The 140,378-nt window shown below is 36.1% G+C and overlaps 17 protein-coding genes across 26 annotated transcripts in view; 11 read left to right on the forward strand and 6 right to left on the reverse strand.

Moving 5' to 3' along the window:
* Positions 1 to 1,960: 1,960 nt before the first annotated feature.
* Positions 1,961 to 8,148, reverse strand: LOC120002280 (probable WRKY transcription factor 57). The gene is made up of 4 exons (XM_038850971.1): positions 7,531 to 8,148; positions 5,763 to 5,906; positions 4,388 to 4,763; positions 1,961 to 2,463 (listed from the first exon to the last, which is right to left on the reverse strand). Exons 1-3 carry the CDS (start codon positions 7,926 to 7,928, stop codon positions 4,403 to 4,405), a joined length of 903 nt encoding a protein of 300 aa, XP_038706899.1. The 5' UTR covers positions 7,929 to 8,148; the 3' UTR covers positions 1,961 to 2,463; positions 4,388 to 4,402.
* A 10,017-nt stretch (positions 8,149 to 18,165) lies between these two features.
* LOC120003102 (putative SNAP25 homologous protein SNAP30) lies at positions 18,166 to 20,956 on the forward strand. The gene is made up of 6 exons (XM_038852013.1): positions 18,166 to 18,221; positions 18,848 to 19,307; positions 19,921 to 20,014; positions 20,125 to 20,255; positions 20,524 to 20,621; positions 20,810 to 20,956. The coding sequence occupies exons 2-6, from the start codon at positions 18,849 to 18,851 to the stop codon at positions 20,907 to 20,909; spliced, it is 882 nt and encodes a 293-aa protein (XP_038707941.1). The 5' UTR covers positions 18,166 to 18,221; position 18,848; the 3' UTR covers positions 20,910 to 20,956.
* Positions 20,957 to 21,723: 767 nt separating this feature from the next.
* On the reverse strand, positions 21,724 to 25,025 carry LOC120002206 (probable inactive purple acid phosphatase 2). The gene is made up of 2 exons (XM_038850848.1): positions 24,194 to 25,025; positions 21,724 to 23,339 (listed from the first exon to the last, which is right to left on the reverse strand). Exons 1-2 carry the CDS (start codon positions 24,875 to 24,877, stop codon positions 22,077 to 22,079), a joined length of 1,947 nt encoding a protein of 648 aa, XP_038706776.1. The 5' UTR covers positions 24,878 to 25,025; the 3' UTR covers positions 21,724 to 22,076.
* Positions 25,026 to 28,284: 3,259 nt separating this feature from the next.
* Positions 28,285 to 28,584, forward strand: LOC120002554 (CLAVATA3/ESR (CLE)-related protein 9). The gene has a single exon (XM_038851320.1). The coding sequence runs from the start codon at positions 28,285 to 28,287 to the stop codon at positions 28,582 to 28,584; it is 300 nt and encodes a 99-aa protein (XP_038707248.1).
* Positions 28,585 to 30,706: 2,122 nt separating this feature from the next.
* On the forward strand, positions 30,707 to 35,421 carry LOC120002555 (heparanase-like protein 2). Its single transcript, XM_038851321.1, has 11 exons — positions 30,707 to 30,925; positions 31,623 to 31,659; positions 31,774 to 31,957; positions 32,045 to 32,199; positions 32,351 to 32,584; positions 32,667 to 32,856; positions 32,959 to 33,184; positions 33,418 to 33,745; positions 33,898 to 34,042; positions 34,892 to 34,935; positions 35,321 to 35,421. The coding sequence occupies exons 1-11, from the start codon at positions 30,707 to 30,709 to the stop codon at positions 35,419 to 35,421; spliced, it is 1,863 nt and encodes a 620-aa protein (XP_038707249.1).
* LOC120002983 (pentatricopeptide repeat-containing protein At2g20540-like) lies at positions 35,162 to 37,676 on the forward strand. The gene has a single exon (XM_038851868.1). The coding sequence runs from the start codon at positions 36,012 to 36,014 to the stop codon at positions 37,584 to 37,586; it is 1,575 nt and encodes a 524-aa protein (XP_038707796.1). The 5' UTR covers positions 35,162 to 36,011; the 3' UTR covers positions 37,587 to 37,676.
* Positions 37,677 to 37,800: 124 nt separating this feature from the next.
* On the reverse strand, positions 37,801 to 41,149 carry LOC120002984 (probable leucine-rich repeat receptor-like protein kinase At1g35710). Its single transcript, XM_038851869.1, has 11 exons — positions 40,932 to 41,149; positions 40,688 to 40,835; positions 40,499 to 40,570; positions 40,312 to 40,383; positions 40,121 to 40,192; positions 39,879 to 40,022; positions 39,704 to 39,784; positions 39,523 to 39,594; positions 39,275 to 39,346; positions 38,283 to 38,354; positions 37,801 to 38,197 (listed from the first exon to the last, which is right to left on the reverse strand). The coding sequence occupies exons 1-11, from the start codon at positions 41,020 to 41,022 to the stop codon at positions 38,107 to 38,109; spliced, it is 987 nt and encodes a 328-aa protein (XP_038707797.1). The 5' UTR covers positions 41,023 to 41,149; the 3' UTR covers positions 37,801 to 38,106.
* Positions 41,150 to 48,207: 7,058 nt separating this feature from the next.
* LOC120001614 (26S proteasome non-ATPase regulatory subunit 10-like) lies at positions 48,208 to 52,594 on the forward strand. Of its 2 annotated transcripts, none has more exons than XM_038850004.1 (5): positions 48,208 to 48,473; positions 48,593 to 48,725; positions 50,054 to 50,178; positions 50,319 to 50,465; positions 50,612 to 51,803. In XM_038850004.1, exons 1-5 carry the CDS (start codon positions 48,282 to 48,284, stop codon positions 50,684 to 50,686), a joined length of 672 nt encoding a protein of 223 aa, XP_038705932.1. In that variant the 5' UTR covers positions 48,208 to 48,281; the 3' UTR covers positions 50,687 to 51,803. The 2 variants fall into 2 exon arrangements, with proteins under 2 accessions (XP_038705932.1, XP_038705931.1); XM_038850003.1 differs by lacking the exon at positions 50,612 to 51,803 and adding an exon at positions 52,218 to 52,594 and having other exon boundaries at positions 48,212 to 48,473.
* Positions 52,595 to 58,423: 5,829 nt separating this feature from the next.
* On the forward strand, positions 58,424 to 69,273 carry LOC120002730 (protein GDAP2 homolog). Of its 5 annotated transcripts, none has more exons than XM_038851512.1 (15): positions 58,424 to 58,580; positions 59,184 to 59,616; positions 60,246 to 60,323; positions 60,712 to 60,767; positions 61,732 to 61,851; positions 61,966 to 62,036; positions 62,966 to 63,059; positions 63,231 to 63,434; positions 64,253 to 64,504; positions 64,860 to 64,968; positions 65,200 to 65,267; positions 68,190 to 68,259; positions 68,379 to 68,453; positions 68,555 to 68,646; positions 68,952 to 69,273. In XM_038851512.1, exons 2-15 carry the CDS (start codon positions 59,296 to 59,298, stop codon positions 69,052 to 69,054), a joined length of 1,713 nt encoding a protein of 570 aa, XP_038707440.1. In that variant the 5' UTR covers positions 58,424 to 58,580; positions 59,184 to 59,295; the 3' UTR covers positions 69,055 to 69,273. The 5 variants fall into 5 exon arrangements, 4 of the variants coding, with proteins under 4 accessions (XP_038707440.1, XP_038707439.1, XP_038707442.1 ...); XM_038851511.1 differs by having other exon boundaries at positions 58,425 to 58,580; positions 59,145 to 59,616; XM_038851514.1 differs by having other exon boundaries at positions 58,426 to 58,580; positions 59,213 to 59,616.
* A 1,534-nt stretch (positions 69,274 to 70,807) lies between these two features.
* LOC120001769 (putative pentatricopeptide repeat-containing protein At1g69350, mitochondrial) lies at positions 70,808 to 73,419 on the forward strand. The gene has a single exon (XM_038850229.1). It carries the CDS (start codon positions 70,901 to 70,903, stop codon positions 73,373 to 73,375), a length of 2,475 nt encoding a protein of 824 aa, XP_038706157.1. The 5' UTR covers positions 70,808 to 70,900; the 3' UTR covers positions 73,376 to 73,419.
* A 7,579-nt stretch (positions 73,420 to 80,998) lies between these two features.
* On the reverse strand, positions 80,999 to 87,290 carry LOC120002187. 3 transcript variants are annotated; one of them, XM_038850817.1, is made up of 5 exons: positions 86,934 to 87,290; positions 85,410 to 85,545; positions 84,940 to 85,175; positions 83,976 to 84,783; positions 80,999 to 83,609 (listed from the first exon to the last, which is right to left on the reverse strand). In XM_038850817.1, the coding sequence occupies exons 2-5, from the start codon at positions 85,462 to 85,464 to the stop codon at positions 81,376 to 81,378; spliced, it is 3,333 nt and encodes a 1,110-aa protein (XP_038706745.1). In that variant the 5' UTR covers positions 85,465 to 85,545; positions 86,934 to 87,290; the 3' UTR covers positions 80,999 to 81,375. The 3 variants fall into 3 exon arrangements, with proteins under 3 accessions (XP_038706745.1, XP_038706747.1, XP_038706746.1); XM_038850819.1 differs by lacking the exon at positions 85,410 to 85,545 and adding an exon at positions 85,861 to 85,964 and having other exon boundaries at positions 86,934 to 87,289; XM_038850818.1 differs by lacking the exon at positions 85,410 to 85,545 and having other exon boundaries at positions 86,934 to 87,289.
* A 10,398-nt stretch (positions 87,291 to 97,688) lies between these two features.
* Positions 97,689 to 102,207, forward strand: LOC120001679 (chorismate mutase 3, chloroplastic-like). The gene is made up of 6 exons (XM_038850099.1): positions 97,689 to 97,927; positions 99,546 to 99,768; positions 99,855 to 99,941; positions 100,275 to 100,418; positions 101,621 to 101,713; positions 101,836 to 102,207. Exons 1-6 carry the CDS (start codon positions 97,764 to 97,766, stop codon positions 102,070 to 102,072), a joined length of 948 nt encoding a protein of 315 aa, XP_038706027.1. The 5' UTR covers positions 97,689 to 97,763; the 3' UTR covers positions 102,073 to 102,207.
* A 1,863-nt stretch (positions 102,208 to 104,070) lies between these two features.
* On the forward strand, positions 104,071 to 106,255 carry LOC120001657 (uncharacterized protein At5g01610). Its single transcript, XM_038850075.1, has 3 exons — positions 104,071 to 104,264; positions 104,818 to 104,872; positions 105,640 to 106,255. The coding sequence occupies exons 1-3, from the start codon at positions 104,163 to 104,165 to the stop codon at positions 106,017 to 106,019; spliced, it is 537 nt and encodes a 178-aa protein (XP_038706003.1). The 5' UTR covers positions 104,071 to 104,162; the 3' UTR covers positions 106,020 to 106,255.
* A 773-nt stretch (positions 106,256 to 107,028) lies between these two features.
* On the reverse strand, positions 107,029 to 115,638 carry LOC120001580 (sporulation protein RMD1). Its single transcript, XM_038849959.1, has 7 exons — positions 115,071 to 115,638; positions 113,892 to 114,003; positions 112,286 to 112,445; positions 110,720 to 110,868; positions 109,452 to 109,603; positions 107,785 to 107,899; positions 107,029 to 107,473 (listed from the first exon to the last, which is right to left on the reverse strand). The coding sequence occupies exons 1-7, from the start codon at positions 115,364 to 115,366 to the stop codon at positions 107,333 to 107,335; spliced, it is 1,125 nt and encodes a 374-aa protein (XP_038705887.1). The 5' UTR covers positions 115,367 to 115,638; the 3' UTR covers positions 107,029 to 107,332.
* A 1,904-nt stretch (positions 115,639 to 117,542) lies between these two features.
* On the forward strand, positions 117,543 to 120,893 carry LOC120001609 (cell division topological specificity factor homolog, chloroplastic-like). The gene is made up of 2 exons (XM_038849997.1): positions 117,543 to 117,711; positions 120,134 to 120,893. The coding sequence occupies exons 1-2, from the start codon at positions 117,628 to 117,630 to the stop codon at positions 120,731 to 120,733; spliced, it is 684 nt and encodes a 227-aa protein (XP_038705925.1). The 5' UTR covers positions 117,543 to 117,627; the 3' UTR covers positions 120,734 to 120,893.
* A 13,829-nt stretch (positions 120,894 to 134,722) lies between these two features.
* On the forward strand, positions 134,723 to 137,403 carry LOC120001933 (eukaryotic translation initiation factor 5A-2-like). Its single transcript, XM_038850456.1, has 5 exons — positions 134,723 to 134,965; positions 135,625 to 135,747; positions 135,857 to 135,913; positions 135,983 to 136,057; positions 136,921 to 137,403. The coding sequence occupies exons 1-5, from the start codon at positions 134,843 to 134,845 to the stop codon at positions 137,023 to 137,025; spliced, it is 483 nt and encodes a 160-aa protein (XP_038706384.1). The 5' UTR covers positions 134,723 to 134,842; the 3' UTR covers positions 137,026 to 137,403.
* A 117-nt stretch (positions 137,404 to 137,520) lies between these two features.
* The window catches only part of LOC120001932 (isopentenyl phosphate kinase), a 9,614-nt gene continuing 6,756 nt past the window's right edge, over positions 137,521 to 140,378 (reverse strand). For 2 of the 3 annotated variants that reach the window (XM_038850454.1, XM_038850453.1), the window contains 8 exons: positions 140,088 to 140,149; positions 139,902 to 139,958; positions 138,844 to 138,879; positions 138,689 to 138,766; positions 138,279 to 138,345; positions 138,120 to 138,182; positions 137,935 to 138,038; positions 137,521 to 137,852 (listed from right to left, as the gene is read on the reverse strand). In XM_038850454.1, the coding sequence (XP_038706382.1) occupies positions 137,754 to 137,852; positions 137,935 to 138,038; positions 138,120 to 138,182; positions 138,279 to 138,345; positions 138,689 to 138,766; positions 138,844 to 138,879; positions 139,902 to 139,958; positions 140,088 to 140,149 (566 nt within the window). In that variant the 3' untranslated portion in view covers positions 137,521 to 137,753. The remainder of the gene's footprint in view (positions 137,853 to 137,934; positions 138,039 to 138,119; positions 138,183 to 138,278; positions 138,346 to 138,688; positions 138,767 to 138,843; positions 138,880 to 139,901; positions 139,959 to 140,087; positions 140,150 to 140,378) is intronic. The other variant, XM_038850455.1, reaches the window with a different exon arrangement.

Consider the following 140,378-nt stretch of genomic DNA (forward strand, 5'->3'; position numbering starts at 1 on the left):
AACTACCCAAATCCGAATCCCCTGATGAGAATGAAACCTTGGATCTCGAGGTCCTGGACAGACAACTTGACCAACCAGGCTACCTCCCATTCTCATTCGGCTAATCATGTTAATAGTAAAGCACAAGAGGTTTTGCGGTTATTCGTCAATCAAGGAACGACTACTCACCATTCACTTATAATCGAAGAGGCTTGTATGTCGTTGTTACGGGTGGACCAAGGATTAGAATCATGATGAGAGTCCGAGGGCAGCGTCTCAAAAATTCTTTTTGGATTATTTATGTCTCTTGTTAAAAAATAAATACGAATCCAAAATGAAATGTTGAATTATAAAAATCATATTCATAAATTGTTCAACGATTACAATTATAATCTATAGAATGAAATGTTGGATAATAAAGAGGGAAAAATTGATAATGTTGGGCGCTGAGCTTAATTTCTTCTTTCTCATCAAACCCATATATATTTGTGTGGAAAGAAATGGTTTAGAAGATTCCGGAAATCAAAAGCTGAGTTTTTACCTCGCGTCTCTAAAACCTAGATGAAGATGTTAGTGATAAGGATAAAGCAATTATATTGCTAGGCTTCTCATCAGACTTTTTTGATCACCTGGTGTTATCAGGTGATGATGAGGATTATAGTTTCCTAAACTAATGAAATGAAATGAAATGCATCAAAGGTAAATAAGACTTCTACCTAGACAATTGAAAGAACTATCGTGAGACCTCAATAGTTCTTGGCTCCCCAACTCCACTGAAATGCCACTGAAATGCGTTTTGTTGAGATTGAAATGAAGAAGACTAACTAGACACCAAGAACAATTTACATAACGATGGTTGGCATTGAAACTTGACAAGAAATAAATACAAAAGAATTTGGAATGAACAACATCATATTTGCTGGAAATTGACAAGGATTTGGAAAGTAATTGAAATGCTAGGAAGCTTGAAAGTGTTTTGGGCTTGAGTTTTTGTTGTCTGTTTGACTGATTGTTTGTGTGTGTCCATCTCTGTCTGTCTACCAGCTTTTATACTCTTTGTCTTGCACAAAATTCTCTCTCATAAACCATGATCCTACTGCAGTTATCCCCTCATTTGTGTCATTTTTTGTCAGTTGGAAGCCATAACAACCTCTTCATACCAGTTTTCCTCACTTCTCTCATAAGCTGCCTAAGCTGCCACCTGGAGCACCTTGTGGTAACTGTCACCACTTCTTCCATTTTTCATGGGCTACTTCCAGCACAACTCTACCTTTGGGCAATTACTCATCAACTGAGCTTCTGTTTTTCAATAATATGGGCTTATGGGCCATAATAATCAAAATCATAATAGTTAGCACAATGTACCTTACACATTTTCTAAACCCATTAGGCCCAACATATTTTTGGTGCCAACACCTGGTTACCACGTTATTGGTAGGAACATAGGCGCATTTTGGTGGTTCAAAAAGAATAAATTTCACAATCAAATGTTATATTTGTAGACTAGATATTTCAATTTCGTTGAAACGTACACAGAATATATTGTTGCAGGTACATATGTGCTTAATTTTTAGTTCCATCAGCAAATACATTTAATTAATACAGATTTATCAAAAAAAAAAAGTAATTTTAGTCATTAATAGGTTATTAAGGAATGACATGCAAGTTATTTTGACATCTTTAACATATTGATGGATGGTAAACCTAATATTAGGGTTAAGATTTAGGGGTTTAAGGCTAGGGGAGGTATTTTAAAATTTTCAAAAGAGAATCCAGTAGAATTTCTTATAATTGCTTTTTTACTATATAAAGGGCTAGCTATGACACTGTCAGAAAGTCAGTCTTGTGCAATTTATTGAAAAAGAAAAACAGAGAAAAAGTGTCCAGTGAATGTCATCATGGCTAAGTACTAAAGTCAAGGGAATTGTACAGCAAAAGTTGGACAGCAAAGACCAAAGACGTCTTCACAGAGAGCTAGCAATTGGAAGGAAAAAAAGGACGTTTCGTATAAAGAGAATGCATGGGCCGCTGTGAATGAAGCAACATCGAAGTCCACGCAACTAACCAACAACATGGCCCATGCATGTAAACTGTTCCAAGATCTGGCTCTCTCTCTAGTACAATTGCAGGTCTAATTATATATATATATACACATATAATGATTCTAGCTACGCAATATACGAACCTCTACTCTTTTACGTTTATATGCTTATAAACTCAAATCAAATGAGAAAGAAAGAAAGACATTGACATAATGACCTGCCCATGCGAGCTAGAGCCTGGAACACTTGAATGAAACATGAGAAATTGTCACTTAATAATAGAGTTTTCAGGTGACGAAGGACTCTCACTTTGAGCTCAAAAAATGGCTTCGATCTCGTCTCGTCATTCATCAAATTCCATAAATGGGAATGATCACTCTACAATATAATTAGTACTGTCTGTCTGTCTGTCTGTCTCTCCACTATGACAGCACTGCATGGCCTGTACGTACCGATACTGTTAAGAAATATTAAAATAAACATAATAATAAATGGACTAAAAAGCATAAACACTCACTGATCATATATTATTAAATTGATAATGATCATACAAATCCAAAGCATCCATTTACATGACTATTTATACATAAACATTAAACCTTAAATAGATTTTGAAATTCTAAATTCTAAACCCTAAATCCTAAGCCCTAAAATTGAAAAATCTAGCTAAACCCTAAATCTTAAATTCTAAACCATAAATATTAATTCTTTAACTCCTAAACTCTAATATGTCATTTTCAAACAAACAAAACTACGATTTAACAAGAACTTGGGGAGAATTGTAATTGAAAATTACAGCCTCTCCCATCGCAGAATATTTATGCTTAGGTGAACAATACAACTAGTGGTTCATCTTATAGCATCATGGTCATAAGATTTTTTTTTTACGCAAGTTGCTTCCAACCACATCTTTTTCTTGCAAAAGCAATCTAAATCCTAAACTCTAAACCATAAATATTAATTCTTAAGCCCTAAACTCTTAGCATGTCATTTGCAACAAACAATACTATTATTTTACATGATTTTGGGGATAATTGTAATTGAATATTGGAGCCCCTCCCATCCCAGAATATTTACGCTTAGACAAAGAATACAACTAGTGATTCATCTTAGAATATTGTGGTCATAAAATATCTCTTTATACAAGTTGCTTCCGACCACATCTTTTTCTTGCAAAAGCAATTTAGATAAGGAAGCAACAATAATTAGGGAGATAAGGTAGTCCCAATACATACATAAATGCATCAGACCAAAGCTACAGTACGTAGCCATAATTTTGCAACAAGTAGCTGCAATGATGCATTCCCACAAGGAAGCAAGTACACAGTACATATCACAAACCAAGGAAGTGGTCCACCCATACATATATATAAATCCAACCAACTATATATATAGTATATACACGTGTTTACCATAGGTCACATCATGAGTGGTGTAATTAGTGTTATTGTCAAATGTAAGGGGCAATAATATTGTTAAGCCCTAATATTATAAGAGCCAGATTTGCAGTACAAGCATGTATATAGACACTCTTCTCTCACTGGAAGTTTTGAGTCTTTGACTATTCAAACACTATCAATGCAAATCTTTTTTAGTGTTTGGCAGTACAATTTACTCATAAAAATACTTTAAGACAAATTAATTCTTTAAATTCTTCTATCCTAAAAAGTCATGCATATTATACAAGTAAATGTTTTAAGGAACCTTGCCTTGCTAACTTTTTATAAGGACTCAAAACAAGTTAACCAATTACTTTTTGCTTTTTTTTTTGGTTAAATCAGAACTTTGCTAATGATAAAGAATTAAACAAGACAAATCAAGAACCTTACAGCAGTCCACAGACGATCAAGATCCCAACCCAACTAAACAACAAAAGAAAGAAATGGATCTTCAACAAGGCAACGGCAGAATGACAAGAACCAGCCAAAGAAAAGAAACGAGCCACAATAAAATCAGAACCCCCAAACTCCAAAAATAAGGGATAAACAAGGCAATCAACTCCCAGAACAATACCATGAAATTAAAAAAAATTCTGAGAAACTTTTTGGCCGGCTAATAATAAGTAAGAGCTAGTGATATATATGGTGAGTTACATGGGAATAACAACATGGAGACCTTCAGAATTTATAAGCGCCTTAAAATATAAATAATTTTTGTAAATGAGTTGTACTACTATAGACTAAAAAAAGATTGCACTGAAAATTTTCTCCAATGAACAAATGTTGGGAATATCTAACATTCTAACTCCATTATATATCTAACATGCATACTCTGACGTGCTCGTACTTGGTGAAACCGACACACCGTAACAAAAGGCTTCAACAAAAGGCTTCACAAGATGCTGTATTAACGAATACATATCATACCTATAAAGTTGGGTGTCATCTTTTACGCATCCCACGAGGCACAATATCTCCAAGCAATCCATCATCTGAATTAGGTACCCGCACAGAACTGGTTCGATCTCTTGCTTGGCCTAGTTGTTGTTGGTGCAATTGTGTGTTGCTTGGAGGGTTTTCTCCAGGTAACTGAACGCCTGGATAATAAAATTGTGACATTGGCAGCGTCAAATGGCCAGCGGCAAAGGCAGCTTCATGGCTAATAATTCCACCACGGGGGAACCCGACAGTATGATGGCAGTGTTGGCCTTCGTAAGTTGTAATTACAATTGTGGGATCTTCAGAGGACCGCTCCACCCTCTTTTTTACTGTGCATTTACTGTTTGTGCACCGGTAGTAGCTTCTGCAAATTAATTTTTATCATATTTTCAGTAGAGAATATACAAGTGCTCTGCACTTGAATAAATAATATATATATAGATAAAAGGTAAACAACTCCATGAGCAAGGTGCCACATTGAGCATAGTCGGGAATACCTTCGAGAGGTTGTTTTCAGAAATGGAACATGTGACATCTAAATTACACTCCTGCAACTCTACCACTGAGCATAAAAACACTTATTATTGTTTTGATTGATGACATCTTAGAAATGCATTTTAAAATAGTATGTTCTAGTTAGAGGATTCACAGTTGTTGGAAGTTTATGAATTATATAAAACAGATTTTTGTATGATAGCTTTTCTTTGTTATGTTCATTTTCTTTTGAAGGACTTCTTTCACATACAAAGATATTTGCCTATGTGTAAGATATTTACCTCTTCTTATTCAGTAGTATGCCTAGGCTTTTGTGTCTTTCATACCTTGTAGGGTATTTCAACTATTAGTAGAAAGGCAACAACGCGTTTCTCTATAACAATATGAGGGTATAACTGGAATAAAGTTAATTTGATGGAGACAAAAAACAGAGAAATCTTGTGAAATGCTGGTGAAATTGTTAAAAATTTTAGCAATTGAGATATACTATAAATGCTACATAAAAATCTATTGGATTATGTGTCCGAAAATTGTTGTTTGAATGACTACCAGCATTTGCATTTATACTAGCAAGTAGTATAAATGCTAGTAAAAAAACTGTTCCAAATGGAGTCAATATATATAGTTTGTCATTTGATTTTTCAAGAAACCTCTCGAATTTCTTAGAAACTGTCCTATTTACAAAATAAGCATGCATGTGTAGAACATGAAAACACTAGAACATAACAAAATATAGAGAAAGCTACACAGAGAGGCAAAATATGTTGACAACTAATGACAGATATATTTAAAACTATCCAAAACAAGATCACATAAATTTTCAGAACAGAGAAAGTGGGGGGAAATAAAAAAGAAAATGTTGACAAACCTTGGAAATGGACTATTTTTTACTGCCTTCTGTCCATATTTTCGCCAGCGGTAGCCATCTTCAAGATGATCAACGTCACTCTTGGTCATGAATGCAAAACGTGGCTGCCGGACTCTTTTCTGTCCCTTCTTTTTCATCTGGGTCCTACAAGAATATTCGACCTAATCGAAGTTATGAAGATTAAACTAATTACATATAATCAAACGAATAAGCGACTGATATCTTTTCAATGGAATTATAATATCACAAAGTGCAAGTAATTAAAAAGAAAATTAAAGAACAGATCATTATTATGGTTACTTTCATCATGAAACAAATATCACTTGAAGACGAAGTGTGATGGAAAGCCCAACCCACCAGCATGATATTGTAGGCCCTGGGCCGTCTCAGCCTAAAAACCACTTTAAAACTCGTCATGTAGTTAAGGAAGTTTGCCCATATAAAACACTTCGATCACAAGCCCTCACCCAAGCGATGTGAGATGAAGGGTCTGTAACATGAATTTACATCAATTTCCTCTCTCTTCATGTGGGCTTATGTCTGCTTTAATACCAAATGATGGAAAACTCAACCCACCAGTATGATATTGTAGGTCTTGGGCCATCTCAGCCCAATAACCACTTTAAAACACGTCATGCTAGTTAAGGAAGGAAGGGTTTGCCCATATAAAGCACTTCACAAGCTTTCACCCAAGCGATTTGGGACGAAGGGTGAATTCACATCAAAGTGCACCCGTATACATATATAATTTCAAACCTACATGGAAATCCCATCCTACATTAGATAAAACATGTCCATTTATGGAAACACTGTGTTCATACATCAATCTTTGAACAACTCACACAAATACAGCCATAAAAAAAAAAGGAGGCTTTATGCTTTACAGTTTTAGCATGAAAGTGCAAAGGCATTAATTTGACTAGCTAGATTACCATGCCCAGTACAGAAATTAGGCAGAAAAATCATACAAATCATGCATGTCAAATAGATTAGAAAAAACAAAAAAAAACAAACAAACAAACAAGGAAAAAAGTGTGATCAATTAACTCATAAAGAGAAGCATCATGTCACGTAACTTACAGACATGGAATCTCATTTGATATAATTATTTACATAACACCACCTTACAACACTGTGAGGGGATGAATGTAGAACATAAAACAAGCCTCGACGAGCATCCCAAAATTAATCACTACAAAAAGAAAAAGTGTACTTCTAGTTCTAACTCATTTTAAAAGAAAGAAACTAGAAAACAGTATCTAATTAATATATCCTCGCTTTATCTAATCTAAATTTATGTAATTAAAATCGGGACCTAAAATGTTTTTTTTTAACAACATCGATCGTTAACGTCCTTTTATTTACTATAGAAAGAATACCGCACGCCATTCGCGCCGCAACAACGGCGCTGTTAAAGAGACTCCAAATAATGTTTGCTACCCTTTATTCTCGCGAATTCCCCCAATGAGACCTATATGTTGAACTAAATTACGAAAATGCCTGACCACTTGCATGAGCAAAACAGGGTTTGTTTTTTTATGGTTGTTCGTTTCTAAAGTATGGTGGTGTACGGAAGGGCACGGAATTTGCACCGTCCCTCCGAAGCCAATATTCGTTAGGGCCCTCCGCTTCTGGTGTGTGTGGCAAGTGGAACCTGTCATTTTACCCTCCAAATACAAGTTAATTACGATTTTATTCACCTGGAGGGAGAGAGACAGAGAGAGAGTTTATATGGATGAATTGGAATACTGGTATCGTTTGCACTCACGAAATCTCGGCAGCTTTCCCGCCGGAACCAGCCGATTTCTCCGGTGGATCTTCGCTGGAGCTCGAAGAAACAGACGGATTCGATGCGGAAACTTCTCCAACATAAGATCCGGGCAGGAGGGCCATGTCGGAGCTCCAAAAATCTCTGCTGCTGTTAGTCTGAGGCAACTCCGTCACTGTTCCCGCCAAATCGGAGCTCTCGTCCGCTTCGATCCGCTGCAGCTCTCCAAGTCGTTCGGTGTTTTCCGATTGAAGATTCCATCCGAATTCGCTGAGGATGCTGCTCTCTCCATCGCTCGGGAAGAAGTAATTGACCCTGTCCACATCAGCTCCGATCGTCCAGCTTGAATCGCTGTTGATCCCAGTCCCACCTGGATCGGGTTTATCTGCGTCATCCATATATATAGTTACGGTGCGACTAATACTGAATCGAATTTAGGGAGAAAATCTGGAGGGGCAAAGCTTAGAGAGAGAAGAAACACTGGAGAAGGTAGAGAGAATATAGGGTTTTGAGTGATCGTTGTTGTGGTTGTGTAGTCGTAGTGTTGGGAAGGACGCGTAGATTATGTACTTTTTTGAAAGTCCTGTCTCGTCAAATCACACATTTCGTTTATCACAGCGAGCGAGAGAGAGAGGAGAGAGAGGAAAAGATAATTTAGAAAAATAAATGGTACGGGAGGCTGATATTTATTAAGGGCTTTTTGAGAGGGTGTGATAATGGGGCCCACGCTCATGTATTATATATTAAATATTATTATATGTGAAAATGAAATGAAAAATGGGGTAAAAAGCAGCTTTCTGACATGTAAAGGAACTTACCTCTTTTAGGTCTCCTTTTGGATTTGATTTTACTTGTCCAAATGAAATGTACTAATTAATCAACCCCTTAATTCATCACTAATAATATCTTATGCAATTTTATGACACAATTTGTATACGTAATTAATATGTTCTTTCCTAATTAACTAGTGTACAAACAGTACAATGATTGAAACACCACCTCTTGATGCCTGCTATATATGTACGATTGATCTGTTGGGTATACATATGTGATCAAGGTTTAATATCAGTTAAGTATGAAGTTTTTGAGGGTGACTAATATAAATTTTAATATTGGTTGTTATTTAGCACTTGTAGGATTTTAACCTTCAATTTGTTCGAAATCTTAAGGAGAGACTACCACTAGATCAACATTATTTTATTTTTATGAGAAAATTAAGTGGTTAATTTACACAAAAGGACCCACAGCATATTTCCATAACATTTTAGGTTTAGATGAGTGTAAAAAATGTATATGAACCCACACGTGCATGCGTGAGCGAATGTACACACAAACGACTTAGGGTCGTGGCATAGCGATGCGAGCGAGGACAATTTGAGAGCAAATACTATGTGTTACTCGTAAGATCGATGAGAATAGAAATCACATGAAGAGAAGTCATGTGGCTCACAAAAAATGACGAAGAGCAAAACCACTAATGAGAACGAGTAGAAAACATGTGATAATAAGAGCCATGTGTCTCAAACGAAAACAATGGAGGGTCATGTGTCCTAATATTGTAGGGCACTTGAAGTAATATTGTCAAAAGTGTATAATATCTCTCGCATAACTGTATTTTTATTTTTTTTTTGCCTTCTAAGAAAGAAGGTCAAGCAGTACTAATTGTGACGCCACCACAAAATGCAAGAAAAACAATTTATGCTTAATAAATGCATCAAAACTTAATTACTTATATAATTTTGTATGTATAGTCGATGTCATGGCCATTATTAATTGACAATCAGGGGATAGTTGAACCTAATTATTATGTATAAGCCAAAAAAAATATGTGTCAATAATTATTCCATTGATGGATGATCGATTTTATTTAGTTGTTTGAGAGGGAAAAAAGGAATCAATTTGGCATCCAAAGATCAATAAACTGTTATATAAAGAATATTAAAAGGCACAAAATTGTACTTAAAAATGTGGGAGAAAATTAATTATTAATGTCCTTTTAATTTAACCCAAGCCTAGGAGTAGAGAAATATATATATACATATGGTCCAATGAATTAAGTATGGAAGGACGTATAATTATGCCCTGGGCCTCAGGCTTCGCAAGTGGTTGATAAAGCCTTAATGTGCTGCCTATTACTATCATCTATTAGTTGTAGGTAGAGAGACACCTACCCTCATAATATGATTGATGTAAATAATACCACCAAATTTTCATTATTCAATAATTTGATGTGTACGTTCAAATATTGTGATTTGTTTCGAATATTGGGAGTAGTAATCCCTCTAAAATATGAGGGTTTTTTTTTTTACCAAAATATCACCCTTAGTACAATTAAATACCAGTATATACAAAATTTCTTACTAAAATAGCATTCCACGCCAATACGATTGGATCGATTAGTACATAATTTTTTCAATCATGACAGTCACAATGGCGTGATTGTTTTTTGCCAAATCACACCATTGCAAATGACATAATTAGTGCAACTCCAACAATCACGCCACCCATATTCAAAATTGTCATTCACGCCACTACTGTTGATGACGTGAGGTGATGTGGCCCTGGCCGCCATCAAACAAACGTGCCTCCGTATCTCGAACCCTTGACCTTGATGGTGGGGGGGAGACACTACCACTACACCAGCGCCTTTTTGTTGATGACGTGAGGTGATGTGGCCCCGGCCGCCATCAAACAAACGTGCCTCCGCATCTCGAACCCTTGACCTTGATGGTGGGGGGGAGACACTACCACTACACCAACGCCTTTTTGTTGATGACGTGAGGTGATGTGGCCCCGGCCGCCATCAAACAAACGTACTTCCGTATCTCGAATCCTTGACCTCGATGGTGTGGGGGAGACACTACCACTACACCAGCTCATCAACAACCACCAGTTACATGAATGATTTAGAATTAGGATCCTTGACTGATTAACCGATTCCAATCCATGTTTGCTCACACGGATCTTCCGTTTCTTTGAAAACACATCAGTGCGAGTTCCCCTACCTAGATTGGAAACTCCTGAGGGAGATCCAGATCGAATAGGATCCTTGGCTGCTTTGCCCGATTCCATATCAGGTTTCACGATGCACTGCTCATGAGGGAGATCCCACTTGGTGTTCTTAAGTCTCCATCTTCTTTGATATACCTCCTTTCATGAAGAATCCAAATATACCTCCTTTTAGTTTACATCTGCTGGGGAGTGATGCTTTGCTCAATTTCTATTTAACTATACTCCACATCATATTCCCTTTATCATTCTCTACAGTAAATTTGGAATGATGTGGATGAAAAATTAGGTAATTTTGATGCATATTTACATTGATTGTTTTAGTATTTCAGCCTTCGATCCTCTTTATATTTCAGAGTGGTAATGAGTTTAAGTACGATAATCAGGGCCAGTCCTAATCACTTTAGTGCCCAATACACGTGAAATGGAGTCCTACTGTAAAAAAATCACAAAGTAAAACGGTACTTACACAAATTCATCAACAGTCTCATTCAAACATTTATCAATAATCTCATTCACAAAATTTTCCGTTTTAACATGTTCAGAATTATGTTTACATATCTGCAAATTTGATTATTCGAATACCTAGAAAATATTAAAATAAAACTAACAATAGAATCATTGACAAAAATTAATTAGTTTAACTGTTTAAGCCCAATTATTATGCTCTTAAATAGTTTAATCCCAAGAATTCACCCACAACTCTTTTGGCATGTAATATGCAGTCAACATCCGGTAATAAACTTTAAGAACCTACCAATAATGGGCGAAAATAAAGTAGAATGCGTCATGGAGGTGATTTAAGCGTTAATGGAGGGATGTCCTATTGTCTCTCCTTTTGTTAGTTTTAATATATATTACTGTTTATAAAAAAAGTGAGGAAGAGGAGAGGGAGAAGGGAAGCTCGGATTTATTTTTTATTAGACTTGTAGTGTAATGTAGATTTTGGGCTGGGCTGGGCTAATGAGTTGAGTAATAAAATAATTTTAAAAAAGAGATCCCACACTCATCCACTATGCCACATCAAATTGGGATGACTTTGGAACACCAAAAGTTTGGATACTTATCATTTTCGTAATGTTAGTATTGCATAAGCACCTATACATATGGGTTAGACAAGTTTTGCGCCAAGATATATTCACATAATACCTACTTTTCTATTCAAAATCTGGCCAAAATGCAACCAACAAGGGTTGGCTCGATTGGCAATCGTTTGGGCTAGGCATATGTGTGTCCAATATTCGATTCCTGTCACAAGCGTAATTCTTTGTGGTATTTAAAAAAAAAAAAATCTGGCCAAAATGCACGTCATCTCAACGAATTAGTATTATAGTAGTCCCTAGATTAGCATAAAATTAATCTATTGGTTATGATTTTATCAAAGAAGAAATGATAATTTGTTTTGTATATTGCAGCATATATATCTTAAAGGCAAGTGGCTCATCAAACAACACATGTAGCAAAATCTTCACGTCTATTAGGTTCGATGATTAAACATGCAGGAGTGTGTGTATATACGATCATAGTCATTATGCACACATGCATGTATTATACTTGGAAAAAGAGGCCCACGCACACATATATACATATATATATAGAGAGAGATGCATGGTCACCTTATGGAATCTTCTAAATCATGACTATGATGAATATTGAATAGAATATCATCAGTTGGGCCATTAATAAGATCAATCCAACGGTTGCAATCAAGAAATGAATTTGCCTTTTAACAACTTCAAGAGCCACTGCTTGTAAGCTGTACGTGGGACCTTTCGTAAATTTTACTGCTTGTCCGGTTGTCCCAAGTCCTAACGGAGATACTTGCTGGCTGTCACCCTCATATACACACATATATCAATTCTTCTATGTGGATTTAAATTGCGTACTTAAATATGAACAATTTTTTGAGAATGTTGAAAAGTAAAATGATAATTGGAATCCACTGCTTTGAATCTCATTTGTTTTACAAAAACAACACAAATTGAGTGGTCCGCATTATGAGTCAACATAGGACAATTTCCATTTACCTAACTTTGTATTTGATGACGTTCAAAACTTTATTTGGTTTTGAGAAGGTCACAGCAGCCAGGACCAAGGTCAGGAAGATCATTGTTGTGCCGAAGGGTGATCTACACAAGGAAACACGTAAGCTATGGTGACTCCGAGTGTGTGGTTGGAGTAAAAAAGGAGAGTGCTCGGTGTTCAGAACTCCTCTGATGCAGGCAGAACAACAAAGGAATCAAATCAATGTTTGATTAAAATGATACACTGGAATCCACTAGAAATTGAGAGAAAACTCTTTAGAGTTTTGATATATTTCATAAAAGTAGAAGATAATGACCATTAGGGATGGCTACAACCCTAATATGATGAAAAACACCCCTAATATGATAAAAACACAAAAACATAAAATTACGACAATGCCCTTAAAACAGAAAATGACCCGTTTGAGGCTTTAAACGATGGAATTTAACAAAAAGATGGTGGGGCTGGAGGCCACGACGCCTAGTTTTGGTTAAAACGTTGTTTCGCTTCAATCATTCAAATTTCATTGAATTCAAAAAATGTTACACAAAATCCAATCCAACCAACTCAAGCCCAACAAAATAATTTCTACTAGTTGGTATTTTTGATAAATAACTCCAACTTTCAGACCAATATTATATCATCCTCTCTCAAATTTCTATTAACTATGTTGTAATACAAAGGGTTGGAATCATTGAGCTATGGTGGGGTCCCTTTTATATGAGTGAGAAGAGTTTTAGTTATTGTAGGAGTGGATCTCCTCTCCTTGATCTCCATTGAGATCGTAGGAGGGTGAATCCTATCTCGATTCTGTTCTCTTATGGACTCTTGGTCTTCAAATGAGTTATTTAGGTGATATATAGGACGCCAAGCATGGTGCTCGGTCTTAAAGCAAGGGTAGCTCCTCAAGGAGTTCTCATCCTCGCCTTATTGGAATGCTCGCCTTCTAGTGTTCATCTTCTTCTGGTGTCATATGTTACGACATGTGACACGTTCTTAGTGGAGGTAATTTTAGGTTGTGTTTGGTATCACTTTCAAAAATTTTGAAAACAAAAATAAAAAACAAAAACATAAAACACAAAACATAAAATGAAAACATAAAATTGAAACTTGTTTGGTTGAACACTTAAAACTGAAAACAAAAGCTAAAAGCATAAAACTGAAAAAAAAAAAAAAAGAGTGTGTTTATGCTTTTATTTTCATAATAATTGAATATATCCACACTACTATATTTTTTATAACTGCAACTTTTACTGTGTTTCACCATTAAAAACATCAACAGAAAGAAAAAAAAAGGATAAGAAATAAAACAATAACCCAAAGTATATTTGATTATTGTCTTCGTATCTCTATGCAATTTGCAATCTTAAGTGTAATCTATAATAAATGTAACTAGTTCTGTTTCCAAAACTTTTAAAAACCTCTTTTTCTTATTTTCAAAAATTTTGAAAACCTATTTTGGTTTTCATAAAAACCAAAATAGAAAATACAAACAAACAATATTTTTTGTTTTTATTTTCTATTTTTTGAAAACTAAAACAAGAAACAAAAAACGAAAGTGATACCAAACAGACCCTTAATATCATCAGTATCTTTTCTTAAGTCTGAACTCCACTTCCAACTAATTGTCTATTTTTAGATTTATGTATTGTCAAACCCTCTAAATTATTCAAAAGAACTAATCTGATCCCATCCGTCCATAATTCGCCAGTTGACTAACAACAAGCACATGTGTATGCGATCAGATAGACCCACGTGTCACTCAAAACTAGCAAAACCCTTTATTTATATGCGACGTTGATGAGTACGGATGATCGAAGACAATGGTGAAGATACGAAATGACGATGATGACCGAGAGAGGAAGAGATGGTGAGAATTTTTTCTATTTTTTTTTTGTGAGAACTTAGGGTTTCGTCTAAGTATATGGGTAATACGAAAGCGCATTGATTAACCGAAATCCAAAATCTACCGAATTATTATATTGGAACAAATTTCAACTTTTAATTATAAAATTGCACTGTTTGAATATTTTGTGACTAAAATGGAAGTTAGGTAATCTTTCGATGAAGAACGGTTGCATTACCTCGACAATGTGGCTCTTTTTTGTCGAATCCAATTTTTAATATTTTTATAAGATTCTTCATTATCATTTATATTATTTGATACAGAAGATGATACAAAATTCTTGACAATTCTGTTATTCATAATTGTGATTGTTCAATTATTTGATTCCATTCGTGCAAAATATATATGAAGTTAAACACTAAGTTACATACTAAAATGATAGATAACTACCACAATGTCATCTTGTTATGGGAATTGAGCACAAAGAAACATAAAAGGAAAAGCCAAACAGGATCACAAAGAAATTGAAAAGATGACTTCATTTGGTTGCGGTTTCATCTTCAGTCTACAGGGTGGACCCCTTTAATTTGCTCCTATAATTTTCTAATTAATTTGATTATGCAATGATTTTCTAAAAGTACTATTTAATCATGTATGTATGTGTATGTGTGTGTGTATATATATATATGTCAATATTACATCATGTGTCCAAGCTATCATGTCTTATGAATTTGTTGTGGTACTCGTGGATATTTTAGACATTAATTAAACACCATACCAATTGAACAAACTAGTTAGGGTTAGTGTGGGGACTATTTTCCCCACTGAAGGTCAGGGGTGGATCCATCATTGGACATAGGGGGTGAAATTTAGTGTGGGGTTCCAGGAACAATGCCTCCATAAATTTTTTTTAAGTTGTACATATATCACTATAATAATATTATTATTAAGATAAAAGTAAAAATCATATCCATAAATTTGATAGAATGTTTATAATTGTTTATTCCGAATTCTGAGGTTTTGATAATATTGCATAATGACCTCATTCGAAATTTGATCAAACACTTCTTTCTCAATATATGTAACCAGACAATCATTGAGCCATTCATCCCCGATTCGATTTCACAATTGCTGCTTCACAGTTTTCATGGATCTTCATAGATGAAAATGCCCTCCCTACAGTTGCAGTTGCCACAGGTAAAATCAATACTAGTGTTATTAGTTAGTTTCTTTGTGGGCTGCTAAGAGTTGGGCCTATACTAAGTTATTAAAACTTATTTATGGGATGCTATACATAGGCGTTAATTGTGGGCTACTAGAGTTTTGGGAGACTATTGTTGGGAACTTAGGCTTGTTATTAGTTATTAAACTTGGTCCATGCACATTACAAAAGAGGCTACTGTTTATTTTTTTTCCTCAATATTTAAGGAGAGGCAAAGTCTTCTAGTAATTTTATTTTTTTAAAAAATATATCTATTACACAACTAATTTTTTTTAAGGTGGGGCGGTCGCCCACCTTTGGTTGTGGATAGATCCGCCCCTGCTTAAGGTATTGTGCATTAAGTCAAGCATGGGCTTGCCCTGCATAGTATTTATTTCACGATAATATCTCACCTCCCCATTCGAACTCATGACCTCTTGGTGAGGGTTACTTATTCTTTGATAATAGACTTTGCATTTGGTTTGCATTCTCGTAATGTCTTTATGTGAGAAACCAATCAAAGACTTGCATGATGGAGGTCTTAGTGGCCACTTGGGTAGAGACAAAACATAGGCTAGTATGGGAGAGAGGTACTATTGGCCTTTAATTGTCGAGGGATATTGAGAATTTTGTGCATAAGTGATTTGTCAGTTAGACTGTGAAGGGACGCTCTCAGAATATTGGGTTGTAATGCCTTTGCCAGTCCCAAATTTGTTGTGGTTGACATATTTTCAAAGATGGGAAAATTTTGTCATGTCGCAAGACATCTGATGCGCATCTCACATTTCCCATTTATTTTCTGAAGAAATTGGGCGGCTGCATAGGGCTCCATTGACTATTACCTTAGCTCTCTATTCTAAGTTTAGTCATTTTTTACTTACTCTGTGGAAGCGGTTTGATACATCTCTTAATTTCAGCAGCACTGCACATCCTCAAACGGATGGGCAGACAAAAATGGTAAATCGAACTTTGGGCAATTTAATTCGTAGTATTTGTGATAATAGAATAAAGTAGTGGGATCATGCCCTTACTCAACCAGAATTCACATACAATAGTGTTGTTCATAGTGTTACTGATAAGTCTCTTTTTTGCCTCAGTATACATGTAGTTTCCTCATCATACAGTTGACGGTGTGACTGCCAACTACTCCTAGAGTCAGTGTCGTTGTAGGCAACCTTGCAGACCAAGCAAAATCCATCCAAGCTGAAGGTAAGAAGAAACTAGACGCGAAAAATTTCAGGTATAAAATTGCTGTTGATAAGCACATTGGGTGAGGTTGTTTAAGAAGGAAGATCTGATCATGGTGTTCTTAGGTAAGGAGTGTTTCCCAGTTAGCCCGTCCAACAAACTAAAGCCTAAGAAGTATGGACCTTTTAAGATCTTGAAGAAAATGAATGATAATGTTTACAAAAATATTAGGGATCGCAGTAAAAAACATCCCAGTAGTGGATCTTATCTCTTGATTGATATAAGTGTAGGGGCTCACAAAACCTGGTGATTGAACCAGAGAGTGACACATCCATTATTAGGATGACTAAGATGCTTGGGATGCTTTTACTGGGATTCCTATCACTTCTGTAATGCCTATGTGGTGGACTTGTCAGCACACATGGGTGTGTCTAACGCCTTCAATGTGTCTAATATGTATGAGTACTACTCCAATGAAGTTGCGCGTTTCCTTGAAGTTTGCTAGAGGACGATCTCTTTTTGAAGTGGGAGGGACTGATGTAGGACTAGTGACAACTTATTAACAAGCAAACCAATTAGTAGGATAAAAAAGTCATGTTGTCAGAATTACGTAAAACTTTGTTGGGAGACTTGTTTCAACGTGGTTGTCATGACTAGTTGATATGCCACTAGTCTCACCCTATTTTTGTCAAATTCCTCTATTTAGAGTCTCAAATGGGCCTTTAGGGCTTTAGGGAGTCATGACTAGTTGATATGCCACTACTCTCACCCTATTTTTGTCAAATTCCTCTATTTAGAGTCTCAAATGGGCCTTTAGGGCTTTAGGGAGTCATGACTAGTTGATATGCCACTAGTCTCACCCTATTTTTGTCAAATTCCACTATTTAGAGTCTCAAATGGGCCTTTAGGGCTTTAGGGACATTTCATAATTTTGCGTTTTATGTTTTTCATTTCATTAGGATTGTGGCCACCTCTAAGGTTCATCATCTTTTCCTCTGAAGAAATTAATCAAAATTTTGAGAGTGTTTTTTTCATGTCTGGTGGATTTAAGTGTTTTTTCTCGATTGGTTTAATCGTAGTTGTAGTTTCCGCCTGCATAACATGAGCAAGTTCCCTATTGTATTAGTGATCAATGGTCAAGATTCGTTGAAGAGATCCAACGGCTACGAAAGGGAAACCGCATCATAGCCACCCACGTTTGAGGGGATCTCTTTATTTTCGCGGCTCCTCCCATTTTGTTTGATTTTTGTTTTAAAAAATAGAATTATAATTCTCTCTTCTTTCTTCTTCCCCTTCCATTTCAAAACTTTCCATTGATATTAAATTTATCAACAAAACCATCCCCTTACTTTTGGTTCTAAGACTCCTCACAAGATTGACCAAAATCCAAGTTTCCGGCAAACTTTCTTTCAGGAACTTCAGGTGTACATTTCTTTCTTTTTTTCATTTTTTAGACTATTTGGGTCCTGATTGGACCCGCATTTTGTTGGATTTGATAATTTTTCATAATGTTTGATATAATCTTTTCCTTTTCGTTGTATTTGCTCTGCAATCTTGGTCCGCTGCTTCCTTCACATTGTCTTGATTGGATGCTTTGCTAATGTAATTTGTTCTTGGTCTGTATCTATTTGCACTTCTTCTGTTTGTTAGTTTTCCTGAGAAAGTAAGTTTGACCCAAGAAAACCAAACCTAGTTGATTTATTTATGTCGGCATTTCGAGTAGGATTTCAATTTCATGGTTAATTTTTAATTTTATTTTTTTTGTAATTCAACATAAATATATGTTAATTGAGTCTTTCCAGTGTATCATACATCCCAAGTTGAGATTTTGATTAATATTATATTCCTAAAAGCCCTTTTTATCAGCATTGGATATCCTTGCCTGGCAATGCGAAGAACATGTCATTAATTTAGCATTGTGTATATATGACTGATTTCTGAATGAATCTCTGTCGTCATTCCAGAGGTTGTTGTTTTACTATCTTCTTGCTTCAATTTTCCACTGATCAACAGCAAGAAAGTTGACACACATCATTTCCTCAATCTAGGATGTTTGGATTTTGGAAATCACCTGGAGATAATAAGATTACCAAGCAAAGTTCACTAGACCCACCTGGTTCTTCCAATTCTAATCCTTTTAATTCGGACTCTGAGCATGACAAGCAAACCCTTAGGCCTGCAAGGCGAACTGCTTCCGAGCCTGTGCTCATGATCCCCGCCAGCCCTTTGGATGATAATTATGGGGGGAAGGGGACTTCCTCTTCATCATCCTTGTACAAGAATGATTTCCGTGATTCTGGAGGACTAGAGAACCAAAGTGTGCAAGAACTGGAAAATTACGCCGTATACAAGTCTGAGGAGACTACAAAAAGTGTGAATAATTGCCTTAGGATTGCTGAAAATATCAGAGAGGATGCTACAAAGACCCTTGACATGCTGCATAACCAGGGTGATCAAATAACGAGGACTCACAACATGTGTGTTGATATGGACAAGGATTTGAGTAAGGTGAGTTTTTCAGTAAATTTTTTTCTCTCTCTCTCCAGCAGTGTGCTACCTTATTTCCTACGGACAAGAATTTGGGGCTAGAGGGGCTCCTCAAGAACTAGCTTATTTGCATTCAACTTTCGCTGGTTAATGCAAAACAGTTCCAAATTATCGCATGATGTACCTGCTTATGATCAATAACTTTGTTGTCTTGAAAACAATAAGATACAGAAACAAACTTCTGTCAATGAATAATGAGGTAATTCGGGGCAGCTAAAATATGCTTATATAAGTGCTTTCTTCGAACAAAGCACAAAGCCAAGAATAACATTGTGTGAATTCTGTGTTCAATTTTTCATCTTAGAAATGTTGTCCACCAAATACTTTTGTTTGCAATTCATGATTTGTGCCATATCATCACGATTTGAGCACAACGTGAGACCGGCGAGGGCACTTCTTACTAGCCCTTTGGCTCTATGAAATGAAAATTTGGAGTTCAGTAATTGTTTTATGTCCGATACCTGATTGTAGTTACTATGTTTGCACTTCCTACTATTTAATTCTTTTTAATTTCTCCAAAGAATATTTTTATTGATGGGTGATGCTTATGGCAATTTCATAATGGAAATATCAGGGTGAAAAGCTTTTAAATAATCTTGGAGGCATGTTCTCTAAGACATGGAAGCCAAAGAAGACCAAAGACATCGCGGGCCCTGTGATCACAGCAGGTTTTTGTTTCAAAGCTATGAATGGCTTGTTTCATCCTCTCACCATATTCATGTGACTTGACCTGTTCACTGAGTTTGTGTTCTAATTATTTACATACTCATCCTGGCAGATAATCCATCCAAGAAAAGTGAGAACCACAAAGAGCAGCGGAAAAAGTTGGGTTTAGTCCCTAAAGGTAAAGCGCCTTCAGCTCCTAGAACACCGACTCCTGAACCAGCAAATGCCCTGCAGAAAGTCAAGGTTTGTACTGGCAACTCAATCAAAATTTAGTATTGCCGTTCCTCCAAAGTCTTATATTTTTAACATTCTACTTTTTCATTTACTTGCTTAGTATAGGAAATGATTCCTAGAGATCCATCCATAACCAGAAATCCAATTTTTAATTTAATTTGTTGTATGGTCATTCAATTCAAGTTCAATATCATGATTTTGTTAGTTAATCTCAGGTTCTATTTAGAGTCTTATTAAGTAATTTCTGAATCTATTTCTGTGCTTCTGCCAAAACCAGGTAGAGAAGACCAAACAAGATGATGCACTTTCAGATCTAAGTAATATCTTGGGTGACTTAAAGGGTATGGCTGCCGATATGGGAAGTGAGCTCGACAGGTCAGTTAAAAATAGTTTCTCAGACATGTTAAAGAAAACGAACATTTGCTATCAGTTCATACAAAATAACTTCATCATCAAAACGATATGCGCAATACTTTGAGATTCCTTGCTGTGACAATTCTTATCTTGTTTCACAATCTCATAGAGTTTTGCTCTTGATGATTGTTGTATGTGTTCCAATGCAGGCAAAATAAAGCTCTGGACCATCTATCTGATGATGTGGATGAACTGAACTCTCGAGTGAAAGGTGCCAATCAACGAGCACGACATTTGCTTGGGAAGTGAGACAACAAACATCATATCCATATATATCACAGAGTTTCCTTGCTTTGTTTTTTCAGCTCATGTATCAACATTGCTTTCCTTGTGAATTACAGTTTATGTAAATTTATTTTCAAGTTGTAGACATTCACTAGAAGAGTTTTTTTCTTGACAAGTTAAACTTTGTCGAATGATTCTGTTGTACATTGATTTAGACATGATATCACTATGCTGATGTATAGAAGAGAAGAGCTAATTGTGCCAAGTATAAGGAGGATATGGGATTGGGGGAGCTCCAATTGCTTAAAGTTTCAGTAGCTTGTGCCAAAGTGTACGGAAAGCTGATTTTTTTTGTGACAAAGAATGATACCATACAAGCTTGCCCTTTAGACATCAAAAGGTTGAAATGGGTAACAACACGGAGTTCCTACATCCATTGCTTGTCTTTTCGTTGATTGGACTACTTTTACAACTTTCAATCATCATTGAATCATATGTACAGGAGACATGAAAAAATCAAGATGCATCAAGCAATGATAAATTGTGACCTACTTGTTTGCTGTTAAAACTTCTATCAACAAATAAATTGCGCCTGCGACGATTGAAGAACTTGAAAACTTTTGGAGGGACTACAGTGCTAAAAAGCTCTAACAAATCAAGACTATAGAGCAGAAGGAAAAATTCCAGGAACCAATTCCCCCAGTGACAGAACATTTTATAGTTACGATACTGCAGGATCGCGCTTGCTGATAACTCCTCAGTGCTCCTCTCATTTCAGTATTTCACCACATAACAGATAAAAAGTAATAACAAAAATATGAAAAAAAAAAGAGGAAAATACAAAGATCTTGTACACCCATTGCATTTAAGTAAACGTAAAGCTAGATACATTGTACATCTTAATTTAACATGCCAATGACTGTTCAATGTTGCATAAACAACATTAAACAAGTCATTGCCTGTAGCCTGTAGTTGACATCTAACATAGAAAAACTTACATATGTACAATGGCAATGAGTAACACCGGTGAACATGACAAGCGTTTTTGTATGCTAGATTCCTAACATCTCCAAAAATAGGAGACCTTAGAGTGGAGACAACCATCTGTTATGCTTCATTCTCCAAGCAACAATGAAGCTTTGAAACGGCAGTGCATCTCTGACCTCTCCGGTAAACTGAATGTTCCACATTTCATATATCCTCACTTTTTACAGGAGTCCAACTGTTTGTCGAGGTATTTTGTTTTCTGGTATGCGAAATGAACCCAAGAATATAGCCCATAAAAGCCCCAAGCAACAGCACACTTGCTCCTTTCACATACCATGAGAATGAAGATTCCACCCCCTCTACACTGCCTAAAGAAACATCACCACCACCACTGAGAACTTGGCCCGATGCAAGAATCTCAACCATATCATGCACCTCCCCGTCATGGTTTCCCACATAAGAGAGGGTAAGCTTTTCCTTTGTGGCGAACAATCTGGTGTATCCAAACTCACCTCCACGGTACAAAGACCGCTCAGGCTGTGGAAAGATGGGGAGATCCTGGTGGTCAGGTCTAGGTTCCCAGATTGGTTGCCAGTCTTGTCCTGCCATCCCAATAACAACATGAACTGGAAATGCCTTCCAATCCTCTCCACTCAGTCCCAAGCTTCCACAGGTGAAGTTATTTATTGGACAAAACCTCTCATATCTATGGACATGACCCCACAACGCAAGGGTCACATTATTCTTCACAAATAATGGTTCCAGGTGCTCTAGCATTTTCTCCCTAAATGGGGCATCCCTATTTTCGTGGCTGGTTGTGTACATTGGCCTGTGCCCTTGGACTACCACAAAAGGGGTTTTGCTCCTATTAACAGATTCCAGGTCATGCTTGATAAATTCATACTGTCTACTCCCAGGAAGAAAATTTGTCTCAGTTGACATGTACACAAAATGGACTATCCCCACATTAAATGAATAGTAAAGGTTTCTAGTTGCAGGGGCATGATTTCCAGATGGTTCAGAGGAGTTCCCAGGCATGTTAAATCGAAGGCTATAGGGCACTCCACATTCGCCACCTCCATCAGTTCCATAAATTGAATAGGACCAATCAGGTCTCCATGGCTGTAAGGGCCAATCATATTCATGATTACCAATGCATACATGGTATGGAACTTTGGAAGCAACAGATTCAATTTGAGCAAAAAAGTTGTCCCACACCCATGCATAACCTCTAGCATAGCTGATGTCTCCAATATGTGACACAAAAGCAGGCCGATCACCAAGAGCTTTTATGTCGCGGAGGATCCACTTTATTGTTGATATGCTTTCATCTTGAGTGCGAATAAAGGTTGAGTAAGGCGTTGCAGTTCCCATGTCTCCAAACAGAAATGCTACTGTTTCATCCAGGTCTTCATTTCTTGACATGAAGCTATGAGTTTCGCTCCAACCTTTGGAGTCACTCCCCACCTTCCATGGGAAAAAAAAGAAGGAAAAAAAAAAACAAAGTTCTTAGTCAGACCTCCCATAAAAAGACAAAGTTCTTTCTCAGAGGGAGGAAGAGACTTTTTGAGAACAAACACTTGGCGCATGATGCTTTGATTGCTAATCCAAAATTATAGTGTGTGAGGACAACTGCATCAGTAACCTTATTGCCTATAAGTAATCTAGCATACATTCTATCAGAGCAGTATAATACTATAATCTCAAGTCTCTGCCGGATGTGTGAATTAATGTGCCTATTTTGAGAACTATCCTGAATCATTCTACAACAAGAAAGCTATTGTGACAATGTGCCTCCGCGAAAGTGCTCTCATGAAAATCACTACAATCTAGCTCCTTATTGATAATGCAAAAGCTACTTTGAGATAATATTGAAACAACTTATCAGAGTAAATCAGCCCAAAACCACTCCACAAATCAAGTATCAGTAAAAAGAATATAACAATTCCTTTGCTATATGAACCAAGAATCCCAAGTTACGAATTACATACATTAAAAGAAACCAGAAAATGAATAGAATCATATCAGATAAAGGTTGTTCTTTATCCTATCCCTAAAGTTCCACACAACTCAACCATCAAAAAATCCAAAGAATTGGACCAAATAATTCAACTCTACTGGTAAAAGAATACATACATACAAACATATATATATATATATATATATATATATATATATATATATATATATATATAATCAATGATCTTTAAATTCAGAAAATAGAAAAACTAAAATTGAAGGCTTTACTTATCATGGATAAATAACAATTAAGCAAACCATAAAAATTTATATCTTTAAAAAAGAACATAAATTTTGATTACCTGATAATAGTATCTGACTCCTTTCTTCAAATCCTTCATGACTGCATCATGGATCCATCCGGGATCTCTCCACCCAGTACTCTCATTCGCCGGTCTATCACACATGTGCTCTCTCTCATACCTATCCACGCGCGTAGCCGCCACGTGAACAAACGCTCCGTCCTCTAACCCATACCTGACGTACCTCTCCTCTCTATCTCCGGTCACGAACATCACCCGCATCTCCTCTTCATTATCCGTGTACGCCAGATGAATCTGTTCCACCCGATCATCCGACCCGAAGAAACCAACCTCCTCCGACTTGGCCAACAAATGTGCCGTACCAGGAAGGGGATTTTGGTCGTGATCGTGGCGATTGGGATTGACCTCGGACTCCGTCCAGCGGAAGATCCGTAAGGAGTAATTGGAGCGGAGGTTGATGAGGGGCATTGATATGGAGCCCGACCCGGATTTCCATGACGGTGACGAGGAGAGGAACTTGTAGCCAATGAAGTTGTCGTGGCGTGAGTCAGGAGGGGAGTAGAGGCCGAGCCAGTCGAGCTTGGAAGGTGACTCGACACCAGACCATTGGATCTGGATTGTGTCCCCCGATTTGGCGAGCGTTTTGGGGGAGACGGAGATGGTGACTTCGGAGAGAGACGGAGGAGGGAGAAGGAGGAGCGAGAGGAGAATGAGAGGTATCATGGTGGTGGTGCGTTTTGGGGGGATTGTGTGCGAGAGAGAAGGATATGAGAGGCAAAGGAAGGTGAAGGTTGTCAATGGCCGGTGGCCATTGATCAATCAGAAGGTGAGCTCTGATTGCTGCTTAGCACCAACAGTAAGAAAGATTTAGACTACAATTTACGTTATTAGGTATATTCTGTTAAATTTTTTTCCTTTTGTAAGGATATTCTGATAAATAATTAAATATTTAAATATTAACAAAACATATTTTCTAAATTCATGTATTTTTTTGAAAATGATCCATTAAGCCCTTTTACTTTTTATATTTTTTTTATGCTTTTGCGGACATGGACAACTAATTTAGCAACGTGTGATTAATGAAAGTAACCACCTATTGCGGAATATTCGATTTTAGCCATAACCACTTAGAACGAGCTTGTCACCGTAACCATTAACAAAGCACACGAGACTTAAATTTGTGGTGTAGGTTTGTTTGATGATCTGAATTTAGGCTCATATCATATGTTCAAAAGATAAATCTATATGATGTCAATCTTGATTAAAAATATACTTAAATTTGTGACCTTCAATTGAGGAGTTTTAACCAAGAGGACTATCCTTGCTGGTTTATATGACCTTTCTTTGAACAAACACATATTGACTAGTGAGAGAGAGAGAGAGATTTAACGTTTGACAAAAATTCATTGGAAAGTTCACGATCTTTTAACAAAAAAGAGAAACTCTATACATGTTATCCAAGTTTGATTCACAGCCCCACATCTTGTATAAGGCATTATCCATAAAAGAAAAGTCATCACCGAGATCATGCTTAACAAACATATATATATATATATTATACAATCTAGCAATGTATTTGGTCAATCTCATATATATATATATAGTACGTTCATCCAATTAGGAATATTTTGAATTAGTAAAAGACCTAGTATCATCAGGTGTGGTGTCGTCAAATCCAACGCAATCATGCATTGAATGGTGGAAATTTGATGAAATTGACTAGACTAATTCCAGCCCCCATCCCAATGTCTTTTTTTTTTTTTGAGTACGAGTACAAGTACAATATACGACACACCACCAGATCAAGACTAGGAAAGTACATGTGTTAACAAACCTCACGCAAGAGACACAAACCAAGCCCACACAGGGGCAGACTAAGCCCACACACCTTCTTATAAATATGTAGGAGGAAGTGAGACTAGAACTCATGACCTGAAGTCAGAGACATGCAAAGTCAGGGACACTCAACCAATGGCTCAATTGCCCCATCCCAATGTTTTTGGCCTTTAGGTAATATACCATTCTCATTATTTAGGTAAGTGATCTAACTTAAATTTTAAAAAAAATCTTATGATTTTAATAAATAAAAAAAGCTCAAAACTCCAATATTTGTCATTGTATCTACATGGATCTAATTAGGAATGTTTGACAATTTTTTTTTTCAAATACCATTGAGAACTTAACTTTTTATTGGAATCAAACATTTGTCACACATATATTTAACCCAGCCAATTGTCAATCGAACCACTCTCGTTGTTGGGAATGTTTGTCAAATTACAAATACAATAATTCATATGTTAATTTCCATTTTTATGTAAAAATGTAACACCCAGATTTTAGCTTAAGTTTTATTAAGATGTAATATGTGTAATTAAAGAAAGTGGGATAATATTGTAATTTCACTGGTTAACATTGTGTAAAAGTAAGTGTAAAGAGCACCGCCTCTCTCTTGGTAATTATCAAGGCAATAGATTTTCTTGTTATTTCCGCTGGTTTGAACGAAAAACAGAGAGGTTGGTGAACCGCAAGATACAAAAGAGACCCTTTGGAAGGAGTTGAGGCAGTGCAAAGCAAGCAAAGAGACACTACAGCTGTTAAAAGGTTCGAGTATTGGCAAAACTCCATCGAGATCCATAATTTGTTTAGTCGAATATAGGTTGATTTCTGTAAAACCTAGAGGTGGGTATTGATTTATATATGTAAAGTACCAAGTATGTTATACTAAATTAGTAACTCCACCGAGATCATCTCTTGGGTATGGTAAATCCAAATATGGAGGTAGAGTCTTTGTGGCAAGACTAGAAGTTGCACTAAGTCTCTGTGTCAACATAGTAATGTGTTCAATGTGTAGTAATGTATAAATTTAAAAGTTCTTCACGTTTTGGGTTTTCAAGAGAGGAACGGTTATCAAGTAAATGCCAGGACAGAATTTAGCGGAACTAAGTGTGGTCGGCTTGTTGTGAGTGATACTTAAACTCTTATTTTTCACTGAATGGAAGTTCATGGCTATTACTTAATATTTGAACATTTTGTGGTGTGAATTAATATGAAATGTTTTGGCCTATGTGACATTTATATTCAAGTATGACATTTTATGACAGAGAGAGTATGGATTACAGAGGTCTTTGGGACCGCATTTACTGTACACATAGCCTTTGGGGCGTGCAATGAGTGTTTATGTTGTTTTCGCGCGTATGACAAGATTTATGTAATTGTTATCGCTCTGGTTTCTGATCCGTCAACCCAGATGCGAGAGATTGATATGAGTTGTCCATGGCTAAACGATGGTTTATTTAAAATGGTGTTACGAAAATTTATTAGCTTATATTAATCTTTATCGGCATTCTTACAAAGTTAACTTTTAAACCGTATCTCTCATTAGGCTTTGTAAGCTCACGCGTTTTGGTTTTATTTGTAAATCTACTTTCAGATACATAGCTATAGAAGTTGGTTCGTCTCGTTAGAGGTCAAGAAGCACTGTTGACTGGTTGTCCACTTGAAGCCATTAGGATGTATATATTTTGTTTTAATATCTTCTGAATTACAGATAGAATGGTTTGTACTAGACATAAAGAAAGGTTTGTATGATCAAATACTTATGTGACTCTAATTATGGATGCAATGTGCGTGATTAATGCACTAAATATATTGATAGTAGCCAGAGGCTAATGTTCAATATAGCAGGCAAGTTATTCCAAATATAAAGGAAGGTTTGTTGAGATTAGTTAATTAATATGTTTTATTAAATGTTTTAAGAGTAATACGGGAGGTAGGTGTTACAAAAACTTTAGCCCGGCCCCTTAAATTATGATTGCATCTTATATACGTGACTCCTTTAATGGTGGGGGGGTAAGCAAGCGAGGGTGAATCTTGCCGACTTTCTGAAAAACATGTGGCCCTCTGCCCTTTATTTGCTATCGGGAAAAATAAAAAAAACAAAAAAAACTGGTATTTCATTCATGTGTCTCTTGCTTTGCATTATATTAACTAAATACACCCTCACTTTCCATCTCTTCCTTCTCCTCCCTCAATCTCTAAGCCCATCCACTCCCACCATTGACGACCTCTCTCTCTCTCTCTCTCTCTCTCTCTCTCTCTGTTCAACAATATTAGTAGTAGTACGTAGTACAATGTCTTTTCTCCGCATTCTGTTCTCGGCGGTCCTCCTCGTCTTCTTCTTTGCATCTTCAGCCGAGACCGCCTTCTCAAGAAACCAACACAAATATACAACCACCTACAATCACCACCACATGCATTCTTGTCGTGAGAAGATGTACCCAAGATCACTGTGCATTCGGTTCCAGAGTATCAACAACAAACACCTGCCGCCGCCGCCGCCACCTGATTTTCATCATGATGATGAGATTGATCCGAGATATGGCGTGGAGAAGAGACTTGTTCCTTCTGGTCCAAACCCTCTTCACAACTGAATACTGATCCTCTCTATTTAATTTCTTGATGGTTTCTTTGATCTTTTCTTGATCAGAGAGATATATGGGTGCTTCTTTAATTAATTAGCTTCTTAATTGCTTTTAATATTACTACTACTTTGTAATAGCTAGCTAGGCTAAGGCAAGAATTGCTATTTCCATGCTTGTTTTTGTTTACAGTCAAGAACGAACCGTACGTGACATGTTTTAGGAGATGGAGATGGAGATGATCTCATGGTGTTGACAAAGTTGTGTAAAGAGAGGCGAAAACAAGCATGGAAATAGTGTATTTACTTTGTGTTAGTCTCTTTAATTAGGGTAGAGGGTACTACGTAGTGGAGGTGGAAGGAAGGCTCAAGGGAAACACATGACCTTCATTAATTCGAGGACCTTTCTTTCTATTTTTTTTTTCTTTTCTTTGCTTTAAATGAAATGTCAAACTTTATAGTGTTTGCATTAATTATCATCATATATATGTATACTGCTTTTCATATTTGAATCAATTTCATTACATTATGATCCTTACCTCTACCTCTAGTCTCTACCTTTCTAGCTAGATTGAGGCTCCTTAATTTAGTTCCATAAATTTGTTCACTCTTTTATGGAAATATTATAGACTAATATACTTAAATCAATGCAAGATCTCATGACCTTTACCTCCTATTTATTCATTCAAAAATTATATAAAATATTCTCAGTCACGCTTGTGCAGAATAGCAGAGCAAGTACAAGTAGTAGCAACATAGAAAAAAAATGCTCTTCTATATGTTTACTCGTGGTAATTGTGGAAAGATATTGATGTTGTTGTTCTCAAAATTAACTATCCAAAAATTTAAAACAAATTAAATCAAAGACTTGACTTACCTTTGATAGCATTGCGTAAGATCTTGTACGTCCTCCAAATCACAAAAACGTCCATACTTCATAAATAAATGAAACATAATTATAAATAAATAAATAAATAAAAAACCAGAAACACTCACACACATACACACACCAGATTTGAAGAGGCCTGCTTCTTGTACTTGGCCACCAATCAGGAGTTACACACACAAAATTATTAAGTTTTGGGTATGGACGTCACTGATTTTAATTTACGCTGACTTCAATATTCTCTACACTAATGTTGATAGTCTGTGCAAACAATGACAAGATAAGGACGCAACACACACCAACCTTCATGCTCATTTCCTTGTTCCATCAACTCCTGTTTGATATTAGATTGATGAATTCAACTATTTATATGTAAAAGTGGTGTGATAAATAATTTAGATAATCTGATTAGCTTTATCTGGTACTTATTATTATTATTTAAAGAATTATGTGATGAAATTCAAATACAGTTAAACTTTTTAAAGATCAATTAGTAATCACTTCTATATTTCGCTTTCTTTTAATTATTTATATATATATATATATATATATATATATATAATGTATAATTTAGCTAAAATGGTACGCTTCAGTCTGACAAACTTGATTGGGAATTTTTGTAGTAGTGTCAATTGTCTACACGGAGAAGATGCAGGAGTTCATAAAATATTACTCGTTTACATTTAAAATTCATAAAATGACGTGTCCACACGCCTCACATTATATTATTTATTTTTTGTGTTTAGAGATTCTAAAGTGGATCTTCAAAAATAAAATTGCAAGTACATATTTTAACTACTTTTTATAAATACTGATGCATGGCATTAACTTTAATTTTGTAACAATCTGTCATTTTCGTTATCGATCTATATTGGCTATACTTGCTCAAGTTTACAGATAATGATGCAAACGCTCTTAGGACCTAATTCTAATCATAGCCCTATCCAAGTTTAACTGTATCTGGTTTTCTTCTGTTGAAAACTAATTAACCATATTTTAATTTTGTTAATGAACTTAAAGAAGTTAGTTAGAATCATAAGATCTAGCTTGTCTTGCTAGCTCTATCAGGCTTATTTTGGTAATAAAAGCTATCGAGATCAACATATTTATCTTAAATTAGATAGTAAAGATAACTAATTAAGAGATTAAACCAATTAGTTTAGCCAAATTTATCCTACAAGTATTGAATATAAATATGTCAATTCATACATCCAATATCATCAGATACAGAGAATTAATAAAGAAAAAAATGGGTATGATGAGAGTCATTGTGTGTTGCGTCCTCCTATCATTGTTTGCACAAGTTATCAACATTGTTAATGCAGAGAATGTTGAAGTGCGAGTGAAATCAGTGAAGCCCATAGCCAAAACTGATGATAATTTTGTGTGTGCAACCCTTGATTGGTGGCCAAGTACTAAGTGTGACTATGGTCAATGTCCTTGGCAACAAGCCGGCCTCTTAAATCTGGTATATGTACATATATCTTTATGAGCGCGCGCACATTTACATGTTTGTGTGTGTATATATATGTAAGAAAATTCTCAGGTAAGGGATCCCGCACTTTATTTATTTAAAGTGCAGGATCCATCTGTCACCATTCATTTGGTGTATCCGCACGTGATGGGGTCCATGCGTGAATGGTGTTAGATAGATCCCGCATGGCCGCATCTTCACCTGAGAAGCCATATATATTTTGATGTTAATTGCTTCGAAAATGACATGTATCCTATCAGTTTGGTAGCCAATGGGAGTCCACAAGGTTTATTCCATTGATTTAATTAATGAAATAGTTTTATTTCCACTCTTTATCTCAAAATTCATTATCCAAAATTTATTGTTTTAATATAAATTATATTGTTTTTTAAAAGCACAGTCTATAATTCTTTGTTCTAGTTCTGAGTTCATTGTTTTTGAAATTTTCATTGAGAAAAACAATGGAATTAAGATTTACCTGGTAAAACTTATCGACAATGAATCTTTTTAGAAAAAGTTTTATGCGTTGATTCTTAATATGTAATTTTTTAAAATCTAACATGTATTTTGAGAGTTAAAACGTTTTAAAATTTCATTTTAAAGACTTGACTCCTATGGACTATCACTATATGTGCTATCTAGCACTATTGTAATTGCTTACTAACCATGGAGGTTTTGCAATGTTTTGCAGGACTTGGAAAACAAAATCTTGCAAAACGCTATAAAGGGTAAGTTGAAATCCTAACCTTCAAAATTTTCCTACTTTTTTGATTTTTTTTTTTGTTGTAAATATTTCATAGAATATAAGTTTTAATTAAAAGGAGTTCTTATTTAAATCTCAGCATTCAAATCTCTAAGACTTAGAGTTGGAGGCTCATTGGAAGATCAAGTGCTATACAATGTTGGAAACACCTTCAAAAGGTGCCCCAAGTTCAAACGCTACAATGGTGGCTTGTTTGGATTCACGCACGGTTGCCTTTCCATGGATAGATGGGATCAACTCAATCAATTGTTCAAACAAACAGGGTACTACCATCTCTTTCAATCTTTAATTCAACATATCTTTATAACAAAAGACAAGTAATTGCTCAATATTTATTTTTTTATGTGCAGAGCCATAATCACATTCGGGTTGAATGTCCTTTATGGAAAGCAAAAAGACAAAAATGACAAGACCCTTTGGATAGGCGAGTGGAACGCAAAAAATTCACGCGATCTCATGAATTACACCATCTCAAGGGGTTATAAGATTGACTCCTATGAATTAGGTGATTAATTTTTGGCGTATTTGTCTAATATTAATACTACGTAAAATACTAATTGAGCTTTTAGGAGGAATAAATCATAATATGCTTATAAGATGAAGAAATCATAATTATTTTTTATATATTAATTGGGCCGATATGTATTTGTGATCAGGGAATGAACTATGTGGTGGAGGAATAGCAGCAAGGTTAACTGCAGAACAATATGGTAAAGACATGATAAAGTTGAAGAAAATAGTGCAGGAATTATACCCAAATCCATCAACACAACCTAAACTGGTTGGTCCAGCCGGATTTTACGACGAAAAATGGTTCAAGACCTTCCTTCAGGTCACAGGGCCGAATGTCGTTGATGGTGTCTCACACCACATATACAACCTTGGAGCAGGTATGCACAGTCCACACACATATATACACTATTTTACAATTATATTTTTAGCTCTACATTTCTAACTTATTTATATATACAGGAGTTGATAAGAACCTTATACATAGGATTCAAGATCCTTTTTTCTTGTCCCGAGTGGCTAAAACCTATAGTGAGGTATCCAAAATTATAGAAGAGTTTGGTCCATGGTCAGGAGCTTGGGTTGGAGAAGCTGGTGGTGCTTATAACAGTGGTGGCAAAGATGTCTCACATACTTTTGCTAATGGCTTCTGGTGATCCTCACAACTTCTCTAGTATAAAGTATCCTACAGAATGTATATATAGTTGATTACATGCTAATTGACATTAATTGTACGTTTTGTTTGGTGGATTAGGTATTTGGACCAATTGGGTATGACATCAACCTTAAACCATAAGGTCTACTGCAGACAAACCCTCATTGGTGGCAATTATGGTCTCCTCAACACCACCACTTTCATTCCCAACCCAGATTACTATGGTGCACTTTTATGGCATCGTTTGATGGGATCCAATGTACTCTCAGTCAATCACAATGGCTCGCCATATCTAAGAGTTTATTCTCATTGTTCAAGAAATAAGGTAAATGATTCAAATTCCTTAATCTGTGCATCTAAAAATATAATTAGGACACTGAATAACATATCAGCAGTGTTAGCTAGACGTCGCAGCAACTGGGGTCCTAGAGATCCCAGTTTCTATCCATACATCTCAATAATTGGGATCACTGTGACGTTTATCTTTTTCGATCACTTATGCTTAATTTGTTTACGTTCTCTTCATGGTTTTTAAAAAATTTAAATTGTTGGTTTCAGCCTGGAGTGACTTTGCTCATCATAAACATGTCAAACTCTACATTCTCAAGTGTTTCGGCGGTGAATGATATGAATCTATATACCAGCTCCAGCATGGAGGTTTCTAACAATGGTGGTGCAAAAGTACTCAGGGAAGAGTACCATTTAACAGCAAAGGATGGCAACATTCAGAGCGATGTGGTACTCTTGAATGGAACTCCGTTGAGGCTAACAAATAGTGATGATATTCCAGAATTGAAACCCAAGTTTGTGGATCCTACTTCTCCTATTCTTGTGGCACCCCAATCCTTCGTCTTCGCAACACTCAGAGACTTCAATGCTCCTGCTTGTACTTAGTTAGGATAATCATTAATTAATTTGTTCATGTTCGGTCTCTTAATTTATTTTATGCTATTGTACTTTGTGTTAAACAATATTTAATGCTGTTAAATACAACCCTAATGAAGTTTTCTATCTCTAAGGTACTTTTCTATCTCTAAGGCCTTGCTTGTGATAGGCCTCCTCTAAAGAATGGTGTACCTTGCCTTTTTTCAGGTAGCTTTTTACGCCTATTCAGCTGGGGCATTGGTCATAGCCGAAATTCGTCGAAAGGAAAAAAAAAAAGAAAGAAGAGAAAGAAAGGGAAGTTTTGTCTTTCTTTCAATCCAAATAAGAGAACAAAGAAACCACTCAAAAATTAAAGTTAGATAAATAAGTTTGTTTCAGTAAGAACTAGCACTAGACTTCTTCCCTCCTTTCGACTTTTCCTCTATCTTTTTTTTTTGTTTCTACCCGGGCTTTTCATTCTGTTTTATAGAGACCTGAGGAAATTCTTCTAAATTATTTTTAGAATTATTTATACGGAAGGGCTTTGAACAAGATCCTAGTTTCCAAAGGATGCAGTTGGGTATCTTAGTTTCTTGATTCACCTTTCCTTTTCGTGTTATTGCGTTGATGCTCCATGTTGTTGCTCTAATTATTTTTTAATCCAAAAAGAAAAAACTTTATTCATAAATCATTTTGGGCTAAGATACCCCTACATGATCGGTCTTTATCAAGGATAAACAGTTAGAAGAAGGAGAAACAAAATAGTGAGTACCCTAGGTAAACTAAAAATAAGAGAAGCTAAACAATCAATACATTGATTAATGTATTGATTGAGTCTCTTACTTGGTACTCAATGCTGGTGATGATTGATTGATTGACATGAAAACCAATATGATGACCTATGTTGATGGAAAAGTACAATCATCTCTAGGGGCGTCCTTTGGGGCGGGCAAGACGGACGGTTGCCCATGACCGCATATTTTAGAAAAATACTAGACTATTAATATTATAGTAGTTACAAGAAATGCTAAAATAGTTAGTTATATTGTCTATTGAAAGTGATTGTCCAGAAAAAATTGATTACACCAACATAATTAGTGATTTTGCATTTTAAAATGTTATAAGATTCATATTTTTAAGTAATATGCGACATTAAATTTTTTCTCAGATGGCCCATTTTTAAAAGTTCGCCAGGGGCCCTGGAGGACTCAGGTACGCCACTGATCATCTCAAATACCTATCAGATGCCCTTAGTTGGGATGTAAATATCACATATTAACTAATGCAAATATTACATATCGACCCATTAAAATAGGTGGGATTGTATATATGTGTATGGATGTATTTTTATTAAAATATATTAAAGAATATAGTAATAAGATTGGAGTAGTGTATTTATAAAAACTCTTACATTTTAAATTGTTATTGTAGTGTATTTAATTTTAGAGTTGTATTTAACAAATATTACGGTATATTTAATCCTTCCCTTTACGAAAACAAACGAAGATCTCAACAATCTAAGTAATCAAAAACTCATACATTTATGGAAGACCCATTGAAATCTCATTTCTTGATTTATGATCAACTCCACTCTCAGGCACAGGACCCTTCTCGTTCAATCCTTCTATGTCGTCTTCCTATACTGGTTCTACGTCTTTTCATGAACTTACTCACTCTTCCTTGATTAATTTCCTCTGATTCAATCCAAAATAACACCACATCTTCATCTGGGTCTTCTTCAATCTACTAATCTCCATTTTGCACCATTATTTCTTCCTGATTTTGATTTGGTTATGCCTTCTTCTAGTGGGACATCTTCTTCAGGATTTAGCATGCTTAGGAACTCAAGTTCAGACAAGGATCTGAGCAGATCATGGACCGAGAAAGCACAAGAGAATGCTCTCCAATCGAGAGTCTGCTCAGAGGGCTTGTCAGAAAAGCAAAAAACACTGACAATCTGATGGAGCAGGTGGATCAAAGCTAGTGAGAGGGTGGTGTGTGATAATCCTATACTTGGAAAAATACAAAGGATCATCAGAGTTAAATTGACCAAAATTGAGTTAGAAAATAGAGGGGTGCAAATAAAAGTCACCTACTCTCCACCGATTTGAACTCTCCAGCTTAAGCACATTCATCCGCCAAGCCTACAGATGTAACTAATTGAGTTAATTGCTCGGTCTTTCAAGACCTCCCTCTTACCAAATAATCCATCCGAAAAGTTGGAGCTAACTATTAGTCGAACAGATCTTAAACAAGATGTGGTAGAACTCAATAGTCCTCATGAGGCGATGTTGAGTGGCAGCAGCAGAAGTAGTAGAATCCTCCATCTGCTAGAGAAATGCAAGAGCATGCCACAATTAAAGCAAGCTCATGCGCAGACAGTCGCATGCGGGCTTGCGCATAACAGCTTTGCCTTGAGCAGGATTTTAGACTTCTGCGCTGACCCGCATCATGGAAGCATTACCCACGCATATAAGCTCTTCCAGCACATTCCAGACCCCACCATCTGCATATGCAACACAATGATCAAAGCCTTCTCCCTAAGAAATCAACTCAAGAACTCTGTTCTTGTATACTCAAACATGTTACAAAATGGCATGTACCCTGACAATTATACTCTGCCTTATTTGTTGAAGGTCTGTGCTAGGCTACAAACTTGCTGTGTGGGAGAATCAGTACATGGGCATTGCTTGAAATTGGGCTTTGTGTTTGATATTTTTGTGGGTAATTCTTTGATCCTAATGTATTGTGGGTTTAACAAATTGAAGGATGCACGGTACGTGTTTGATGAAATTCCTAGGTTAAGTGCTGTGTCGTGGACAGTTATGATCTCTGGATATGCAAAAGTGGGTGATGTCAACACTGCAAGATTGTTCTTTGATGTGGCACCAGTTAAGGATAGAGGGATATGGGGTGCCATAATCTCTGGATATGTGCAAAATAATCGTTTTAAGGAGGGTTTGTATATGTTCCGTTTGATGATGCAATCGACCGATATAGAGCCTGATGAGGCCATATTTGTGAGCATTCTTTGTTCTTGTGCTAACTTAGGTGCTCTGGATACTGGGATATGGATCCATACGTACTTGGATCGGCTTGGACTGCCTTTGAGTGTGCGATTGGTCACTAGTATGATTGACATGTATTGTAAATGTGGAGATTTTGAGTGTGCTAAGAAACTGTTTGATGGTTTGTCACAAAGAGATACTACTTGCTGGAATGCAATGATTTCTGGGATGGCAATTCATGGAGATGGAGAGGGTGCACTGAAGTTGTTTTCGGAGATGGAGGACGCTGGGGTCAAGCCAGATGACATCACATTCATTACCCTTTTTTCTTCCTGTAGTTATTCTGGCATGGTCTCTGAGGGTTTAAGGATATTAGATAGAATGTGCAATGTGTATAGCATCCAACCTAAGAGTGAACACTATGGGTGTTTAGTCAACCTGCTTTCCACAACTGGGCATTTTGAAGAAGCAAAAGAAATCATTTTACGCATACCTGATTCAAGCTTCGCTTCAGAGGAAGCAGTGGCCTGGAGAGCGTTGCTGAGGGCATGTTGCGATCATGGACAAATGCAGTTAGCAGAGGCTGCTGCTGAGAGACTTATGCAGTTACAAAGCCATAGCGGGGCTTATACTCTGCTTGCAAATCTCTATGCAGCTGCTGGGAAACATGATGATGCTGAAAGAGTAAGGAATGTGATGAAAAGCAAAAGGGTGGACAAGGCACCGGGTTGCAGCTCGGTTTCAATCAATGGAATGGTCCATGATTTTATTTCAGGTAAGAAAACCCAGTTTGGAATTGTCCATGACTGTTACGCCTTATGTTCATTAAACATGATGAGTTTTTTTGGTGCCTAATCACACCATGATTTGGTTGGTGGCTACCTTCCCTAAAAATATGCAAAACTTCAATTTCCACATACGTATTTTGTCTATATTCAGTTTAAGAAACAAAGAAAAAGAAAAGAGAACCTCACCATCATCATTCTGAATCATGGCTGGATTAAGCCATTCCATACAACTGATAATACATCACATTTATGATATTTAGATGTGTATAGGCAGATGGCTGGAGTGCAAAGAGTATTTTTAATACAATAAAAATTACCACCACCAGACTGTCTTACATTTTAATCAGATCAACCACAAAAATGCTGTTTTACCTTAATATTTTTTGAAGTACTTGTACATTGGTTCAAAAGTAATCTTCAACTACGGAAGCAGAATCTATTTACAGTTAATCAATAATGAGTCACTAAGTCAAGGACAGCGTGCATCAATGGCAAAACTTTGAATGACAGTTTAATCATGAAATGAGATTTACCCCTCGTGTGGCAATCATAACTAAAGCCTGTAAGAAAAGAAGCTAACTCCTCCATCAAACTAGGAAATCTGCGTCAGAAACTTCAAGAACTTTGTGGATGCCGATTGGTTTTACACCGGTACGAAAAGAGTTTCCATCGATATACCTGCACATAACATTATAAGAAAATCATAAATTTGTAGACATGACCGCAGAAAATATTTTAAAGGTTGAGGAATATAGTGACTTACATTTCTTTCATAAAGGGGTGTTTATAAAAGGCATCAGCAATTCCCCCTGAAAATTGGTTATGGTCCAAGTACCTGAATTGTAATTATGAGAGAACAACATCAGAAACCCTCTTAACTACAAGCAGGGGTGGCAAAATCCATAAATCAAGCACTGATGTGTGTTCCTAACATTTCCTATCCTAGTTTTATAAGTGATACAAGTAAAAGTAGAAAATACGTAACAGGGCACTAAATGCCAACCAATATATAAGGAAGCACAGCAATTGCAAGAAATTTAGGTGTAGCCACTAAACTTCTTTTAACAGTGTCTGCCATTAATTTTACATCAGTTCCTAACAGTTTCCAATCAATTACAAGCTTTGCGACCGCGTAGAGCATATTAAGGGGCCTCATGGTCTAAAGAACCATTACTTGCATATTGCTAGAAAAGTATACACTGCAAGTGAAATTCCTTAGCTCAAGAAGTAAGGGTAGGCATTTTCAATAATGTTGAATCTGATTTCTTGCTGTAATAACAGACAACCTCAACTTAGGGGGCCAATTGTTAGCGCTTTAAAATAATAGAAGCAAGCCCATGATTTGTCATCAACATTATCAAAGCCCTTGTCCAAAACAATTTGGGTTGGCACCACATGGATTCATAAGAGAAGTGAATCCATTATATACATTCTCTTTCCCCTTTCAGTTCTACCAAGAGCTACACTCTTTACTAATCCTGTGTAGTCCATATTTTTTCTATTGTTCCATTCATGCATGATGCGTGTTTTTGAATCAGAATGAGTACTTATGGCTACAGAAGGTGAATTGTTAAGATGATCCATTCAGACCAACATAATCAATTGCCCAAAATCCAGACTTCTAAAGCATAGTGCTACGAATATGGGAAGTATTTTTTAACTTGCATCACTAAAATCATTCATCAATGTATTCATTGTTCAATGACAAGTCTGATATATCATCAACGGAGTAGACATGCTAAGTAAGAAACTTACAAGTATGTTAATCTGGGGATATGAGCAATTGTAGGAGGAACCACTCCAGACATTTTGTTGTGGGATAAGTACCTAAAAACCAACAATTTGTAGAGTTATCAACTTTTATGACACTAGAGGAAAATGGACATCAAGATAGAATCTCAGTTTCCACAATAAAGAACTTCCATGAATAACAAAAACTTGTATTTCACATAAGTCATACAGAGCGAGAACTGAGAAGTAAACAAAAGAAAAAGAAAGCTTACAAGATTTCCAAGTTGGCTAAGTTTGCAAGCTGCGATGGAATTCCTCCAGTGAGGTAGTTGTTATTCAGATAACTGCCCAAAAGAATTGCAATTAAAAGTAAAAACTACCAAGATTAGGAATTTTTTTCATACATAGCAAAATCAGTTTAATAACCGTAAATTTTGCAACTCATCAACTTACAGGTTACGAAGAGCAGGAAAGCAGCCCTCAATGCGAATGAGCTCCCTTATAGTGCCCACAAAATGATTGTTCCCAAGATCCCTTATATATGACCGAAGATGTGTAAAGAGAAACATGAGACATAATACGAATTTTCCATTCTAGAAGAAAGTAAGTTGAAGAGAAAGAATAGTACAATTGTCGTAGACTCTTTAAGTTTCCCAATTCTGCTGGTATTCTCCCAGAGAAACGATTCTCTTGAAGGTAGAGATAACGAAGCTCTGGAAGATTAGCAAGCTCCTTTGGGATTTCCCCTTTGAAATTATTGAAGCTTAGATAGCTGCAGAGTTCTAAGTTGGTTAGTCCCCAAATTTGGAAATATCCCCCATTATGCTCCCTTACAAAGACATTGCTTTCAAATATATCTAGATTACTCACAGATGGGTCAAACTCTTAAGTTCCCCAATTTCAGGAGGAATGACATCTTGCAGCTTATTCCACCTCAAATTACTGAGAGAACAAAAAATAAATAGCAGTTAAAGAAAAATAAATACAGTAGTAAAAATATCCAGAACTTGGAGCAACGAAACAATTTCACTCAAACTGAGACGGATAGTGAAAAACTGTACAGTATTCTAAGGCGCTTCAACCGCCCAATTTGTGAAGGAATAGGCCCAGTCAATTTGTTATTGTGAAGATCCCTGTAGTTTAACATAAATCCATACAAGATTAAAAAGACACACAGGCATCATAGATACATTTCATTAATCCATAATTAGCAAGATCAACAAAGCCAAGGAGATAGAGAAGTCTTACAGTCTAGTGAGATCTAACAGATTAGTTACAGCAACCGGAAATGGACCCACGATTGACACTGCATACACTTCCCTGCAAATAGGCATGAAATCCGAAAGAGTAAATCAAATACAAGTCAAAGTTTCCAGATCTTGCTCCTCAAAATAACGAAATAATCTTGAAAAAAAAGGTGTAAATTTTTAAGCTTACAGCTCGGTGACAACTCTGTAGTCGCCCTGAGTGGAGCAAGTGACGCCGGACCAAGGCGGCAGGTCACCGTCGCCGCAGGGATCGTCACCTACCCACGCATACAACACTCTCCAACCGAGAGACGCCTTGATTTCGTTCAAGGCTTTCACTGCATCAAAAAAAACAAAATCAGAAATTATGATTCAATAGTTGATCTACTGTTTATTGAGGCATGGACATTGCAATGGAGAGATCTGGAGATTACCGTCGCGTTTGAGAGTTTTGGAGACACCGACGTGGAGGATCAGAGGGAAGATGACGAAAAAGAGTGAGAGTGAAAATTGCAGACGAGCCATAGATCTCTGAAGACTCTTGAGAAAGGCAAAGTAAGAACTTTTAGTTGGATCTATCAAATCGTCTGTCAGTGTTCGATCGTTCGTTGGTTTTAGCAAAGATTTGCTTACAAACGCGGAATGGCAATTTTTTCATCATTAATTTATAATAAATTTATTTTTATTTTTATGGGAAAATTAAATATAAATTCTTTATAGGATAGCTTTGTATCAATGGGGTCATGGGGACATTCTTAAAAGTCTTATTTCATAAGATACATATATTTTAAAAGGACAAACTCTTATCCTAATTTTTTTTAAATGACTAAAATAACCTCAGTTTAATTATTTAAATTTTAAAAATTAATCATAAAGTTTACGGAAATTCTTTATTCACTTACGAAAGCTCCTCTTTCACGATTATAACTGTAGTGAATATTTTTCTTTCCAATTTTCTTCGTGAAATTGATTTTCTAATATGAATCTTGCATCAATTTTGAATTTCTATAATGATTCACCTTGTGATCCTATTGATTTTGGATATTCTCGGCGTTTGAATTTCTAGATATGATCATACTCACCACCAGACTTGTAGTTTTCTTTCTATCTGTCATCACATCATTATTTTCGAAAGTTTCCGTGGTGATTTTTCGTGTTTTTTTTTTGTTCTGATTCCGGTTGCAGACTGCATGTGATATGTTATCTGTTTCGATTAATTTGATATCTACCATAATGTTATCTGTCTTGCTAAATGTTATCTGTCTTATTGAAATGTTATTTGTCTTTAATGAAATGTCATATGTCTTTAAAGAAATGTTATATGTTTGAAGTTCCAAAACAGATAACATATAAGAACAAATCTGAAACAGATATATTATATGCAGATTCAGATCCAATTTCATAAGAAAAAAAAAGAGTTCAAAAAAGCAATAAAACCTCAAAAGTGTTGCGCCTTGGTCCGTGGAGTTGATTGGTGGTGTTGATGGTCATCGGAGTTGGCCGTATTGGTCGGATCTAGCTCTTTTTCAAATGGTGGCCGTGATTTTAAGAAGCTTTTTTGGCGAATCAAGTGATAATCGATGGCCAGTGATAACTGACCTTTGATCGAGCTGACCTAGAGCTTTATTTCGGTAGTTTGTTCGTCGAAAACCATGACCGGACGGCCAATTTCCAGTGATCGACGTGAAGGAAGAAGAAGAGAGAGAAAAAAGATGAAGAAGAATGACATTACGTGTGTAACTTTAGATGGAGTTTAGAGATATATTAGGGGTATTTTTGTCAACACAGTATAAATATACCTTTTTCTAAATTTTTTTCCGCTTTATTCTTCCTTGAATGTATAATTACCATATTGTCATTTCCCCTAATTATTTTTATTTTTATTTTTAAGGTCAAATACAAAAATGTCCATACGGCTTAGCATCATTTTGTTTATAATTTCTAGGCTTGCGATTTAACAAAATACAAAAATAATCCTTCTAAGTTTTAACCAATTTCAGTCCCTAAATAGTAAATCCACTAACTTTTTACCACACATAAGTGAAAAACAATAAAAAGGGGCAAACAATAGCTGTGCACAATGATTCTACAATGGACGGGGTCAGAGAATGACAAGATGTACATAGATTTTACTCCCATATAGTTTTGGAGATATTGTTTTTAAGGATTGAACTTGTGTCTCTAAATTACACCCTTACAATTCTATCACTACGCTACATGTTCGTCTTTATAAATGACAAACAATAAAGAAATTATGACAAAGACTAAGGTTATAAAAACCCATGAAAATTAAAAAAAAAAAATCAAACAACCGGAGAAAGACTAAAATTATGAATGCGTGGATCCACCTAATAGGGATGGCAACGGGTCGGGTACCCTTCCAATTAGTGAATACCAAAACCGTTTCCATTTAAGGTACCCAATACCAAAACCGTTCCAAAACCGTTTAAAGAACCATTTAAATTTTCAAAACTGGAACCGTTCCATAACCATTTACCATCGGGTACCTGATTACCATTTAACTTTTAATTTTTTTTTATTTTTCTATAAATGTATAACTCAATTTCTTAAAAAATAATATGACTTATCATGTTGTTCAAGTTTGAATGTATAATCTATAATTTTATTATATTATTTTATTTAATATGCTTGATCATGTTAAATTTAGCATCCTAATAATATATCTTTACATATATGATTTATAATGTTATTACTATAATTCACTTTTTTAATTAAACGGTTCGGGTACCCTAAACCCGGCCTCAAAAACCAAACCCGACCCTAAACCGTAACGGGTTTGAAAATCAAAACGAAAACCGTTTCCAAACCCTATAGGATCGGTTTTCGGATTTTAAATAGACCGAGTGTCCTATGGATAATGCTCGGATCGTTTTTTTTTACCATCCCTACCACCTAATTGTGTGGCCAAGAAAAAGGCTAGGGCACCTCCAAATTCAATCTTTTGAAGTTCCATAAATAAATTTATTTAAGTTTAATACGAAAATATATTTCCATATGAGAAAGATAATCAAAACAAATACACACGTTAAAGCTCGTCACAATAAAGTTTGCTCCAATTTCATCAACAAATAAACACTACGCTCACCATTTTATGGAGAGTAATTGAACATGGATTTTTAGCTTATAATGTTCCTCACAATTGCATAAGAGCATGTGTAATTAATGGAGCCTTGTGGATGAAGAAAAATTGACATGTTTAATCAGCATGACAAGTGGCACAACGAGGGAAGACTTCCTAGAGAAATCTTCCTAGAGTCAGCCAAGGAAGTCAAGTCAAGAGAAAAGAAAGATGACATTGAATTTGCACCAATCCCAACAAACCATGATCCCTACAAGGGACTTTCTAAAAACATCCACCCTATTTACTATATAAACTCATCATATTCCCTATTCTTTTCTATCTCATGACAACTAATTTGTTATGAAATTTATTATATGACCCAATATTGATATTGATCCCATAAACGCAAACAAATATCATATTGTTTGCAGATTATGTCCTTTCCATAATTCCTTTATATCATGTCATGTCATAAAAAAGAAAAAAAATCTCATTATGAACAGTGTTTGGTGTTGTCTCTCTTATATAATTGACCAAAACCAACTTTTTTATTACTATTAATTATTTCACTTAAACAAATAATTGAGTTAGGTTAACTATTATAATTTTTAATTGTTAGATTCACTGTTATAACGTGCATTATATATGCAGAGAGATAGTGTTTGTCCACGTGGCTTGCATGCAGAGATTGTAAGAAGAACTTTCTAAACACTGGATTATAATTACTAAACACTAATAACACAAAAGTCTTGGATATTTAAACAAATTTATTCAAACATATTAACACATGTTACATTTATAATCTTCCAACACAATGGTTTCAGAAGGAAACCTAGAACACATATACTGCATGTACGCATGAATTCACTCCGTATACGGGATAGCCCATGCAGTTGCGCAACCATGCCTGAAGTGAACCTATTGAGGCATAATGGGAGGCATCGGGTAACCCTCTGTTAATGCAACATGGACGTAGTGATTATTATTTACATACCCGATAGCGATAGCAACATGTTGATACGATGGTGGTGGAGTAAATCGAAGTGAAAAATACGTCAAGCTCTGTGCAACACTTAAAATGTGTAATATCACATTGAACTTTGAAGCAATCAAAAGACTCATGTCTGACATAGTCATCCAATGCTTAATCGGTGCTCCTCTATCTAATGTAAAGAAGTCTAGTGAGTTGTAAACACGAGTCCACTGGTCATCACTGCCAAATATTGCAACATACTGTGTCCTGAATATGTGCAACTTTTCTATTAAGTTATACCGGATAGTTGCCCATGCATCTTCGTGAAGACCAAGACATACAGCTATAGCCCGAAAGCCGTAATTTCTATCAGGTTTTACATCTTGTGCATGCATAATGTAAGGATGAAGTATAGGTGGAAACTGATGAACATAGGCATGTACAGAGTAGTTGTAAGTAGAGGAGCAACTGTGTCTTGTTGGTTCCTGAAACTAGAAAATATTTTGCTCAACAAACTCAAATGTAGTCGTATTAGCACGAGTGGATATGTCTTCTCTGCTCTTCGAGTCGGGGCCTCCAAACGAATAATTGTGTCTGCTTGGTTCCCGAGAATGAGGGAATCAGGCTCAACGAACACTAATGCAGACGCATTAGCACGGGTATTTGATGCAACTTTTTTCTTCGAGAAGGGGCATCCACGAGTGTTCGTCTTAACAACAGGTTCACGAATTAAAGTTGTTGATGGTGTAATTATCTCCTTCAACTTCCTTAAAAGACTGAATTTATCATGCCTTGGTTGTTGCTTAAACTGTTATGTGAACACTTGCCGATCGACGTCACAATAGATATCATCATCTTGAAGAGACACACACGGTGATAAGTCAAGTTTCCTCCAAAAATTATCTATGGAATTAATTGGTATGGGACGATCATTGTTCAAATATATTGCTTTCTCATGCGCACATGGTAGTCCATAGCTCGTACGAAGTTGACATCTGCATTTGTAGGAAACTTCCTCGGCATTCTTAGATCGCTCAAATTCCTTCAAAATCAGATGCAATGCGCGCCTTGAAATGAAACCACATAATTCTTGAAAGTGAGATATATTGAATCGATGTTGGACGATAGTTTTACTCTGCTCAATACTCACTTTGAAAGTGAGATATATTGAATCAGATGCTGTGCTCTCGACTCTATTAGTTGTTTGGTTTCCAAAATGCAGATATTTGTCGGTCTAGGCAGATACAAACATCCTTAAGATAATTAATAATACATCCTTAAGATAATTAATAATACCTGGAAAGTTTTGTAACACTAGCTCAAGGTCCGCCAAATTGCATACAAACGCATTCTTAGTTTTATATTCCAGCAACATGGTCCATATTTTGTAGAATGCATTCCAAGATTTGTTGTCTGTTATTGATGGCCTGCACTTGCTCAAAATACTCCTATATATGTGCCATCTACAAAGTAATTTCTTAGCATCGGGAAATACCTGGACAGATGCATTCATCAAGGCCAACTCTATGTTCGTGACAATAACTCGTGGACCAGTGCATCTATCCATTGTTGACTGTAGACACCTTAAAGTCCAAGTATAATTGAACACTTTTTCTGAGTGTAGGAACACGAACGCTATGCAAAATGTCATATTAGTTGCAGTCACTCCGACAATCTCAAAGAGAGGCATCCTGTACCTGTTTGTTTTATATGTTGCAGCCATCAATAACACGTGTAGGAATGCACGCCATCGCTCTAATGATCCTAGATGTGTGAAGAATAATCTTCAAGTTATTGGTTACAGCATTTGTTCAACTCTCGAAAATGTATATTTCACGTTGTAGGAATGACATGACAACTTGCATCAAGGTTTTACCGGCTTTCTATGTAGTCTGAAATTTCTAGTCTGCATTGTATATGGTCTAAAATTTTTGGCTTGCATTGTATACGGTCAGAGAGTCGACTGGGGTATGGATGTCCCTCCATATATGTTGCAGAGGCATGATTATGTGTTCCATATACCACCCTTGCCACCCAGTTCATCACCTGTTCGCATTTTCACCCCTTTCAATATGAAAGGACAATCAATTTTTTTTGTGCCTGTAACATTCGTGGAGGTTTTCTTGCTTCTGTACGTGTCACCGCGATCCCATTGGAACAACATTCTAAGACTCTTCCCGATTAAACTAGCCTCTGACCTTTTAAGGCCAATGATATAGCCTAAACTGCATCCAGTATTTGGATTCCAATCAATTAGAGATTGATGAGAATTGAATACCTGAAAATGTATTAATTTTGTTAGGAATTAATAATTTTTTATTACGAATTGACATAATAAAACATATATTAATTGAGTTAAATATCATACCATGTCGGTGGAAAATTCTTCCACATTTTTGTCTTCTTGTTTTATTTCGTGTCCGAGAATATCATCCTGAGAATAATAGACATTCACTTGAGCATCTGCAATTAATGAAAAAAATTTCCTAAAACATTTAAAAAGTTGTATATTTACCTGATCACTTGAACCACTTGACAATCGCAGATTATTGACCCAAATCCTCAATTGATCCAAATTCATATCTTCTGCTGGTATGTACATTGACAAGAAAAACCATATCTATGTATATATAGATTAATGGTGTTAACGTTGAAGTTGTTGATGGAACTAAAGAGTTACACCCTTTTACAGAGAATATATTCTCTACAACTAAAGAGTTACACACTTAAACAGAGAATATATTCTCTTCAGACAGATAACACAGGACAAGACAAGACAAGACATGACATGACATGAGCATGCTCATCACTAGGCTAGGTAAAAACTAAATATTTGAAACAAGGGCCAAAGGCTTAAATATGTTGTAAGTCAAGAGTCAATGGTGTATATACCAGATGATTTATAGTCAGTTGCACAAATTAGTACGGATTCAACTATTTGCAGCTGACCATTGAATGTCAATGAAAACAAAAAGACATAGATTCATAGGTATAGGCATATAGAGTGGGTATAAATAGCAACACCCTCCCTACAATCATGATCACAACAATTCTAACGACAATGAGATCTCATAAATATGGTGTGACAGGGAGTTTGCTGAAATCCCAACACTCATGCCATGACCACTATAGAAGGAATGCTCCTTCTAAGATATGCAATAAACTCTACACTTGATTTACTCTTATGAAATTACTGACTTTAGCGTCGGAGTATCCCTATACCACCCTCCCTTTACTTCTGCATGCTATGAGATTCTCGTTTACGTCACAGTTTGGCCCCTAACTGTTGATGTATAGGTTGTATAGATTTTTGCATCGATAATTTGACGTGTGTCTATGAATAATAAATAGACATTATTATTTGTGTATAATTTGGATTTAATTTGATTTGATCTAATTTGGGAGTTGATGTGACAACATCAAAATTATTTGTTTATTCAGTAATCATATTATGTATATGATATGATATAGGTATAGATGGATAGATAGATATAGATGCACTGGTTTTTCTGATAAAAAAACTAGTTAAGTATTTAAATTAATTGTTATGTACTTATAAATAAATAATTAATATTTAAAGCCTCGGGTTTGGTTCTGTATGGATTCTAGAATGGAGGATCCGGCCTGGTTGTCGGTCACCCGGGTCCTTTCCATCGTGGGCACCGAGGCATATAACAGTCAAAACCCCTGAAGCAAAAACCCTTACCTGAAAATACATACCTACTGGACATGGAGATCGATCCTCCCGTCAACCAAGAGGAGCAGGAGATCAATGAGAAGGAACTCTTCAAAGCGGCAGAAACTGGAGATTCTTTCGCTTTCAAAGTACTTTCACTAGAGCAGCTCTCCAAAGCCCTCTCCCTCAGAAATGACGACGGCCGTTCCCTCCTCCATGTGTCCGCCTCTTCCGGCCACCCGGAGGTTCTATTTCTTTCTTTGTACCTATTTTCGGATTGCGAGAAAATCGATTCGATAAGTAGCTTTCCCTTCCAGCATCGTATTCAATACTTCTCTCTTTAATTTTTGCACACTTTGTATAGGTTGTGAAAGTGCTAGCAGATGTAGAGGAATCTAAGAGCGTTGTAAACAGTGGGGATGAAGAAGGTTGGGTGCCACTGCATTCCGCTGTTAGTATTGGAAATGCAGAAATCGTCGAGGTGCTGTTAAGCAAAGGTGATTATTAGAGTGCGTTTGGTTTGTTTTTTATTTTTTATTTTTATTTTCATTTTCTGTTTTTCATTTCCATTTTTCATTTCTATTTTCTAAGTGGCATAAAACGTGTTTGGTTTGAAGAATTCTATTTTCCATTTCCATTTTCTATTTTGATCATATTACTTGTTAACTAATTATGGTTAAAAGAAAAAACAAAGATGATTGTTTTTCTTCCCCTTTTTAATATTCAATTGTCCATACTATGTAAGTATAGACTACATATGTGTGTTTATATAGATAGCACAACTATATAAGGATATATGTGTGTGTAAGTATTGACTATAGATGTGTGCTCCACTTGTCATTTCACTCATGCACACCCTTAAAAAATGGTGGGTATTTTAAGTGCGCAAATTAGGTGTGCATATGAGAATTCATCTATATGAAGAATTCTCACATGCGCACCAACTATACGGACTTGTTTTTCAATCATAGATGCAATGGGTCTCACAGCAAATGTGTAGTCCTCACTTTGTTGTGTTTTATTACAGCCATTGGATTTCAAGTGCGTAAAGTTGGTGCGCATGTGAGAATTCTTCAATATATATATCTAATATTTGCATAGCTAATGAAGTAATGATTGGCGGGTATTCGTCGCCACTTTCGGAAATTTTGACGGAGCAAGCTCCGTGTTTTCAATTGAAAACATCTTTTATACGTTTTCTATATTTTCTGAAAATGAGAGTTCATTCATTTTCTGAAAAAAATAAAAATGAAAAAGGTGAACCAAACATCATTTCTATGTTTTCTATATTTTTAGAAAAGGAAAATAGAAAATGCTCAAACCAAACAGCCTCTTGGTATTTTTCTTATAGTCGTTTTTTGTATTGGTATTATTTCTCCTACAAACTATTTCCTTGCAGTTCTAATTTCTCCCTAGAAAGTTGTGTTTTCTTGTCGAATTGGATTATTGTGGTCAAATAAATGAGTACTCATTCACCCAACAAGAACACACAGAGTTAGGGCCAATCATTCCGTTGACATCGTTTTGGATGTTTGTTTAGCCTCTTTTTTTTTTTCTACTGGATATTTGGCCAATGGTTTGGTTAGAATCACCATATCATCCATCATTCTTGCTGAGTAGGAGTAAGTTGTTGAAAAGTTTGTCTATGTTGTGAATCCCTGCTTAGACTTTGACAATCGTAGGGGATTGCAATGTACTTAAATTTGTTATGCAAGTAACTTCTTTTCCGTAATATTTTTCTGTTGGCACACTGCAACAATGAAGGAATTATTATTCTCTTTGACAGATGCATCCAAATCAAACCTGAAACTTTTTTCCTGAACAGGGGCTGATGTTAATTTGAAAAATGATGGTGGTCGTGCGGCTCTTCACTATGCTGCTAGCAAGGGACGGTTGAAAATTGCTGAACTTCTGATGGCATATGGTGCAAAGATAAATTCAAAGGACAAGGTTTGTACCTTTCTAAAATTCCAGTGTAGTATTGTTTTTCTTTCTAATTTTTCTTTTTATTTCAAGTGCACATTAAATGATAGTAATTGCGCTTTTGGTTTTCTTATCAGAATTTCTGCTCACAAACACATTGCTTTCAGGTTGGTTGCAGTCCATTGCATAGAGCAGCTAGCACAGGGAACTCGGAATTGTGTGAGCTCCTAATTGAGGAAGGAGCGGAAGTTGATACTGTCGATAAAGCTGGACAAACTCCTCTTATGCATGCTGTGATTTGCGATAATAAGGGGGTGAGTTTCATTGGCATTATTGCCTGTTCGACCAACATTTTCTTGCCACTCTGAACACTTTTCTCTTTTACACAGATTAAAGAGATGATCCTGGGTCATTCTTTTTTTTTTAATTAATATATAAATGTTATTCATAATGTACAAAGGAGGTGCACTTGAGGTTACAAGGAGGCAACACAGATAGCCTCAAGAAGATTGCTACAAGAACACCAAAGCTGTAAAATGGAATGAATATTATCAGTAAGAACAGCTCAAGAAGATTCCTTATTGTCAAAGGTTATCCTATTCCTTTTCTTCCATAAGCACCTAACAATGGCCATAGGAAACGAGCTGTAAATTCTTCTTTTTTCTATTGTTGCTGGTTCATTCTTGTTTGCCTAAAAGGCTACAACCATTCATGACTGCGGTCTAAGGAGCATAAATTAGCTCAGATTCAGCTCAAGCTCCATGATTCTATCCAATAGGTTTAACTGTTTAACTTGATTTTGGCTGATCATGACCTTAAGAAGCCTAGTTGGAATTGATGATAGAGATTAATCACATATACGAGATCATGTTATGATCCTTGTAGTTTCTCAACTAATACCGCAGATATACCTACCTCTGAAGTCTCAGTCTCAAGATTGATTAGTAATGCATTGGGGTTTAGTTTTCTTGCGCTCTGTGATGCTGATGTGGACTGCTCATGGCCTACTTTGCTAATCTGGGAGTTTCTTAATGGCAATTTTTTTTATGATGTGGAACGTCTCCAAGGCAGGGCCACAGTGGGCACCCCCTATTATTTTTCGAAATTAAGGTGCACCAGGTGAGATTTGGATTCAAGACCTTTGAGTTTACTGGTAGTCCCAGAGTTCCCTTCTCTTTCCATTGGGCGGCAACCCATGCTAAAAAAATTGATCTTATGTATCTAGTTTCATCATAGTAGAGCCTAAAGAGTTATTTAGGGATTAAAATTTTAGCTGTTCAGTTGCCACATTCCCCATTCAGATTTGCGTTCTTGACACGGACTTTTTCTTTATGAATCATGTTTTGTTCTCTGGCAGTTGCTGATGGTGCAGTGTGCTTTGTAAGCCTTCTTAGCTAGTAGCTGGGGGATTTTGTTTCTTTCATGCTAGAACTTTGTTTTTTCTTTCTTCTTTCGATTCTGAAGATGGCATCTGTCCCTTCGTCACAAATTGGCGTGGTTGCTGCACTTTCCTTACCACTACAAACTTTGTTGAGTTACTCATAAACTAAGAGACATTCCAAGTCAAATGTTTCACTGTGGAAAAAATGCTAATTGAGGCAAATCACAGAGATCATTCAGGGGAGCTCTATTCTTACTACAAAAGTTCCACTGTGTAAATAATGGCTTGCGCTCTTGATACTTTTTCTGCAATATAATCATCAACAGTAATGTATTGAAAAGTACTGGTAGTTGATTTATATTTATTGCTTTCCTTTAGCTTAAAGAAAAATGGGTGGGAACATTCTTATCTATCAATAAATAGAACAGCTTATATTGTATCAGAAACATTTTTTTTTCCCTTTTTTATGTGTGCGCTTGAAGTGCCTATATTTGTGCTTCTGTGTGCATGTGTCTTTGTTTGTGTTCTTATATATATATATATGACAACTGATGATCTACTTGACAAGAGTATCAGTGGAAAAGCTTCAAGTAAAAACAAATTATTTCAGATTGTGAATGACTAAAAAAAATAGGAACTAGCCAGATCAATTTTTTATTAATGTAATTTGTGTTGGTGCTGACAGGTAGCTCTCCTTCTAGTAAGACACGGAGCAGATGTGGATGTGGAAGACAAGGAAGGATACACTGTCCTTGGGCGAGCGTCTGATGATTTTAGAGCAGTACTTGTGGATGCAGCGAAGGCTATGCTTGAAGGATGAAATTTATAAGTTATCAGATTTAGGTCCAAAATTTTAGGTAAGTGGCTTGAGTTTTGCTTGTTGAAGAACTCTATTAGGTGGATAAATTCTACTTTGTGAATGGAAAAAAGAAGTCATATTTCGTTATGCTAAATTTTTATCTACTATTTCTGTGAACCTGGTGAAATAATGAGTGGGATTATATATTTAAATTTTCTTAACAATCATATATGCTGCCAGCAACAATGAAAAAGAATTCTGTTCCTTTGTGAGGAGGTAAGTAGAGTTTCATCATTTAATCTTTGTTGTTTGCTTGCCTGGTTTTGCATTCCCAAATTGGCTGTATTAGTAGTCAGACATAGGGTGATAGGGCAACACCCACCATAAATTAAGGGGAACTCTTTTGCCTTCTTTGTTCTCTGTGGCCAAAGTAAAAGTTAAGCATAGTTCAACTGATTTAAGAGATGATACCACTGAAGTTGTTGAAATGGTAATTCATGACTTGGACCCCAGATTTTGTGAAAGTCAAATAACAAATTTAAAATTTTGAACCTGGAAAATTTGATCGACAAGTTGCATGTTACATATTTGGATTAAGAAGATATGATAGTTGAAAGCTATGACATGTAAGCAGTATAATGGGCAGGTGAACAACGGGTGGTGGGTAGTGGAATGTGGAACTCCTGAAACATTGTTTTTCCAGTTCTTTGTGAAATTCCTGTTTTACTTTGCTGGAGTGCTTTTCCCTGTACCCTCAGATACCAAAGTGATATTTTGCTTTTAACTCTTTGAAATTGTGATTGTGGAGGAGCTAGTACTTTGAGTTGATATAAATGCCCCTATTAAGTACTACATACAGTTCTGGTCTGTGCTAATTAGCGATTCTGCCCTGGGGGTTTAGGCTGTTTAGCGGAGTTGTGCTGTGGTTGGCGGGTTGTCGTCAACCAAATTGTTCTGGGCGAAGCAATTATGCGGAAACTCTAGCACACCACTTGTGGGGTTTTTTGTAGGTAGGCATCAAGGTTAATGAAACATTTTGTTATTTTGGTGTTTTGTCGATATTTTTATGTAAGCTCTGATTTATTGTCAATTATTGTGATAAATTTTTGATTCGTCTGGGTGTCTTCGGCAGAGCTATACACGAAACACGTCAGGCCTGTAAAATATTAGGGTTCTAGAGAAATCTTTCATCTCAGTCTCTTGGAGATTTCAGCTGCTCCATCAGGCATTAGCCATGTCAGGCTCCGGTGACTTGCCTGAGCCTCCTTCAAGTCACCCTTATCACCCCCCACTGAATTGTATTACATGCGGAGTCTGACCACTTGTATCGGTTCTTCTCTGCTTTTCCTCAAGTTTTTCAGAAGCAGTTTCATGTACTCCCAAAACTGCCGATGCATCTGATCCCTTTTTGGCTTCAGCGAGAAGCCCTTAGTTGCTCTGTGCACCTCCTATCTTCTCTGCCCTCCTCACCGCATCCTCCCCCCCTTCTCTGCTCTCGTTTCTTCTGAACCCAAATAGTCTCGTTTCAAAAATATTCATGGGAGATAATAAGGAAGCGGCTTAGACTGTAAGCGAACGTGTTAGAGAAGCAGCAAGGAAGGAAGGCTGTTGGTGCTGGAGGGAGTTGTGAGAATGCCCTGAAACAGACTCATTCACGAGTTGAACAACAATCACAAGGATATATATATATATATATATGGCAAAAAAAAATACTTTTCGTCCCTTAACTATGAGGCGAGTTTCATTTTTGTTCCTCAGTTTTTTTTTTCTCCCATTTGCGTCATTCAACTATTGAAAAATATCATTTTCGTTCTTTTAAGTGATATTGAAGTTGGAAAAAACCTGATCTAACGAACAATATGATGTCACGTAAGATTTTTCAATGATCGGATTTATTCGAGGGATAAACAAGGTACTTTCCCATAGTTGGGGGACAAAAAATGGAAAAAAGAAGAAGCTAAGGGACGAAAATGAAACCCGATCAATAGTTGAGGGATGAAAAATACTCTTTTGCAATATATATATATATATATATATATATATATATATATATATATTATGAATATTTCAACAATGACTTTATTTTTTTGATTAGTGCTTACTGGATTATAATAATATAATAATTGTCAGAACCACATTACATACACTTCAGGACAAAACCACCCTAAAAAAGCAACATTTTTTTTGAAATGAGAAAGGGGATTCGAACTCCGGTCATTAGAGTGATACAAATTATTCTTATCAGTGTAACTAGTGATTCGGGTGTTTGAAAAAATAACATTAGAGAGCATCTAAACACATTGAAAACCAGTTTTGGCCTTTTGGGATATGCTTTTTGAATAAGGAAAAAAACTAGAAGGTCACATTAAAAGCCTGAACGCATTATAAACCAATTTGGAATATGCTCTGTGAACAAAAAAAATATGCTGGAAAGAAGATAATGCCTGCCTAGAGGTGTCGATGAACCCGAGTTGGGCCGGACTGACGCTAATAGAGAAGTCTTGCAAATGCTTGATGAGTTAAGAGGAGAAAGATAAAGAGGCGGCAATGGCGAGAGATATTGTGATGATTGATTCAACCCCTCAAATGTAAGAGTTGCCAAGTCTTGGAATCACATAAAAATGAATATTACAAATTTAGTCTCACCTATAAAACAAAACAAGAGTATGCAAGCAAAATTTAATTATTGAGAACACACCCAATATTGTCAAACCAACATTTCTTCCAAAAAGGGGTTAGATAATCCCAACCGTTTTTAGAGCTGGGAGGGGTTTCAATTTTTTTAAGGGACAAGTAATAAAAATACCCCTCTACTTACAAAAAATGGTCAACAATTTCCTCTACTTTTTTTCATGCCGACGAAGCCTCTCTACTATGAAAAAGGGACCACGTTAGCCCTTCGAGCTCATTTTCCGTCAAATGATGCTAACATAGATCTCATTATCTGACATGGATTTGTTATAAGTTGTAATGAAAAATAGGTGTAAATTGTAACAAATATCAAAACTGTGTGTTTCTTCATTTGAGCTAAACCCCATAATTTATCTCTTCTTCTTTCACATCTGTGCACGTCATCCTCCAACCCCCCTTTGGTTGCAGATCTCTTCTCCTTTTTCAGGTATGTATTCACTCTGGTTGCAGTTCTCTTCTCCCTCTTTGTTATGCCATTTCTTTCGGTTTGGGTTGGAATATGATGTTGGGTTTCAATGTATGGGTTTCGATTTTGACTTGTAGTTCATGGTATATAGTGTTCGAATTTGGGTTTTGTTATGTGGGTTTCAATCACTAGTTTCAATTTTTGGAGTTTAGGTTGTTTTTGATGTCGGGTTGAAATTCGTCCCTTTGTTTCTTTTAGGTTTCATCTATCTATATTGTTGTTTATTCCATTGAAATGGTCAATCAGAATAGCAGAGCTGTGAGAAGACCTATTTCAGTTGATGAGGTTAGTTTGATTTTGGTTTAAGTTTGCACATGATATGGAGCTATTTTGACCACTCTACTATTGTTGTTATAGGGAGCATCTAGTGGGTATAGCAGTGATGACAATGAACAAGAAAAGGAAGAGGAAGAATTCCTCCTTGAAGATAATTCTTCAGAGGATGATGAAGAAGTTATTGCAACGAGAGAGAAGGTGAAAAACTATGGTAGAGGTTGGAAATCTATGGCTCTACTATAGGAAAGTGATAATGATGATGATGGTGTTGGTTCAAATGAGTTTGAAAGTGTGACTCATGTGACAACAACTTATGTGAAGCTTTTAATGGCACCATTCTGGAAGCGAGAAGCAAATCTATCATACCTATGCTTGAAGATATAAAAAGGGCAGTGATGCGAAGAATTAGAGACAAAAGCGTTGGTGTAGCATCATGAAAAAATGATTTTGGTCCTCTTATTAAGAAAAAATGGCAGAATAATGTCAAAGAAAGTCATCTTTGGGTGTATGAATGGAATGGAGGAGGTAGCTACGAAGTGAAGTGTGGGAGAAGTCAATATGTAGTTCGATTGAGGGAGGGGGTGTGCTCATGTGGGGCATGGGAATTTTCTGGAATTCGATGTCATCATGCTATCCGAGCAATACATGACAATGGTGAGAGGTCTGAAGACTACATCAATCTCTGGTATAAGACTACAGCTTATTTGAGGGCATATTTAAGACCATTAGAACCAATCAGGGGAGAGAACATGTGGCCCAGAAGTGATAAGGATTTTATGATTCCTCCAAAATTGAGGAAAATGCCTGAGAGAACGAAGAAGAAGAGGAGAAGAGAACTTCATGAAAATATTGTGAAAAGCAAGTTGAGTAGAGAAGGGAGGACCATGACTTGTCATGTGTGCAAACGAAAGGGTCATAATGCACGAAACAAGTCTTGTCCTGGTAGGCGTGGTTCAAGTAGCCAAGTCAGTGACATTATAATGGCACACACAACAAGTCAAGGTGCATTTGACTCACTTGTAGCTCATACAAATGCTACTGGCAGAAGCATTGTGCCTATAGACTTTGGTAGTAATTCGGTAGCTACAAATGTAGGTGCAACAAGTGGTTTAGGTCAAAGAATTGAAGGACAATCTAGCAACTCTATGGCAGGAACAAAGGCTACGTGCATTAGTCCTTTTCATAAAGACTGCAGGCCTAAGACCAAGCCAAGGAAGAGAACTTTGCTGTTTGGACTAGGCCTTTATATCAATCCCGACACAAGTCGATCAATTCTCAATGTAAGTATTCAGCCATCAACTAATCTTAATTCATTATGTTGTTGTTAAACTTTGCATTGTGAACAAAATGAAGTAACACTATTTCTTTTGTCTATTTTGTAGCCTGGAACTTCCATATGCAGGGTGATTGATCGTGGAAGTCATAATTCTAAAACGAAGAGGAATGCATCGAAGCCTGACTCGTAGATGTTATGACTTATGTTTGTTGTTGCCTCTATCATATTATGACTGCTATTGGTTCTTGAATTTGTATTAAAACTGATATGGATTTGTATTGGCATGTGTTTAAGTTCATGGATTATGTCTAGTTTGTAATATTCTGGTTAATTGAAGCATGTTAGTTATTTGATTGGTTTTAATTTGACATATTTGGAATACAAGCTTTTTCCCTGTAACTGGTTGAAATGAGTATCAATTGACCATTTTTTGTAAATTTCAATGGCTTATTTGACCAATTTTTAAAAGTACAAGGGCTTTAAACAACTGATAATTGTAACTTTTTAAAATTCCATAATTCAAGTTTTGAAATTAACCATTTAAAATTTTAATGACACATGTCTAAAATTTATTGGTCAATGACACCTAGATTACACATGAAATATAAATAAAAATAATTAAATTCCACGTCATTCACTAACGGCAATGTCAACATCATTTGACAGAAAATGAGCTCGAAGGGCTAACGTGATATGTTTTTCTTCATGGGCACGAAAAAAAGTAGAGGGGCCTGATTGATCATTTTTTATAAGTAGAGGGGTCTTTTCGTTACTTGTTCCTTTTTTCAACTACAATTATCTCCCAAAATTATAATTTTTTTGTTTGAAATGACATATTATAGTGTAGGAGTTTGGAGTTAGTGTTTTACCGTTTACGATTTAGGGTTTAAAATTTATATCTTTTTTTTTTCAAAATTTACTATATTCCAACATTATGAATATCAAAATACTCAAAAACACATTTGAATTCATGATTTAAATAGTTTGAGGGATAATTTTAATTACAATTGTAGCAAAAAATTTAAACCAAAAAATCGATTTCTGGTTAGACAACATCACGTGTTTACAAAATATTTATATGTTCGAACCATAACCCGGATTGAATTTCAGACGTACTTAATATCCGAATTGATTTAAATCCGAATAATAACCTAATCCAAGTTAGGGTTCGAACAAGTAAACCCAACAAAGATTTCGGTGTTTGGATCAAAAATTGGTTATAAATAGGACAAAAATTTTATGTTTGGATTCGGATTTCGGACATATAACTTATATTCAAACTTGAATTAATCCAGGTCGAACAAAATCGATCATTCCAACCGGATAGATTATAGATTATAGAGAGGCAAATGTGAATTTCAAAGTCAAAACTTCACAAAATGACCATTTTAATGAACTTTTCAGTTTTCACGACGTTCCTTTCTCCGGTCGATTGCGAGGATTGCAAGCTCATCGACCACCATTCGGTCCATTCTTAGTTGTACTTATCACGACCGAATAACAATACTTCCAGAAACTAAAGCCATTTTTACAATCTCAGGTACTTTGATGTTCTCTCTCTCTTACGTACTCTTGCAGCTCCAATTTCGAGTTCTACTACGATTGTTTCGTTTGTTTTTGCATTTTCTCGGAAAAATTTTGTATTAGGGCTCCGATTTTTCCGTTTGTTTCTGAGGAAACGGGTGACAGGGGGAATAAAAGCAGAAATTGTTTGGTTCTAGCGAAGTGTCAATTTCAACTTTCAGCCAATTATGGGGTAAATGGATTGAGGAATTTTTAGCCCTGAATTTTTTGTAATGGAGGATTTCAGGGTATTAGGTATATGTGTGTTTGTGTTGCTTCATTAATTTCTCGACTTCTCACGGTAGCTGAAGGAAGATCCAAATTTGATTGGATTTTAAAAGAGGAGATGCAGTCTTCATTAAATATTATTTTTGAATTTTCTGCTCTTTTGTTTAGATAGTTGGAAATCTGTTGTATATGGTAATATGATATGTTTATGCATTTAGAATGCTTTTTTTTTTCAGTTGAATTGTATGCATTCTTAATTCAAATATGATCTTTTATATATGTGGTCCTTAAAATAATATGTTGCGTTTCTCAGGGAAATTTTTTTTATTAGTTTCATATTTTCATTTGCAAGTTCCGTGTGGGTGTTTTGAGTCGTGAAAGGATTGAGCTATATGGTGTTCATCGCTGGAGGACTAAGAAAACCAGCCGTCAGGGAAGTGAAATTCTGACCTGGACTTGTGCAAATGTACCGGAGTGCAGCTACAGCCACAACCACCAGGGGTGGATTACCAACTGATAGTGGGGATTCTGTTGTTACTTTGGATCAAGTTCCTCGTTGGAGTGATGTAGAGCATAGGTCATCATTGGAATATGAGAATGAAGATCCATCATTTTCAAATCCATATTTTCCCGATCCTTTGACATCATCTTCAGAGGCAGGAGGTAGTGGCAATTGGATGGTGTCAAGGTTTCCTATGGATCATGAAATCAACTCAAAAATTTATTTGTGGAGAGGCCACCCTTGGAATCTTGAGGTGGATGCTGTGGTGAATTCTACGAGTGAGGTGAGCACTTAACTATACCTTCAAAGTGTTAGACTTAAATATATGAATAACTACTAAATTGCGCCGACTTTAATTGTCGTCTTTGTAGATGGAGGCATCATCTCGTGTTTTGTTAATTCATTTGTCGTTTTCTTCCATCTTCTAAATTTATGCGTGGAAAGTTAAATGATTAAAATAATTGGTAACCATTCTTGAGCCAAAATTTCTATGTGGAGTGGAATTTCAAGATTGCTTAATTGATGTGCTAAAAAAAGATTGTTTAACTGTCAAGTTGCACTATAGTGAAAAGATGTGAATGCAATGACTGCCAACTAAGAATTGAATGTCTTCTCCTATTTTGAACCGCAAGATGTTTGAGCTTTATACTTAGATGACCACCCTTGTTAAGATGTGGAGAGCTATGTCTAGATGTAGTGTTGATAAGGAAAGCTGTTTTGACTATCTGTCCAAGATGGTATTGGAGCGCCTGATGCCACTATCCTATCCATCAACTTAGCCTCCCCCCCCCCTCTCTAAACTGGCTTGGAGCTTCACTTCTTCTTCAAGCCTCATGAACTGGGTCATAAATGAGATGCATGAGGCAGGTGTTTAATTTATCTTTAATATGTTTCAAAATTGATGGTTTACAGAACTTGGATGAAGCACATAGCAGCCCTGGTTTGCATGCAGCAGCTGGTCCTGGACTTGCCGAAGAATGTGCTACACTGGTATGCCAACATTTGATTTAGGGTGTCTATTATCCAAATTTTTTTGAATAAATTATATGCATTTTCGAGGCCATTGTCTTTGGATTCTTCGTTATGATTTTGCATATTGTTATGAATTTTAACGATAATAGGTTCATTTCCTGGAAACAGCCTCGCTACATATTATGTGGAGGTAAGGTCTGCGTACATCCTACCTGTCCCCGATCCCGCCCACTGCGGGAGCCTTGTGCATGAGAGTTGTTTACCTTTTACCAATTTAAACTTTGTACAATATTTTAGTTCCTTACCATGGATTAGCAAGACTTTAAGCGAGATGCGATTTGCGTGATGCACTTTGTGGGAAACGAAGGTTTGGACTGACTTGATCTATATTCTTTTTTCCATCAAGGGCGGTTGCCGAACTGGGATGGCCAAAGTTACCAAGGCTTATGACCTTCCTGCTAGGTGTGTATTCATCAGTTTTTATATATGGTGAGATTGAAGCTGAGACTTTCACTTGTATGGTTCTATCATGGTAGAAATTCCCTTTTTGTCCTCTCACATCTAATTAATGTTGTTTGGAGACCAAGAATATGATGACATCTCTTGCTTTTAATCTAAAACATAATGGTTAATGATATCATCTTTTTGCTTGGAATGATTAGATGCTTTTTTGTTTTGTCTTTTCATTGTAAGGGTTGAGGAAAGCCCTGGGTGATTAGGTGCTTTTCGTTGGAAGAGGAGGATCTGACAAGATTTATTACTCTTGGCTCTAAATGAGCAGTTATTCGTAGGGATAGTATACAATACAAGTAATGAGCTTGTTGAGTGGTAGCTGGAACGATTAATGCAGAGCTTAGTTCTTCCAGTTGTGATGGTGCTGGGGTGGAGAAAAAGAGTTATTTCATTTCATCCCTGTAGCAATATTTTGGATTGTTTGAAAGAGTTGGACAGAAGTGCTTTTGAGGGGGCGGAAGCAAAAATGTTGTAATTAATTGATGGTTATCTGTGCTATCAATATATTTGGAATAGTGAATGAGGGTTGCAGATGAAAGATTTCTCTTGAATGTGATTGATCTGATAGATTGTAGAAGTGTGTAATTGATTGACAGTCCCTTAGTGCCCATTTTGTCATCATAACAAATAGGTTCTTCTACTGCTAGCCACCTTTACTTTAGTTGGTTATGAGCTGGTAGGTGAAAAGTGCATATTCTCTGATCATTTGGGTCAAAATTCATGGCTTTCATAAATCAGTAAATCACTTATGTGTTTATACCACACATGCTATGTTAGGGAATAGGGATATAACTACTTTACAATTCAAGATGCAATTTGTTGTATAATTTGTGAAATGGTATTGCATGTGAACGTACTTTGTGGTCTTCATTTTTCCCTTATAACTGATTGTTTCCTTTCAATGTTACTCTAGACGGGTTGTCCATACTGTTGGTCCGAAATATGCAGTGAAATATCATACCGCTGCGGAGAATGCCTTGAGTCACTGCTACCGGTCTTGCCTTGAGCTACTCATCGAAAATGGGCTTCGAAGGTTGGTAATGAATGCTAAAACATTTTTTTTCCCTTTTCATTTATCTGTCTCATTTATTTCTCCATCAATTGTTTAAAACTAAGATCTTATTTTTGCTTGGTGTTCCTAATGCAGCATTGCTATGGGCTGTCTATACACGGAGGCTAAAAACTACCCACGTGAACCAGCTGCACATGTGGCCATAAGTGAGTTTCCTCTGTCAAACTGGTTGAAGCTTTCTTTTTTTTATTAGTACAATTGTAACCTGTTTATGAATGAATGGAAATTGAATTAGTCCTGCTTGCCATTGTTGCAACTTGGTTCAGTTTAGAGAGATTTCTAAACCAAACTGATCAATAAGGGAACCAGGTCAAAAATAACACAATAAATCCTACGTTGACTAGGCTAAAGCATGTACTCAGATTTTATAACTGGAATAGTCATAGTTGCCCCAAGTTCCTCTATTAAATAAGTCCAGGGAACAAACGTGTTAGCCTGTGATTGCCATGGGTTGGGTGAACTGACTCAAAAACTCCAGAATGAAACTTTTTAAATTTGTTTGTATGAATAAAGGAACTGGATGCCCTAATAGGCTAATACAGGTCACAAATGCCTATTGTTTAGTGGCTATCTTAGGTTGAAGTGTAGGCTGAACCTTTGGCCTAGTGGTACCTGGTGGTCTTGGGTTCATTTCCTGGAAAAAGCCTCTTTGCTATGTATTGGCAAACTGTGTAATCTTTCCCTTCTCTTGCCCACTTCCCTGCAGGAGCCTCATGCATGGAAATTATTTAACTTATCTTATGTTGAGTCATAATAATGAATTGATTTGAGAGAGAGAGAGACAGAGAATGAAACGTTAATTATATTTAATGAGAAAAGTAGGACGGTTGGCTCATGCGTTTATCCCCCATGTTCTTGATTTAATGGTAGATAACTAGGCACCTCTTTTGTGCCAAAGGTTTGATTAGAATTCTTTATGCTACTAAAAACACTGCTGTATGCAATGCAAGTTCCTGTATTGCAATTTGTATGCATGATAATAATTGCGATTTCGGAAGATTGATTCCTTCTACTTCTTTTCGACTTTTTTTATTTTAGTTCACTATGATCCAATTCAGAGATTTATTTTGCTTAGGAACCATCCGGCGTTTGCTTGAGAAGCAGAAAGATAAAATAACTGCAGTTGTTTTTTGTACTACAACATCATCAGATACTGAAATATATAAGAGGTATTCAAATTTAAAGTACATTTGATTTTATTGTCGTGTGAACATCTCTCTTCGTTAATAGAAGTCTGTGATTCCCCACTGTGACTTGCAGCGAATGTTTTCTTTTGTAATATAAGTTCTTTAGGTTTCATAAATTTCAGACATGATCCAATTTTTCTCTTCCCTTGATAGATTGCTTCCACTTTACTTCCCTCGAGACAAACACGAAGAAGAGGTTGCCATATCAAAGCTTCCTGCAGATGTCGGGGATGAGAATGGTGAAACAACCACAGATGAACGCAAAATAAGAATAAAGTCGTTGCCTCAAAAATCTGTTCCAAAACCAGCCGAAGATCCTGTAGAACTTCCTGTTAGTGATGTTGGCTTGGTACGAAGGTCAGTGTATTTTGCTACACAGTAATGGTACTTAATGTTGAGGATTGCGTCACTACATACCGAATCAACGTGATTGGTCTAGAATATACTGATCATTTTCATAACTAGATTTGCAAAATGTTACTCATTGATTATTTACAATTCTGAAACGTTGGGTCTATGTGGCATTGAATCATGCATAAAATAGTGACTCAGATTCCTCAAGCAACATTAATTTGCGTTTGTATGGTACAGTTTGTGATTTTATAGTCTTATGTGAAATATATGTTCCATTTACGTTACTCTGAATTCTGGTCAACTGTCCTGATAATAATGAACAAGCTAAACCAGTTACCTAATTGCACAAGGTCAGTTCAAGAGCCTATTGTATCTTTATTGATATTTAACAATATTACTATGTTTCGTGCTTTTCTTTGTCTTGTCTACATTCCATTCAATTAGCATGTTGGAATTCTCTTTGTATCTAATAGCATAGCGATGCCGTTATAGTTTTCTGTTGTCTTTGTACTTCTCTGTCTAGATGTGGTTTAATTTTGCAATTTTGAAGCACTTCAAAGTACGACCCTGATGGAATATTTCTTCACTAAATACTTGCTTAACAATACCTTTTAAGAACATTTACTGTTCGTATATAATGCTATACTACGGTTTGTTTTGAATTTCCGTCAATTTGCATGTTCAACTTCCGTGGCTGTTGGTTCACACTATCACTTTTTTCTATTGCTTTATTCCTCTTATGCTTTGATTGTTTTATGAATCTTCCACTTGCTGTTCTGTCTTTAATTTTCAAATTACCTCACTAGATTACATCCTTACAGAAACTCTCATAATCTGGATTCATATTTGGATCCTGCCTTCATGTCCTTAATCAAAGATCCAGACCAGAGACGGAAAGAACAATGGGAAAAAAGTGCTCAAGCTCAAAGTGGATTTAATTGTGCCAAGCTACTTGGATTTGGTGACCTTGGTAGACCTCCTTTATCTGCTGCTGAGGAATACTCTCTCCATTCACGATACCTTGCGAAAGCAAATTCTCTGAATCTTTCTGAAATTGCAGAGATGAAAATTGTGTGAGCATTGGATAACTACTTTTCCTGGTTATGTGCCTCTACTAGCTTTTTATTGATTGTTTCCTTACCTTGGTTGACATGCATCCATTTGCTTGATTCACTTCCCCTTGCTTGTGGATATATCTTGGATTTGGTGATGGTAGCTTTGAAGTATTTTTTTTTTCATCACCTAGATAGCACAAGTTGGCCTATTGAACTCTTAAGTTCTTCACCTCCTTTTTCTTCCAGCTAAATCTTTATCCATGCTTCCTAAACCTCACCAAAAAAACCATGTTGGTTTGAATTTGAAAATGTTCGTCTTATGTGGCTTCATATAATTTTAGTTAGCTCTTTTGTTCTTTTGTCATGATATCAGTTACCGGGGCGGTGTGGACAGTGAGGGTCGTCCAGCGATGGTGGTCGTGGGAGCTCATTTTTTGCTTCGATGTCTTGACTTGGAGCGATTTGTTCTTTATGTAGTTAAGGTAATATATTTTGATTTAGTTTCCACTGGATATAGTTCTTATACTGTTATAACTTTACTGCTATAACTTTACATTTATGGTCTGCTGGCTTTTATTGTTAGATTTCTTTTACCTCGGTATTGGAATTTTTTTTCCGAATGCTCTTGGCCACATGTTGAGCAAACTTGACTTTGAACAATTTGTATGAATACTAATAATTGGCTGTTGTACATTGTCTTGATTGAATTTTAGGAATTTGAACCATTGATACAGAAGCCTTATTCTATTGTTTACTTACACTCTGCGGCATCTTTGCAAATGTAAGTCTTTTTTTTTTTGTGTTTACTTGTGACTTGTGAGAATACCATACCAACTTTGACTGGGAACACTTTGTCCTTACTAAATAAGCAACTGACTATTATATTAAGAATTGTTTCAGTTGGTTGCATAGTTGTCAAATGCGAAGAAGCACCTAATGCGAGAAAAGCTCTTATCACCCAAGGCACATGGCATACTTTAGGCCTGCGTCCAAGAGACGCTCGGTGCAAAATTAATAAAATAAAATAGTAAATCAAAAAAATTGTCAGAAAAGATCTAGAAAAATAGAAAAGGCTTGATAAATAAGTGAGAGAAATAGTGTAGGTTGTAGACTGTACAATCTGAAATTCGAAGGAGATTAATTGGGCAAGATAGGGTCGAGAAAGAGAAATAGATCAAAGTTCTATATTTTAGGGGGTCACGCAACCTTTCTGTGGAAAATTTGTTCAATGTAGAGAGCTAAACATGGAGGAGATGGCGAGATAGGGTTTCTATTTTTCAGTTTGATGCTACGTACCTTTCTTTTTTAAGTTTCTTTGTGTTTCACACTTTTAATGATGGTAGAGGAGCACAATTGGTTTTAAACTACTTAACTACATGGTCTGCCCCGTTTATGTAAGCCCAATTAGTAAACGTAATTTTCCTACCTAAAATTTGGCTTAAGAACACATCTAGGCATGAAAGGCGCCTGAGTTGCACGAGGCTAGGATCGTTTGCATCTCATCACCTCTAGGCCTAGGCGTACCTTTTTGTAGAGACTTAATATTAAGGGAAATCTCTCACTTTTTCTTTGCCCAACCATTTATAATTTTTGCTATAGATGGTGAAGAAGTAAATACATGCAAAAATGTGGCCATGTGATAGAGGCAAACATGTGACCCAGTAGTAGAGTTGCAGGGATGCAATCTAGAGGTCACAAGTACAATTCTTGGAAGCAATTTTTCATATATTATGTAGGGATAAAGTCTGCTTACATCATGCATGTCCCAGACTCCGATCACTGCCGGAGCCTTGTGCACGGGAGTTTTTTCACCTATGTTGAAGAAGTAAATCTTTTGGTGAATAAAGAGGCATGTTTTCTAGAAAGAGGCAAGATTGTGAGGCCATCTCTGTTGCTTTATGAGGACTGTACTTGTATGAATGGTACTTGTATGTGTGACTAGTGATAGGTTAGTACCTGTGTGTGTGTGACCATTACTAGCAGACCCTGATTAGCTACTTTGCTATTTTTCAATGGTCAATGTCGGGTTCCTTGGTATCCTTCTCAGATATGTTTGTATACTTGTATCACACAAACTTTGAAAATTTGATTGCAAGCAGTTGCCTTAGTTATTGTACATTATTACAAAACTAAGATTTCCACTCATAGTTGTCACATTAAGACCCAATACATAAAAAACAAACGGCTTAAAATAGGACAAATAGATCCACACTAAGGTATGGAGGCAGTCAAATAATGTCCCCATCATCTAACATATACCAAATAAAAGCTTGGGCCTCAGTCTGTGCCTTCTGTTGCCCTCCTCGGGTTCTTGGTGAATTTGTTTCTCTTCTTTTTCTATCTTGTGTCTGTCATAAGCCATATGTGTTACCCATGTATTAGCTGAATATATTTATATACATGATTTAAATGAAATCACTTGCAATGCATGCATAATTTTGTTTGAAAGTTGAAAGTATAAAATTTATATCTATAAACTTTGATGGCTATATTTCAGTTGTTGAGGTGACTAGTTGAATATGCACATAGCATCTCGAAATATGATTTGCACGTGTAAAGCTTACTACTTGTCCAGAGGTTCTTTTGTCATTATCACCACCCAAGCTTTAGCCCCCAAATGTTTTAGGTTCACTATAGAATATTAAAATCCAATTTTTTTTTTCTTTTTTCTTTTTTTCCTTCCAATTTTTTCTGAAGATTTAGTCATTCTATATCTGAATCATGCATAATATCATGGAAAATGGATACCCTCTGCAGTGGTTTTTTTTTTTTTTTTTGCCATTCAAGTTGGTATGAATTTACACTAATATAATTTTATCTTGTAGATATTTAAATATGTTTAAGAGACTTGTTGATGAAGCATCAATAATAATTAGAACAAACTTTACAACACACCAGTTAGTACCTTGTCATAAGTACAAGAAAATAAGAACCAATATAATTTTTTCGATTATTGTCAAATTTTAATCCCAGTTCTTGATAATTCATCCCTTTACTTTTTGGTAGGCCGTAGATTTTCTATGAAAAAACTCAAGTGGCTGTAGTCTAGTTATAAACTGAAGACTTAAGACTTAAGAGAAAGTAAATGAAATTCCAGTGTACCCTTTTGTTAAATTGTAAATCATATGAGTACAGCCGATGGTCGTAGTACAAATCTAGGAGAAAAGAACAATTTTATAGAATGTAGATATAGTTTACTGGTGTTACCGTGTTAGCTCAAAATTATAATTGACTGACATTATCATTGGTGTGTCAAATATCTTGTTTCAGAAACTTTAGTTGCCCATTTTGTTGGACCATCAACAGCGAGCTCCCGAGCTGGCCTTATAATTCCTAAATTATTGATTATCAAAAATAAATCTAAATTATTAGTACAAATGCATATTGACTGGGCTCATCTAACCTCTGCATTGCTCTCTCGTCTCTTGGCCTGCACTTGTGAAAGGAGCTTTTGTACATGCTATTCATCAAAGTAAGAGTATTTTTTCTTTCAGAGTATGAGTATGGACTCTGAAGTAATTGAGCCGGTAATTAATTTATACAAGAAGGATTTACTTTGTTTATCAAAAATTTGACAAAATATATATCATTGATTTGCATGTGATGGCATAGTGTATTGGCAGTTTTCTATATTCTGCATGTCCAATTTGGTTTCAGAGGACTTACCTTGCTTTGTTCATTAATGTTTGTTTTTCTTATAAAGTCAACCAGACATGGGATGGATGAAAAGATTGCAGCAAATACTTGGTCGGAAACACCAACGAAATCTTGATGTACGTGATGCTAAACTATAAGTCTTGTCAGGAAATTAATATCTGAAATCTCAGTTTTTTTTGTCTTTTTTTTTTTTTTGGTAAGTCTCGGTTTTTATCTCCCTCTCTGCTCTATCTAGGCAATATACGTTCTCCATCCGACATTTCATCTGAAGACCACAGTGTTTGCTTTACAGTTATTTGTGGACAATGTGGTACGTATGAGTTTTTATCTCTGTTATTGACTAATATTATAATGTTAGTTGACACTTTAGACAGAGAGTTCACTGTTCTGGTTTTGGATTTTTATCCCTAGGTTTGGAAGAAAGTCATCTATGTTGATCGTCTTCTGCAGCTTTTTAGATATGTTCCTCGCGAGCAGTTGACTATCCCGGACTTTGTTTTCCAGTTGAGTTTTCTGTTCACTCTTTTCATTCTGTTTTAGTCAACGAAAAATGAGAGTTTCATTGCTGTAAGGTGGTTATAGGACATCCCATAGTCTAGTTTAGGATATTTAAGGTCTTGAAGGCGGTCATGGGTGTATATGGTGAGGAGCACGAATAATTCAAGTAGTCATGCTCCTCATCATGTGTCCCAAGGCCAGGAGTCCGAATCCCCATTCCCTGTTATATAAAAGGTTAAGAGAAAAAAAAAAGGGTTGGTGCATGTGATAAACTACTTGTGCAGTTTTATCGACATTTTTTCAACTGCAGGCATGATATAGAAGTGAATGGAGGAAAGGGTCTTACTGTGGATCCCAGGACAAAGTATGTATATCCCCGACCGCAGGCATCACGCAACAGTTCAGGTCCTTGATGTGATGAAGTGTGTCACCAGATCATGATTTCTTCATTTTATTTCCTTCTATTGTCTTCATCATGTGGGTTGTGGTTGCTCTTGTTAATTGTATACAATGGTTTTTGCATTGTATGTTTTTTTTTTTTTTAATTTCTGTTAAATGATCTGTTTGTTGGAAGATGGGTTCTTGTATTATTTCAAATGACTCTCAATAATACAAGGTTATTTGATCTTGAATCTACAGTTTCATAATTAGGACCAACCTAACTTTGTATAATCTATAATTATATTATATTATTTTATTTAATATGCTTGATCATGTTAAAATTTAGCATCTTAATAATATACTTTTATATAGATGATTTATAATATTACTATAATTCACTTTTTTAATTAAACGGTTCGGGTACCTTAAACCCAACATAAAAAATCAAACCCGATTCTAAATGGTAATAGTTTGAAAATCAAAACCAAAACCAAAACCAAAACCGTTTTCAAACCCTATATGATCTGTTTTCGAGTTTTAAATAAATCGGGTATTCTATAGATAGTGTTTGGATCGATTTTTTTTTGTAATCCCTAGACTAAATGAACGGAAACCCTAACAAAACCTTCATTTCAGCCGAACTCCAAACGCACTCCAAACAAGCCCAGTGAAGTTCACTTGAAATCAAATGAAAGCAATTAATTGCAATGAATTTCACCTAGAAATTCTGACCCATTATTCACAGTGACAAAACCTATATACTCTCAATCTCACGCCTAGCAAGCTCTAGTCAACAACAATACATAAGCAAATGATTAATACCATTTTTGCACATCGAAAGATAGTCAATGTTTCAATTTACACATCATTGTTTAAAATGTTTCAATTTGATCACCCAATGATAAAATTGTTTCAATTTGGTCTCTCGAACATATTTTCTTACTTTGGGGTAGTCACACTATACATGTGGCACGTTGACTGCCTAAATATTGATTGCAACATGTGCAGCTTGACTGCTCCAAAACTGAAAAATCTGCCTTTGAAATAATTTTATCATTTCTGTTGGACACAGATGTGCACCATGGCTCTTGTAGTCCTGTTAGAATACCACGTCGGTTGGGTACCACCCAATCATGTGGTATATATGCATGCCGAAGTTCCCTACCACATATAAGAGGTCTTTTCATGGGCTCAAGTATGATAGTACATGAAGAACAAAACCTTGCAGGTCTGATATACCCATGGAAATTGTATAATACAAAGCGGGTTGATGTGAGTAGGGTTGAGATTTTCAACAGTTTTGTTGCCTTCTTGTGGTGTCACACAAACAACTAAAATAAGGGATACAAAGTGTTTTTTTTTTTTTTTTTTGAATATAGGGGAAGGGGATGTGGAGGCTCGAATTTGAGACCTCTATGAAATACTACACACATGAGTGCGATATGAGCTGTTAGTTCTCAATAAGGGATACAAAGTTGAAGACGAGAAAAATAATTAATAGTGTAGGGTAAAACCCTAAATATGTCTAAAATTGGGGCTCTCAACTCTTGCGTCCCAAGCTATGTCATTGGGCTAAGTTGTAGATTTTGGGCCCTTTTTTTAAGCTCTTACATCTTAGGTAATAAGTAGTATCATTGGGCTGGGTTGTTGATTGTGGGCCTATACTCTTATTCACTTACTTCTTAAGCAATGTCATTGGGCTGGGCTTTTGACCGAAGTAGAGGTCCACATGTTTAAAGGCTTACACGCCACTAAGTCGGTAGTGGCCCAAGTCTACCAGCCCTACCAACCTGCCTCGCCGGCCGCCTGTACGATCCATTTTCTGAATTTCTATCTACCGACGCATCTGAACAAGACTGATTGTTCAGACAATAAGAGATGACTCTGTACATGCCCTTATTCAGGTCCTGTGCTACCTTAAGATCACTCACACAACTCCACGCCCACCTATTCGTCTCTGGTCTCCATGGTGACCCACAAGCCTCTACTAAGCTCATTGAGTCATATGCCCAAATGGGTGTCCTTCAGTCGTCCAGACTCGTCTTTGAAACCTTCTCAGAACCAGATTCCTTCATGTGGGGTGTCCTTATCAAAACCCATGTTTGGAACCAATGCTTTCAGGAAGCCATTTCCCTATACGATGGAATGATTCTTAACCAATCTCAGATTAGTAGCTATATATTCCCATCAGTTTTGAGAGCTTGTTCAGGATTTCGTGATCTGAGTAATGGTAGCAGAGTACATGGGAGGATAATCAAAAGTGGATTTGAACATGATGCTGTGATTGAAACCTCACTCCTTTCTATGTATGGGGAACTTGACTTCTTAGATGATGCTAGGAAGATATTCGATGAAATGCCTATTAGAGATATGGTTTCATGGAGTTCGATTATTTCGAGCTATGTTGAGAGGGGAGAGGTAATAGAAGGGTTGGACGTGTTTCGTTTGATGGTCTCTGAAAATGTTGAACTGGATCATGTTACAATGCTTAGTGTAGCTGAGGCATGTGCTGAATTGGGTATTTTGAGGCAAGCGAGGTCTGTTCATGGTCATATAGTTAGGAGGAAGATTGAAATTGATGGCTTGGTGGATAGTTCTTTAATTGTAATGTATAGTAAGTGTGGTGACTTTTCTAGTGCAAAGAAGATATTTTTACGGGTTTCTAACAGGAGTGTTACATTGCGTACGGCAATGATTTCAAGCTGCAACCGAAGTGGCTGCTTTGAAGAAGCACTGGAACTTTTTGCTGAGATGCTCGAGTCTAAAGTACAACCCAATTTTGTGACTCTGATGAGCGTTTTAGGTTCTTGCGCTGGATTAGGCAGGCTGAAAGAAGGCAAATCAATTCATGGTTATATGATTAGAAATTGTGTGAACTCTGGTTATGACTTTTTAGGGCCAGCGTTGATAGATTTTTATGCTCAATGTGGAAAACTGACTAATTCTAAGAAGGTTTTATATGCTACTGGACAGAGAAACATTGTGGCATGGAATATGCTCATATCAAGTTATGTTCAGAGTGGTTTTTTGAAGGAAGCATTATTACTCTTGGTGGGGATGTTAGCACAGGGATTGATGCCAGACTCATTTAGCCTAGCAAGTTCTCTCTCAGCTTGTGGAGATGGGGGTCTGTTGCAGCCTGGACTTCTAATTCATAGTCATATCACTAAAAGAGGCTTTTGGAATGAGTTTGTCCAGAACGCACTGATTGACATGTATTCCAAGTGCGGATCAGTTAATTTAGCATATTTGATATTTGAAAATATTCAACACAAAAGTGTTGTCGCGTGGAATTCGATGATTTGTGGTTTCTCTCAAAACGGTAATTCCTTAGAGGCTATTTGTTTCTTTGATCAGATGTACTTAAACTGTCTTGAGATGAATGAAGTTTCCTTCTTAAGCGTAATTCAAGCTTGCGCTGATTCGGGCTATCTTGAAAAGGGAAAGTGGCTTCACCACAAACTAATCACCTATGGAGTTAGAAACACCATTTATATTGATACAGCTCTGACTGACTTGTATTCCAAGTGTGGAGACCTTCAAACAGCACGAAGAGTTTTTGATAGCATGCCGGAAAGAAGTGTGGTGTCATGGAGTGTAATGATTGCAGGATATGGAATACACGGTCAAATTACTTCTGCCATTTCACTCTTCATTAAAATGCTAGAGGCGGGGGCCACGCCAAATGATGTTACCTTCATGAACATTTTAACAGCGTGTAGTCATGCAGGCTATGTCTTAGAGGGCAAGTATTATTTTGGTTTCATGAGAGAGTTCGGAATTGAGCCCAACTCAGAGCACTTGGCTTGTCTGGTTGACCTCCTCAGTCGAGCAGGTGATCTTGATGAAGCATATAGAATTATCAATTCAATGCCTTACCCTGCCGATGCTAGTATTTGGGGTGCTTTACTTAATGGATGTCGCATTCACCAGAGAATGGACATGATACAAATCATTGAAAGAGAACTCCTCAATATTAGTACAAATGATACCGGATACTACACACTGCTATCAAATATATATGCAGAAGGAGGCAACTGGAGTGAATTTCGAAGGGTGAGGTCAGTTATGAAAAGTACAGGTCTCAAGAAGGTACCTGGATACAGCACTATTGAACTCGATAAGAGAATTTACTGGTTTGGAGCCGGAGATTCATCATATTTGCTTGCAAATGAAATTTACTTCTTTTTGGAATGTTTTAGTAGTTTGGCTGGGGAAGAGTTTTATAATGTAAAAAGTGATGTCTCAGTGTCCAATGCCTGTAATAGTGAAGAACCGGTGATTGCTTATGGATTAATCAATGCAAATGCAAGGACAGAGGAAAAGAATTCAAGTAAACCTTACTTTTCGTAGCAATTATTGTGCTTGCATTTACTAAATTTTCTTTCTTGTGATTAGAGAGTGTTACATATGTGAAGACCAAAGCTTTGTGTCAATGACTTATCTCAGCACAAGAGCCCAAGAGGCATATCCCTCGACATTTTAGGATTACAAGAACAGAAACTTGCATTGAACCAATGGAAAATATCCACATCTAGTTTTGACTCCATCTGCGGTTAATTGAGAGTCCTCTATGGACTTACTCAGCCCTCCCTGCTTTTTCTCTCATCTCATTAACCTGACTCCATCTTCCATCTGTAGCATACAGATTAGACATGAGTACATAGTAGCAAGCTTTGTCAGGATGCAACTCTAGCATTCTCCTGATTGCCATTTCTCCAAGATCAAATTTAGAATACTATGTACATCCATGTAGAGAAGCTCCAAAAAGAGAAACGTTAGGTTGAACTGCGATTTCTCCATGGAATGAAATCCCAGGTTTCTTCCAGTCTGCCCGCATAATGCTTCCTGGTAGGAACAAAATTATGGTCCTGGCACATAGAATTAAATGTGAAGATAGGACTGGCAAGAACGTAACATTGGTCTGGTGGCAATTCATTTGATGGGAACGCTCAGGTGGAGAAGCATGAGTTGCCTGATTTTCTAACAGGAATGGTCGAACACCTCAAGAGTATGATGAGTCAGCAAATAGCTGCAGCAATGACACAAAAATTGGACATGATTGAAAAGGCTTTAGATGTAATAAAAGTGCCAATCTGCTCAAAGCTAAAGGGAAGCTGGGTACTCAGCAGGTTCTTGTTGATCAGCCTCTGAATGCTTTAGCTATTTCGAAGGAAAATGAAGCTTCCTTGATTGTTGAAAAGAGGGCTACCGGTGACGGGTCTAAAATTGAAGTTGACAACTTGAAGTTTAGAGTCCCAGCCCATATGGAGGAACTGCAAGCAAACGAAAAGCATGCTGATGGGAAAATGAATCTTATGCAAAGATCAGCATGTGTCTTCAAAATAAAAGTAGATGTTTCACCTTGTTGAGAAGGAGAATGGAGATGAGGACTTGGCTGCGAAGTGCATGGCACAAGTCTCTGGTTGGGAAAGGTGCCCAAGAGTATGAGACAGTAGATATTACTTTCCTACTTCACGTGGTTACAAGTAAGAGTTACAATGAGAATGCTCTGATGGAGGAGATTCTAATATCAAGCATTGTGCTTTTCAAAATTGGGATTGAGAAAGTGGGGTGCCATAGGCTGAAACTCGCTTTCCTTCAGCCTCTTTTTATCCTATGTTTAATGGGTGTTTCTCAGAATCACTTTGTGCTGATATAGAGTTGTCTGAGAACAACAATTATGCTTCAGGCTTCATACCAATAAGGGCGTTGAGCATGACTGGCAGTTTGAGTAATCGTCTACCTACACATGTACTTTAATTTGATACACCCTACCATAAACTTTTTCATCACCATCCAAATTATGGATCTCTCAAAAATATTTGGGTGTCTCTGCTATCCATGGCTTCAATCGTACACAACACACAAATTAGAACCTCGCTATCGCCCATGCATTTTTTTAGGACACTCTCTCCCACATCATGCCCTTTATTGTTTTGATCCCACTAAAAATCACATGTTTATTTTTAGACATGTCATTTTTCATGAGAATATTTTCTCTTTTAAAATAACTCCTCTGCACTACCATCTACTACCGACATCTTGTCTCAATTTCTTTCCAAATTTGAAAAATTGAGTCCTCATTCTACTCCTATCACGTCATCACCTGAAATCTCCTCCATTCCCTCTACTGTATCTCCCACCCTTGTACCAAGTTCAACTCTTCCCTCACAAATGATCTCTTTTTCCTCACCATCACAGTCCCTTCTGTCCACTTGGGGTTCCTTCTCACCTACACCTGACTCCATGCCGTTTCGATCTCAGGATGCAACAAACTCATCTCCTTTACAGGTAAGTGGTTCTACCCTTCTTCAACACCTGCTTCTAACCCACCCAACCGCATGCTTACTAGGGCCCAAAACAACATATATATATATATATATATATATATAAGCCCAAAAAGATTCTTTCCCTAAACACCACCACCACTTCCAAATCCTCTGAAACCTTTGTTGATCAGGAACCCTCTACCTTCAATCAAGCATCCAAAACTCTTCACTTGCAAGCCTCAATGACCGAGGAGTATCAAGCCCTTCTCCACAATAATACTTGAACCTTAGTACCTACCACCTCTACACAAAATATTATTGGTTGTACATGGGTTTATCGAATCAAGAAAAATCCGAATGGATCCATTGCTCGTTACAAAGCTCGCCTTGTAGCCAAAGGCTTTCATCAACGCTCGGGCACCAATTTCACTGAAACTTTTAGTCCGGTTGTCAAACCAATCACTATTCATCTAGTTCTCAGCATCACAGTGTCGCATGGTTGGGCCTTGAAACAATTGGATGTTAACAATGCTTTTTTGTAGGGCACCCTCACTGATAGTGTTTTCATGCAGCAACCTCAAGGTTTTGTTCATCCACAATTCCCTCATCATGTTTGTAAACTACACAAAGCTATATATGGAGTGCGGTAGGCACCCCGTGCATGGTATAACGAGCTTCGGTCCTTTCTTATTGCTAAAGGATTTACCAACACCAAATGTGATGCTTCTCTTTTTGTTCTCTACACATCCACCTTCATTTTCTATCATGTTTATGTGGATGACATTATTGTCAGGGGAGCAACAACGCTACAATTTGTAACTTTATTGACACAATGTCCTCACGATTCTCTCTCAAAGAACTTGGGAATCTCAATTATTTTTTGGGAGTTGAAGCTACTGATGTGCCAAATATATACATACATTTGCACATCCTTTACACATAAGTTCATCCCATTTTGAGTTGATTAAGAGTTGATATTGCCTAAGAAAGTTATATTTGCATATTGTAGGTGTCAAGGCAAGAAATGAAGGAAAAGAGTGCAAAATGAAGATTTTTACTCCAGAACCGATTTCCGATCGATCGGAGCCATTCCCGATCGATCGGACCTGCCAAAACAGCCTTGAATTCATGGAGACAGATTGTATTTCCGATCGATCGAAACAGTGTCCGATCGATCGGATGTACTATTCACAGCACGCGCAGTTTCGCGAAAAAGTTCCGAATTCACTTGTTTTTAAGCCAAAACGACCCCAACTTGTTTTAAAAACGACGTAAGAGTTTGGGGAAGTATAAAAGGGCAAAAAAATAGGGTTTTGGGGAGTTCTTGGAGGGTTTTTCATTCTACCACCATTGGAGAGCTTGGAGCCACCATTGAAGCTTGGAGAAGAAGAGGGTCTACAAGGGGGTTTTCTCTGTCCTTTTCTATCTTAGTTTCTATGGTTGATTTCCTTTGTTTAATGATGTATTTTGCTTCCATGAGTGGCTAGATTTCTTACTAGGGTCTTAATGTTACCAAATCTTGAAGATTCAATAAACTTGGTTTCCTTATTTCTTGATTTATCTCTTTCTATTGATTGTCTATGGGTGTGATTAATGCTTTTGAATGTTTGGCCATCATTCAATTGATTTGCTGCCTAGATTGAGACCGGAAGGAGATATCTAGGATTTGCCTCAAGCCATAGATGACATAGGGTGCATAAACCATAGGAATATAGGTTTGTGGCTTATGCAATCGCTAAATGATTTCCATAGTTCTTAATGGGTTTTTGATATATTAATCCGATTGTTAGGAATAACAGGGATTTATGTTGAAAATACGTTTGATGTATCTAGGAATAGAACATTGAATAGGTTGGGAGATCGATTGTCATTATAGAGAGATGAATTAGGGATTAAGGGACTAAGAGAATTGAATTGGATAGATGAGGTGACTTTAAGTACCCTAGTGCTTTCCATCCTTGATTTCACACTTGTGTTTGATTTGTCTTTGTTCTTTTTAATTAGTTTAGTTAAAAATCAAAACAAACCGCAAAACCTTTCCCCAATTTGCATAGTTGTTACTAGTTTGACATTGATTTCTATTGCCAACACATCCCTAGTGGAAACGATAATTTACTCATCTCTTTATTACTTGTGCGATTTGTGCGCTTGCAATTAAATCCATATCAGCTACTAAAACAAGCATCGATCTCTTTCTTTCTCAAAAGAAATACCTTACTGATCTGCTTCTCAAGACTAATATGTCCCAAGCCAATGCAGTTTGTACGCATATGTCCTCTATTGAAACACTCTGCTTAGATGATGGGTCTCCTTCTCATGACCCCACACAGTATCGTCAAGGGTTGGGTTCCTTACAATATTTGTCTCTCACAAGGCCAAATATCTCCTTTGCGGTGAACAGATTGGCTCAATTTATGCACCGTCCCATCGCAAATCATTGATTGGCAGCAAAAAGAGTTCTTCGCTACTTGCAGGGCACCTCTCATTTTGGTCTATTTTTCTCGTCAGAATTTTGCATTTCTTCAGGCCTTTGCCGATGCCAATTGGGCTGGCGATGTTGAATCTTGGGTATCCACATCGGCCTATGTTGTATTTTTTGGCTCCCATTCGATAAGCTAGAGTTCTAAGAAACAATCTACTGTTGCTCGTTCATCTACTGAAGCCGAGTATCAGGCCATCACTACTGCTACGACTGAAGTCTATTGGATTACTCATCTACTAGCTAAATTGGGTATTCCTCTTACTCGTGTGTCGATTGTTTATTGCGACAACGTGGGTGCTACCTTTTTATGTTCCAATATGGTGTTTCACTCCCGCATGAAACACATTGTCATTGATTTTCACTTTGTAAGTGATCAAGTTGCCAAGAAAGTTCTTTGCGTATCCCATGTTCATATAGCAAATCAGTTAGCGAACTCATTAACCAAGCTTCTTGCTCGAAAATTGTTCACTAGTCATAGATCCAAGCTTCGTGTCCTTTCTAGATCCATGCGCTTACGGGGGCATGATATAGATACTCCATGATTTACGTGATAGTCATACTCCATGATTTACCTGATAGTGATATCCCATGTTACGTACATTGATTGCTATGCAATATCTCTTGTAATTACTGTCATCAATTGTTTCACATTCTAGGTAGTACATACAAGGAGATAAATCACATACCACTTGTATATATTGTTCAATGATTTAGTCAATGAATACACAACAATTTTGCATGATTCATAGAATTCTTTATTGATGTGGTCTTGAAAACAGACCTTAGGGGTGAACATTATTAAAAAAAACAAATTTTGGTTGGGATGGTAACATTTACTGTAGTAACTCCTTACAAATACTGAAGGTTGAAGGTTCAACTCTCACGCCTAGTAATTTCGAGAGGATTTACTCTCATGGGCTTCAACCTGATTTTATCTGTTGCTAACGTGAAAATGACACGTAGACAGCTGGAGTTTAGAGCTGGTCTAACTGTCCGATGGACATATATTGGGATGGAGAATTCTCGGTTATAAAAAATAAAAAAAAATAAAAAAAAGTAAAACGAAAAATTAGAGGAAATCTTAAAACAAGAACAAACTGTTGGGCACAAGCGCAATTACAGCTTTTCCAGTGTGCGGAAACGAAAAATATAAGAAAGAAAGGGAATATAATAGTGCCATAATAATAATAATAATAAGAGTTAGAAAAGGACAGACAAGCAAAAGAAGTGCATGACTCCTTAAATATAAATATAGAAGGAGAAAGTAGAGAAAGGTGATTGGACAGATTAGAATCTCCCCATTACATGAAAAGGATGGGGCCCAATTCAATCCACATAAGTGTATTTATTATGAGAGTATATATATATATATATTCTCATAAAGTGTATTTATTATTGTATCTGATCATGTACCACAAACCCTCTGATCAGACACCGACACTCTCCATTCTCCACGCCAACAAAAGATAGATCTTCTCAGTCCTACACGCGCCCCCTTGCCTCTCGTGCGTCACACTCTCCTTTAATTTCAAAATGAGTAGTGGTATCCCCACCCCTAATCATTGATTTTAATTTTTTATTATTATTTTATATATGATTTGATATTTAATTCTTTAGAATTGTCTGTGTTTGACATTTGATTATCATTTCAAAAATTAATTTTCTCACTCCCTTATTGATTTTTATTACAGCACATCAACGCAGATTAGCGAGTAACCATCTGTGATAGTAATTCTATCTGTGTGAACGTATTACTATCACAATATAATTTGTGAATGGTAATTACTTCTTTCAATTGACATTGATAGATGGTTACCCGATATCTCCTATTATGATTCAGTGGTTTAGATATAGGTATGATAATGCAAACGAATGGGTCACTCCATATAGACCACAACTTGCAGCATACATTAAATGTACCCGCTAATTTGCATTGATGTGATGTTATAAGTTTGCTTTCATTAATTAATGTATGCTGTAAGTTGTGGGAAAACTAATTTTTGGAATGAGAATCAAACGTTAAATCACACGCAATTCAAAAGAATCAAATATCAAATCATATATAAAATGATAATAAAAAATTAAAATCAATTATCGAAGAGTGAGATAACCAAATTAGAGGGTGGGAATACTTTTTCCTTTTCAAAATATGTATCTCTACAACTGCCATTGGGGTAAGATCTATGCATTTTTTTTAAATACTGTTGAAAAATATATTTTTCATTAGAATTGAACTTTGAGAACATATATCTAACTCAATCGATTGCCAACCGAGCTACCTCTCATTGGTAGATCTATGCACTTTTATACAAGGGTGCACCAAAAAATTTTAGAAAATTGTTGTAAAATAGTAAGTGTATAGAACGTATAACGAACCCAACTATATATATTTTTTGAAATAAAAATCAAATTCATTGGATCGTAATAAATTTGATTTTTATTTTGAAAAAAAATATGATTGATTCGTTATACGAATTACTACACATTTAATAAGAAAATTTGGTGCACCAAAATGGTTTATCAAAAACTCCCCAAGAAGACAGAACCAAAAAAAAAAGTTACATACGCACACTCATTCAGCTCATGAGAAGTCCTTTAAACCTATGTAGAGGTCTCTGCATATTGAGTAATATAATATGGTCAATATAACAATTAAAAGAGTCCAAGCAGCACAGCAAAAAAAGAAAGGTTTCCATCATGAATGCATGCACTTTTTGTAAATCTTAACATGATCAGAAAGTGAATAATTTATGATTTGATAGGTCTCTTCAACTCTAATAGATAACAAAAGAAGAACATGTGGGACAAGTTAAAGAAACTTGAAAGAAAGCCCACAACTTTTACCCCATAATATCCGCATAAAGCCAGACACAACATCACAGTCGATGAATCAAACAAAGCAAGCAACCCCACAATTCAGGGCTACCCCATAAAAAATCCTAATAATACAGACCATTAATTTTTTTGAATTTCAAAAGGGTATTTACTTTTGTTATGCCATCCATTAGCACCATCATTTCCCAAATAAAACAACTCCCTAAAGTTTCAGACAAGACTAATAGTGTTTCTATTCATGAAAGACAGGTGACCACATGGTCAAAAGTTTGAGGCGAGGAAATCCTCACACTAGTTGTCATAAATTACATAAAAGCTTTTGCATATATCAGAATCACTCTAGCTTTCTTTTATAGTTGCAAACATATCTCCTGATCAAGTTTACTCTTTTCAAAAAAATCATTTTTGTACAGATTTCTCAGCTATCCTGTAGATAAAGACATCTACTACAAGGAATAATGTAAACATCTGGGACGAAATTTTGTGCCTCATATGATACCCATGACAGTCCAAACACTGGCTGTCACATGCAATTGAAGAAATACTTGGAATATAATCCTCTAGAGAAAATCACGCAACATTATTCATGAATAATACAAAGTAGGCAAACCACCCACATAAAGATGATTGGCAAATTAGGGGCTAAGAAATATACAAGGATGTACCATGGCTTGCAACATCCTGAATCCCCAAAGCCATAGAAACAGCTCCCTACTGCCCTCTATAACATTCTCTTGCTATATAAAAAAAGCATCTTTAAGTTACTACGTTAAAGGGAGTGTCTGAAGACTACCTGCAGGGCATCTTTGCCGCCGGGGCCTTCTAGTGGTCTTTCCCCACCCTGCTAGACTTCTATCCTCCAGTCCCACATCAGTATTATTAAGCTGCTGAATTAGTTCAGTACAAGCAGGGGTTGTCAGACCAGGCGAGGGACTGACCGCTGATCGCTGCCTCCCCCTTGCACAACCATTTCTAGTGGAGATCCTCCTCGTCGATCCTGACTGCCATGAATGGCCGGTTGCTCTCATCAACCCTCCAAATGTATGAAGATCTTCTGTAACCTCATGCCTTGATAGCGAAGCAATACCTAGAAGAATGTCTCTTTGGAAGTCCCTAAGCTGCCGACCTCTCCTCCCCTGGCCCTTTCGTGGTCGATTAGCCAACGATGTAGCTCCCGTTTCTTCAAGTTTTAACATCTCTGGAACCAAAGGCTTGGGCATGTAATCTTCTTCTCTAGTCTCTGTCAATTTCAATGTCATGAACTCAAAGTAATCAATTTCTTCTGAGGAAGAGTCAGAGTTCTTTTCAGCATTGTTGCCTCTTAACACAGCATCAAACTTGCCGTCGGGATCATCTCCACAGGAAGAAACAATCTCTGCAAGCCACTGAAGGGGGTCCACCATAGAAGATTCTGATGGATCACAAGTGGCATTGCATATATAATTCTGGTGATCAAGTGAAGAAATGGAAACTATTGCCTCCGCTGCTGTCCTAATCAGCTCATCCTGCAGGCTTCCAGCCTTTTCTTGTGGCAATTGAAAAGGTGCCTTGTTCACCTTTTCTGGTGATTCAATTCCAGGAATAACATCCTCCTCAGTCTCAGGAATCGCAGGGGCTTCCAAATCTATCCCCACAGTAGCCTTCACATTGCTGCTGAGAACAGAAGGCATCAAAGAATCATCTTCCTCGCTAATACAAGAATTCAAATCAATGTGCTGTCTGAAACTGGCAACTTTATTTTCTTCTCCTTTATCCTTGATAGTAATTTCTTCCACCATCTGTTGGCTCGATTCAGGAAGAGTGTAATCACAAGGCAAGTTGATATCAAAAGTTATGTTTTTCCTGCAATCTGTGATGGAATCTTTCACTCCTCTCTCAGATTGCTGAGGATGGGGAACAGAAGGGGAAGTAAGCAAAGAAGACTCTATTTCAGAAATTTGAGGGGTTTCAAATATAGGAAACCCAAGAATTTTTCTATAATTTTGGCACTCAACTGCTCCAATCCTACAAGCCTCAACTACATGGGAAGGAGAAAGTGGCTTCATGGTTTGAGGAGATAGTCCATTAGTACACTTTCCCATTGCACTTTTTGCAGACAACTGACTGGGAGAAGATTGCACCAAACTCGAATTCCCTGTGTTCAAGTCCTTGACCGAAATGGTGGGCTCATTCTTACCACCAGAAGTAGCTTTTAGCCAAGGTAACACTGCAAGATGTTCCTCATGCTTTCTTTTTCCATCTGAAGTCTCAAGGCGTTGCTGGTGAACTGGCTCATAGGCTTTGTTCGAAAGTGCTACATTCAAATTAACTTGCTTAGAAAAGTCCATGCCATTTGGGCTTCTGTAAAAATTTGCTGAACCACGATTGATCAACTGCTCAGAGGTTACGTCATTATCAGTACCGCAGCTCAGATTGTCATAGAATATTGATGGGCGGCAAATTGGTAGTTCCTTGGACTGTGATGAGGATCCATGATAAAATCCATTTCGGTTAGAAAATCCGTTCACAAAACTCATGTTGGATTGCGAGTTGCTGTTACTGCTATTATGATGCCTCCTGTCCCCAAAATTTGCTTGTCCCTGAGTTGATGACCCTGGATTCTTATTCAAGGTAGCAGATGAGTTCAAATATGGATGAGGAGCTTGAACTGACATTGACTTCTGGCTTAAGCTAATACCAGGCTTTTGCCAAGATGAAGCAGAGGTACACCAGACATTGATCAAATCGTCAGAAGCAGCAGCAGGATACAAACTAGGAATGTGTGAAGCTGTTGCTGATTCTGGGCATCTATCTTTAGAGAGTTCATGATTTCTTTCAGGGATTTCTAAACCATGAACACTTCTCTCTTTCCATTGATCTGCCTTGCTGTGTTCGGTTAGGAAAAAGGCAGGAGTCTCTGAAGTTCTAGTAAGCATAGCTTGTGGTGGCTTTGAATTTACAGGGAACTTCTCTGGTTGACAACCTTGAGAATCAGGCTTTAGGTAACCGTTACGATCACCTGTTAATATAGATGAACCCAAGTATCAGAATCAGAAACAACCACCCTATAAAGAATATATGTGAAAATGCCAAATTTGAATGGAAAGGACCTGACAATTGATATCAGGCTAAATTAAGCATATGCCCAACTTACCCTTTCTAAGAGGTCACAACAGCAAAATATACCATAGGTTAGTATGTATAAGAGAGAGAGAGCTACATAAGTTCTTCACCTACTAAACTGATATTCTGGATGTCACACTGCAACTTCACTTGGATTCCAAGTGCAACAGATATGTAATTTTCTTTCATTTGCAAAATTAGTTGCGAGTTACAAATGCTTTGAATTGAAAAAGAGTACTTGTAAAAACACATAAAAATCTACCTGTAAGGAAGTGGTGAGACCAACTCTTTCCATTGTTTTCCAAGCTCATATCGCTCAGAGTACCATTATTTTTCCCTTGAAGGGAGTTAAGTGAAATTTCACTTGGAAAACCTAGAAGCTGTGACATTGGTTTAGCAGACAATTCAGGGCGTTGCATATCCACATGATAGGTCTGACCAAAATGATCAACATACGCAGCATTATGCAGCTCTTCATGCCGAACAGGCTCATTCAAGTCAGCCAAACACTTTGCGCTCCTTAAACGCGAATCAATATCAAGTCTCACCGCATTTCCATGGAAGCTACTCTTCTTACCATCTCCACAAATATCTTCTACTACACTCTCAGGCGAAAATTTATGAATCCCATTAGGAACTGAGAAACCGTATCTATTTTCCTCCCTCGACAGCTCCCCTTCATCAGTATCAATGTATTCATCAGCTGGAAGTTGAAGGTCAAATGCTTTTCTTCTCACCTTTGAGGGCCTGGAATACAGCACATCAGCTTCCTTTGAACTACATCCATGTGGAGATGAAAATTGACTGGCTTGTGCACTGTTCCCTTTCAAAGAACTGAAAGGAGAATGAATGTCTTCAGCACCTGATGTAGAAGTTATAGCACAAGCAGAGTTTGCCAAGGGGAAGTTAAGAATATGCCATTTCCTAGCATCTTCAGAAGTCATTCGAGATCCTAAGGGGCTTGACGACAATGAAGTCTCAACATGTATCCCATTGCTGCGCAGTTCTGTCCTTTTAATTTCATCCATCATGTCCCTTTGAATTCTGTATAGGCGATGAAGTTCAAAGACCTGATAAGAGAGCAAATGTCAGATGCATTTAAAAGTCAGCACGTTACCTGACAACCACCAACTCGGATTGACCCATACAAGGGGAAGACATCTGAATCAAAAATTGTTAAACTCTTTAAGCAGTGCCAGATGGAGGAAAATTACAACAAGACATACCTGATTCTTAAATATGGCTTCATGCTCGAGCATTTTCTGTTTCACCACGTCTTTATCATACCCTGCATAACCATCAGGAATGGCCCTAGGGAAGAAACCATTGTAATAGTGCCCATTTGTCAAGGTTTTATCTCCACAATACATGGGCCAGCTACAACCATCAGAATCCTCATTAAGATCTCTCATTGTGTAATATCCAGCAAGAGAGCTCTTACAGTGTACCTTGGTGCCCATTCCTGCCAATTAAAAATTGCAAGTATTCAATATGACAGATATCTTAAATTCTTAATAACATGCTCCCCTATTAAGTCAATGATTATTTAGCCATATGAGAGAAAAATCACTTATAATATAAGAAGCACTTTCATTAATTTGCAATATGAGTGAAATTAGCCAATGGACCATGGAAGCACAACAGTAAGTACAAAATGTTTTTTTTTCCACAGATGAATCTGAGAAAAAGGAATCACCAAAGTTTCCGCCTTCCAACAAGCTGAATATAAAGCCCCGGTGACTACAGAGCATCAGGGCTCAAGTATAATGGTTCCCAAGCCAGTATCAAAACAAAGAATCACTTGCACGTACACCCCACATCTGATTATGAGCCTGCTGCGTTCATCTTAAGTTGTTTACTATGAAGAAAACTACAGCCCCATTGGGATCCATGCATAATTAAATGTGAAAATAATCTCAGCCAAAGATGCAGTATTCATAGATAGATTTAACTGATTCTAGATATGATGAGCAATCAATGGAAGAAATTCCAAATTATTGATTTGAATATGTGAGAGAGAGAGAGATTCACACACACATAGAGTCAAATTTTATGATACCACATAAAATTAAAATAATTAAGCAATAGAAATGACACTAAATGACAAAAACTTGAAATGAAATTGGTCAGCGAGTTAGAAGCCTCACAATACTCCAGGTAGAATTTGATTATAATTTTCCCTCCAAGTGTCTTTATACAAATTGACAACAACTCTGCATGCTCTTACAACCAATGAGAGATAAGGTAACAGCTGCACAAATCATGTTTGGTTACAGGGAAAGGCCTCAACAATCTCAAGAACTCTTTGAAACATGTTACCAAGCAAGATATGCTTCGTAACCCCACATGACGTTATAAATCAAGTACCACTTCATCGACTGAAGCATTTTCTCGACAGAAACAAACTTGATCACTCAGGATAGAACACATTTTGTGAATTGACAAAAGGACGCTTTCACAATATTCAGATGAGATAGAAAACAACAGAAGTCTCATATGCCTAGAAGTTACAGGCAAAAATGTTCAAATGTAATCAAATTGCATGCAATAGGTTCAAAAACTATGCATCAAAGCAAGAAACCATCAACACAGACCCAGACATCTGAACCAGTCGAATTCATTAAACAAGTCTCCAAAGTTAAATGTAAACACAACATTTGAAAATTTCCTAGATAATGCAACTGAAAACAATAAAACGATGATACAGGATGCAGTACCAGAATAAAAAAATTGAATATCATGAAAGCTCCATAGTTCCAAATTGCATGAATTAAAAAGAATCCAGACTTGGCACTAAAGCCCTTAGATACTGAAAATTGTGAAAAAAATTTGATCAGGAAGGAAAGTCTCTAACAGAAATCTAAATGAAAGAAAAATACTAACTAATTATGAAATTTAATAGAACAGGTCCCATAAACAATTACAATCTAAACTAATATGAAAATTCTCACCATCAACAACTATCTTACCATCAAATTTAAACCCCAATCAAAGCAATCAAGAATCAATAACAATGGAAATGGAAATGGAAAATTAAAACACACTAATAATAACTAAAGTGCGGATGTCACAATTACAAAAGCAAACCCATGAACCCAATCCAAAAAGTATGAAACCCCCACAATCAATGATATGAAGAAAAAAATCCCATTTACCCAAATCGTTAGACAAGAATTAGTCATAAATAAAATGAGTAAGAAAGATATTGAGAGACTTTTACCTCAGACCCACATCCTTCAATCGCCACTCCTCAAAGTATCCCCCAATAGATTTAATCCTTCAACAGTGACTACATATCTCAGACGATTCAAGAGTCGACGACTCACTCAGTCGAAGACACTAGCAATAACTATCACAAATCCGAATAATAAAAAAAAAAAAAGGAGAGGAAAAGAAAAGGTGGGTGTTATTCAAACACCATTGAAAGAGGTTAGATCGTCATCAGATGAATGAATAGAAGGAGAATTTCGATCTGCTGAGCCACTCTCTCTCTCACACAACAGCAGGAAAGGAACGAATATTGAGTTTCTAGAGAGAGAAAGAGAGATTTAATAGTGTGTTTTTTTTTTATTTTCTCTGCAGAGAGAAGGAGAGAAAGAGAGAGATCCCAGATGAGAAAATTTTCACACAAACAAACGACCTTCTAAGAACAGTGACGTGAAATTTGTCAACATCCGGTCTCTTTTTATTCTCTGATTTTTCTTTCACTTCTCTCTCACGCTCTCTAATTTTCTCTCTATCTCTTCTTTCTCTCTTTCTTTTCTTTTTTTTTTAAATTTCCATAAATAGTTAAATACATAATAATTTCCATAAAATACATTATGCTTTTAAGGAAATTAAAATAAATGTACATTTCTAGATTCTCTCCATATTTCGGTACATATAATTAGAATTAATTAATCACCATAATATGTTTTTGAATTTTCTAGGTATGTGTTATTTAAAACTAAGGTGGCAACGGGCAAACAGATTGATTTCGGGTCAATTCGGATAACATCACGTATTTATGAAATATTTACATGTCTAAACCCTAACGTGGATTGGATTTCGCCATTTTAGACGTACTTAAATTACCAAACTCGGATTGATTTAATCAAGGACAAGTAAATCGGGCAATGATTTAATCCGGGTTAGGTTTTTGGACAAATAACTAATGTCCAAACTTTATTTAATCCAGGTTGAATAAATTCGATCATTCGGATCGGACAGAGTTTTGTCATCCCTTTTTCAAACACAACAACGAACTTGACAAAAGAAAATAATTATCTGCTAATAAGCTGGAGCTGCTGGTGGTTAGTGTACGAATAAGACTAATTAATCGGTTTAATTACAACGAAACTATTTCGGCTTATAGTGGTTAATTAATCCACTCCAGCAGACAAATAAGTGGGCCCCCAAGAAGGAGGAGGAGGGGTCAACTGAAATGCCCTTCATTATGAGCTAATTTACAAGATTGGGATCGATGCTTGATTCTGATTGGAGGATCCTGTGTTTTCAGTCTAAATTGTTGGTGGCACTGTACATGATATCTTATTGGACCCTGACAGGCTAACACGTGGCATGTTTTGTGCAGACCTATCAAGATCTCATGCAGTGGCACTACTGAAAAGTCAATTAGAATGTTTACATGTCACTTGATTATTACGTAATTTCATTCGTAGCGGTTTTGAATTTTCTTACTTATTTTGAACAGCCTTTATTACGTTGATAATGAAAGTTGGTGACTATTTTTAATTTAAGGATGGGAGTAAACAAAATCACTAAATTACAATTTCGAAAAAAAATCATGTTAAATGATGATTTTATTTTGAAAATGACATATTAGAGTTTAACAATTATGAATTAAAGTTTAGGTTTTAGGATTTGGTTAACAAAAAATCATTGGTTCATATGGTTAAGTTAGGCTTTTGAACCTCTTAGTGCATGTGCGCGTGAGGGCGCAGACTTAACCGATCAATGTGTTTTGCAGGTATTGCATGTGTCCGGTGGATTTACCACTGGGATAGAGTCCGGTGGGTTGTGCTTTCACTGAGTTCCCTAGTCACACAAAAAAAAAAGTTTTGGGTTCAGATTTCAGTGTTTAGGTTTACAATTGTTTGTTTAGGGTTTGGTTGGGATGATGAAGGTGACTGTGGAAACTCCTTGCAAATGTGGGAGGTCGTAAGCTAGAATGGAGTGAGTTTGATTGGCAGCCTAAGTTTAGAGTTGACCCAACTGTCCGGTGGACATGTTGCGTTGAAAAATTCTCAATAACCAAAAAAGGTTTAGGGTTCAAGATTTAGATAACAAAGAAGCCTTGGTTAGGATGGTGAAGTTGATTGTGGTAACTTCTTACAAAATGTGCGAGGTCGCAAGCTAACTCTACACTCGGTAATTTCAACGTTATTGTGGAGTTAACTCTTCTTTGTAAGCTTCAGTCTCGTTCTCTTTGTACGGGCTTCACCCCGATCGTACATGTTGTCAACGTAGAACAAGCTGAGTTGACAACTTGAGTTTAGAGTTGACCCAGCTATCCAGTGGACATGTTGGGCTGGGGATTCTTGGTTATAAAAAAAAAGTTCAAGATTTAGAATTTTTTTTCCACAATCTATTATATTCTAACATTATGAATACCAAAATACTCAATATATAACACATTTTAAAATATAATTTAACATAGCTTTTGAGGAGGAAGATTTGAAGCCACATCCCAATAAATTGTGAAACTAATGTGAATGTAGTTTTGGTCCTTTTGGAATTACAAAAGTCGAAACGATCAAAGAAGAAAGTACTATCAAGTCAAGATTCATAAATATCTTAAGACAAAAGTACTCTGATTTAAGACGAAATTGACAAGAACATGCAATACACTAGACTGTCGGGGAAGATGACAGAGTGGTCAGCCAAGAGTGTTGTTGGGTATATACCTAGGAACAAGATAGCATCATGGACGTACCAAAACACAGTTTTGAAAGATGCATAATGCTCTGCAAATTTACTCTGATGCTGCTCCACAGCTTTGCCATCACCTTGTCAATATGCTGAGATTGGTTCATCAATCTAGGGATCTCCGGAGGAGGAGATTGCTCAGGAACTGAAGTTTTTAGGGTTGCTTTGAAACTCAACTTTCCGGATTCAAAAGCACTACATGTCCATAATTTATGCATCCATAATGTGTACATAACTAGGTAGCATGAGGCAAAATGTGGAGACCATTTAAAGTTAGCATGTCACCTAGATTATGGACATCAAAATTATGGGCACATATCATTTTGATTCCGGATTAGGCTTTGAAGCAGACGTTTTAGATTCTTTTTCTTGAAAATTCACAACAAAAACTCTTAACAAAAACTCTAAATTTACAGTAAAAATTCACTTTTCACAGATTTAGAGTTTCTTTTACAATACCACCACACAGCAGACACTCTAAATTCACACAACAACACTCTAAATCATTTAAATATTAATTTCTACAATCAATTTTTATTAATTTAAAGTATATATGTTTTACAATTATTATAACATAATAAATTACTATATTAAATTATAATTGATTGACATTAATATTAATAGTTATAATAATTATTTTAATAATATATGATTGTTGAATTCTCAGTTATATATAATTATTTTAATAGATAATAATTAGTTTATTATTAAAATAATCACCAATTCGCTACAGAAGACCAGTGCATCTACTGTCTTCCTGTAGCATTTGTTAATTTACCGTCCCTTTCCCAGTTGCTGATGGAGTATACTTTTGATGAAAAACTCTATCAAAACCTTTACATTTGCAGTCCAGTTTCAATACCCAATCACTATTGTGGGTGGCCTAATTCTCCAAAGTACGGTCAGACGCCAAAGGAGATAATATAATTTGGCACATCACAATCCAAAATACCTGAAAAGTTGAGATATATAATCTACAAACACATTACTTCCATTTTAATATAAAGTATAAACCAAATCATTAGATATTTTGCCATGATACCATGAATGTCATCACACTATCATAGTGGTCACACACATACTAGCACAGTTTCATTTTTTAAAATAAATTATAATTGAATATTGCCTTTATATTAAGAGTACGTAACACTAACAACAGTACAAAACCAAAGCATATATACAAGATCCAATTTCACAATACCAATAACCGGGAAGCCGGAAGAGCACTCCAGATAGTGAATCATTGAAAGCAGCCAAAGAAACTGTAGTCTCCAAGATCCAAAACATACAAGATCCATATCCTAATTCCTAAATTTTAGAACAAGTGAACAATCAAGGAAAGAATTAGATTAGTTACCTCAATATATGGTTGTAAATTTGATGAAACCTGTGGATGCTGTTTTTGCATGTAAGAAATTATCCGCTCTAGTGTTAGGGTACCACTATTGGCGTTCCTACCCTCCCCTCACAAATTTATTTTAGAAAAATATATCGCCTCCCCCATTCAAACCCATGAACTCTTATTGATAGGAGAGTGAGTAGTACCCGCCCAATTGACGAACTAGATTATTGGGACTTGAATAGATTCCACTCAAACGAGTCGTCCATTCCCTTTGTGTGACTGTGTTCCGTGGCCGTGTCTTTGAAGTCGTTGAAGGGGTTTGGCCGTTAGGGTTTTTAAATTTTGGATTTGTGTTGACTACTTGACATTTAGACTATTGGGCCTTCCTTAAATTGGGATCGATACTTGTTGTGATTGGATTGGCTTGGATTGGATTGGGTGATCCTCTGTTTCAGTCTAAATTGTTGGTGGTACTGGACATGATATCTTATTGGACCCTAACAGGCTAACACGTGGCATCTTTTGTGCGGACCTATCAAGATCTCATGCAGTGGCACTGCTGATAAGTCAATTAGAATGTTTACATCACTTGATTATTACGTAATTTATTTCTTGGTGGGTCTTTATTACGTAACCCTAACATGCAAGGAAGATGACAGAGTGGTCAGCCAAGAGATTTGTTGGGTTTTCCTAGGAACAGGATAGCATCCTGGATATAGGGGTATCCACAACCGATCCGCAATCGAGAAATCGATCAGTAACCGTGGTTATTCGAATATCGGATATGGTTTTTCGAATATGGTTATGATTTTAGTAAATGTTTGGATATTTTTGTGGTTATGGTTATAACCGAAAAAATCGAATAATATTAATATATATTATATAAATATACATTAAATTAGAATATATATATATATAAGTTACATATTGGAATATTAGATGAGACTATGGGAGGCAAAGTAGTATTTGTAAAACTCTTATTATATCTTCATAACAAATTATAAATTTAGATACCAATTAACCTAATCATTACACAAATTATAAATTAAGATTGATTAGTTGAAACTCATGGTGGCCTTACCATTTTAAAATTCATATAAATTAAGATTGATTATTGCTAAAGTGAAAGTGGGGAGACATTTTCATGGCTATTTTCTCACTCTATTTGAGATTTATTCATACTTTTTCATTTCTTCAAAAACCGAAAACCGATCCGATCCGAACCGAAAAATATGGTTATTTCGGTTATGGTTATCCGAACATAATGGTTCGGTTATGGATTCTAAAATAGCATAACCGAATCACTTAGGACATTTCGATTATGGTTAAAAACCGAACCGAAAACCGAATGGACACCCCTACCTGGACATATCAAAAACCGTTTTGAAAGATATAAAATTCCTCCGTAAATTTACGGCAAAAAGGGTTCTCCAATGGGCCAAAATCAACTAGCTTCGGACTCGGGCCTTGCCGAAAGGCATCACCAGAAGATGGGCTTACTTGTGGTCCCTTCGCTTACTGCCCAAAAAGTAGACCTAATCAGAACCTTCGGCCCAAAACAAATGGGCTCGCAGACTATATACTCTGAAAATTGCAACTTTGCGTCAGCTTGATCGTAAAATCGATTGGACGACGGACGACGTCATATCATGCATCATCTAGTATCGTGGACAGGTGTCAACATGATTTGAATACATTCTTTTTTATCGACAAAACCCTACTCGAAACGAAAAAAAATAGAAATATTGATGTGAATAAGCTCAAGTATCACACTCAAACTAACTCACAATAAGGAAACAAACACTTTTGAGAATTACTCTCAATTTTCTTACCAAGGAATCACTCCCAAAAAACAAAAACAATTTCTTCAATACAAAAATGCTAATTTTAACAATAAAAAGTACAATAATATAAATAGGTTGAATGTGTCTCTTATTATGGTAAGTTCTTCAATAGCAGTTCACTCTATAATAGCAGAAAATCATGTTTATAGGGTTGAAGTTGGTACCTCAGTTGAGTTTTTTCTTGCTCTATAAAATCTGACAGAATAAATGAATTAATCAACAAGTTTACAAACGCCATCAATACTAAAAGACTTGCATATATGCATCTCTAAGATCCAAGCAAGAGCCAAGATCAAGAAGCTCCATTGTCTTTTGTTCAAACCTGCCATCAAGCTCCTTTGACTACTTATCAATAGCAGCATTAAATATGGCATAGTGAAAATGATACTCAAATGTAATAGAATCTTGTCTAACTCATCCTGAAGTAATTCAAGCACACATATCAAGAAATTCAATTGTGTTTTTCATAGAATAACTTTACTGCTCCAAGAAAAGTATCCCAACCAGATATTCCTAATTTATAAGGAATAGTGTTTTTAGCATTTACCATATGTAGGATATTTGAAATATCTTGAACTCTTATTTATTGTTAAGACATATAATACCACATTGGTAAGACAAAGATTTTCCGAGTGGTATATATGAAAAGGTCCACCTTTAAATAATCCTGGATTTAGTGACTTGGGCTTTGACTTAGTTGCTGGGCTCAGGAGAAACAAACATGTGAGGGTAATCCGATGTATCCACGAGAAACTGAACCCAAAATGGATAATATGGTTGGTTGTTTGGATGTTGATTTATGACATGGTATTGGAGCAATTCGGTCCAGTTCGACGTAGCCTCTACTCCACTTGTTGAGTCTGGCATAACTCACCTCATAAGTGAGGGGGAGTGTCAAGATATATAATACCACATCGATAAGACAAAGATCTTCCGAGTGGTAAATATGACAAAGCTCACCTTTAAACAATCAACCAACCATTTTCCTGGACTTAGTGACGGGCTTCGGCTAAGTTGTTAGGTTCATGAGAAATAAACTCGTGACAGTAATTCTATGTATCCATAAGAACTGGACCTCCAAAGTGGATAATATGATTGGTTGTTTAGGTGCGGATTTATGACATTTGTAATGTTTGATATATAAATCATTTGTCGGTCCCAATAATTATTTTATAAAATGCAAGATAAAAACAAACTCAAAAGATATCATGGCACTGTATGCTGCTTCAGAATCACCACGATGACAATAAGTGGATCCATCACGCACAAATTTTTCCAAAACTTTCAAAGTAGATTCAAACATATGGCTTCAAGTTTTCGGCATATCGGTTTTGGCTTTTTGTTGTTTTCTGGAAAATCCATTCGAGATGTGGGTTGAAGAGAAAGATATAAGGAGAGGCTTGGTGGTTGTCGGTGGTGGAAAGAATATAAATTAATTTTGTATTGTTGAAGAAGGATGGCGAGGTTGTGGACGTGTTGACAAAGGAGGAGGTGGAAAGAGCAAAGGGGTATCTCAGATTGTTGGGGAAGTAGAGTGTGGGATCGGACGGGAAGTCGACAGTGGGTGCGGCAATGGGAACTAGAGGGAGGAAAAAAAGTTTTTCAATAAAATTAATTATATTAACATAATAATAAAAGAAAGAGGAAAAAAATTATTTTAATGATGTAGAGAATATAATACGTAATCTGATGTAGTGTTGATTGTATAGAGAATCTGTAAAATAAAGAAAAGTGACATTTTATCTGTATTTTAGGGAATCTATTAAGATAAACTATTGCGGATGTTCTTAGGAGGTAAGGGTTTTTTCTTGGAATTTATGAACATTAGCCGCCAATTCGATGATCCAATGCACAACTCATCTTCTTCTACTTCTTGACGTTTTGGGATTTTTTAAATCTTGGACTTCTCGGGACATAAGAAGTAAAAGCAAGAGTCATCACTGTCATCTTCTTGATAAGGATCGACCGTGAGCCATGGTAGTTGAGGAGGAGAGATACATGAATTTAAAACAGATCTCCAATTAGAACATATCGATTGAAAACGTATGATATCGATGAAAGAAAGCTTGGAGAGGATTGTATATAAGAGTCCTAGTACATGCTTGGACCAATCACGATCTGTGGTGCATTGATTGTTTGAGATTTTTCTTCTAGTGCCCCGATAACTTTCTTCCGAGACTCAATAGAGAGTATATATGACACTGTATGTAGTACCAATACGAACGTTACTGGAAGTCCCACATAATTAAATTGTTTGATTATGATTAGGACACGAATTAGTAACCCTAACTACATAAAACTCTAATAATACTTAAGGATGGATAAATACTCTGACTCCTATATATATATATAAAGAAGCCCGCGCTTTGCGGCGGGTGTTGTTGTTATGAGTGATATCCTTAGGCAAAAAGAACGAACCGTACAAAACAATGCAACATGACACAATGACAACAATGTAACAAATTGATGCTGATGAACTCAATGAAGGATTTTGGAAATACATAGTAACTGATATCTTTCTTAACATGGCACAAATCAAATGTATGAACATGAACCCATTACTCTCATATTCTTGGCCTCACCATAGTTCTCCAACAAAATGAAATTGAGGGACTACAGGCGAAGAAAAATGTCATGGGATTGCTGTTAAACCACTACCAAATGCTTTGATAATCAACACTGGAGACATTTTTACCCGAACCACAATTGGATAAAACCCAACGACACCAACATAGGAACTCAAATTAACGACAATTGAACCTCACCTGAGCAACCGAAAGGAACCCACACCACAACGGAAAGTAGCCCAACCAAATAAAACTCCAGATCAAACAAACCCCCTACAAAATATCCAGAGCTTTGCGAACCATAATAACATATACATGCATCGTAGAGCACGGCTTCGACTCTAGCAAACACGCCGTCGACAGAAGAAGACACCTGGAAAAGTTATGCTCACAAGATGACAAACCGCATAAAAAAAAATGCCCAGTTGATACGATTTTGTAAGTAAAATTTCTCTGATTTCAAGAGAACAATTTGAGTGAGGAGAGGTGAGATGCAAAGGAATGACCAACCTTTCTGAATAAGCCAAAGGAAAAAGACAAAAATCTTTATATCAAATGGCTCACATTCTTACACACATGCCCTCCACAAGATCAAGACACCTAAGCAATTTTTGGTACATGAACCGTAGAACTCAGACTCTATAAGCTCTATGACGAAGAGATGGCGACACATACACAAACTGCCTCTCAAAGAAGACAAAACCTGAAAAAGTTCTGGCAAAAGACAATAAAAACGGCATAAAAAGACAGCAAAGACACGCTATCACTCACGAGAAAGCCACAACAACCGTAGGATCAAAACCCATACTCCGCCATCGGACGCCCGAGAACCAAGGCTACTGAGGACCAAACGCGCAAGTATGCATCGCGGAGGGAACTCGCCTGGAAATGGGCCAAATTCTAGCAATCTTATATATAAGTAATAGATATGTGTGTGTGGTTGAATTTTGTATTTACACTTTTGGTTCACTTATGAGAATTTTTTTATCACATATAGAAATTCTCACATGTGAACCAAAAATGTAAACTAACTTTGTGAACTTGCTTTTCAACCATAGATACGGTGGGTCCCACATAAATGTGTGACCCCACTATTGTTGTGATTTATTACAACCATTGGATTTTGTGTTCATAGTTTTGGTTCACGCGTGAGAATTTATGATCACATACAGAAATTCTCACATGTGAACCAACTTTATGAACTTATTTTTCAATCATAAATGCGGTGGGTCTCACACACATATGTGTAGCCTCCACTTTTGTTTTGATTTATTACAACCATTGAATTTTGTGTTCACACTTTTAATTCACATGTGAAAATTTACGTTATGACAAATATATATATAATTTTTTCTCCCATACGGACTTTCCGTGCGGACACAATTTATGATCTTTCTCTTTAGCGATTCGATCTATTCAATGGCTGAGAACAGATTAAAAAAAAATAAATCCCACACGCATAACCCTCATCCAGTCAATCCTTACTCTCTCTTTCGGAAACCTGAATAAGCCAGCTCTGAGAAAAAAGATGCAATAAAGTTAGTCTTTATGTGTTCAAACTTCAAAGGATGAGAAGTAGGATGAATTGGTGGTGTACATGAAAAAGGTGACAAAATGAGATTTGTAGCTCACTTCTTGAACTTAACCTTGTGACCTGTTACCTATATCCAAATTTTCCTACCTTGTCTCATAGTCACATTACAACCCACTAAACCGAGTGATGAATTTGATTCGAGGTAAGCAAGTGAGTTGGCGGATGCTTTAGTTGCTTTTGTAGGTGATTTCTTTCACAAAGCTATGCCCATCCAAATTGTCTTTTATAAACATATGCATTCAATTCAATTGTGTAAGTCGTCCACTTGGCACAATAATTTCATGTTTTTGTTTGCAATTTGGATTGAGAATTTATGAACACCAAGAGGATCCATAACAAGGTTTCACTTGTGTGAATTTGTTGAATAATATTGCTTGATTGCACTTATATTTTCTTAATACAAATATTGTAAACTTTTTTAAATCATAAACTAAAACATACCATACTAAATTATATTATTATTATTTTACTTAATTTTAATAAATTATATTATTTTTATGACCAAAGAAGTGTTTGGATGCACACAAAATAATTTTAGAGTACAATTTAATTAAAAAATTGTGATTTTATCAATCTTTATTGAGTAAATAGTGAAATTAATTAATCAAACGTTACACAACTCTTTCAACAGCTTTAACACCTCCTTTTCCTTCACCAAACATCAGCTTTTAAGGGGCCAAACAGCGCCCTAGTATCAGACATGAAAGTTTACTAAACCCGCTCAGACATTTTTGTCGGTTGCGTTTTTTCTCTTTCCTCCTCTCTCTCCACCGTCATGGAGTCAAGGCTGCTGGACATTGGTTTCTCCGCCGTCACTGCAAAATCTTCGGGACCCAATTCGTGTTGGGCCCCCAAAACCACTGCCGTAAAATTCCCCCGTACTAATTTCGGACTAAATGAATATCGTCCCCTTCAAGCATCTGCCTCCTCTCCAATCAGGTGAGCAAAGAATTCTCATTGATTTCGGACTAAATGAATATCGTCCCCTTCAAGCATCTGCCTCGGCAAGATTGCTGGCCTTTTGTGGGGAAAGATCTCATCTTTATTTTTGGTTGAATGTTGGTGGAACGAATTACACAAGAGAGAGGATTTCTTATTTTGTTATGATTTATAAATGTTAAAGGGTCATATTACCCTGACTGCTTAAAAAACAGTATTGTTGTTGTTGTTGTTTTCTAGTACGGTAAAGACTTGGCCACCATGATAGATGTTTTTGTGGTTGTGCATAATCTCTGGAAATTGTGTTTACCTGGAACAACGATGTTAGTCGGTAGATCATGTTTATGGGGTATCATAATATGCTTCAATGTCAGAGCTCTAGGTTAGAAAAAAAAATTACATTATTCATGAAGCTGCATAGCATCAACGGGCAATAGAAGGCGTTGTTTGTGATGAAATGCTTCTGGAAATGGAACAGAATTTATGAGCCATTGATTAGGTTCAATGGGTTTTTTTTTCTCCATATAGGAGCAACTTGGAGAAAGGGGAACTTAGAACAATGACCTAGTAGTCAGCGGAATGGGTGTTCTACCACTAGACGAAGTGGTGAACCCCAATACAATGAATCGGTTAAAGTTTAAGTGCTTAACATATTTTACTTGAAATGTTATATTGGTATATAGGTTATGTGGTCCTTAAAATTTTAATTTAGAGAAAATAATCAACTATGGATTGAGCCATGGCCCAGACATTATTTGGACATGAATCAAGGTTCTGTGAAAAAAATACAAACCCTAGTGCCTGAAAGGCGGCCCCTCAATTGTTAGAGAATTTAGATTCAATAAGTGTTAGAGAAAGAGGATTCTACCTACTGAATGCATATGTGATGCCTGAAATTTGGATAAAAAAGGGTAGATGGTGGATATCCAGTTCTCTACACTTCTTGTTGATATTTATTTCCTCTAGTGATTTATGTCCTTTCTGGTATTGCCTTTACAAAATTTCTAGATTCCTTGAAAGATGAGGAAGGTTCAAACATTGGTGTAGTATACCTGTCCTCCCTAAACCCCTTGATGGTCGCAGGAGTTATATGCACTGTGTTTGACAAAAAACAATTGAGAATTCGGACTTTTGAGGTCACTGATTATTTATCTCTACATAGGTTCGTCATATTAATTTAATCTTGGATGGCCAGAAAACTACATATAGTTCGACTGCCTTTGTGGTACGGGATTGCTGGAAACACCTTTCACGTAGGTCCAATCAGCAGGAGCAATCTATGGCTATCCCATTCAATATAATATAATATTTTATATTATACTTGACAGTGACTCCCTGTAGCAGGGCATTCAAGAGGTGGCGACAACACAGTTCTATTGCCAATGACTTTCAAATGGACTTCCTTTTAATTCTTGAGTCTGAGAATACCAAATAGGCAAATACCATCAGCTAAGTGATGCAGAAGTCAAAGATAAAGTATAATAAATGAATTTGTTTAAAGCCATACGTGTGTCAAATGAGTAGTGCCATTGTGAAGTATACAGTTGGGCAGCTTTAGATGTCATTTTTACTTGAAGAGTTAATAAAATATTTTATTAAATTATCTTCTGCCCTGCAGATATTCAAAGAAGAAAAGGGTGGACGAAAGCGGTAGACTGAAATTAGACAGTATAAGACATTCATTAATCCGACAAGAGGATAGCATAATATTCAGCCTGTTGGAGAGGGCCAAGTATTGTTACAATGAAGATACATATGACCATGATGCATTCTCCGCAGAAGGATTCTCTGGGTCTTTGGTCGAGTACATGGTCAGGGAAACTGAAAGACTCCATGCCCGGGTAATCTCATTTATAATGGCAAAGTCAAACAAATTACAAAAATAAAAAATTACAAGCTTTCTAACCCCTTTCTTTTTGTAAATCAGCTCGGCAGATACAAGAGCCCAGATGAGCATCCATTCTTCCCAGCATTTTTACCCGAGCCAATGCTTCCACCTTTGCAGTATCCTCAGGTAATTGCCAAGACTTGCATTGCTAGTTTCTGCTATATGCAGAGAGAGATTCTTGCAGCATAAATGTCATGGAACTCTTTCATGCATCTTAAGTTGCTTAGACAAATGTTTTTCTTTCAATATTTTAATTTGGAGAGTTGAATCATTCTGCATTTATTAAGTTCTGTGATTTTTTTTTTCTCATTAGATTAACTTAAGAATCAACTCTTTCATTTCGATCATTTAAAATTTTTGATGTTGTAAGAATATAACTCAACCTTACAAACCTTTGGATTTTGGTGGTGACTTATGTCACCTTCTAGTTGTTTGATGTTACTGCTACTATGGTCCTAGGTTTTGCATCCCTGTGCCAGTTCAATTAACATAAATGACAAGGTCTGGAACATGTATTTTAGAGATCTCCTTCCAAGGTTGGTCAGAGCAGGAGATGATGGTAACTATGGATCTACTGCTGTTTGCGATTCAATTTGCGTGCAGGTATGCTATTTACACATTTACTTTATTTGAACTGCTTCCACTCTAAGATTCCATAAATTGGACTTTTTGATGTTTTTGCTCCTCTTGAGTTTTCACTTCATACTGTAATTTCCATGTTTATTTACTGAAATTCTAATGCGTGCCTCTGTATGATGAAGATGCTACTTTGTCTGATAATTGAAAAATAATTCCTTTTTTCCTTTTGAAAAAGAAAAAGTATGCCTTTCACTACTTTTGAAAGGGATAGGCTACAATGATCACTTGGTGTAGCCCAGGTATAATCAGCAATACCTTACTGACAGATGCTCAAAAGAGTTTGCTTCCAGCTCCAGAAATGTTTACATGGTGGACTCGTTAATCACAGTTTTGGTTGAGGAATATTTCTCTGATGCTGATCCTGCATTTGAATTTTCAGAAATTTTTTATCTTTTAATTCTATAGGAATTAAGTTCAAAAAACTATCCTGATGTCGACAATTTTTTCATAGATAAATGTGTCATGTTTGGTTGCTTATGATATGAAATGAAACTAGAGTCAATTGTGAAGCACTGACACGGACACGGCAATTCTCAAAAGAACTTTTTGTTTTTTTTGCGAGTCATCGTTCTCATACATCTAGCACAGATGAAGTTTCAGCGATGTTTTCTTGGTGTACTTTAATCAAAAGAACTATTTTTTTTTTTTATTAGGGCATATCTTCCAGCAAAGGTTGTAGCTTATGTTTTAGACTGCGATAAAGATTTTTATTTAATAGTTGCTTTGAGTGTGACATCTGCTAACCTCTTTGCCATAGCAAGTATTATCTGCAGGCATGAAGTAACTGAATGTGTCGTGAATTCAAAACTAAATTTTCTGTATTTGCCCATTGCTCACTGATATTTTATTTGTGAGGGTGGATTTTTGATATGCTTCTAAACTAAAGGTCTGCATAGTACGCCTCAGCCTTTGCAAAGGGTCTGCATATGTTGCCTCTCAATTCTGTGACTTGGTTCACGAGCTTCTCTTCTGGGTGAACCAACGTGCTTGTACCTGCATGACTGCACTTTTAGTATACCTGTCATTATCTGCTAGTGACAAACATAATGTTGACTTCTGCTTCGATGGGCTTTTTTCTCTTTCCTTTTTCTTTTTCTTTTCTCTACTGTAGCGACATGTTTGTCCGCAAAATTTTGCTTTGTTTCTACTAATTGGACCTATTGCAGTCACTATCCAAGAGAATCCACTATGGCAAATTTGTAGCAGAGGCTAAGTTTCGAGAATCTCCCGCTGTTTACGAGCCTGCAATTAAAGCTCAGGTTATAGTTTTTTTCACCCCTCTTTCTCAATCCCCTCTTTTTCTTTCCCCTGTTATGTCCTCTCCAACGATCACAAGGTTTCACTTTGTCATTTGTTTGCGTCGGAAATGTGGGTTTTACAGGACCGGGATCAATTGATGAGGTTGGTGACATATGAAAATGTGGAAACAGACGTTAAGAACAGAGTAGAGATGAAAGCGAAACTGTTTGGCCAGGACATAACGATCAACAAAGAGGAAGATGCACCTGACCCTGTATACAGAATCAAGCCGAGCATAGTTGCCGATCTATATGGGGTTTGGATCATGCCTCTTACTAAGGATGTTCAAGTTGAATACTTATTGAGAAGGCTTGATTGATGGAAAATGTTCTCTGCATGTCATTGGTGTTGCACAAGTAATTTTCAGGAATTTATTTACCAATAACATTACAGGCTTAAAACATGTTTGTGATAGACGTAAATATTTTCCCTCTAGCTTTACATCTCATTTTTCCATCTTCCTATGCTGACAAGCAACAACAAATGCTTGTGAATTAGATCTTCTGAAGCCTGCTGGAAGAAAGTTAGCTGGACATATTATACATGGTAAGGCATGAACGATGGTTGTCATCATCGGTTAAGGTTTCATGTCTTTGTTTTTGGTGTGTTGAGGGATGGTGGTTGTCAACTTGTCATCATCAGCTTTTGAGCTGGAAAATGCATTGCCTTTAACCCCACCATGTGAGGGTGCACCTCAATAGTCAATACAATGCGTGGATGTTAAGCATTTCTACACTTTTTTTTTTTGGATAATTGAGGAAAGCACTCACTTCAACATACCCTTCGAACAGTTGCATTAATGTAAACCTTGAGTCGTCATAACAATTTGCACTATGTTGTTGACGGGTAAGACTGGTCGAAATTCATGTGGGTAGGGGCCTGGAAGTGGGACAAGTTCACGAAATAAGGATTACACAAGAAAATATCCCAAGAAAATATCCCCGTTTGTTGGTTTGAACTTGTGACCTCAGGCATCATAAACCCTAAGTCGAGAATTAACCAACTAGACTATCACAAGCAGTTCACACCCTAAATTTGAAAAGAGATTTTTATTCATTTATTTCTTTTTCTATCTTTTTTTTTAGTACAAGGAAAAGGGATGGAAGAGGCTTGAACTCGAGACCTCTATGAGATATCACATGCATGAATAGTTGTGCTAGACTTCTCAGCAACTAGGAGCCTAGTTATCTCAATTATAGAGAGGTGTATAGACAGCATCTAAAGTGCATGTGGAGTCCATCACATATACATGTACTTTAATTTTCGTCCATACATCTCATTAATTGAGATCTCAATTGTTGGAACATTTATCTTTTGTCGACATATGAATATTGTCTGAGCTACTCGTGACTCTCGTTTCTTTTTCTATCTTGATCAATACTTTAGCCATCTTTTTATTATTTTAAAAGTTGTTTGCTTTTCAAATTTTTTTTAATAGGTTGGTTTTCTCCTCTCTCTTTTTTGCCATGGTGTCTATTCTCTTCTACAGAATGTTTGCTTTCGTTGAAATAAGTCTTGAGTTTTTTATTGAAAATTTTGAATATTTTACACAACAAGTTTTAGAAAATAACTTTTGAATAATGTTTTTTCCCACCTTAATTTACTGTAGAGATAAACACAAACCAATGGTTTATCTAAGCATTGAAATACAAAAAACAATTGGGAATTCAAATTCTTCTAATCCCAACATTTAATTGGAGATAAATTGCCTTCTATCTCAAATTGAATGTTGGGATTAGTACTCGAATTCTCTAAATTCCAACAAAAATTGTATTTTATTCTTTTTTGTCAAATAAAAAAAAATGAGGAGGATTTGAACCCTAATCATCAGGGTGATAGAAACCATTTTCATTAAAGTTGTCCCAAAAAACAGTGACAAAGCGAATCGATTGAGTGGACGGTTATTATTAAACATATGTTAGTGAGGATCGACCGAATAACTGAAAAATCGACCAAACCATTAATAACAAATCGATCGGTTGGTTAAATTTATGTCAAAAATCGATCGTGGACACAATTTTTTTACTACTCTAACCAGTGACTCGGATGTAACTAAAAACTTCTTTCTTTCTTAGATTAATGTTTTAGTCCAATAATTTTTAAAAAAAATTAATTTTATTTAAAGAAAACATGATATCTTGTTAATAAGCAGGTCAGTGGTCACACCTTATACCTGAAAAACAACAAATCCGGAGAAAATCTGTGAAATTTAAAGCTACTACTTAGTCGATTTACCAAAACGCCCTTCACCGAATTTTAAATGCCACCTCTAGAAAGGTGAGCCGCCGCTATCCAGCCTATTTTCCACAGTAAAGAGCAGCATTTTGTCTTCATGCGTATGTGATATCAATACTTCTCTGGCCAGAACCAGAGGACTAGTGCGAGCGAGCGAGCGAGAGAGGGAGAGAAATGGAGAAGGCATTGACGAAAGTGGGTAGCTTGAAAGTTGGGGGTCTGTGGATCTCAAAGAAAGCCAAAGAAGAGCTCTCTAACATAAGTGGAGATATCAATGTAAGTGAAGATTTTGTTCATTTGTGATGTTTTATTCTTCTTCTTTTGTACCTGTTAGATTTACCCTTTGTGCTCTGCGTTCTTAACTTCGATTTTCTTTTTTTGGATTTTGTTACTAGGCATGATTTGTGGAATGTGGGTTTAATTGAGTTGTACTCTTATGTTCATTGTTCATGCTAATTTTGTACGGATCCATGGATTTTGCTAAATTGGAAGATCTCAATTTACCTTGTATTTTTTTTTTTCATTTTTGAAAATTGGTTGTTGAAAAGGAGAGAAATACAATGAAGGAATTGATAACACCCAATCTGTTAATTAGTGGGGATAAGGTCTTCTTTCGGTTGTATTGCAGCAGATCTAATTGAGTTTTTTCCTGTATAATATGTCATTGTTCAATCAATTAACAAAGGAGCCGTTTCACATCAAATAGACAATTAGTTTCTTGATTTCTTCTCTTTCTTTTTCTCTGTTTATGTGGTTGTCGGGTTCACTGAGCAAATATTTGTATCCAGGCCTAATTTTGCTCCTTTCCTTCTCTTGCTTATTTTTGCAGAAATTTTCAAGTACTGTTGAAGACAAGGCGAAATGGATTTTCAACAAGTTGAAAGGTACATATGGCCAATGATGTTTATGTCAGCTAAATTGATTAGCAATTGTTGTAGCTCATTTCTTATCAGAGTATAACGTAATTTCCCATTTCAATGTCTTACGGACTGTTTTCCGACACCTTACTTCTTTCATATACTCCTCGGATGGAAGATAGCTAAGAACTTCCATCAATATTGTCGTATGATTCAACTGATAGTGTTTTGGGCCATCATTTGTAGTTTAAAAGGAATCAGTTTGATATATGTTGTTATGATTCTGCACATAAGTTCATGGGATTATTCGAGCCATGACATTCAATGTCCCATTGTCCCTTTGTCCTGGCATGATACATCAACCACTATGCTTAGATTTCAGACCCAATCGTTTTATCATCTAGATCTGAAAATAAAATTTCAAAATTCATTCACCCACGCAACAATCCATTACAGTTCATGAATATTAGTAATTTCTTAGCTCTCTTCGATATGTAGAATTCCCCATGATGGCTTCAATTTTACTTCTCTACTGCTTAAACAATATTGTTCGTAGTTGATGTGTGTTCTTCATTTGTTGGTCATCTTCGTATGTAAAATCCCGACAGGACAGATTCAAATTTACTTATATAAATGTGACTTCTCTTAAACTATTTTTGCTATAAGATTTTTACTTTCGTATTGCTTTAAATTATATCAGTTGAAATTAATCTATTTTTTTATTTGTATAAATTTCAACTTTTAAAGTCACATTGATGCATTATAAGATGCTTACTTACAACTTTGTTCTTTAGGAAAACCGCTGAAATCCTTGCCAGATCTGCTTCGAGAGCACAACTTGCCTCCAGGCCTCTTTCCCGAGAACATAACCTGCTATGAATTTGATGAATCCAAGGCCAAGCTAGTTGTATACTTGTCCTCTCCGTGCGAAATTAGCTTCAAGGACTCCTCAGTCATAAGGTATGCAACTCGAGTGAAAGGAATTCTTTTGAGAGGAAAACTTACAGGTATAGAAGGAATGAAGACAAAGGTCCTAGTATGGGTTAAGGTTACAAGTGTGGCAGTTGAGAGCTACAAGTCTGATAAGGTGTGGTTTACTGCTGGTGTAAAGAAGTCGAGGCCTAAAACCGCATATGAAATTCCTCAGGATGCTCTCAGGGTAGAAGAATTTTAATCATAAAAAACTGCACATTATTATCATCATTGGGTAGATGACCGAGGCTATTAGTAGGTTTTTGCTTGGGAAAGCATTCAAGTTGCATTTCTTTCGTCAAAAGTCATTGTGTCTGAGGCTTATATATGAAAGTTTTTGTGCAATGCAAATTAAGATTTAATTTTGCAGCTTGTTCTTGTACTTTCCCTGGGTCGAGCATTTTTTATTTTTCCAATAAAGGAACCGATTTTAATGAACTTGTTTTGTAATGGAGAATTTCCCAGTTCAACATGTCCACCGGACAGTTGAACGAGTTCTAAACTCGGGTAGTCAATTCAGCCCACTTCACGTTGAATATATGAACCTGATGGACCCCGTTCGCTCGACATTGAATATACGAACCTAATGGGCATGCTGGACATGAGTTTTGTGTGGGAACTGCTACTGCGTTGTTAAGTGATACATTTATGTTATGGTCAAGAACTTCAAATGCCAGTGAAGAGAATTTACATAATCTTGAGTCTTGCCTTTAAAGGACAAATTTCCTGTTTATGGACGTGGCATACATATTATGTTCGAGTATGCATTAGAAAACCTAACTGTCATCATTTCCTTCTCCGTTAGGCTAATTTGAAATTTGATGCTTGAAGAGGAACGTCCAGCATGGGAGAAGTGCAATACACATCTGGTTCCATGGAATTGTTAGGGTTTAGTCAAACAAAATAACAAAAACAGATGCCACTAGTCCACCATACTATCTCATGGTACAATCTCTCTTCCCGCTGAGCTTCCTTTCTCCTCGGTCCACAGAGACAAAATTAGGATTGATGCCAACAAAGACAATTCTAATAGTAAGGGCTTCTCAAGTGCAGAATCCATTTAACACTATACACACGCGCGATTGATTATCCTTGTATTGGTAATTGTGTTCACATAACATGATAATGTTTGGTTTAATTTTAATTTTTTTTTATTTTTAATAACCACATTACCAAAACTTGACATATTATAAAATTTGTAATCGCAATAATACCTGTCAAAACTTTTTCTTATGATTATGCGTAATAGAATTCCTATTACAATTCCACTACATTGAAACTAAATACATCACATGGTCAACCATTCAAATTGTAGCCATAGACATATCATTAAGGCACGATAAGTCATCCTCATCACCTGTAAATAAAAATGCTTCAAAAATTAATGAATCAGGGAACAATGGTTCCCTATGTAGAACATGATGCTTTATTATATTACACCAGTATGATAAGTTTGCTCTGTGTAATTGAATCTTGTCAATTGTTGTTCCTAACTTCCCTCGTTAATGGCCTAACTCAAAAAGTAACTGCACCCGATTCTCGGATGATCTCGTATAATGATATGACATTCTCAACTGTCAAAAGGAAAATGATGCACCATTCCAGAAGATCTGATCGTCTGTTTTGAATAACTTCATGAAATAAACGAATGTTGTGCTGCAGCAAAGAAGAAAAGTTACAATTTAGATAACTGAAGCGCAATAGGAAAGACAATACAGAATCTTTACACCATTAGCTTCTACTGCCATGATACTCTAGGAGTAACAATATTACTTGATAATCGTTCAACATTACGACCAATGATGGCCAGCGTTATTGTGGAGATAGTAAATCTTGGATACGTATCATAAGGTAATCAACCATGAGCTATAATGTTGCTTGGTGAATTGATATGAAAGTCTACGAGTTGCATCATTTTGCTTGAATAAACATATGCACTTTTAAGCGATGACAGAGCAGAAATATACCTCCACAAACTTCAGTTTGATATCCAGATTCCCAAACCGTTGGTTCACCTCAAACTCCTCACGAAGATACTCATATATTTGAGCATATTTCGCTTCCCTCCAGGCAATTTCTGATCTGGATGGAACAATGGTTGATATGGTATTAGCCTATTAGGAGATGAGATTCACATCTGTAAATCTAAAAGATGAAATCTAGATGCCATCACTCAAACCAAACAATATTAAAGGAAACAGCTTTCGAGGTTTTCCAGATAATGTTTCAGCCAAAGTGGAAATTCATTCCAATAATATCTAAGTCAACCAATGGCAATCACAAGAGGCAGCTTTAATCAAACATGATGAGCCAATCCAAAGCCTTAAGGGCAAGCTCATCCAGTATTTAGCGCATAATTGAGGCAAAGGTGGATCCAAAGACAGTTCAATTCAATTCAAAGACAGTTCAATTCAATTCAAAGAGCCTGAATCCAAAGGAGTTGGGGTCAACTACAGACCATTAAACTACTTCCTTTTATCATTCTGTTAAGATACTAATCAGCACCTAGACTTTAATCATATATGCACATACAGCATCAACATGTATATTTTTAAATGCACATTGTTGTTAGTGAAAAAGAGATTTGTTATTAAGGCCCAGTAAGAAAGTGAACCCCAACAAGAGAAGAAGAGTACTGGACTACAAGCGAACTAAAAAACACCCAAGAAAGACCGAAGAGCACGAAAAATGAATGTAAAAATGTTGACAAAAGGTGTGTGGTAACCACCCCTACGGTCTTACCATGCCCTACCAGTAGATCACAATGGCGGATAAAGTTTCAATATATCATATTTTGGAAGTTATCCAATTACCATGTTGCTAAAAATTAACCTAGTGATTTACTTAACAATTTGATCCAAGAGGGGTCTGTCGGACAAGATATAAAATTTGAAGCCGAAACTGACACTAGCAGGGAAGTCAATGAGCCCCACTCCTACATCTAGTTGCAATCTTAACACGGTCCAAGATAATAAAAATTACAGGCCCTTCATCCCATGGACATAAGTTAAAATCAACAGTTTTACACAACACAGACTGTATTAGCGTCAGTAGAACCCAATGCATCATGGGCAGTTCTGTTGTGAGACTAGGAAATTCAGTTAAAGGTTCGTTCTGCCCTTTCTTTCAGCTGGATTTCGAAGATAATCACCCCACTTCCAAGTCGAAAGACTCGTAACTAGGAAAATGAGATTCTTCCAATATTTTGGAATGTATCCTATAGAGCTGAAATTGGTTCTTGTTGCACGTGTTCTATTGATGCCCAACCAATGAAATACTGTTAAGAACCTCTTTATCAAATACCAATATCTAAAGACACCGCTGCGTATTAGTAGTATACTCATGTTCTCTATTGAGTTTGAAAATTTATTATTCTTTTGTAGTCCATGAGATTTCCATTAAAATGGAACTTTTGGGGTGCTAACTAGATATCCAGGGCTGAGAACCACATAATTCCGGTCTCAGAGAACCAGCTTCCCTCCCCAAAAGGATCCAGACACTTGCCAGGATAAATCCAGAAAGGTGGCCCCAAAAGGTTAGCTAACATAGGATGCATAATACTCTAGGAATATGCAAAGAGTCGCAACACATATCCATTGAAAGAAGTACTGAAAATAACAGGATTTCGGATTACCTCTCAAAAAGTCCAACTTTGAGGATCACATCAGCTAGATTTGAATTAGCCTTCCCAACAAGTTGAAGGAGCTTCTTCCGATCCATTGCAAACGTACCACTTTTCTCCATTGCGCGATTTATAGCAGCAAACTCTTCAACCATACCATCAACCTGAGAATGAGAGAGACCAAAAGAGGTTATTATTACAAAAAAAAATCCAAAATTCTGTCTCCATTAAATTGACCTTGCAGCATGGTATTTGCATTAAAGTGACATGAGCCATTAGAAAATTGGCATACGCAAAACAACCACACAAGAGACAAGTCGAAGGCTTAAGTTACTGTGGTGTTTGGTATTGTCGTGGTTTCTATTTTCTGTTTTCATTTTTACGATGTTAAAAAAATCGATAACCTGCTTTGTATACAGAGGAAATATAGAAAAAAACTTGCAACACATAACAAACTTGAAGTCCTATCGAAGGGATCTAAAAAGCTACAAACATTGAATTTGTTATCAAACCAGATCTTAGAGTGTTGAACCAACTATCTAAAATGTTTCCCATTAAAGTCCCGGAGCCTTGAAATACCCTTCCCTTTTTATTAATCAATGTGGTTGTAGTTCTGTTAGAAATTTTATGTATAAAGAAAATAAAACAATTTAACCAGGCAAGTTAATTAAAATAAACAGCTTTCAAATAACAATAAAAACATAATCAGTTTTTGGTTTTGGTACCTAAGGCTAAAAGGCCCTAAAAAACATTGAATTTGTTATCAAAGGATATCTTAGAGTGTAGAACCAACTATCTAAAATGTTTCCCATTAAAGTCCCGGAGCCTTCAAATACCCTTCCCTTTTTATTAATCAATGTGGTTGTAGTTCTGTTAGAAATTTTATGCATAAAGAAAATAAAACAATTTAACCGGGCAAGTTAATTAAAATAAACAGCTTTCAAATAACAATAAAAACATAATCAGTTTTTGGTTTTGTTACCTAAAAGGCACCAAAAAACCTTAACAAGAAACTAATGTGGTTGCTATGCTGACTAATAAACAGAAAAGGTTTGGTGACCTGTCAACACAGGACTTAAGTCCACGTGTATAGTACACTCCTTCCTTTTCCTGTGAGTACATTTTCAGTCAAAAGTAGACGAGAAACAAGCTATTTGCCTCCTCTCATCTGAAAGGAGTTCCCAACATGGTAAAAGGGGTGGGGAGAAGGATCAACCAAAGAAGTATAAGGAAGTTTACATAAATAAATCCTCGAATTTCGGCAAAGATATCATTATAACCTGTGAGACAAAGTAGTCCAAAGCAATGCTTTGGCCAAGCACACTTCCAATGATGCGTATACCGTCAATATCCAAAGCTCTGAGAACTATGTAGTCTGGGCCCCCTTGCATGTCCTCAACCAGCAACGGTTTCTCTTTTATTGCATAATCTAATTCACAAAAAAAAATTAGAAGCAAAGAATATTGATAGGAATGCAACAATTTCTGCAATGCGCTCTGAAAAGGTACGTAACAAAAAAGCTGACAGACATGGAACCTTACATAATCATATTCAGTCTGAGTGTATATTGATATACAAAACACGTAATAATTTTAAATGGCATACAAAAGGAAGAAGAGGACATTCCGTTTTCACTTCTTGTGGCTTCATGCACTACGCAATAAATTGCGGCTAGTCAAAAGCATGAAACCACAAGAGAACATGCCAAGACCAGCTTAACAAAGTCATTGAAAGGTTCAAATAAACAAACATCGGCTTAAGGAAACATTAGGATTCCTAAACCTCACTAACCTAGACAAATATAAAAAAGGTAAACAACTTTTGTGCACAAGGCTCCCCGCCCATCGGGGTCGGGGACAAGCAAAATATACATAGGCCATACCCCCGCATAATAACTAGGAAAGACTATTTTCAGGAATTGAACTTGTAAGTTGTAACCTCTAGGTTGTACCCCTGCAACTCTACCACTGGGCCACATGCTCGCTTGTTGACCTAGACAAATATGACTTAAGAAAAGGACCTAACTAAAAGGGAAACGTTCTCCACAAAGGATTCCTTAACTCTTAAGAAGAACAAATAAAAAAGAAAAACAAAATTAATGGCTTCCTGCATCAACTATATTTTTTTTAGCCACTTCATTGTATTCGGCTAGCACCCACTTGGTGCCCTTTGTCAATAAATTCTTCTTCGCATTCAAAAATACACCATCCATCCCAGTCTCGTCATCAACTATACTACTAAATTGCTGCATGGCAAATAAATCAGGATATCCCTACAATATTTGAGTTTCATTATCTTAAGTGACCATATCTGAAAGATACATGAAAAAACATAACAACAAAACTTTTCCTTAAAGACATGTAACTACGTGGTATCTAATCCCGTCCAATGGGGAAAGTGACAGCGTTCCATAATGTACATCACTGCTCAGAAACAGCGTTCGATCATGTACATCACTGCTCAGAAACAAAGTGGGAGAAAAGCATAACTAGAACACCATCTAGGTAACCTTTAACATGCGTACACTTCATTTTTCTCTTGGCATATTGACACAACACCTAGTGCGATCAAATCCAATGCTACCTTCAACACTGTTATTTTACATACTTGCACTTAGAGTATACATCTCAAAAACTTACCCAAAAAAAGTATACATATCAAAACACAGAACAGAAGAGATCGGTTCCATAACAAGCTCACCGATACTCATCTCACATATTTTAAGGTATGATGTATAAATAAATCAATGTTAAATACATATAATAAACTAAATTTTACAGGCTGGACATAATTAAGAGGAGCAAAAGGCAGTTGATGGAATACAAGATTTTTCAAATGAAGTTTACCATCTTTCCTCATCTCTGGAAGCAACCCAAAAGCATGTCTTCTGACCATGTCCAGATAAGATTCAACTTCATCATCATCAATATTAAACAGAACAGCAGACCCATATTGAAATACGACCATGTACTGATGGTTGCTCACGTATTCTTTGACTCCAAGAGCCTGAAACCAAAGCACAAAGGTTATTTTCAAGGAAATGGAAAAACTAGCAAGCAGAAAAATTGTATTAACTAAACTTTGAAAGACTTCCTCATCAGAATTTTGATACAAAACCAACTAAAATCCCTTGCATGCAGCATCACAAGCCTATATCTTGTCCATAGACCAACCAACTTGACAAAGATTTCAGTCAAAATGCATGGGGCTGAAGTGCTGAACCAAAGATAAAGCATTGGTTTATTTAAGTAGTTCTCAACAGCAAAGGACAGTCATTAAAACAGGTACGAAAATTTCAGAGTATGGTCGAATATCCGGATAGAAATTTTTCCTTCTGAATCTCTAATAAACCTTAAAATTGGATAACAAAACGAAACCACAAATTCAGGGTCAAAAAACTATTCCTAAGAGGCTAAGAAACATGCAGGATCAGTTTTAAAAAATCTTAAGACAAAGTATCTTAAACTGCTTAATTTGAGACTAAGAATGTGATGAGAATAGTGGGAGTGAGAAAGATAATTAAGAATACTTATTTAAGTTTAGTCAACTCCCTATAGTTTGTTTAGGAATCCTTATTTAAGTAAACTAATTGGAGTGTGTTTCTTAGTTTAGTTCAGGGTTGATGTCTTTATATATAAGTTTATGTAGTTGTTTTAATATGGATTGGAGAATTCAAAGAATAGTTGGAGGCTTTGCCTAGGGTTTATCCCCACTGTAATCGGCTCTCAAATCACTCTTTGCTTTGATTTGCTTGGGCTATGATAGAACTATTCTATGTGTTCTATACTAGATTTATTCCACTCTTTGGGGTATTCTTGCTCGAATAGGCTTGAGCTAGAGACCTAGAGTAGATCCATTCTGCGCTTTTTACACTAGCAATTGTATTAGGGTTCAATTCCGTGAATTCTATCAATTAAAACTATATTTTATTTTGTTCGTTGGTACTTCAATTGGATTTAATTTTTTTGTTGTGGGATTCTTAACCAGATCCTCAACACAATGGTTTTCAAAACTTCTTTGTGAGAGTAATATTCCTCATAGGTGACCAATAAGGAATTCTTTGTGAAAGGAAGGGTAAGGGGAGGCTTCTTAGGCCAACTGGCCGGTTTCTGACAGAAGATTGCTATAGTCAAGTTCATTCTCTCTTGCAGTACAAGAATCTCAAAGTAACCACTTACTGTAGTGAGGTTTAACTTGAATAAAGCAGAATGATAATCAGAAAGATTAAAAAACATTTCCAACCTTCCATAATTTGGTTGAAGTTTGGAAAAAGGAATGTGATAATGATATATAATGCACAAATGCTATCAACCTTGGCAATGTTTGGTTCCCATAAATGAGAATGCATGACCGGAAACAAAGACTGTAAAACTGAAAATAAATAAATAAATAATAATAATAATAGGAACTTCAACTAATTAAAAGAATGATATTGCTTCTTGATCATCTTACAGAGATTCCTGAAGAAATATTGTAATATCTCAGTGCAACATAATTTGCTGAGCGGGAGGTAGGAGGAACAACATTGGCTAGATTCTCAGCTTGCATACTCTTCAAATTGATACTGCAAAAATTATATATCTGAGCAAACCAAATCAGCAAGAACAATAGCAAGATCGTGTAGCCAGTTGAAAGTAACAGAGAAAGATCTAAAGCAAAGCCAAGATGAGAAAATATCATATAAAGGGAAATTGAAGATCTTAAATCAAGCTACAATAACTACTTGTATCATAGTTCTGTCTTTTCCATTTTTTACTGACTTATATTGTCAGGTTGGTACCCCTTGGTGCCCAGCAATAAAAAAAAAATTCATTCAAAAATAATAAAGGATTTCCGTTAGCTGAAAGATCAGCCCAACCACCCAGATCTCATCATTCATGCAGACTCTAAATAAGTTAAGAATATTAAAATAACGGTGTTTATGCAACAGTAAAGTTTTAACAACAAATTCACTAAGAACTGAAGCTCTAAATACATATATCTATGCACTTGCACTGGGCAGTTTACCATTTAACATTATACATGACACCAAGACCCAAAGTTTATATCTTTCAAAGGAAAAAATGCACCCAAAAACTATGGAGCTATTACAAGTAAGAATTTTGAATCAAATCAACCTATTAAGGCTCACAATATAAATGCACACCAAAAAGAGAAATGGAAGTAAGCTCAAAATGGTGGTATGCTGATATTAGAGGGAGAAAGAGAAGCAAGCAAGAACAAAAGAATTCAAATTTTAAATAACAGCGGCTCAAACTATATAGTAGACAAGTACTACAATAATGCAAAAGCGATGGTACAGTCACACCCTAGAAAATGTAATTAAGCTTCATAATAAAGACTTTCAAAACCATATTAAATAGTATCCACGAATTACAACAGCTATTCAATTAGCCATACGAATTAATGAAGATAGATTTCCAGTATCAAAACTACAATGTGAGTGGAAAAAAAAAAATCTTTAGTAATTGACAATCCGGGTTCAATTTTGGACCTTCAACGCAATAAATAAAATCTCCATAAGTAGCTTAAATTGCAGACAAATTTGTCTCTAAAAAATAAATTAAATGAAAAAACCACGCAAACACAACGCTTCAGGTATTGTAGAAAAGTGTTGTCTGAGAAGCCAACCTCGTAGAAAGAAAGTAAGCCTTGACGGGGATCTTCCCTGTCTCCTCTTCTTGTTTGGGCACCCGACACAACCCATAGTTGTCAAGATAGAAATCATTAGACCCATAATCAGGATCGCTGTTATAAACCGGTACACGATTTGGGACAGCAGAAAACGATCTGAAAATGAAAATACGATGGAGAGTAGGTGAGATATGGAGGGGTTGGGGCAAGCAAACAGAGGGAGATCCATTGGAAGCTGTCGTTGTGAAGATTGTGCGATTGAAGAGGATAGCAGCAGCACGCCATCTACCCATTCAATGAAGATAAAGAGGTAATCGGGAAGTGTTGAACCCTTGTGTGTTTCAGGGCTCACTTGTATTGCTTTGGGTTTCTTCGTCCTATAGAATTGGGGATTTGCCCGCCTCTCTTCCACTCCCCACGTCTGTGGAGATGAATTTGTCCGCCACGTTGAAATGCAGCATGCCCAATAAAGCTTTATGCTCGCGCAGCAGTTCGGTTTGGGTTTGACCGCCGTTCAACCACTTCTTTCAAGTCAAACAAAATTTACGCTTGGTAAGTTGAGGGCCATGCGGCCAAATTAGTCGCGGATCAACAAATAAATTGAGGAGGTTTGGTTAGTGCGCCCTCTGGCAACTCCCTTAAACAAATTCTTAAAATACTCTCTCTAAAATACAATAAAATGAGTTATTTTATAATTTTACATAATCATAATTCAACAATACTCTAGGTCAACTCTTCTAAACCATCCTTCATAATTTAAAATATTCATTTCTCCAATCACTTTAAAAAAATTTTATGTTTAATTTTTATCGATTATATTATACAATAACAAATATATTTTTGATAATATTCTTTTTAAATAAAATAATATATAAAAAATATTAAATATATATTTCACAAAATATTTAGATTTTTTTCAATTTAATCTAAAAGTTGACTCAAACAACTATATTCAAAACACTCAAATTCCAACGATCATATTTCACAATATATTTTAATAGCATATTATAATGATCTAGAATTTTCTAATGACATATTTTAACTATCAAGATTTTTGTGTATTTTAAGATAAAATATAAATAAAAGAAAATTAAATATTCAACAATAGTCGAAAACTAAATAAAGAAATTACGAAAAATTAAAGAAATAGCAATAACAAGAGATAATACAATAAATAAACCAAAAAAAATATTTCATGATTGGTAGTGCTATACAGTTGTTGAAATGTTTTATTAATAAAAAAATTATGGTGGAGCTACAGTGGTCCGCTACATCAAGCGGACCACTACAACTCCGCTATAATTTTTGAGTTTTTGTGAAATTGATCCTCTAAAATAGCAAAAACAGTAGATATACAAGAGCTGTTGTGGATGCCCTTAGTGGTGAAATCAGGAGGCAAAGATTGATCGGCTTCAGGGACAACGCACTCAGAAATCTCTTTAGGGCTATTTATTGAAAAGGTACATGGAATAAGTAAATATCTATGTAATCACTAAATTACCATCACAAATTAAAACATAAAATGTTCAAGAGAACACAAAAACAATCATTTAAGTTGTGCTAAACGATTTTTCATTTAGTATAGATCATCTATCATAACGTATTAATATGTATCGATTAATAATTATAATTTTTATATTGACCATACATATTATATAATTATTAAAAACTATAAATATTTTTGGTAATTTATGTGGGTGAAGAAAAAATTTCAAAAATTTAAGGAGTTTGTGAGGAGAAATACATTGATTTTTAGAGAAATGTATTGGTTATATCACATCATAAATATTATGCATATAGTAAAAAAATTCAAACAATGAGGGTGAGTTTAAGTGGATCTTGAACACGGTATGACTCCGTAACTATGTATAATATATATGAGGAATTCTCCTTTGCGTATTTAATTAACGCACTTAAAATACGCACATATATTTTCACCATTGATTTGAAAGATGTGAGACCCAAAACAGTGAGATCCATTGTCATTTCATTCATCCACACCATTAAAAAGTCGTGCGTATTTTAAATGCGTAAATTAGGTACGTATAGGAAAATTCCTCATATATATATATATACTAGATAGATTTTTTTTTTTTAAAAAGTACATGGTAAACTTGAGACAACCCTAAACATAACGTGGCCCCGACAGACACGACACTTGGGCCAAACTTAAATTTTTAAAATCCATATATTATGGAGAAATTGTGATAAAGTTTCTTTGCAATAAGTCTATGATGTATCTTTTTATATGATAAAATCTATAACGATTTACTTTTACACCATATTCCACTAACAACAAAAGGTTATAATATTTTTTTATTCAGAAAATTGACATTATCACTCACAATCTTCTTTTATCTCCAACAACTCATTTTCCTTTATTAACATTGGTTATCAGTGATAAATACGGCATCGTTTTTTTATTGTTAACAATAAGTGTCATTACACATTTGCAGTGCACAGGTGCACTGCTGCCTCCCAGAGAGAAACAGGGTTCAAAACAGCTAGCCGGACTGCGACTCAGTGGGAGCAAGAGGCAGGGTAAAGCGGGAAAATGGCTTTTTCGGGGGATCTGAGGGTCTCTGCAACACTGGCTTTCTACCACAAGCACCCTCTTCCAAGCTCTTTGTCCTCAAAGGTCTGTAATTGATTCCTCCGTTTGGTGGCGGTAGACAATTTTTTAAATTATTTTCTAGAAATTCTATGAATTTGAACATGTACTACTGCAATCGTCCATTTTTTCCTTGAATCAGTTTAGTGCTTAGTTAATTCTGGATAGTTGGTTGAAGATTTAAGCTTAATTTGATATTTGGACAGGTAGGTTGCGAATCTGGGTGTTGATTTGGTCATTCTGTTATTTGGGTTAGTAATTTGAGGTTAATGCTTTTAGTGTTGTATAATTCAACACAGCAAATAGCCTTACTGGGGATTTCTACTTCATGGGTATTTTTTTTAGCTAGTATATATAATTATATATTGTCTTTTTGTTTTTGGGCTTTCAATGACGAGCCAATGGTAGTTTCCTGTCTAGGAGGGCTTTCAGCCATTTATAGTTTCAGTTAAAGTTTTAAGTTGCAATTTTTTTTCCCATCTCTGCTCTATTGAATTTCACTTAGGCAGTGAATAAGTATATTATGGCATCTAGGTTATAGAATATAGATGCAGTGACTAAAGCTTGCTTTATTCTCAATCTTGAAGCAAGCTTTTATGGAGCCTGGAACCTCCCATTTTCCTTGTCTTATGATATCTTTTGGTGGTTGATTAACTTTTATCTACCACATCATATGGCTTATGATTGAATAGAAGCTTAGGATTAGCTTCTTTTACTTTTGCTATTAGTTTTTCTTTCTTTCAAAAAGCAAAAAAATGGCGTTTTTCTTTAAATGTAGTCTTTCATGTTTGAGTTGTATAATCAGTGGCTGTGATTTGGGAATTGTCTTCATTTTAGCATTTTTTATTTATTCAGACCATAGATCTTAGGTTTATAGTATATTTGTAAAGCTCATCTCAATTTGTCTTGCCACTGTAAGATGCAAAGTCACAAGGAAACATCAATTTATAGCTTTGACAAGCATATCTATATACAATACTTAAAAGCGTGTCATGCGGCGATAGCAGGTGAAAAAAATTTTTACTAGAAAATAAAAATCTACATGATTTGTATGGTAAAATTGTATTTGGACTCTATAAATATATATTATACTGAGTTGATTATAATTCTATTACTATAACATAAATATATATTGAAAAAAATAATTTTATATATAATTTTATTTAAACTTATAATTTATATTTTTGTTGACATTTCCCGCGAATTCCATTAACTCTCAACTAGTTATTAAAATTTCTATTGGGATCTATGACGAGTGCATGACACCTTTTGGATGCAGGCAATTTTGTCGTTTTGCTTGGTACTGCCTAATAGTTAGAGGCGATCCTGGCCCACCCCTTTTGTTCGGCCAAGTCAGATTTTGTTGTTCGTTTTTTCCCCTCTATATGATACTCCAGCTTCTATTGAATTGGTTTTTCAATGTTAATCCCAAAGAACATGAACAAGGTATGCTTTGCAAGTTTGACCTTTAATAAAACCTCTTAGCTGTGGCAGATATTTAAATTCGCAATGAGTTACATGATAATGGAGCGGGAGGCCTTGTATTTGATATTTTTTTTCTTCGTGAAAGAGTAGATAGCTAATGTAATAGTGGCTGGTGCTTGTGATGGGATGGTGAGCTGACTGTGGCACGAGAAGTGATGATATGGCAGTTGGAGTAACATGTTGGGGCGGTGGTGTAACATCTGGTTGACAGTGTGGTTTTCTAATTGAAGTACATTCCTATGCATACTAATTGCTAAGCTGAGCATTATTATTTCTCTTTGGTTTCCTTTAAGGCATCCTTATTTTTCTTCAATTTTAGTTACAGCATTGAAAATGATTGTACAAGGAAATAATTTGACAACTTTAATGGTGGCTGTGGTGGTAATTATGACTATTAAATGGCTTTCAACAATGAGCAATATTAGTTTGGACAAGAGGGTCGGTTGATCGGATGCACGAAATCTGGAGTTGTATATTGCTTTGCGTTTTGATGAGTTATGCTATGATGACAAGCTATATGGTGTCACGAAACCTGCAAAAACAGAAGTTATATGGTGTCTTTATATACTGAAAATGTAGGTGATGCCCTGGTTCTTTATTCTATTATCCAACTAACTTGGTGGTGAATCCTTATATTGAAGCCACCTCAGTTTGCAAAATGCAAGTGCTAGTTTCCATATAATGAATTTATCAAAAATAAGCCAGTTAAAAGTATAAGAAATCATGCTGCTATTCACTTCTAAACCTTTGCAAAAGACAGATATAGGATGGCTAAATGCTTCCTAGTGGACCTGAAACAGAAGATTATTACTTCTAGAGTCTCTGATTTGTGGGACCTATATATAGGTCAAGTTTGAATATTTCACAAGCATTTTTAGCATGGATTTTGGCAGCACTTCAAATTAAAGAAATGTGAATGTGTTGCCTTGCGATATCCCAGTCTTATGATTGTTCCGTGATATAGGTGGACTTTGCCAGTTTCCTGAATGGAGGTTCGAGCGTAACTGAAAGCACACGCAAGTGGCCTTGCATGGCCTTTGATGGCGATAAAGTACATGGAAAATTGTTTTCTGGAATCACTGGAGACTACAAGTTGTCTTCAGATACTGCTAGCAATAAAGCTGAGAGCTTTCTCCTCAGTGCCATAAACATGAATTTCTTTGAGCGTTTGAATTTGGCTTGGAAGATAGTATTCCCACCACCAGCATCAAGGAGGAGGTCAAATGCGTGGACCGCCAAGCAGCGCTTGAAGATGATTCTCTTCTCTGATCGTTGTGCTGTAAGTGATGAGGCAAAGCGGTTGATTGTGAAGAATATTGTTCAAGCTTTGTCAGAATTTGTGGAGATAGAATCACAGGATAAAGTCCAACTCAGTGTCTCTACCGATTCAGATCTAGGAACTGTTTACTCTGTGACAGTGCCTGTCGGGCGAGTGAAGCCTGAGTATCAAGATGCTGAAGAGATTGGATCAATAACAAACATAGAGTATAAAGATACAGGAGAAAGTTCTGGTTCCGTTGATGTCCGGTTCGACTTCTACGTCCCTGATGAAAAGCCTTGGTGACATCTAGGCTTTAAAGAAACTAAAAGTTAGAAAAGTAAAAGTGTTCTTAATGTAGTTGATTTGCTTGTCTGTTGTTGGAACTGTTGCAAGAGAGTTAACCATGAAGTTCTGTGTATATACGAAATTTCGTGTAAGGTTATTGAAGATTTTGCTTGATTTGAAATGTTAGCAATAATTTAAAACCAAGTGTGGTCAAATAATTGAACCACTACATAATCCAGGATCTAGAACTATCATAGTTTTCATAATTCTCAAACAACTATAAAATACTTACTTGAATCCAATCCAATGTCGACAAAATACTTACTTGAATCCAATGTCGACATCTTCAGTTGATCCAAGTTTTGAACAAAGGTGTAGGAAACTGTTTCTCTCTCTTGGTCCTTTTTAGTTTTCACGTTCAATGTTATATTGATGGGAGAACTGAACGTATCGTTTTATAGGCAGAAAGGGGACAGTTTCCTTATCCAAGTTTATCTCAACTTACCCATCATAGTAGGAGTCATTTAGGAAACCACTGCTCTATTAACCAACTAGAGATAAGGAATATGTAACATATTAAACCTCCAATTGATCACACGTTCTTATTATGTGGGTCACAAATTGATTAATTTAATAATTAATCTTACATTCTCTCACTTGACCCATATGATCAATTTACGTTAAGGTTTAATAAGTAACATTAGGCGCGCCATAGTACATATTCAATCTCACTTTAACTTGGTGACCATGATACTATAATTAAACAACTTACTAATGCGAGTCATGGCGGTTCTACATCAATTATGTGATTATAGTTCCTTCCATGTACCACGACACTAGCAAATCGTTTAACATAGTCTATAAGCAAGAAGCTAATTCAAAAGTCCAACAATAATGTCTTCTTTAAGAGAACTTTTCCTGTTACAGTCGATCATCATATATGTACGTACTAAAATAAATAAAAAAAACAGGATTTAGCAGAGCCAACTTTAACGAGATCTCCAAGTGTCAAATACCATAAATAACATAAAGTAACTCATTACATAACAATAATCAAGGGCTATGTTCAAGACCCATTCGAATGACATGTTCCTTAAATGTCTTTGGAGCTAATCCTTTTGTCAATGGGTCGGCAATCATAAGCAGTGTGCTTATGTGCTCTATTGACACTCGTTGCTTCTATATATCTTCTTTAACAATAAGATATTTCAATTCCATGTGTTTCGCTCCCTTGGAATACTTGTCATTTTTGGAGAAAAATACAGCTGCAGAGTTATCACAGTGAATTCTCAAAGGCTTGGAAATAGAGTCAACAATCCTAAGCCCTGAGATAAAATTTCGCAACCATAATCCATGAACCGTGGCCTCAAAGCATGCCACAAATTCAGCTTCCATAGTGGATGAAGCTGTGATAGTTTGCTTTGCACTTTTCCATGATATTGCCCCTCCAGCCAACATGAACAAATAACCAAAAGTGGACTTTTTACTATCACTACACCCAGCAAAATCCGAATCTGAATAACCAGACATTAGTTTTGCTGTTGGAATGTTAGCAAGATATCAAAGCAATCCAGGAATGGATCATTGGAAAGCTGCAAAGAAAGTGATGAGGTATTTACAAGGAATGAAAAATCATAATGAGCCACCAAAGCCATAAGGATTCTAAGTGAGTCCTTCTTAGATACAGGGGAGAAGGTCTCTTTGTAATCAATGCCTTCTTTCTGAGTGAAACCTTTGGTCACAAGTCTGGCTTTAAATCGTTCAATATTACCTTTAGCGTCACGTTTGGTCTTGAAGACCCACCTGCAACCAACTTTCTTGTATCCTTCGGGTAACTGAACAAGATCCCAAACTTCATTTTGTTCCATTGATTTCAATTCATCTTTCATGGCATCCAACCATTTAGTAGAATCTACACTTTCCAAGGCTTGTGAAAATGAAACTGGATCTTTATTCGATCCTATATCGAAATCAGATTCTTGTAGATATACCACGTATTCATCCGAAATAGCAGATCGCCTTTCTCTTTGGGATCTTCTTAAAGCTACTTCTTGTGGTTCATCTACTACTTGTTCATTGATGACTGGCTCATTATATATTGGTGGCTCATTAATTTGTTGTTCAATATTGGCTTGAGATTCGACATCCGTAAGAACAACAAAGAGTGGTGGTTCATTCTTTCTACCTTTAGGCTTCTTCCACTTCTTTCCAGCTTCTTGAGTTATGAGATGAACTGAATGTAGTCCAAGTTGCTTAAGCCTTGTCTCTTCTTGATTCAGCATGTTGCCCAATTCATTCACATTCCACTTATCCTTCATAGTGTTGTAATTAATCTGAAATGGCCCATACTGAGGAGGCAAGGAGTTCAAAATGAATTGCACAAGAAAGGAAACAAATGGAAGAGATTCCTTATGCTTCTGCAGTAGGAAGTTTAATGTATGCACAAACTTGCACAAGAAAGAACTCATCCACACTCATCCCCAGAGTCTTTAATTGAGCTGCCAAATTTGTCATTTCAATGACATGCTCTTGTATCCCACGAATACCATCAAATTTCACGGTGGTAAGCTTAGCCATTAGTGTCCCCGCTAGGGACTTGTCAGCAGTTTTGAAACGTTCTGCCACATTGGCAAGGAATTCTTTAGCATCATCAGTTTTTGGAAGTGTTGTCTTGATGTTGCTTGCTATTGTCATCCGCATAAACATAAGGCTCAGTCTGTTAGATTTTTCCCATGCCTTATATAAATCCTTTTCTTCCGGGTTACTCATATCATTAGGAGCAACCGGTTTCTCACCTTCATGGAGTGCAACATGGAGGTCCAGTACACCAAGGTGAAACTGAACATGCTCTCTCCATTCTGAGAAATTAGTTCCATTAAGCATGGGAATAGACGAAGCATGCGAATGTAGCGAAACAGGCACAGATGCTGCAAACAATAATTCATGCTCACTATATTAATGCTAAGAGTTATAAATAAGGAACAATTCATCATAATGAAACACATTTAAACAAATATTTAAACAATAATATATAGTATTACCGTGATCCACCTTTGGGCTATCTAATGGTAAACTATAAGACAAACATGGTGATTCCCTGTCACCTAATAAGACTAATTGAGAAATATTCATAATTAAGTTGATATTACCTTTGGGTATCTATTCACTCTTAACCATGAATACCGATCAATTATCCTATTTCAATTAACTAATCATTCAAAAGTGGTGCACCTTTGGGCCAAACCTAATGTTCTCATGATTAAATAATTGTAAATGGCAAGCTCATAACATCAGGGAATATGTTTAAGTCTCAATTATTCAACTTGTTATCTATGTGTCATTCCAGTTGGGTCACTTTGGTGATTACCGATTGTATCATAATATAGATTCCAAATCAAAAATTAATGACCTTGCACAAACGTTATATATAAGAAGTGTTTTTTTTTTTAAAGATTTTCATATATTCCACACCAAAATAACAGTAGCATAAAGTCAATTTCATCATTCAGATAATTTATTTATCACTTAAATCTATTACATTAAATCCAATACATACGAATCATATCAGATACAAAAGAAAAACATGTTACGGAAAAATGATCAACAAAAACGATGTTAAATCTATTCAGATTATTATGTTTGAAATTCATCAGATATAAACCCGAGCAATGAATCGATATCAAATATCCACCAGAATAACAACAATTCAATTATTGGAAAAAAACATGATAATTCATGAAAACGTGCTTCGATACCAAATGTTAGCAATAATTTAAAACCAAGTGTGGTCAAATAATTGAACCACTACATAATCCAGGATCTAGAACTATCATAGTTTTCATAATTCTCAAACAACTATAAAATACTTACTTGAATCCAATGTCGACATCTTCAGTTGATCCAACTTTTGAACAAAGGTGTATGAAACTGTTTCTCTCTCTTGGCCCTCTTTAGTTTTCACGTTCAATGTTATATTGATGGGAGAACTGAACGTATCGTTTTATAGGCAGAGAGGGGACAATTTCCTTATCCAGCTTCATCTCAACTTACCCATCATAGTAGGAGTCACTTAGGAAACCACTTCTCTATTAACCAACTAGAGATAAGGAATATGTAACATATTAAACCTCCAACTGATCACACATTCTTATTATGTGGGTCACAAATTGATTAATTTAATAATTAATCTTACATGAAAATCTGTAGATTAGATAGTAAGCCTGGTGAGACTTGCGGCTTGTGTATCCATTCCTTAGGTTCCTTTTAGATTCTTCACAGGAGTTTGCATGAATTTGTGGTATTTTTATTTGACGTTTGATTGCATGAGTCTGACCAAATTTATTTATAGCAATTTATTCACTATAAATAGAATCGATTACATGTACTAACATGTTCAAGTAGAGGGACTATGATAGAAATTGGTCTAAATCGAAGTAAAGAACAAGGAGTTTTTGAGAATAAATTCTCGGTTTTTTTAATTAATTGAATGAAAAATAACCTAATGTTCTCTTATCTTATATAGCCATAGAAAGACAAAACAAATCGTACTTAAACTAATACTTGAAAACCAAATAAAAAACTATTCCTTAGCTACCAAGCTAAGCTAATTGAAAGCAAACACTAATTAAAATAATAACTATCATATAGAGTCCTTAACTAAGTAGTCTTCGCATGCTGGATTATCCTCCTTGAATTATACAAGAAGCTTGGTCTTCATCAGACTACAAGGACTCATGATGTGGAGAGAGTTTAAAGTTGGCACCTGGATACTCGATCATGAAATTATAATTAGGGAATCCCTATTTACACACGTATTTAAACTTACAGTATACAATTACTTAATACACCTTAAAATACACACATTGAAACCATCCAAATTATCCTTTTAGACTTATAATTCTTACTTGACATTTAATATCCTAAACTACACTTTTTCTCCAAATCCTTTTCATTATTTCATCAATGTATTTATCAATAGTCATTACAAGCAATATCATCAAAAGAACAGTTACTAAATCACTAGTCTTAATACTACTTTTAGTGATTTCATTGTATTCTCCTCCATTCCTCAAAATCATCACTGCCTAACTTGAAAAGTACACAAAAAAACACAATTTGTAAAATCGTAAGATTGGATTGCTTATCTAGGATCGTACGATCTAGATCGCGATTTTGACAACCATGGTGACAACACCATTATAGCAGCCTTAGGCATATGTGTGTCATGGGAAAAAAATTAAGGGAAGTCTGTCTGGGAAATTATATATATAAATTCTTTTTGAACAAAGGTAATCAAGAATGAAATTGGAATGTAGGCGGGAGTAAGATCATAGTTTCATTCATTCAAAAAGGGTCTGGAATATATAACTGCTCAAGAGCTTATCTCATCCCGTCTGTCAAAATCGTTGATAGCACACGACATATAGCTATACTAACTCACTCCATTAATTTTTACAAATCAAGAGACATCAAGAATATCATATGAAAACACTCAATAAATGTTAAGATAAAATATTTTCATGTGCAAACGTAAATCATAGCTTTTGCCAATAATCCAATCAAAAAAATAAGTGGAACACTCTTGTATCGAGTTCCTTGATAACATCATCTATTAAAAATACAACATTCAACGTATGATTCCATAAAACGAAGAGTTTATTCAAAGGTATCCCCTCTTCCTTTTATTTTTGATTCAGTGTTTAGCCTATGAATTCTAAATTTAGAAAGAACACAAAATAATGAATTTTTTTTTGAATTAAAATACACTTGAAATTTGAATAACGAAACAAAATATTCTATTAAATTTAATTTTTCCCATTCTATCTGAGAATATCCATTCATTTGTTTGAAACTGATATGCTTCTCCTTCAGCTTTCCATAAATTTTCAAAATCTATATGCTTGAACTCGGTTAGACTAGTATAGCCTCCTAATTCAATCTCAATTGGGCTTTGGGCCTACACCCTATTGGTGAGCTTCAGGATTTTGTGGGCCTATAAGAGAGTTTCCAAGCCCATGGGTCTGTCTGGTTAATTAGTGGTGTCCATAGGTCTGAAAATCGGATCCCACCCGAAGACCCAGTTAGGCTCGGCTCCTACCGGATTGGTTCGAACAAATTCTTATTGGGTCGGGTTAGACCCGAATCAGTCCGTCTTAAAAGGTTTGGGTCTCGGATGTAATTCTTTAGATTTCTTGGGTTATCGGGTATTTAAAAAAATCTTATCGGGTTATTGGGTCACTCGACAACCCAGTAAGACATTTTTTTTAAATATAGGTTTTGTATTTATGGTAAAATATTATTTGTTAGTTTGTCTAACCTAACTTTGTGGAGTGTTGTCGAATACTTCTTCCATGTTTCACTTGTTCGCAGCTATCGCAGCCTCACTTGAGACGGAGAGGGATAACATCAGTTTTATTTAACAGAGAGAATATTGGAGTACTGGTGGGTAGATGATTTGAGATTCAGTTGAAGGGTTGAATTAGGGCTTCTGATATGATCTTGTAACTTTGTGATTTTTCAGGTAATTGAGTTTTTTCCTTCTACATGAACTCATATACTCTATAGACTTGTCCTCATGTGCCGTTTGCTATTTTTCATATACTCATGCGCCGTTTGCTGTAATATTGATTGTTGTAGACTTGTAGTGGATTTCAATCTCTCTTAATGACTTAGTGCTATTTGGTTTCCCTTGTACTAGTTATTTTCTCTTGCATGTGATTTCAATCTCTGTTAATACTAGCTCTTCACCCGCGCTTCGCGGCGGGTGAATTTCTATGAGTTGATTATAGGGATCCTACAATTTACGTTGGATAACATGAACAAAATTGACTGAAGAAATAATGGGTTTCTTTGGCGGTAATATGAATTGTAACCTGGTGATATGTTGGCGGATTGCTAGGATTGACTCATGTGTTAGAGTAACATGGCGGCAAGAAATGGAGAATTTGGTTGTAGAACTAACCATGGATGAGAAACTGAGGAATTGTACCATTGTCGATGAGTTCCAAGATGAAGGAGTCTCTTTCCTTTAGTCCATTATGAGTTCTGAATTCATCCTAACCAATCTCAATGTAGATGCTACCATGGCCACTCTTCCGTTTTAATTGTGCTATCCAAGATTTTCCTTGTTGATTCCTCAAGATTATCTTGTAGTTGCCATCTCTTTCATGCAGTCCGTTGGCTCTTGCAAATTTAATTGGGATGAATTGTTCATGAGACATGTACACAAGGTATTTAGAATTAATCATTGTACACTTTTGTGAGAATATAACCAATGTTTAGCAATTCTTTTAATACATTCTGATCACTAACCATCCTCTTATCCTTTAGATTTGAGGGATAGACAGTAGCATCAAAGTATGGATTTTGAATTTGCACTGCAAGTCCTGTCCCTGAGTAATGCATGATCATCTCATCTTGCGTCAGATGTGCTATATGCAAGACAGTTTGTAAGTGTAGTTGAAACAATGAGTAATTCATGATAATCATGAGGGAAAAAGAGGGTAACTGTTATGTTCTTCTTGGGCCTCTTCAAATGAGATTTGTTCCATTTTTTTATCACTAAGTTGTTGGCTGTGTTTCTCACATCCAATTGAATCAAAGATTGTGACATGAAAGATCATCCTCCCTTCATGTGTAATAACCAACAGATTACCCATCTACAGTATGTTCTCTTCTGTAAATTCTTTCCATCCATCTTCAATTTGATTGTCATTTATCTTGATAGGCCAATTTTCTCCTATTGGGCCTCTGAATATTGCCATGACATCATTAGTTACACCAATGTATTTGCGGTATCCAATGGTTATTAGATGGTATAGCAAAAGGGAGCTCAAGCATCATTTTTGTAAGAGATAAAAGAAAGAAATGAGTGATTAACACTTACAAATTTTAGCTCAAAACATGGATCCATGCGTTTGGCAAAGCTGGGTTTCTTGTTCACACATGTTCTTTGTTCCATTGTTGCTTTCTGCATATCTCAAGATGATGATGTCTTATTCCAGAGTAATGAAAAACATTGACACAACAAAGCAAAGAACAAACAACAACGCAATCTAAGCAAATGAACTATAAAGAGGTGCACACACTGCAAATCATTACAACAGTAAAGTATGAAGAAATTTGAATAAGTTCATTAATCCAACAAAAGAGCTGCAGTGAAAAAATAGGATTACATAAATTTTCATGAAGTGAGTACAACAAATCAACCAACTCGAAGCGAAGTCAAGGAGAAAAACATGCATGCAACAAAAAGAACCATTATAGTGAAGCATTTATAGTCCCAAAAATAACATAAATTTCTTGATAGGTTAACAAAAAGGGATGAATACTTAGCAATAGAGGAAATCATGTGAACTATACTCTACAAAGCAAGGTTATTCTCCCCCACGCATATTACAAACGCATTCAAAAGCAACTTTATTGATACAACAACATAAAATCAACGAAATTACTAATTTGTACTGCATATCATCTTATTTGATTTATAGTGCATTGATGATTTGAGAGTTTGGTGGTGTCGCAAGAGCAACAGAGGATGGAAGCGAGAGATTTATCGTTGTTTGTCTCTAGGGATGAGAACGGTGATGGGGAAATCGGCTATAATGAGAGCTTTCATTGGGTTTTGCCTTACATTTGTAGGCCTTTAAGTGCAGCCAACAAAAAATATTTGAAGATCCAAGCCTATAGAAACTAATGTTAGTGACAAATTTTTAGCCTATAGAAACCCAAAAGTCGTGCTTCGCGCTAGTTTAGTTGGTTTTGTTCTGTACCAAATCTTTGCCTTGTCTTCAATCTTGGTTTTATCAAAGTCACTTTTTCGCCAAGCATCTGGACACAAATTTGGCAAGGTTTGCTGAATTTTTCACTTTGTTATGCATTTGAGTGCAAGAGACTTATGTTGTGCTTTCTCTGTTTTGTGAATTCTTTGAATTTTCTTGTTTATTAATTTGCGTAATTTTGTATGTTCGTGCGTTTCGTCAAATGAACTCATGTTGGTTGCTTGCATGGAGAACAGTCATCTGCATGCTTGAATAGAATTTCACTTTTGATTGTTAAGTCGTCCCCTTGATTGTGAAAGAGTTATCGTGAAAGAGAATTACACCCTAAGTCTGTACAATGCCCACGCTTGCAAATACCAACTATGGTGGGTATTCTAGTATGAGAAAATTGAAGAGTTAAAATTACTTGTTTGGTTGAATTTTTCCATTTTTAGAATGTTCCCCGTTCTCCGGCCTCTGTGGTGTTTCACTGTTTGTAGATGTTATGCAAGCATGCTTCTTGTTCTTTTCTTGTTTTTAATCTCAACAAAGAAATTTCAACTGTATAATTGAGGGGGACTGTTCCTGAAATGTTTAGGTTTTCACCTTGGTAGCTCCACACATTCTTTGAAATTCTTGCAAAAGCACAATTTGACCCTGATGTTTGATTACCATGATGCATGCAAAATTCATGGCTTCTCTAAGAGTCTATTTTCGTTGATGTTTTAAGTTTGATTGTGCATTGATGATCATGACATCATGGCTAAAAATTCCACAATCGTACAACTTTTGCTTAAATTTTTCATGGGTAATTGGGAATCTGGAGCTCATAAATAAAGTTGTAATCCATTCCAACATAGTCTAATCTGCAAAACAAAAAATTTGATGAGTACTAATTATGACAAATAATTGATAATTGTAAAAAGTTATATCTTGTTCCATCCAAAATAATAGGCAAAAAGTCATATTTTGCTTCATCATACAAAGAGTTTGCATGCATCCACTCGTGAACATTGTTTTCTCAACACCCAACTGCTGTATATTCCCTCTGTCTTGGAGTCCATTTCTTGTCCTTTGCATTCCAAACATATTGCGAAGGAAATAAGTTATATGTCAAATCTCTTGCTTCATCGTCAAAGATTTTGCACACATCCACTCAATGAACATTGTTTTCACAACACCTGACTGTTGTATAATGCTTGACAAACTCCTATCATCATCATAGTAAATATTTTGCATGAAAGATAAATGTATAGGTAATTGTTCCACATGTGAATATGTAAAATGAATGTGATGCTCAAACAATCGCCAAAGCGATTCATATGATGGCAAGTATCTACGATCTACAATCAAGATATTGTTGTATCTCATCAACAACCATGGATCCTGTCCCTATCACATCGCGTGTGCTCCGTTGGATAGTTTCCTCCAACATAGTTCAACTCCTATCTGGCTCCTTGTTGATATATTTGAAAGATACTTGATAGACCTAGATTTGTTGCACCATTCAACATTAATATGCGCTTGATAGCAAAGTAATAAATTCTTATTATATGGAACCACAAAACTGTTATCCAATTTATGTCCGTTCTTTAAGATGATCCTCCCATCATCCCTGCGTCTATAAAGAGGAAAACCATTGTCATTTATCGTTGTTTTCCCATGAAAGGGCCGCAAGAAATGCTTTGTGCATCTATCCTTTGACATACAAGGAGATGAGACTTTGTTTGCATCACAAGGGTCATGGATCATAAATTTCACCAAGGTATTTACCGGATCGAATCTCAGATAAAAAAAATCAAATTTCATTTTGAACATCATTGTTATAATATCAGGCCTATATTATATTTTCTGTCTTGGTATAAGTTTAAGTGCATCAGTAACCTCAGGCCACTAAGAGTTACAAGTGATGGTGCGTTTGGTACGAGGGTAATGGGGTGTAATAGTTACAAGGGTAATTAAATTTTAAGTTTACTTGTGTTTGTTATGTCAGTATAACTTTTACTCCTGTAATAAATTTTAGTAATTGAGCTTATTTTTTACACATAAAGTTTACTAGTGGGGGGACCTGGGTAATAAAAAGTAACGAGAAGTTTTACTCCAACCTATTACCCCTTTAAATAAAAAATTTTAAAAGCCTATAAGTTATATATACACATATATATTATATTATATATATATATATATACATATATATATGTACACAGACACACACACATATACACACACACATATACACACACACTCACATATGCACTGTGTGTGTATATATATATATACACACACACACATATATATATATACATACGCACTGTCTATGTATTATATATATATATATAATACACTTACATATATCTGTATATATAATATAATGCACTTACATATATATATATATATATATATATAATACACTTACATATATATATATAATACACATACATATATACATATACACAGACACACACATATATATACATATGCACTGTCTATGTATTACACACACACACATATATATATAATACACATACATATACACATATATACATATACACAGACACACATATATATATACATATGCACTGTCTATGTATTATATATACACATACATATATACATAATACATATACACAGACAGTGCATGCACTGTCTGTGTATGTGTGTATTATATATATATACATACATATTTTATATAAATATAAATATAAATATAAATATATGCATATTAATATATATATAAAAATAAATGATATCGGGCTTGGGTTGGGTTGGGTTGGGCTCGGGCTGGGCCAAAATTGGCCCGAGGTGTCGGGATTCGGGTTGGGCTAACCCAAAAAATGGAGCCCATGCCCGCCCAAGGGGTTGGGTAGGGCCGGGCTCAGACTTAGGCCCGCGGGTCAAATGGTGACCCCTACTCTTGTGTTACGTCTTTGTCATGGATTTGACTGTTATTAAATTATTTTGTTGAAATTGTTAACGATTGTTGTTATATATATATATATATATATATGTCTGGCTGTGTGTATATATATATATGCATATGTATCTATATTTTTAAAATTTTGGTACATGATAGTCGTAACAATAAAAAACATAATCTCACTTTTTTCTAGTTTTGTTCATTACAATAATAACAAACAAGGGTAATGGTATTACACCAGTAATGTATAGTTGTAACAAACAAGAGTAATGAATACTTGGGTAAATTTTATCCTTCTTTACCAAACAAGGGTAACACTTATTCTCCATAATTGTTATTACCCTTGTAACATTTACATGGGTAACAAATTATACCTCTAAATTTTTACCCTCATACCAAACGCACCCTGAATGTTACAAAAAAATATGAATAACCATAAAATTTACACAAACCCATGGCATCATAATAATTCTGCATCATGCAACGTGGACCTCCAGTAAAACTCAATGGCAACAAAATACGCTTGCCAATACCATTGCCATCAATATCACTACTCGCAAATGCATCACATACCTTGATATTGCTCTGACTTTAGTTTTCTCTGGTTAAATCATATGAAATTTAATCTCTGTTCCTCCACACATAAATATGCATCCACTATGTATTGCTAGAATAATCTCCCACCTCTAATCAATGTCTTCCCTTCATTATGTCTCTGTTGTAATCTATATGCATAGTGTTTCTTCATTGTCACACAAGCTCTCTTAGTGGGTCTCCTATACATGGTATTGTGATATTTAAGATCCCTAGTATAGCGCTACATCTTCACCATGAGGGAATAGAAGGGGATATTGCATTGCCATGAAACTTGGGTGGAATTCATCAATGTGCTTCAAGCCTTCAACTTTGTGCTCAACAATAATATCTCTATGCTCTGATGCACTGTCAAAATCACCCACTATCAATCCAGCGATTTCTTAAGAAACAGGTGTATCATACTCCACGCCATCACCTCTTTTCCTTGAACACAACCTCAACTTGATAGATCTAACGACATCCTCATTCAATCTATCCCTCACCATCCGAAAGCTTTCGCAACTTGATTGAAATCATCAAGCATAATAATCAATTGTCCCACTACATCTTGATCTATTGAGTTATTATAATGTGAGCCAGCAACCATCATCCTATTGAACACCTCATTATTAGTATCATGCATATACAACTGCACAAATTTTGGAGTCTCCCCATTTCTTGGAAGCAAAGATCCTATCCTATGATAATTTTATCTACACAACCTAAGAACATATGGACTTGATGAATCATTGATTCCATGATCAATTTTTCCACCAAGAGAAGTAAACGCAAACATGACATTATAGATCCTCATATTTTTCTGAAATTTTTTACTATCCCTCACAATCAAGTAATTCATCAAGTAATGAAGGTGTTGCTCTTAACAACAGAAGTTTGATCTTCCCACCTCAACAATAGACAAAGAAGGCTAGCCTCCTTTAAGAGTTAGACTTTAATCATTCAACATGCCAGAAAATAATTATAAAGCCAAGAAGAAGTGCACAACCAAATCATCACAACAGTTAAGTAGGAAGAAATTGGCATGAAGCCACTAATCAGTGTACGACCAAACCATCACAACAATCAAAACATGCCGCCAAACAACAGGACAAAACAAAATTTCATTAATCGATGACAACAAACCATCCAACGCGAGGAAAAATCGACGGCATAACTCATGCAGCCAAACAACAGGACAACAAAATTCCATAAATCGACTACAACAAACTATCCAATGTGAGGAAAAATCCACGAAACTAACACATGCATGCAAAGAAGAATTCACCTGAGTATAACCAACCAGCAAGCACGGCGTGACCCTAGTCCACTTCCCCAGGTGTACACGTGCAATCAAACGAAAACAGAAAATCAAGAGAATCCCCAAAAAGTTAGAACGCAACAAAGCAACAGCGAACCGAGAATCGAAAAGCAGAAAATCAAAAGAATTACTAAAAAATTAGAACGCAGAACAAAGCCACAAGAGACCGAGAAAATACTTGCGCAACTCGGCTGAAAGCAAACAAAGCCCAGAGAAAGCCCAATAGGATCGAAAAACACGGGAAATTCAAATTCCCATGGGCCTGCAGAATGTCTACATTTGTCCTTAAGTGGAGAACTTGTGTAACAATTCTTATCCCTTTAATCAATAGCAGTCCACGTGTGGAAACTTCGGCGTCCTTGTAACGCCACCCAATTGTAAATCCACCGTCAATATTTTATCGAACGGTGGAAAAACTATCAATCCTTATAAAAGATCTCAGACGCATCGTTTCTCCCACCCCTCGCGCTCTCCGCTGCTGCTTTTTCTTCACCGTGCTCTTTCTCGACTCGTTTTGGTTTTCGACGCTCGTTCTCGCTACACTGAACATCGTAGCCATGTCGGACGAGGAACACCACTTCGAGTCCAAGGCCGACGCAGGAGCTTCCAAAACTTACCCGCAGCAGGCTGGCGCCATCCGCAAGAACGGTTACATTGTCATCAAGAACCGCCCTTGCAAGGTTTCGTGCCCTTCTATCTTGGATCTGGTTTTCTCGTACATCTCAATTGTATTCTTAGTGCCCTTCCTTTCCACTCTTAATTTTTCTCAAAACTGTATGTGTTAGATCACAATTTGAGTGTTTGTGCTGTTTTCTGTGGTGAGTGATATTGTTTATAATATTTACGCACTTATAAAATGGCAAGATGGGAGGAGAAATAGACGATAACACAGAATAACATAGAAGTTATAAGTCTTTCTATCATTAATGATGCATGTTCTCTGATTGAATTGGATTGTGTTACTTGTGTCTTTATAGGATATCTATGAATTTTCTTTTTTCATTACAGAATGTTTTGAAATCAAAATCTTCTTCTGTTGCCAAATTAATTAATTACTAGTTATATCATTGTATTATTCAATGAGTTTAGTGGTACACTCTGCTTCAGTCTGTTCCTTGTTGCAATTGTTTTTGCTATCATTGCTGCTTCTGTCGTGTGTTGTTTTCCATCATTTCACTTAATCAACTAATAAGAAAATTTGCAGGGAAGGTTTCTTCTTTGGAATATATGTCATCTTTATTTTATGATGAAATGTGTGGATTGCATTAACAAGCGGAAGTTTATGGAATAACTAGTCTTTTTTTTTTGGCTTGGTTAATCTTATCTGATTTCTCAACAGGTAGTGGAGGTTTCAACTTCCAAAACTGGAAAGCATGGTCATGCCAAATGTCATTTTGTGGCGATTGACATTTTCAATGGCAAGAAGCTTGAGGATATTGTTCCTTCTTCCCACAACTGTGATGTATGGATGTCTAGTTATTTGCTTCCTCTTATGTTATTATCTTGAGATATATGATTCTCTATTAGCTTTTAGTTTTCTGTATTATTAATTTGTGTATCATCATGTGCAGGTGCCCCATGTCAATCGTACTGACTATCAGCTGATTGATATATCTGAAGATGGATTTGTATGATAATACTCTCTTCTGTTTGTATCTCGTGAACGCCAGGATTGATTTCTTGTAAAAAATTTTCAGGTTAGTCTGCTGACTGATAATGGGAATACCAAGGATGACCTTAGGCTTCCAACTGATGAAAGTCTGCTTGCACAGGTTAGTTGGGCACCCCTTAACCCCAAAAGAGAAAATGATATCTTATTTCGCGGATATTTGTGGATTTGTGTTGGCCAACCTCGTTCTTTGATTCAACAGTAAAGGATCATTATGAAGCTATAAGTGTTAGTAGTACTAGTATTTGGTAGTTGTTAGTTAGTACGGGTAGTTACTAGTTAGTAGTTATATGAGTTAGTGCTAATAGTTAGTTTTTATTAGTTCGAATTCTACTAGTATTTTGTAGTTATGACAAGGTGGCACAAGTAGTGAGTAGTACTAGTAGCTACTAGTTTGTAGTGTTGATAGTAAGTATGTAAAGAATATCAAAAGAGCGTCATATAACTAAGAAGTGACACAGGAGCTGCAGCATAAGAAGCAGTTGCAGAAGTAGCTGAAGAAGCCTTCATCATGAGAGAGCTCTTCAGCAAAAAAAGAGTACTGCTCCCAACTCTGTTTGATTTAATGAAGCAGGAGGAACACAGGTAGTAATTAATTGTAGGAATGGTTGTAGTAGCCGTGGTAGTCATAGTTATAGTAAGCAGCTAAGGAAGATTAAAAGACGATAATACAACCGAGCATGAAAAGCAAAATCCAGTTGAAAGTCGCTAAACAACTGCTACTGTTGTATTGTTATTTGGTGTTGGTCCCTTGTTTTAATCGTTTTCTACATATTTTCCGTTTCTTATTTGTGGATGTTTCTGGATTTGTTGTTTGATCTTAATTCAGCTTTATGTGCCTTACATTTTCTTAGCCTGCAATGACTTAAAAAAAATTTCAGCCAGGACATCAATTATATTTTCAGATATTTTCTTCATTGCATTGCAGTTTAAATGATAACTTTCTTTTTTTATTGTACCGTGCAGATCAAGGATGGATTTGGCGAGGGAAAAGATCTGGTTGTGACTGTGATGTCTGCTATGGGAGAGGAGCAGATCTGCGCTCTCAAGGACATTGGTCCAAAGAATTGAATTTCAAGAATGCCGATATTGAAGTTTAGCAAGGTTTCCATGTCGGGCCTTGGAACTGTGGTGATTTTGCGGCGCGAGGTGGAACTCTTGGTTGTGGTTTACCTTACTGTTATAAGAAGCCCAAGTCACGTAGCTTTTTTTTATAATTGATATATTATTATCTTTCCGTGTTTCATTGCTGTTTGAGATGTGTTGTTGATCATTGTGTGGGCTGAATCCTCTATTTTTGCCAGTCAAGACTGTATATTCGCTCCCAGCATTGTTAAATCTCAGGCGAAGACACTCTTTGCGCAGGAGGGGTATAGATAAACAGATATATAAGAAATCCGAAGTGGTTATTTTACTTTGTTCATATGTAATGGAATTTGTTCTTCATGAGTGGAATGGTTTTTATTAACCTTCTTCTTTTTTTCTTTTTTTTTACAGTCAGTTGTTTGTTTTCACAATTGAGATTTGCAGCACTTCGATGGCTATAGATTGCACTTTTGGTCAAGATTCTCAAAATTAACTTAAATGCATGTAGAAGTGATCCTCAGCTTGACATTATTAAACACTGAAAGTGTAGTTCTGGATTCAAAGCGTCTACAACAAAGGAGAATCTGCAGCATAGCATTGCATCAGTGAATCCACCTTTCTTCTTAATTTTGATGATGCTGGCTCGAATGAATTACCGTACAACAAAATGTGGAGTGGCACCCCTTCTTGTAATAAAGCATGGATGCTCCAAACTAATACCTTGCAAATCGGATGACAGTTCCAAGCCAGTCATCAGGAATAGTGCCTCTCACTTCTCCACTTAAGGCCCTCAATGCATGGCTTGTTGCTGCCTGTACTTCAGAGAAGAAAAAGTTCTCAACATCTATGGGGGCAGAAAAAAATAAACAAACTGCTTTGCTGAGAAATTGTTACCTTCACGATATAAACGTCTATTCCAAGTTTCGCGATCATTGCAGCTTCTGATATCTTGGTCACCATTCCACCAGTTGTGTCATGGGCTGCCACAGTTATTTCAACTGTTGCAAGTGAAATTTAGTTTAATTCTAAATGTTCTACAAATCAAATAAATCGTCAAAGCTGGCATATGCGATACAAACCTTGCTTATTCATGTTCTCAAGTGCTGGTTGCACAACAGACCAGCTACCATCCTCGCACACAGCTGTTGTTAAAAGTTAGTCCCTAACCATATAGTTGATCATAAACCAATTTGTTGAAGACTAGGTATGAGATATAGAGTTTACAATTGAGTTCTCACCTATCTCCTTCAAGAGTACTGCATTAGGTTCTGCAGGTGGACGGTCATAAACACCGAAAACATCTGTCTTTGTTCCAGGTTAAACAGAAAACATGCAAAAAAAATACATAGCTTGACATTTACAACATGAAGAACCACACTAGAAATGAGTTCTACACGACATTACGCATTGGCTTTATGAAACCAAGTTGATGAAATTGAACAAATCCCAGAAAAGTAAGAGGTGTCTGTAATATATAGGTTTCAAAGATTAAAATTTTGAAAAATAATGTAAGGATAGGAAAAACTATAAAGTCATCTGACTTTGACTGGAGGAACAAACAGAAGAATGATGTGTGACCCAAATCACAAAATTATGTCTTAAGATCGGGAAGCATGGTTACAAAGAAATATGCTTGGAAAAAGGATACAAGGAAGACAACAAATTCAGGCTTCATAGAAGCAGCAAGATGACGTATGATGACATCTCCGCTCAATATTGTGCATCCCTGATTATTAGTTATAAGCATAAGAATCCAGTCCCAATAACAAAAAGGCCATCCGCATTTAATTGGAAAGGCCAAACCTGTAATTCATCAAGTACTGCATCTCCATGCAAAACCTAAAAGACAAATGAAACAATACCACATTAGATTACATCCACATAAGAATGCGGGATTGTCTAAGGAAAATAAAGTAAAACAGAAAGAAATGATGTTTCTTTTCCTTTTACAGAACAACATATAACCATGACGTGTGTTCAAATTTTGTTTATGAAAATTCTATAAAAACCTTGGTTCTTCAAAATAAAATGAGAAATAACATATTGCTAGGTTTAAATCAACTATCTCTCGTAGAGGGTTTCACACATTAAAATTTCGTTTCATTTTGTATGATTCAGATCAATATGTGCACACGCGCGTGCACAAAACAATCAAACTGAGGGAAAACCAAATAATAGCATACCATATCTTAAAATCTTTGGGATAAAGCTTGGATGATAATGGGATCACATCTTAAAATTCTAGTATGCGCAAACAAAATCTCAAAGCTCTCTGTAAGTATTGAATATGTTGGTTTTAGCAGAAGACATCCAAGAATGATTCCTGATCATGACAGTCTAGTCATACTAGGCATTTCTCTTCTTAAAAGAGCACAAATATCAAGGCCGCAAGAACTAAAATCCTAGAAACAGGCACAGCATAGCATGACTTCTCTCTAGCACTGCAACGGTCTTTACTATCACCAATTTGAGTTGCAATTATCCTGCTACCTATGCTAAATATACAAAAAAGTATCACCTTTTACTCAAAAAAATCATATGTTCCCGAACTTTACTAAATTTGGCTCAAAGAATGAATTGACTGGGATTGCTTAAATTGCAATTTATGAAGTGGAAAAAAACATAACTACAAGAGATAACATTTGTTCGGGAAAATTTTCAAATTTACACACTCCATCTCTGCAACTGTCATCTACTTCTACTATCTAAGATGGCTATTGCACGACTGTTTATCAAAACCAACATTCCTTCCTTGTAATAGTGATAAAAATTATGATTTTGCCCATACAATAAAACATGGAAGATAAAAATTCCTAGCTCAGCTTCTTACTATCATTAGCAAATGAAGAACTCTAACTTACAGGTACAAATCCACAATCAACCGCCTTAGCAACTGCTGACAAATCAGCTGAGGCAATCTGAGGAAAAATAAGAGTCCAAGATTAGATGGAAACCATAGTCCCCCTGGGATATAGGGAGAAATCCAGTAATTAAAATTTAGTTAATGTTTTATCGAAAAATGAGATTTCACTCTAGATGCATCTGACATTTCTGTGTCTGGTTGACCAACCACATGGAAATGGAGACATTCCAATAGAAGGAATACCCTCTGCAAGGAAAGCACAAAACTTATATGGAGTTATTTTGATCCGCTTTTAACAGAGTTTACAGACGAGATAAAAATAGCAGTACATAGCCAGACAACAGCAAGTAGTACAAAGAACCAGAAGTATTTGAGACCGACTGAGCCACAGCCCAGCCTCAAACCAGTGAAAAGGCAATTCATATGTAAAATGATGCTGATAAGTGATAACCAATAAACCAGTTCAAGAAGTGAA

The sequence above is a fragment of the Tripterygium wilfordii genome, chromosome 7 (assembly GCF_013401445.1).
Source record: "Tripterygium wilfordii isolate XIE 37 chromosome 7, ASM1340144v1, whole genome shotgun sequence".
In the NCBI taxonomy this organism is placed as follows: Eukaryota; Viridiplantae; Streptophyta; class Magnoliopsida; order Celastrales; family Celastraceae; genus Tripterygium; species Tripterygium wilfordii.

What these genes read in the sequence shown, in the direction of transcription:
- LOC120002280 (XM_038850971.1), bottom strand. Translation starts at nt 7,928, where the DNA reads ATGGATGACGCAGATAAACCCGATCCAGGTGGGACTGGGATCAACAGC. An exon ending in GGGAAAGCTGCCGAGATTTC is followed by an intron (nt 5,907 to 7,530) that starts GTGAGTGCAAAC and finishes ATATTCTTGTAG; the next exon opens with GACCCAGATGAAAAAGAAGG. An exon ending in AAAAATAGTCCATTTCCAAG is followed by an intron (nt 4,764 to 5,762) that starts GTTTGTCAACAT and finishes ATTAATTTGCAG; the next exon opens with AAGCTACTACCGGTGCACAA.
- LOC120003102 (XM_038852013.1), top strand. Translation starts at nt 18,849, where the DNA reads ATGTTTGGATTTTGGAAATCACCTGGAGATAATAAGATTACCAAGCAA. An exon ending in TGGACAAGGATTTGAGTAAG is followed by an intron (nt 19,308 to 19,920) that starts GTGAGTTTTTCA and finishes TGGAAATATCAG; the next exon opens with GGTGAAAAGCTTTTAAATAA. An exon ending in GGGCCCTGTGATCACAGCAG is followed by an intron (nt 20,015 to 20,124) that starts GTTTTTGTTTCA and finishes TCATCCTGGCAG; the next exon opens with ATAATCCATCCAAGAAAAGT.
- LOC120002206 (XM_038850848.1), bottom strand. Translation starts at nt 24,877, where the DNA reads ATGATACCTCTCATTCTCCTCTCGCTCCTCCTTCTCCCTCCTCCGTCT. An exon ending in GAGTCAGATACTATTATCAG is followed by an intron (nt 23,340 to 24,193) that starts GTAATCAAAATT and finishes TTCCCATGGAAG; the next exon opens with GTGGGGAGTGACTCCAAAGG.
- LOC120002554 (XM_038851320.1), top strand. Translation starts at nt 28,285, where the DNA reads ATGTCTTTTCTCCGCATTCTGTTCTCGGCGGTCCTCCTCGTCTTCTTC.
- LOC120002555 (XM_038851321.1), top strand. Translation starts at nt 30,707, where the DNA reads ATGGGTATGATGAGAGTCATTGTGTGTTGCGTCCTCCTATCATTGTTT. An exon ending in CATATACAACCTTGGAGCAG is followed by an intron (nt 32,585 to 32,666) that starts GTATGCACAGTC and finishes TTATATATACAG; the next exon opens with GAGTTGATAAGAACCTTATA. An exon ending in AAGAAGAGAAAGAAAGGGAA is followed by an intron (nt 34,043 to 34,891) that starts GTTTTGTCTTTC and finishes ATTTTTTCTCAG; the next exon opens with ATGGCCCATTTTTAAAAGTT.
- LOC120002983 (XM_038851868.1), top strand. Translation starts at nt 36,012, where the DNA reads ATGTTGAGTGGCAGCAGCAGAAGTAGTAGAATCCTCCATCTGCTAGAG.
- LOC120002984 (XM_038851869.1), bottom strand. Translation starts at nt 41,022, where the DNA reads ATGGCTCGTCTGCAATTTTCACTCTCACTCTTTTTCGTCATCTTCCCT. An exon ending in TTTCCTGCTCTTCGTAACCT is followed by an intron (nt 39,595 to 39,703) that starts GTAAGTTGATGA and finishes TCTTTTGGGCAG; the next exon opens with TTATCTGAATAACAACTACC. An exon ending in TTAGCCAACTTGGAAATCTT is followed by an intron (nt 39,347 to 39,522) that starts GTAAGCTTTCTT and finishes GTTGGTTTTTAG; the next exon opens with GTACTTATCCCACAACAAAA.
- LOC120001614 (XM_038850003.1), top strand. Translation starts at nt 48,282, where the DNA reads ATGGAGATCGATCCTCCCGTCAACCAAGAGGAGCAGGAGATCAATGAG. An exon ending in CGAGGTGCTGTTAAGCAAAG is followed by an intron (nt 48,726 to 50,053) that starts GTGATTATTAGA and finishes TTTCCTGAACAG; the next exon opens with GGGCTGATGTTAATTTGAAA. An exon ending in TGATTTGCGATAATAAGGGG is followed by an intron (nt 50,466 to 52,217) that starts GTGAGTTTCATT and finishes TGGTGCTGACAG; the next exon opens with GTAGCTCTCCTTCTAGTAAG.
- LOC120002730 (XM_038851512.1), top strand. Translation starts at nt 59,296, where the DNA reads ATGTACCGGAGTGCAGCTACAGCCACAACCACCAGGGGTGGATTACCA. An exon ending in CCGAAGAATGTGCTACACTG is followed by an intron (nt 60,324 to 60,711) that starts GTATGCCAACAT and finishes TTTTCCATCAAG; the next exon opens with GGCGGTTGCCGAACTGGGAT. An exon ending in GATACTGAAATATATAAGAG is followed by an intron (nt 63,060 to 63,230) that starts GTATTCAAATTT and finishes TTCCCTTGATAG; the next exon opens with ATTGCTTCCACTTTACTTCC.
- LOC120001769 (XM_038850229.1), top strand. Translation starts at nt 70,901, where the DNA reads ATGACTCTGTACATGCCCTTATTCAGGTCCTGTGCTACCTTAAGATCA.
- LOC120002187 (XM_038850817.1), bottom strand. Translation starts at nt 85,464, where the DNA reads ATGCTCTGTAGTCACCGGGGCTTTATATTCAGCTTGTTGGAAGGCGGA. An exon ending in AAGCCATATTTAAGAATCAG is followed by an intron (nt 84,784 to 84,939) that starts GTATGTCTTGTT and finishes CTCTCTTATCAG; the next exon opens with GTCTTTGAACTTCATCGCCT. An exon ending in GTCTCACCACTTCCTTACAG is followed by an intron (nt 83,610 to 83,975) that starts GTAGATTTTTAT and finishes CTATATTAACAG; the next exon opens with GTGATCGTAACGGTTACCTA.
- LOC120001679 (XM_038850099.1), top strand. Translation starts at nt 97,764, where the DNA reads ATGGAGTCAAGGCTGCTGGACATTGGTTTCTCCGCCGTCACTGCAAAA. An exon ending in CACCTTTGCAGTATCCTCAG is followed by an intron (nt 99,942 to 100,274) that starts GTAATTGCCAAG and finishes CTATGGTCCTAG; the next exon opens with GTTTTGCATCCCTGTGCCAG. An exon ending in AGCCTGCAATTAAAGCTCAG is followed by an intron (nt 101,714 to 101,835) that starts GTTATAGTTTTT and finishes TGGGTTTTACAG; the next exon opens with GACCGGGATCAATTGATGAG.
- LOC120001657 (XM_038850075.1), top strand. Translation starts at nt 104,163, where the DNA reads ATGGAGAAGGCATTGACGAAAGTGGGTAGCTTGAAAGTTGGGGGTCTG. An exon ending in ACATAAGTGGAGATATCAAT is followed by an intron (nt 104,265 to 104,817) that starts GTAAGTGAAGAT and finishes TTATTTTTGCAG; the next exon opens with AAATTTTCAAGTACTGTTGA. An exon ending in GATTTTCAACAAGTTGAAAG is followed by an intron (nt 104,873 to 105,639) that starts GTACATATGGCC and finishes TTTGTTCTTTAG; the next exon opens with GAAAACCGCTGAAATCCTTG.
- LOC120001580 (XM_038849959.1), bottom strand. Translation starts at nt 115,366, where the DNA reads ATGGGTAGATGGCGTGCTGCTGCTATCCTCTTCAATCGCACAATCTTC. An exon ending in TCCAGAGATGAGGAAAGATG is followed by an intron (nt 110,869 to 112,285) that starts GTAAACTTCATT and finishes TTTGTGAATTAG; the next exon opens with ATTATGCAATAAAAGAGAAA. An exon ending in TGGACTACTTTGTCTCACAG is followed by an intron (nt 109,604 to 110,719) that starts GTTATAATGATA and finishes TCTCATTCTCAG; the next exon opens with GTTGATGGTATGGTTGAAGA.
- LOC120001609 (XM_038849997.1), top strand. Translation starts at nt 117,628, where the DNA reads ATGGCTTTTTCGGGGGATCTGAGGGTCTCTGCAACACTGGCTTTCTAC. An exon ending in CAAGCTCTTTGTCCTCAAAG is followed by an intron (nt 117,712 to 120,133) that starts GTCTGTAATTGA and finishes TCCGTGATATAG; the next exon opens with GTGGACTTTGCCAGTTTCCT.
- LOC120001933 (XM_038850456.1), top strand. Translation starts at nt 134,843, where the DNA reads ATGTCGGACGAGGAACACCACTTCGAGTCCAAGGCCGACGCAGGAGCT. An exon ending in TCAAGAACCGCCCTTGCAAG is followed by an intron (nt 134,966 to 135,624) that starts GTTTCGTGCCCT and finishes ATTTCTCAACAG; the next exon opens with GTAGTGGAGGTTTCAACTTC. An exon ending in ATATATCTGAAGATGGATTT is followed by an intron (nt 135,914 to 135,982) that starts GTATGATAATAC and finishes AAAAATTTTCAG; the next exon opens with GTTAGTCTGCTGACTGATAA.